The sequence below is a fragment of the Henckelia pumila genome, chromosome 4, assembly GCF_033568475.1.
Source record: "Henckelia pumila isolate YLH828 chromosome 4, ASM3356847v2, whole genome shotgun sequence".
Classification (NCBI taxonomy): domain Eukaryota; kingdom Viridiplantae; phylum Streptophyta; class Magnoliopsida; order Lamiales; family Gesneriaceae; genus Henckelia; species Henckelia pumila.
The window spans coordinates 74,271,532-74,379,167 of record NC_133123.1 but is presented as its reverse complement, the minus strand read 5'-3'; the positions used below and the strand labels follow the sequence as shown (position 1 = coordinate 74,379,167).

The window sequence follows — 107,636 nt, the reverse complement described above, 5'->3', positions numbered from 1 at the left end:
GGATTTATTGTAAAAATTTGAATTATTTTTTCAACAAGAGTTTGTTTAAATTTTGAACTAATACACATTCGATTCAGAACCTCATGTTCGGTGTCAAAGAAATATAGTTGCAGATTTTTTGGTTTTTCATTGTTCGATGGTATTAAGTGATCCAAGAAGTGGTACAATTGATCTTGCACACGAAAAGTATAAATTCCAGCATTTCTTGAAGCTAAAGATTTGTCACAATATACGCCCATTGATGTGAAAGCAAACATGTTATTATAACTACGAACACAGTTCTTGAATTCTGTATTATCTTCTGTATTTCCAAGATACAAATGGACTAATTCAGAAGGCATTTCTGTACAGGAAATATTTATTTCTCCTAATGAGCAACAAAAGTCTGGTGGTTCTAAATAAATACGTATTGCACTACAATATTCACATATTGGCACATTAGGTAATACATCTGGACTACTTGTTATATGTCTTAATGGATCATTGACTACATTATCAGTAGTAGCAGTATCTGAACTTGACAAATTTTTTTCTCTATACGCTTAATGTTTTTCATCAACCTACGATCTTCGAAGCAAGTATATTTCCTTTTATGGCAGTTTGATGTCTTATTCATATGTGACGTACCTTCTTGTTTTTGTGACATTGTTGTTGATTTTATTTAATCTATGAGATGCAACTTAACTACTTCAGAGTGTAGTGTTTTGAAATACAATTAAATAGGGCAATATGTCGTACAGAAATAAGTTTGAGTTTTCAAAAGTTGTTTAACTAAGGTAAAAAATATAACAAGTAAAATAGAGAACCTAAATATTTATAAGTACTGTTGGAAGACACATGATAACAGACTTTTAGAAGAGTAAAATAAAAGTTTTTTTTATATTTATAAATATATTATTACATGAAAACAGACTTACGCAGAAAAACGTGAATGTACGAATCAGTATGTATTAAGTGAAATTTAAAAGAGTAATAACAGAGAACGAAACAAATATATAGCAGTTAAGAATAATAATATTTTAATGTAGATTCAAACCTATGTGATGATTGCGTTGAAGAGCGAATTAAACATATTTGTCAGTAGAACCTGCCATAGAATGTAATGTATAATGAAGGCATTAAAATAGGAGGTTGATGTATTTAGGATCTCAATTATATTAAAAACAGTAGCATACATTAGGTGCATTAAATTCTGTATAACAGTAAACACACAAATTCTTAACAATCAGATTGTGAAATTATTTGTAGTTTTCACACAATAGTTGTATTTAGATTTTTTGACTGCCAGTAAATGCAGCGTATAATGAATGCATTGGAAGAGGAAGTTAATGTATTTAGAATCTCAATTATATTAAAAACAGTAGCACACATTAGATGCATTTAATTCTGTGTAACAATAAAAAAAAAATTCTTAACAATCAGCTTCTGAAATTATTTGTAGTTTTCACACAATATTTCTATTTATATGTTTTTTAACTTATTATAAAAGCTGAGATTTAATATAATGATTATATCAATTTTGTAAACAATTTAAGAATGGATAGTCAATTATGTCTTGAATTAAAATAGTTGTGTGACATATTTTTTTACACAGAACTATCATACAACATTAATAGAAATAACATTGGCAACCAATCATTAAGTAGAAATGATTTTTTTTATTATAATGTTATATGTCAGTAATTATTTTACTTAAGCATGGATATTGCTTGTTTGATTTTTCATATCGTTGCACGTGGCAAAAAATTACTTACTGACATGATGACTAAGGTTTTGTATTTATAATTTAAAAATTATGAAGCAACACTTGTCAATAGTCACTGTTGACTCTTGTAGCTACGATACATATCACAACATTTGTCGTAAATTAGTTATGACTCATTCTATCTTATGTATTAGATAAGAACTGTTTTCGTACAGTAGAATTTATCTTACATATATCTACAGAGTTAGTTATTTTCAGATTAAAAACAAATCACTGTGTTATATTTATGTTTTTCTCCTTTTTAGTAAGAACAAGTCTATTGTGCACATGAAATACAATGGATTACGAAATCTACTGTACTTGTGATGACTGTGGCCAATGTCAGTACAACTATTTATTCCAGAAAGAAGTCGAGGAAATGATCAAAAGATTTTTCTCAAACACAGTGTGGGCTTTCATCTTACGAAGGGTGCTCAATAGGAGTCTAAACTTTCACTTTTGCTAGTATATGCAGTTAGTATTGAGACAGAGGTAGGTGTTAATTATATGAGTAATGTGTGAAGTTTGTAAACAGCAAAGTAGTTATTTTTGAGTGTAAGACATGGTTCCATGTAAAATATGTATAATTTAATAGTTAGACTGTAATGTAGGATAATATATGGAGTTGGTTAGACTGTGATTTTTGAAATAAATAGTGCTTATGTAATTTATTATTTTTATGTAACGTACGTCCACCATTTTATCACTTTTTCGTAAAACTAAAATTATATATATGTCATTAGGATACGTTACCATACTGAAAACTTATCATTCAAAAATAATTAACATTTGTAATTAATGTAGTTAAAAATATAGTTTTTTAAATAGATTTAATGTCTAAATCACTAAAAATATTAATGCATATATTTTTAGAAATAACGTTAGGGTTCCTTGCATGATTCAGAAAAATAAATAGTTAATGTATAATATACTTCGTTGACTGTAAAAAAAAATTTCTACGTGCGACATATGTCGTTTATAATTTATGAGACATCAAGATTTTTTTTATGCGTATTTAAAAAAAAGTAACAACAATTTTAAAAAAACAAAAAAGAAGGAATCGAGAGACCATATAATTTTTTTAGATATAACAGTGGCTCAGGGTGTATAAGTTAAACTTTAAAAATTCAAACGAAACTGTAAACAACTAAAAATTCAGATCTAAGAAAGCAGATGCATTTCACAGCGTGTGGTAAAAAACAAAAAAGCAAAAAAATCAACTTATAAACAACACAAAATTCAGATCTAAGAAATAGATGGTTTTCACAACGTTTGGGAAAAAACAAAAAGAGCAAAGAAGTTATGAGAACAGGCAAATCTATGTACATCATATGAACAAAGAAGAACGAATAAGATGGTGAAACGAAAACTCGGATCTAAAAAATGAGCACACTTTAATTACTTTTTCCCATACAAAAAAGCAAAACTAAGCCAAAACGGAATATATGCATCGACCTCATGTGGAAAACTCAGATCTGACCAGCAATAAGGGAAATCTATGTCAAGAATTTCGTACGGTTTTTTCTCCTCCAAACAGATCTATAAAGAAGATGATGATATACTCCTGGTACAGCACACAAAAGGCCTGCACGATCGTAACAATCTACAAGGAAAAAACGAACGCTTTCAAACAACAAGAATCAATATAAACGCATAACAAACTTGGGAAGCAAAACGACAATACCAGAATCAGAACAAAGGAAAATCGTTCCAAAGATGAGAGCACAGAAAGACGCACATCCAGAAGCCAAAGAGCATGTGAGGAAACGAATCGGTATAAGTGAAGAAATGAAGAGGCATAGAAGATAGCCGGTCATCACCAAAATTCCCTACCCAATCATTATTAGACACATTTTTGTTTAAAGCGGTGGAGAGAAAATCTGTGAGACGCGTGTGTTGTTTTTCACTGCCTGTGAGACACGTGTGTTTGTTCTTGACTGGATACGGGCAAGAAACAGGCCCATTTCACCTTATTCTGCTTTTAAGAATAGTATATATATATATATAGTTTCTTTAAGTGCCCACCTACCATGCCCACCAATAATATGGCACTATTTTATTGGACCTACAGTTTATCACATCCAATAAAATAGTGCCACATCATTGGTGGGCATGGTGGTGGGCATAATAGGTGGGCACTTGAAAGAAACTATATATATATAGAGACTTGATCCCCCGCACCCTAGGGTGCGGGGGAATCCGTGCACACCCGTGCTCAAAATAATTCCGATTGACTTGAAATTTGTACGGTAGGATCGTTTTAAAAATACGAATCCAACGATATATCATATGCTACAAATTTCAATCTCGATGGCCAGCATCGTGAAGATAGCCGAAAATAAGGTTAAATGTGCAATTTTTGGTCATTTTCACGATTTCGGCCATCGAAATTGAAATTTGTAACATATGATATATAATTGGATTCGTATTTTTAAAACGATCCTACCATCAAAATTTCAAGTCAATCGAAATTATTTTAAGCACGGATGTGCACGGATTCTCCGCACCCTAGGGTGCGGGGATCAAGTCTATATATTTATATATATTGATGATGGTCGGTAAAACCATGGCCCGGGCTATCAGGGTAGTGTTGTGGGCCTGATGTGGAAACCGGGCTAATGAAAGTGATATATGGACTGCCCTTCCTTAATCGAGATGAACTGCACACCAAAGAAGGGGATAAAAAGCATGTTAGTGGGACGCCGGAGGAAGTTCCGGCGGGGCCACTCCGATGCTTAAGTTAGACTTAGAAATAGAGTGGGCTTTTTAGGAAAAATGAATATAGTGCTTTTGAACTTTTAGTGAACATACCTCTACCAATATCTGTGACCAGATATTTAAAGGCCTTGGAGTGAGAGTGTCACCCCGCAATTCCAGGGTAGTGGCCACGATCTGGATCGTGGGTGTGGTAGTTGCCCATGTTTGCCTGTCACGTACGATGAACCCGGAAAGCTAGGGTTGGTGATAATCGTGGGGATCGTGCCCCTAAAACACGGGCCTTAAATAAGTCCTGCAAACCTGGTTTTCCGGGCTCCTGAGGCTACTGGGCTACCTTAATACAGCCCTACCAGTCTGGGTCATTCGTGTCCCGGGCCCCCTGGCTTACCGGGACATCACTACTCATCCCAAAAATAGTCGGGCTAGAGTCTTAATCGCTGTCCCGACTTACGGTTCCGCCACCCTTGCATTAATACAACCCTGTAATCCCTGACTGTTTATGCCCCTGTTTCCCAGGGCATATGCGGCCCTGCTCCCCTGTCTTGCCGGGACATCACTACTCAGCCCAAAAATAGTCGGGCTAGAGTCTTAATCGCTGTCCCGACTTACGGTTCCGCCACCCTTGCTTTAATACAACCCTGTAATCCCTGACTATTTATGCCCCTGTTTCCCAGGGCATATGCGGCCCTGCTCCCCTGTCTTGCCGGGACATCACTACTCAGCCCAAAAATAGTCGGGCTAGAGTCTTACTCGCTGTCCCGACTTACAGTCTTGCCCCTGGCTGTTCAAAGGTTTGATACCCCGGCCTTGTAGGTGTATCGTCCAGTAATGTCCAAAATTTGTAGGGCTGACGTTAACCCTAGAATTTTGAAAAGACGGGCAGGTGTCAGAAGTCGTTACCTGTCCTTTCGACTGCCCGCGTCATCATTACGCTGCCCGGTTCAACTTCCCAAGATCATCCGTACCCTTCGATCATCGTTTCATCGACGGCCAGCATTAAAGCTCTTCGCCTATAAAACCCCCTTTCTCCACTGCTTCTTTCCCTTCCCTATTCGCGTATTCCCTCCCTGCTACCAAACTTCTCCGGCTCCGGCGACTCTGCGTAACAAGCTTGCTTTCTTCTGTAAGTTTTCTATCTATCTTACCTTAAAGTTTCCTTGTCCTTTGAACATGTCGAATTCCACATCTTCAACTTCCGGTGGCCACGTTCGTGGCTCCTCTGATATAGAATCCGAGGCCTTACGCCACGATTCTCCCCCTCCTGTCACCTCCGATGTCCGATCCACAGTAGCTCCCTCCTCCTCTCGTCCGAAGAAGGCTAAAATCGGGCCTTCTAAGGACAAGGGTAAGGCTAAAGTATCCGAGTCTGGGCCTCTCCTTCCTTTGCCCAAACCAAACCCCGAAGGTCCCTGGTTCTCCCACGTTACCAGTACCCTCCGCCCAGAATCCATAGAGGAGCTTAAGCTCATGGGTAACATTCCCCCGGCGTACTCGATTATCATTCCGGGGCCCCTAGGTCGGGCTGACCAGCCGCCCGAGGGGTTCTATACCTTCTTCAGGGAACAGCTCAGGAATGGGCTTCGTTTCCCTATTCATCCCTTTTATTATAAAATTGCTTCTTTTTACAAGGTTCCCTTGAACCAATTTCATCCCAATGCCTTCCGCATGATGGCTGCCACTTATGTTCTTTTTAAAGCGAACAACTTAGCCATCACCCCTCTCATCTTTCACTACTATTATGACTGCCGTTTCACGGAGATGGCTTTCTCTTTGAATGCCCGGCAGAATGCCCGGTTTCTAGAGGATACCCCGTCCTCGTGGAAGGGATGGAAAGAGAGATTCTTTTATATTCAACTCCCTGGTGCCCGAACCAGACCTACCCAATTCTTGACGGCCCTTCCTCCTCAACCCGAGCTCCCTAAAAATTATAAGTTGGAGGAACCCTACCTCCGAACCCAAGAGCTAGTGGAAAACCAGAAGTTTCCTTCAGCCCCTCTCCTGGAGGAAAAAAGTTTGAATGATTACGGGCTGGGTGCCCGGGTAACTGATCCGGTTGACCGGATTATTGATGCATATGATGAGTCGGCCCCAGTCGCTGGTATGCTTTACTGTTACCATATATTTGCTTCTCTTATATGCTGTTTGTAATGTACCGATTTTTATCATTTTTGCGCAGCATCCCCAGCCCCGCCTAAGAAGAAAAAATCTTGACTGATGAAGCAGGCCTTTGCTCAGAAACGGGCAGCCGAGAAGGCAGCTGCCCGGGAAAAGGAAGAAGCTAGGGCTGCAGAGGCAGCGAGAAAAGCCCGAGTTCTTCAGCTAGCGGAGGAACGCAGGGCTCAACAAGGCCTAGGTGAGGAAGCTGCCACTGCAGTTGTCATCTCCGAGGTCGTCGCTCCTTCACCTACTGCCATACCCCTGCCACGTCCATCTGTGGAGGCAGGGTGGACGAATGAGCCGGCTCCTGCTGCTGCCGGTCCTTCCTCTCCTTTGACGCGAAAGAGGAAAACCCTTGAGGAGCCAGAAATGGTCATTCTCAGTGACTCAGAAGAGGTGGCTCCTTCCTCTCCCTCCTTCCCCCCATTGGCCCCCTTTTACCAGGCTGCCCAGGGATCTAGTCCCTTTGGTTCAAGGGAAAATATATTCCAAGCCGGGGCCTCTGGCCGGGGAGTGCGGATGCTGAAGGACCTCTTGACTTCAGCGGAGCAGCTTCACCTCTACAACCAAAACCCAACCGTGAAGTATTTCGAGGGCACCAACCGGGTTATATCCGTAAGTTGACTTCTCCTAGTCTTGAACGTGTCATGTTTTCTATTTCTAACACCTCTTCTTTCAGGGATTGCATATGCTGGTGGACAGCTATGAAGATGCGACCAAATTTGGTCGGGTTGAGACTGATCGGGCACACGTAGAGGCTGAGAAATCTCGGGCTGCCGCGGAGTTGATCAAAAAGCTGGAACAAGACTTGATGATGGCACAACAAAGTCATGATCAAGTGGCGTCTAGTCTCCGTTCAGCCCTGGAGGCGGCCGAGCAAAATCTTCACTCTGCTCAGCTGGATCGTGCCCGCTCTGAAGCTGATCTAGGGCAGGCTCGAGATGCTCTAGCCACCACTATGGGTGAGTTGAGGGCGGCAGAAAACCGGGCTGCAGAGGCTCAAGTGGAAGCGGCTAGTGCAAGGGATAAAGCGGAGAAAGCAGTGTCAGCTCTGGAAACTCGCCTGAAGTCAGAGGAAGAGCTCAAAGCAACCTTCCTATCTTCTGCTGAGTTTCAAGAGGCAGTGGTGGACAGATCGTACACCTTTTTCCAGGTCGGATTTTACAAATTCCGAGATCAATTCGAGGAAGCTGGCCTATGGTCTGCTGACAAGAGAGATTTTCCCGACTTGGATAAGGCCATCGACTCCCTCCCCGCCACCCAAGGAGCTGAAAATGCGAGGGCTGCCTCGAGTCAGACAACTGCCGATGCCGGTCCCTCTAATAGCCCCGCCCTTTGAATTATTATTTGTAATTGGGCCGCAAGAGCCCCTCCTCTTATATTCTGTTGTCAATGGAACTCCTCTATTCTTGTCATTCATTATGTAATGCCTGATATATATATATAAATAAAAGAGTAGGTAATGCCAAGGGCTTATATATGCCTTGGGCTTACGATGGGTGCCGGGGCCTGGAACCTCCCGGGCTTATATAATGCCAAGGGCTTATATATGTCTTGGGCTTATGATGGGTGCCGGGGCCTGGAACCTCCCGGGCTTATATAATGCCAAGGGCTTATATATGCCTTGGGCTTATGATGGGTGCCGGGGCCTGGAACCTCCCGGGCTTATATAATGCCAAGGGCTTATATATGCCTTGGGCTTATGATGGGTGCCGGGGCCTGGAACCTCCCGGGCTTATATAATGTCAAGGGCTTATATATGCCTTGGGCTTATGATGGGTGCCGGGGCCTGGAACCTCCCGGGCTTATATAATGCCAAGGGCTTATATATGCCTTGGGCTTATGATGGGTGCCGGGGCCTGGAACCTCCCGGGCTTATATAATGCCAAGGGCTTATATATGCCTTGGGCTTATGATGGATGCCGGGGCCTGGAACCTCCCGGGCTTATATAATACCAAGCCTTCTTTCATGATAAAACTTCTTCATTAATAAAACATTAAATACAAAGCATTACACAAAATACTTCTTCAAATGTAAAGCATTCCACGGTCGCTTGAGGGGGCGTCCCTAGCCGTCTTGTAGGTACCAAGTATTGGCACCGACTTTTCTGATCAGCTTATATGGTCCCTCCCATCGGGCATCTAGCTTCCCTACGTCCCCTGCTGGATTAACTCTTTTTAACACAAATTCTCCCTCTTGGAATTCCCGAGGCCGGACCTTCTGATTATAGGCTCTCATCACCCGAGCTCTGTAGGCCTCCATTCTACGAGCTGCCTTCTCTCTTCGCTCTTCAATGAGATCCAATTCTTGTGCCCGGGCTCCTTCGTCTGTGTCCTCATATGCTTTAATCCGAGCTGAAGGCTGTCCAATCTCTACAGGCAAAATAGCCTCCGACCCATATACCAGGCTAAAAGGTGATTCTTGTGTTGCAGTGTGTGGAGTGGTGCGATAGGCCCATAACACACTCGGGATCTCTTCAACCCAATCTTTCCCCATTCCATGCAATCGCGCCTGTAAAGACCGAACAATAGTACGATTGGTTACCTCTGTTTGGCCATTAGCTTGAGGATAAGCGACCGAGGTGAAAACCTGCTTGATGCCCATCTCAGTACACCAGTCTGCCAATTTTTGGCCCTGAAATTGCCTGCCATTATCCGAGACCAGCTTTCTTGGTAGCCCAAATCGACGTACTATACTTTTCCATAAAAACTTCATCACCTCGGCCTCTGTAATTTTCGCCAAAGGCTCTGCCTCCACCCACTTGGAAAAATAATCCACAGCTACCAACAAGAACTTCTTCTATGCCCGGGCTAGTGGAAAAGGGCCCACTATGTCCAGACCCCATTGATCAAAGGGGCAGGATGCCCATATCGGAGTCAAGTTGCTTGCCGGGCTATGTTGTATAATTCCAAACCTCTGACATCCTTCACAAGACCGGGAAATCTTGTATGCGTCTGCTTGCATAGTTGGCCACCAATATCCTGACAGCAACACCCTTCGGACCAGACTCATAGACCCTCCATGGTTTCCACAACATCCCTCGTGCACTTCCCGCAAGACATATTCGGTTTCTCCTTCCTCCAAACATTTGAGCAAAGGGCCCTGGTAGGAACGCCTATACAGGCTTCCTCCCAAGATAGCAAACCTAGCTGCCTGTCTTCGTATGATCCGGGCTCGTCCTTTGTCCTCCGGGAGGCTCCCCTGAGTTAGGTATTTGACAATCGGGGCTTTCCATGTGTTTACTTGGAGGACCGGTTCCCCGGCTTCTATGGCAGCCACCGTTTCCCTTTGCAGAAGGGATTCGCTACAATCACCTTCCCCCGCGGCCGCTTTCTTAGCCAAGGCGTCTGCTTCCATATTTCTTTCCCGGGGTATCTGCTCTATACTCCAAGTGTCAAAACTGGCCCCGAGCTCTTCAATCATCTTACAATATTTTATCAATTTCTCCTCTCGAGTACAGAAGGCTTTGTTTACTTGTTGAACAACCAACTGAGAGTCAGAATAAATTATGATATGACTTACCCCGACATCCCGGGCTCGTTGCATCCCCGCTATCACAGCCTCGTATTCAGCTTCGTTGTTGGAGGCCTGGAAGTCTAGCTTCACGGCTATCTCAATCTTCTCTTGGGCCGGTGAGATCAGGATGATCCCCACACCACTGCCTCCAGCACCACTTGCTCCATCTACAAAAACCCTCCACACGTCTTCTCGGCCAAAAACGGCCACCTCTGTCAAAAAATCTGACAAAGCCTGGGCTTTGATGGCCTTACGTGGCTGGTACTCAATATCATATTCTCCTAATTCCACCGACCATTTCACGAGTCTTCCCGAGGCATCTGGATGAGTCATAATACGCCCCAGGAGGCTATTAGTAAGAACAGTTACCGGGTGAGACAAGAAATAAGGTCTCAATTTCCGGGCCGTTATTACTAGAGCCAAGACCATCTTCTCAATTTCCGTATATCTAACTTCCGCCCCCTTCAAAGCATGGCTGACATAGTACACAGGCTTCTGATCTCCCTTTTCCTCTTTTATTAAGACAGTGCTGACCGCCTTTTCTGTAGTGGATAGATATATCCACAATCGTTCCCCTGGTTCCGGCTTAACCAAGATAGGCAAGCTAGTCAGATGCTCCTTCAACTCCTGAAAGGCCTGCTCGCATTGCTCAGTCCAGCCGAACCTCTGGGCTTTCCGCAACACTTGGAAAAAATGATAGCTGCGATGAGCTGATCGAGCTATAAACCGGGCCAGGGCTGTAATCCGGCCGGTTAATCGCTGTACCTCTTTAATAGATGTTGGTGAAGGCATTTCCCGCAACAGCTTCACTTTTTCAGGGTTGACTTCTATCCCCCGTTCAGTGACCATGAACCCCAGAAACTTGCCACTTTTCACCCCAAACATACACTTAGCCGGGTTCAATTTGATCTCATATCGCCGAACTGTCGCAAAATTTTCCTCCAAGTCGGGTAAGAAACTATCCCGGGTCCTGGACTTCACCAATATATCATCCACATATACCTCCACATTTCGGCCCACCTGTTCCCGGAACACTCTGTCCATCATCCGCTGATACGTAGCTCCTGCATTCTTCAAACCAAATGGCATCACTACGTAGCAGAAAGTACCTCCCGAGGTAACAAAGCTGACTTTGTCTTGATCTTCCAGGGCTAAAGGAATTTGATGATAGCCCTGGTATGCATCCATGAAGCTCAGCAACTCACACCCGGATGTAGAGTCCACCAACTGGTCAATTCGGGGCAGAGGGTAACAATCTTTGGGACAAGCTTTATTTAAATCCCGGAAATCCACACACATTCTCCACTTCCCCGTGGCCTTTGGTACTAGCACTACGTTGGACAACCAAGTAGGAAATTGTATTTCCTTAATGTGCCCGGCCCGCAGTAGCTCTTGAACCTGCTCCGCTATCACCTTATCCTTCTCGGCCCCAAAATGCCTCTTCTTTTGTATAACAGGTCGGGAACCTGGGCTGATGTTTAATTTGTGTTCCGCCACCCGGGATGAAACTCCCACCAAATCACCCTGAGCCCAGGCGAACACATCTTTATTCTGGATGAGGCAGCCTCTCAATGCTTCCATCAACCATGCATATCTTAACAGACTTCCCTGTTTGCCCGGGTTCCATCTCTACCTCTTCATACTCGCTTTTAGATTCCTCCACCGAACAGACTTCTCTTCCCCCCAAGGCTCCTACCTTTCCATTCTGTTTTGCCCTCTTGTAGTCTATCTTCACTGTCTCAGCATAGCATTTTCGGGAGGAAGGCTGATCTCCTCGAACTTCTCCGACTTTATCTCCTACTGGGAACTTGATCTTTTGATGGTAAGCTGAGGCTACGGCTTTGAAAGAGTTCATAGCCGGCCTACCCAAGATGACATTATAGGAAGAAGGTGCTTCCACTAATGTGAATCTTGTCATGACCGTCCTCTTCTCATCTCCTGATCCCAAGGTGATAGGCAGCAACATTTCCCCTTGGGGTTGGACAGTGTGCCCGGCAAAACCATATAAGGCGGTTTTTACCGGGCTCAACTCATACCCCTGCAAATCCATCTGCTCGAATGCTTCTTGAAAAAGGACATTCACTGAGCTTCCCGAGTCAACGAACACCCTTCGAACATCATAATTGGCGATCCGAGCTTGTATAAGCAAGGCGTCATTATGGGGTAAGTTTACTCCCTCCAGGTCTTGGGGTCCAAATGTAATGATTGGCCCCGCCCCCTGCCTTCCTTCCTCCACCCCTAAGCTTTCCCTCCGACTCCAGGCCTTCCTAGCCCGGTTGGAATCTCCATCCGTAGATCCTCCCGATATCATGTTAATGATACCTTTGGCCGGTCCATCTCCCGATGTTTTGTCTTTTTTTGCATGATCCATTTCTTGTTTTCCTTTTTCCCGAGAGCTGGTGGCATCCCGGGGAGGAATCGACGCCTGTGACCCCCGAAACCAAGGCACGCTTCGAGGCTTTTTTGGGACCAGCCTACCATCTCTAGCATAAGGCAGTTGGTGTCTTTGCTGCAGAGTTCGACACTCACTGGTGTCATGAGTGCACTCTTGATGAAGTGCACAGTACTTCCAGAGCTTCTCCTTAGAAACAGGGGTCTGCGTGTCGACCCTTTCTTCACACATATGAACAGCCTTATCTCGGGTTCCTCGGTACGGAGCATACCGGGACAATCGCCCCATGGGATCATGGTTCTCCCTACTTCTCCCTTGTTCCCGGCCTCCCTCCCGCCGGGCCACTTCTTTTTTCTGCCTCTGAGCTTCCTCCATGTTAATGTATTTTTCAGCCCGAGCCAGCAAATCTTCGAAGGTCCGGGGTGCTTTTTTCACCAGCGATTTGAAAAATTCCCCCTCCCGAAGACCTTGAGTGAAAGCCGTGATCTTGGTCTCCTGGGCACAAGTCGGGACCTCCAAAGCAATTTTGTTAAACCTTTTGATGTAGGTTCGTAAAGACTCCTCTCCTGACTGCTTTGCTTCAAAAAGGCTATAGGCAGTTTTCCTATACCTCTTGCTACTGCCAAAGTGCTGCAAAAACACTTGCTTGAACTTGGCAAATGATTGAACACTCTGGGGCTCCAACTTCTCAAACCATCTTTGGGCAGAATCCACCAAAGTGGTTAGGAAGACTTTGCATTTGATCTTATCTCCATAGCAATGTAGCATGGCTAAATTTTCAAACCGAGCCAGGTGCTCCTCTGGGTCTGTGCTCCCATCGTATTCCCGGATTTTAGCCGACTTGTAATTTAGTGGCAAGGGTTCCTCTATCACCTCCTGTGAAAAAGGACAACCCAGAATTTTGATGGGGCAAGCCATTTGGGAACCCCCCTCCTCCAACTTCTGTACCTTTCTCCTGAGCTCATGCAACTCATCTGCCATGGACGGCTGTATTGAATGCATCCAAGAGCTTTCTTCTTCTTCTCCTTCTTGAACCTGGGCAATAGGGTTTGGATTACCCTGATTTCCTTCTTCCTCCACCGTTATGTCCTTTGATTGTGGTTGCTTTGCAGCTATCAACGACTTCCGTACCACATCTTGGACAAATGATTCTAACTGCTCCAAGGGAATGGTAATATTCCGTCCTGGCTGATGGTCTCCAGGTAATGTTTGATCATGAGAAGCCATATCTACGTCTATAGAACAAGCTTCCCACAGACGGTGCCAATGATGATGGTCGGTAAAACCAGGGCCCGGGCTATCAGGGTAGTGTTGTGGGCCTGATGTGGAAACCGGGCTAATGAAAGTGATATATGGACTGCCCTTCCTTAATCGAGATGAACTGCACACCAAAGAAGGGGATAAAAAGCACGTTAGTGGGACGCCGGAGGAAGTTCCGGCGGGGCCACTCCGATGCTTAAGTTAGACTTAGAAATAGAGTGGGCTTTTTAGGAAAAATGAATATAGTGCTTTTGAACTTTTAGTGAACATACCTCTACCAATATCTGTGACCAGATATTTAAAGGCCTTGGAGTGAGAGTGTCACCCCGCAATTCCAGGGTAGTGGCCACGATCTGGATCGTGGGTGTGGTAGTTGCCCATGTTTGCTTGTCACGTACGATGAACCCGGAAAGCTAGGGTTGGTGATAATCGTGGGGATCGTGCCCCTAAAACACAGGCCTTAAATAAGTCCTGCAAACCTGGTTTTCCGGGCTCCTGAGGCTACTGGGCTACCTTAATACAGCCCTACCAGTCTGGGTCATTCGTGTCCCGGGCCCCCTGGCTTACCGGGACATCACTACTCATCCCAAAAATAGTCGGGCTAGAGTCTTAATCGCTGTCCCGACTTACGGTTCCGCCACCCTTGCTTTAATACAACCCTATAATCCCTGACTGTTTATGCCCCTGTTTCCCAGAGCATATGCGGCCCTGCTCCCCTGTCTTGCCGGGACATCATATATATATATATATATATATATATATATATATATATATAGTTTTGCTATCCTGCCCACCCACCGTGCCCACCATGAGATGGCACTCAACTATTGGACGCACAATTCATCACATCCAATAGTTGAGTGCCACCTCATGGTGGGCATATTAAGTGGGCACGGTGAGTGGGCAGGATAGCAAAATTGATATATATATATAATGCAAATGGTTTTTGTTTACAGGTTGCAATGAAAACAAATATAATTTTTTTCTATTTGGCATTTTGTTTACTTGTAAGTAGAAATTTGAAGGTGATCTTTTACAAGGTGAAGAATATCATTTTTTTTAAGAAAATAAACTTGCATTTGGTCATTTTTCAAACTCTTTATTTATTTGAACTTTGCTTTAACTTTTAAGCTGATAATTGGATATAATTGTTTTAAAAAAATAATTTTAAAAATCATAAATTGAAATAAAAATACGTTTGGTTGAAGTTATGCGCCAAACTATTAGAATTCAACGCATAATGTATATTACATTAATAATTACATAACTAAAACTAAAATAATGAAATGCACCATTAATAAACACAATCATACATGAGAAATGGTCTCTCGTGAAATAATTTTACGCATCCATATCTTTTAGATAAGTCGAATAGATCTATACATATAATAAAAAATAATAATTTTGACATGTCACATATTTGACTTGTGTGAGGACCTCGAAATAGCTTTTGTGTGTGTATATACTATATACACGCGTGTGTGTGCTGTGGCGTGGGTTTAGGGTAAGGTGTAAGGAAAAATCACAATTCACAAGTTTGTGGTAGGTGAGGTGGGAAACGATGGGCTTCAATGAGTTAACAAAAAAGGTCTAGGCCCAACTATCTGGATCGGACTATAAAATGTTGATTGGACCTTTGAGATGATTTAGCCCGTTAATGTTGGGTCAATCGTATAGGTCAGATTTAATTGAAATTTGTTTGTACAGGCGTGCGGGCCTTTCAATTATGCCAGTGCCCAGTAGTTCGGGTCCGGGAATCAAATATATAACAGGTCCATATTATAAATTATGGCAATAAATAAACCATTTTTCATGTAAATTATTTATCTTGTATCCGTACTCTATACCATACGATATTATTAAATACGAGTCCCTTGTATGAACTAATTTCGATGAATTTTTAATACCAAATATACTAATATTTTTATTTAATATTAGACGCTGAAAATTACTAGAAAATAATATCGAGTTTCATAAGAAATCATTTGTATAGTTTTGTATTTTGATAAAATTTCTGTATTTTTTTTTAAAAATCACTCAACACTTGTTTAGCCCATAAATTAATTCGACATATCAATTCATTATTTAATCCATTGAACATTTTAATGACGAGATTTGGTGAGTCAAATTTCAAGAAAAATGTAAGAATGATAAAAAAAAAAAAAAACAAGTCAACAACTTTTAAGACCATGTTGCAGGCTAAGTGAGATTCTACATATACAGACATTGTTTTAATACATATTCAAAGATTGACATCTATCAATACTTGTGGATCCTACTATTTTTTTTAGTCGACCCCACAAATATTGATAAATCATCATCCTTAATGAGATAATAAAATCAGATAGTTACATAACTGATCTATTAAAGAACCATATATAATGATAAAACGCGTAGAAAAAAAACAAACAAATAATCAATCGTCAATGAGTCGGTGAATCAAGACAGTTGAAAATGGAATTTGAGATAATATTTCATGCTCAATTTGATAATAAATTGCGATAATCAATAATATTATATTTATTTCAAAACCGAATTTGGAATAATACCCCGTGCTCGATTCATTAATAAATTTCATGAACAGATTTTATTTTTAAAACGAATCTGAAATTATATCATTCTCGATTCGACAATAAATTTCAAGAAAAAAGTTATTACAATAACAATAATATTAATTTTTCCTTTTGACCGAATTCGATATAATATCTCGAGCTCGATTCGATAATAAATTTAAAGGACCGGGGTATTGCAATAATAACAATAATTTTCATTTAAAAGGTAATTTGGTCGAAGATAAATTTCACTTTCTAATACGTTTTCTGAAATAAAATAATATAAAGTAAATTTAACTCCCTCTCTCTGTGTATATATATAATAATATATATAGCGTGCGCATCTGTCTACGTGAGTTGATTGAAGAGCTTTGGTACTGTGATCCAGTCATCCATGGCTGGAAGCGGATCGCACGGTCTAGGGTTCCAATTGGGTATGAGTATGACTTGTGTTCTGCCTTTTACAGCGATTTACTCTTTCTTTCTTTTTCTTTTTTTTTTTTTGTAATCAAGTGAATTCAATTTTCAATTTTATTTTTTTACTTCATTCCAATATGCATTCAGTCTCGAGTTTCATTTGTGAATGGAGGGAATTGGTGTGGAGATAGTGCGGTAGTGTGCTAAACGATGAATCTTGAAACATGCAAACCCTCGATTTATTCATTGTCTGTAAAATGCCTAGAAATGTTGACTTATTCTTTATGCCAAGCTATTAAAAACTCTCAGGTTGAGCATCGGCAAAACACAGAACATAAAGAATTTCTTTTTGATCACAATTGGCGTGTGGTTTCTCTCTTTAACTTGGGGTCCAACCCACACCATCCCTCTATTGGGATGTTTGGCAGAACATAAAGATTTTAACACGTTATGAAGTATCACCGACGTGAGTTTTCTTAAGTAGAACACATCTTTATTTTTAGAATATATGTTTCGTTATTCTATGTTGAATGAGGTAGACCAAGGGTCGAAAAATTTGAGCGTCAGAAGATTGCTCTTTCTCGAACCCGTTTTTCATCCACGGACTGGATGAATTTATTCACAATTAAACTTTATTCTTAGTTCTCTTGGAGAATACACACATGTTCGTGCATACAGGTGCATATAAGTGTGCTTGTGTCAATGTCTATTGAACACACACACACATTTATCTTTGGTTTGGTAGTTGGGAAGCACAATGAACTTATTCTGTTTTGTTGCAGATATTAATCAGATATTGTCAGAAGCCCAACATCGGTGGCTGAGACCTGCAGAAATTTGCGAAATTCTTAGAAACTATCTAAAGTTTCGTGTCTCTACTGAGGCTCCAAATAACCCAGTCAGTACGTCTTTTTCAACAAGTCAATTCTCGTGTTCATTTCTCTTCGTAATCGATGCCTCGATGGTTTTACTCTCAATAGTGTCGCTGCTCGTGTTGCCAATAAAAAAACAATCTTTTGCCTGGAATAAACTTAAACTATTGATGTTTTGCAAGCCAATTTTAACAACAGAATATGTGCTACCGTTTACCAGAGCCTAATGCAGTATTATTTATTTCATCATGTAATACTCTCATTTGTGTCACATAAACATCTTTCAAGACTGATCGTAACAGCAACTTTTTGAAGGCGTATTGTGGGGTTTAGGCTAGGCACTCTACTAGTAAGTACTAAGTAGAGCACAACTATAAAAATAAATGGATAGAGATTGGTTCAAACTCTCTTAAAAGATGTTTGCAAGACGAATGAGTGAATTCTTAGGAAAAATAATCGGCCATCATTAGCTACCTTGATAAAAATGCAGTTTTTGTCATCAGAAACCTCATTCACATTCAATGTGTCTCCCCCATGTGATCTGTTTTACCTGGTCCAGAAGGTTTTATGGCTACATTTTGCATCGATGTCGAATATCATCATTTTTTTTTGAAAAGTTCTCAAAATGATTGCTTTTTTCGTGAATCCTCTACGGAATGACATTATCAGTGAACCCAAGGAAACGTGTCTCTTTCAGCTGTGTTCTGCGTTATGGTCTATTCTCAAATATTTTTTTTTATAAGAAGCAATATTATATTAATTACGGGAAAACTATTGAGTACAATAGGCGGACAAGTGATCCACAATCAACAAAAATCTTGTCATCATCCTACTCATATCAACAATAGACAAAAACCCAATCTCTTTTATTCCACTCCAACCACACGGACCAACATATGCCATGAACGACCACCATCCAAAAAATTATGCCCTTCTTGCCAAGGAGATGTCCAAGATCTGTAGCGAATAATTCTTGCGTTGATCTTGGAACCACCCAAACCAGCCTCATCTCTGCCAAACTAGCCCACAGCCCACTCGTAAAAGTACAATGAATCAACATGTGGTCTTGCGTCTACCTCTCTTTCCGACACAGCACGCACCAACTTGGGCACAGAGCACATGTGGGCCACCTCTTTTGCATCGTCTCCAAAGTCGGCACCTTGCCCAACACAACGGTCCACGAAAATACTTGGACCTTTGTTGGAACCGGAACCTTCCAAATAACATTGAAAAAGGAAAAAACGGTAAAACCACTACTCGGAAAGAATGACTCGAAGAAGGATTTGACTGAAAAGAGACCTGAAGGATCCCCATCCCACACTTTGATATCATCTACCCTTTCAATCAACCTCACCCTGTCTAATCCACCTAACAAAGCGCTCAACTCATCTAATTCATCATCCCTCAGAACCCTTCGAAAATGCAAGTCCCATGAGAGGGAAGAAGAAGGGTTCTCGAACGTAGCAAAATAAGAAATAAGCATAATGTGGACCGATGAAATCTGAAATAAAGACGGATACAGATCCCGAAAGGAAGAATCCCCCCACCACCTATCCTCCCAAAACCTGACCTTGGAACCCCCTTTAACCACTGTCCTCACTAATTGGTGAAAAGCCGAGTAAGATATAGAAATAAATTTCCATGGACACCTCAAATATCAGTTGTCTGCTGCGTCAGTTTTACCAAATAAGGCAAGCACGTTGTCCTTGTAATTGAATTTTCCAAATAAATTGAGTTACCTTCGCAGCACGTTGTACATCAAGTGTTGTTGTTTCTGAAAATATTATGTCAGCTCATTCAAGCTAGTTGAATAAGACTTGGAAATTTGTTTTGTTTGGATTAAGATACTTGATTGCTGATATTACCGTCTCGCCGGAGGAAAAATCTCTGCTGTCATATGTATTTCAGGAAAGAATTGGATATTAATTGAATTGAAACTGCAAAAAAAATGAAAAATGTATTTCTTGCTACTGAATTTGGGTCTGCTAGACAGGACTTGTTTCCAATATCACAGTAATCTTCGGTCAAGTTCATCTCTTGCTACAGGTCAATTTAACTCAGAAGCATGTTTGTGTCAGGTGGTTCTACTTTTCTTTTTGATCGGAAGGTATTAAGATACTTCCGGAAGGATGGACATAACTGGAGAAAGAAGAAGGATGGGAAAACTGTTAAAGAAGCCCATGAGAAACTGAAGGTCAGCTGAATTGCATACAACCTATCCCCTGTGGAAGGCTTTGTGCAGAAATTTGTTCATTGTTTATTTGATGAAATGCACCTAGAAAATGGGCTTTATTTTTTATACTAGTGATTAATTTCTAAAACTAGTCGACCAGGTTGGCTAGATATGAAAAGTGGTCAGTTGTTGCTTTTGTTTATTAATGAATTATTTCAACATCCAAACCAGATAGAGTTAGCGTGGATGTTATGGCATACTGAGTGATGATTATACCGATTGTGTCATTGATCCTTCATTAGACTAGCGTATACGGTTGACTTTTGAATCTTTCATCTATTCTTCACGGGACTGACTCGACTGATTCAATTGTTCATTTCGTACATAATTTTGCTTAAAAGATACACATCCAAATCACAATCTTTTCTGCCTGAGTTTTTTGTTTACTGTATACCAGTTGCACACCACTTTAATCCTATGGCACGTATATCTGGGCATAATGTATGAAAGCTTTTGTAAAACCATGCTTCAGATAGAATTTATGGAATCAAATGTTAAGTGAACCCAGTGGCGGCAGTTGAACTGCTGGGTAACATTGATGTTAGTTGATCACTGTCTATAAAACTATAACATAACTATGATTGACTTTTAATTGCATCTGGAGTTGGTGATTTTAATTGATTGATTTAAGTTTGCTTTAGGTTGGAAGCATTGATATGTTGCATTGTTACTATGCCCATGGAGAGGATAATGAAAATTTTCAAAGGCGGAGCTACTGGTTGCTTGAGCCGTAAGTCCCATCGAATATTTAGTCCACTAAGACTTAGTGTCTTTGGTGCATCTCATTAACAATGCCAATAATTTACTTGTGCTATTATGCTTTATCAATCTTAGGAAATACCTAGTATCAATTGTATATTTTTTGTATCCACTTCTTGTTTCCTTTCTGTGAAAATTATTTTTTTACTACAGAAGTATCTCCCTTTTCATGCTCAATCATAACAATTGGTTATTCATTCTCCACTTAAAACAATTGGTTATCCGACTAAACGGCCACTTTGCTCCTAGCTCTAGGCAGGAGGCCACTAGCGCTTTTTAGAACCTTGGTGTCTACATTGAGCATAAACTTAGAATTAACCAAAGCTTATGGTAATGGCTACAAGCATTGCGGGATTGACCAATCATGAAATAGACCCCTTGAAGAAAAATAGATTAATTATCATTTAGCTGTCTGTTTTTTTTTTTTTTTTATCGGAAACGATAATATTATTATTATATAAATAAAGAGAGTGATGTTTACAACTTGCGGACCAGTGGTCCACACATAGAATCTAGAAGAAAACCACCAAATAAGTTAAAACTTGTTTGGTTTGTTCATGCATTTGGTTTGTAAAACTTGTTCCGAGTCTTGCATTAATATCATTAAATCCTGTATTCTGAAAAATATATCATTATTATTGTTACTGGAATTGTTGCTTCATCTTACCTCATGTGGTCTTCGATAGTTAAGTATTTTTTAAATTTCCATTTACATGTCTATTATGTAAGTTGTGAATGATGGCACATTTGCATGAAATTGGAGTGAATAATTATAACATGTGACCATGCTTCCTTTGGCGAAACCACAATTCATGGCATCTTTGTAGTTACGATTGATTTGTGAATCAATCCTTCAAAATAGTCAATGGATAACATGACTATTTTCTAATTGGCAGGGATCTCATGCACATAGTATTTGTCCACTATTTGGAAGTTAAGGTGAGACTCAATTAGTATTCATAAAATAAATTTTGTTCTATACTCTCTGGTTGCAGTTTTCTCTGAACATCATAAGAGGATCAATCTGTGAACTCTTCCACATTCCCATAATTTGATGGTTTTTAAAATTTTATTTTCTCACAAAAGGACGTGCTATATAGCATGATTCCCATATGAGTAACTGGCGGAACAATTTGCATCTTGGTTACCCTTGTTCCAAATTGAAAGCACATTTATTCTGGTCATCTAATATGTGGCCCATGAAAAAGGGACTGTGTTATCATAATTTTCTAGTTGTTCTCCCTGTGCTAGTTTATGATCTACAACAAATTCCCGTAATCATTTGCTGCCAATGGAAGATATTTGAATTATTAGGCTACTATGAAGTTGGAGTTAAGGAAAGAAAAAGGGGCATATTGATAAATTTTATCTCATCCCTTTTCGTTCTTCAGGGTGGCAAGTTGAACACCAACTATGTTAGAAACATGGACACTGCCTTATCGACATCTGAAAATGATAGCATGTTTTCTCCCACTTTACATGGAGCAAGCCCCACCAGCACGTTGTCCTCAGCTAATGAAGATGCTGAATCTGGTAACTGTTTTGCATAACACCCCTCCCCCCCTCCCCTTTAGAATAATATTTTATCAACATCGAACTTGATATTCAATAGTGTTTCCTTCTTGTTACTCATGGATTTCTGGTCACTTGATCTACCATAGAGGACAATCACCAAGCAAGTTCTAGATTTCATTCCTATCCGGAGTCACCATTGGGCGACAGCAGTCATTCTACCCTGTCAAGTTCTTATGGTATGCTTTCCTCTCCAGGTGTCTGATTTTAGTTTTTATTTTTTGTTATCATTACGTTGGCCGCTCCATGCATGCACAAATGACGTGGTACAAGGTGTACTGTAATACTCTTTTCATTTACAGGAAATTGGGATGTATCTTCCCCAAATTATGCAGCACATTTTCGGGGGCATAGGGATGTTTCTGGTGGAAGCAAATTTGTGTCTAGTTTTCAACCAACACTTGATCTGGCACCCGTGCAAGAAGCTTCGGGAAAGTACACTGCAGGTTCGGTAACATATTACCAGAATCATCCTTATAATTCAACTTTTTATATTCAGTCCTAGAATAATATCATGTCCTTGTTTGAACAGGTGAGCTCATCGATAAAGAGGAATCTGTGTGTTATGTTCCTGTCCAAGCCAATGTGGAGGTACTTTCCGACACACTTTTAAGTGTTTAAAAAACAATGAATCCCCTTCAAGTCTTTTATTTGCAAACACTGAGAATCAAGCATTTTGCCGCAAAACGAACAATTTACTACGAAATAGTTGTATCATTTTTTTATATAGGAAGCAAATTTATATTGAAAAAGATGACAATATGATATACACATAAAACTCCTAATATAAACACATATACAAGGATAAAATACAATCAAATCAAGTGGTAATGGTGATGCCCATCAGTATCCACAAAAAGTCCCTCATAATCTTCTCCGTGGCTTCTGGTATGCCCCCGGGAATCCTGAATAAAGACACGAAGTACACTGGTAAAGCATTCAGGACTGATGAGATCAAAGTTAATCTACCCCTCTAGACAGGATTACAAGAGTGCTTTCTTCCACGTTAATTTCTTGGAAATCTTTGAAACGACATGCTCCCAAAAAGAGACTTTTAAACGATTTCCACATAATGGAACCTTCAAATATCTAATGGACCAAGACACTCTCCCACACCCAATTTCACTAGCTTGCCCTTCCACTTCCTTCCGTCCGCAATTTAGCCCGCCAACAATCTCAGATGGTTGTCTTTCTTTACAAAGACCAGAGTATCATCTGCTCTCTGAATATGGGAGATCTCAACCCTGTGTTTGCCTACTGCTAAACCCCCGGATCAATGTCCAGAGTCTTTGCCTTGTCGATCATTCTTCACAAAACATCCACTACCAAATTAATATGAAGGGAGAAAACAGGGTTTCCTTGTCTACGTCCTTTCTCACCCTTGAATTTACTGCTAGGCCTACCATTAACAAGGATTGAGAACGACACGCTCGAAAGGCATCCGTTAATTCAGCTTCTCCAATGCTCCCCGAAACCTTTCTCAAGGAACACAAAATCCAAAAAACTCCAATCGACATAAACTCAGTATCAACAGAGCTCCACTCGACACCTCCTATACCCCAACCCCAGCTATTTTACATGCCGCATAGTTTTTGGAAAAAATCTATCAGGTGAAACTCAGTCTGTTCACCATCTGAAATTACCGACCCATCATCCAGTTCCAACTTCTTGATGACTGACCGACCTTCTCCAACAATGATTAAGTAATGAATGGAAGAAATTGAGTTACAATTCCTCTCCCTAATCCATCTGACTTTTGGCTATCCATTTGTATCTTTTTGTACATTAAGTCTTCTAAGGCACATGCCACACATCTGGCTTCTTTTCTCTAGTTTGCTAAAGAACCTGACCCCTGGCCCTGACCCTGACCCTGGCTCTCCTTCTCGTCCAACTCTCGAATCTTCCCCTCTATCTCCATGCATCTCACTCCTAAGTTCCCAAAAACCTCTGTTCCACTTCTTCAAATCTGATCTGATTTCATTTAACTTTCTTTGGCTCTTTCTTTCCGGAAGCTTTGTATCCAAAATTTGATCTTTTTCGAACGATTTGGAAAGCTCCTATTCCTTCTAAGGTTCAGGTATTTGCATGGACAACAGTGTTGGGAAGATTGCGGACTTGTGAATTGATTCAAAAGAGGTTTTCGAATTGTCTTCTAAGCCCTGATTGGTGTGTGCTGTGTAAGCAAGGGGGAGAGAGTCAGGATCATTTGCTTGTTCATTGTCCATACACAAGCTCCTTTGATTCTTTTTTCCAGTTTTCCCCTGTTCCATTTGTCTTCTCATCTGAGACTAGATTAATCTGATAAACTAAAGATTAAACACGCGTTGATAAAAAAAAAAAAAAAAAAAAAAAAAAAAAGAGGCCCTTTATGCCTATACCTCCTACATTGATTGAAAGCTCCTTTTTCTGATCCCCTTGACATTTATTTGCATTTTTTAGGAATATTAATTAATTAATGCTGATTAGAAAGTTTAGTATCTCTTACAGCACGATACATAAACATTGGTGATTTCACTTTTTTTAAAAGATTTCTTGCTTAATGTATGTTGTGTTGAAATATAAGAACCAGCAAATGGTTGCTGAAATTGTTCCAACCACTTATTTTGCATTACTATTTATTTTTATTTAAACATGACGTAATTCCACCTTTCCCTGGTGATGTGGAAGTACCTAAAATTTTTTGCAGCTATTATGCTTGGTTTTGCTATTTTTCCTACTTAATATGCCCTTGAATTGGTGCTTTTAGGGAAAAAAAAAAACTATTTGTCCAGCATTCTTTCTGAGACACCCCAATTGAGCTTGCACAATCTGACCATGAACCAAAATTTGATCTCAAACTTGCCTCATGATTGTGGTAGTAAGCTGTCTGACGTGAAATCTTTTCTTAAATCAGGAGAACAATATGGATCCATTATGCAATCATCCTGGGGAGCATAAAGATCAGTCTGAACAGAGGAATCTTCAAGCAGTGCCTACAGAAATGGAAATCAGAAGTGCTGTCAATCCAAATTTGGAGAATATAAAGGACACAGTGGGGAATGAAAACTACTCATTCTTACTGAAAAAGCCGCTGATAAATTCCTTACAAATGGATGGAAGCTTGAAGAAAGCTGACAGCTTCACCCGCTGGATGGCTAACGAGCTTGGAGAAGCTGATGAATTGGATATTCTGTCAAGTAACAGGCTTTCATGGAGTATTATGGGGAGTGACTACGAATCCAATATCTCCGCTCAATTAGAAGTGGATGCAGACTCGCTGAGTTCTTCTATTTTGGGGGACCAGCTTTTCAGTATTATTGATGTTTCACCAAACTGGACTTACCCTAATTGGGAATGCAAGGTACTTAATGACTATCTTTGTTCTGTATGTCTGGGGAATCTAACTCAATGTATCATTGAAATTATTTCTGATCTGCTTGTGATGTAAACTTGTTTGCAAAATTTTCATGGTTTCAAGAGGTCCCAGTGGTCAGTAGTATAAAGTTTGTACTAACACGCTGATGAAAGTTTAGAAATGGGATGAAGTATTAAAATACTGCGCATAATGTTGCTGTACAAACATGTCATGTTTCCATAAATCAGGTTCTCATCACTGGAAAATTTCTCAAGAGTGAATTAGATTTCTCAAAATGCAAATGGTCGATTATGTTCGGAGAGATGGAGATTCCAACTGAAGTTTTAGCAGATGGGATTCTTTGTTCCCATGCTCCACTACACAAGCCTGGAACTGTCCCTTTCTATGTCACTTGTTCCAACAGGCTGGCTTGCAGCGAAATACGAGAATTCGAATATCGGCGTGGACATGATCAAAATATTGATGCTACAGATGTAAATGAAGGTGTTGTAACTGGGATGCATCTCTACCGACGACTTGAGATGCTATTATGTCAAATACCCATTGGAAGCCCTATCGGTTTCACTGAAAATGACCTTGAAAAACAAACTCTGATGCAAAAAATTGTTTCATTAATGGAGGAGAACTGCCATGATGCAAAGTTAGCAGAAAAAAATAGCGCGGCACGGCTGATGGTGACTGGAGAGGTGCTTCTTGAAAAGCAGCTAAAAGAGAAATTTTACTATTGGTTGCTTCAAAGACTAAGTGAAGAAGATGTGGTGCCAATAGTTGTTGATGACAGGGGTCAAGGTGTTCTACACTTGGCTGCTGCTCTTGGTTTTAATTGGGTCTTTCAGCCAATTATCATTCCAGGAGTTAGTTTGGATTTTCGAGATGTGAATGGATGGACAGCACTTCATTGGGCTGCGTTTTATGGCAGGTAGAGTGTCTTGAACTCATCTTCCAATCAAAACGCCACATTCGTCTACCACTTATTTATTTGCTCTTGTGCCTGTGGCATAAATGATGCTCGGGTAACATAAATGCAATCTTACCTGTTGTATTTTGTTTTTAATACTTATTCTGCTCTGTCAAAGTGATAAATAAATGTTGCTAGCTTTAGAATTCCATTTTTATGAACACAATGTGGCTTTTGCCTTCCTTTCACCACTAGTTTCAGCTATTCACTTGTTATATGAGTTTATTCAGGGATTACGCTTTTCTAACCTGAATGAATTTTTTTAATAGGTTGTTCATCTGATCACCTAATTGTAGGCCTTTAATGTGTCTAATATATTGTACTACTTTTCGGTATTGATTTCATGTACCATTTAAACAAGAAGGTATTAGTGAAAATCAACTTCATCTGGATTTTAATCTTAGGTTAACCTTTCCTAATCATACTACTTATTTGGTAAAAAAAGTGAAAGAAATAGTTTAGTTTTATGCTAACATATTCTTCTTGGTTCTTAGGGAGGACACAGTTGCTGCTCTTGTTTCCCTAGGTGCAGCTCCTGGAGCGCTGACAGACCCATCTGCTGAACATCCGCTGGGTAGAACTCCAGCAGATCTGGCTTCTTCCAGTGGACACAAGGGGATATCCGGTTTTCTCGCTGAGACTTTCCTGACCACACATCTCACAACTCTTAGAATGAATGATCCAGATGAAGATGGTAGGCCAGAAGTCTCTGGAAGGAACGCTATACATACAGTTTCGGAACGTTTAGCAGTCCCTACAACTGAAGAGGAGGTTCCGGATACACTCTCGCTCAAGGATTCACTTGCTGCTGTCTGTAATGCATCACAAGCAGCAGCTCGCATTCACCAAATTTTCCGCATCCAGTCATTTCAGAGGAAGCAATTCACTGAACAGGGGTGTGACGAGTTGCTGAGTTCAGATGAGCGTGCTATTTCTCTTGTAACTGGTAGAAGTTCCAAATTAGGTGTGGCCAATGCTGCTGCTGTGCACATCCAGAAAAAGTTTCGTGGTTGGAAGAAGCGGAAGGAATTTTTGCAAATTCGACAAAAAGTTGTTAAAATTCAGGTGCCGTCTCTCACTCCAAGGAATGAAGCATTTTGCTTTTTGTAAAATAAATGGCGTACTGCGTACATCATTTTATCCTTATGACCAGACAATGACACAAGTCAAGTTTATCTTTGCATGCACAGTTTTTCATTTATGAGGAAAAATAGACAATTTTAATCTGTACGCATGACAATAGAACAGCCATGCTCCTCTAGATTCTCGGTCTAAGCATGTCGTACCTTTATTAGTTGACTAACAATCCTCTTTTTAAACTACACCACTGACATTTCTTTGTGTATGGCTTAAGGCTCATGTGAGGGGGCATCAGGCAAGGATGAAACATAATAAAAGTATTATGTGGCCAGTGGGAATATTGGAGAAGGTCATTTTGCGCTGGAGACGTAAAGGGCGTGGTTTCCGTGGATTTGGGTCAGATGTGGTCCAAGATGGGCCCAACATACATGACACTAGGTTACCGGAAGACGATTATGATGTTTTGAAGGAAGGAAGAAGACAAACTGAAGAAAGGATGCAAAAAGCACTTGCGAGAGTGAAATCTATGGCTCAATATCCTGAAGCCCGAGCTCAGTACCGTAGACTGCTAACTGCTGCTGAAGGGTTCCGAGAAACAAAGGTATGACCATTTATGATTTGGTGAAATGAATTCACATAAACTAATGAAAGGTGCAAATGATGTTTATAGTAATCTTTTTTCTGGTATATGCTATCATGAGTAAGGATCATTTATCCTCAGCCAGAACTTGTCCAAATGCTCGTCTAGTGATCTTCTTAAGGATATGTTTTTAGATACCATAAAAAAAAAAGGATATGTGTTTAGATTATTTTTTCCTGTCAAGTTCTGTGCTAACTCTGGGTCACTATTGGAATGGAAGCCACCAACATATTTCTCCATCACCATTAATGGTAGCCATGAACGTAATTCTCCATTATCATTAATTTATCGAAATTGTGGAGCGGCAATCAATTCTGGTTTTAGTAATGGCATTCTTCTTACCTGTTTTCTTATTCAGCAGTAATTTCTTGCTTACAAAATGATAAAAGTACTGCCGTATGGTGGTATATATCCTCTAGAATGTATCATGATAACATTGTAAAATCCTATGATCACTATGGACCTCGAAGTTTTTCTATGAGAACTGTTCCAAGAGATCCATCAAATGTTGGCTCATCGCAAGTTTCCTGCACAACAAAGCCATGTCTTGCTAGACACTGAATTTCCTCTATCTATTTTTGTGGACACACACACAGTGTTTTTGGTCAAGGGCTGAAAATCTCTCCTCTCGAGATCCATGTTAGGATATCAGGTTACTGAAAAAGAAAATTCGATAAAAAGTGTGACGTGGAAACTTTGATGAATGGTGTTGGCTTATTTGAAATGGGGAGAGGCGAGAGTACAATCCCGCATCTCATCTATTTTTCTTCTCATGTTCCCTATCTTTGACAGGCTGGTTCCGACGAGATCCCAGACAACATAGAAGAAGATATGGGGATATATGCCGAAGGTGAAATGCTGGACATAGAGAGTCTGTTGGATGATGATACTTTCATGTCTCTGGCATTCCAATGAGCATCCCCAAGGTCACATTCATTTACATACCTAGCTCTATTTGTAGTAAACTTTTTGTATATACCTAGTAGTACTGATATGCCGATGGGATTCTGATTAAAATCTCTAATAGTAATTGAACTGAAATTCTTGAGGAAGCTGTATGTATATGTTGATAAAATTCAAATGAAGGCTCAAATCTAAGGATATGTCGATGGTTGAGTAGACGCTACCCGCAGGGTACTACCCTGCGGATGACGTGGCGACTCATGATTGGTTAAAATCAATGGACCCCCCTCGGGTGACGCGACGGCTCATGATTCGTTAAAATCAATGGGCTCCACGTGGAACCCACCAATTTTGACCAATCATGAGGTTACACGTCACCCGCAGGGTAGTGCCCTGCGAGTGGCATGTACTAAACCCTTATCGGGGGATGAATGAATACATGTGAGAGAGGGAAATGTTGATGCCACCTTGAGGGTAGTGGTGTGTCAGTTTGTGATTGGCTACTCATGTGGGACCCACAAATATAGCCAATCACAAACTGACACCAATCACAAACTGACATGTCACCTTGAGGTACTATTGACTTTTCCGTGAGAGAACGAATGTGAACGATCAAATTTGGATTAAAAGATTTGGACTTGGTCGAGAGAATCGCAAGGTAAGATTTGAAATGATTTATAGATTCATTATAAAATAAAATCCAAACAAATTCGATGTTTTCATGTGAGATTTTTAATTTTTTTTATCAGCTAATTATCTGTGTTATCAGATGCAAAAATTACAAAATTACCCTTCAATTTGATTCCGTTTGGCATCCTTTTCGATCGAAATTGCTGACAGTGAATGCGCACATTAATCGCGTTGCCATTATCATCTTCGAAAACTTAAAATATGTGATGGATAATATTTTTGTAAATTTGAAAATTATTTTTTTTAAAAAAAAATTTCTCCAAATATGAACGACTAAGATGTGTTTATTTTTTTAATGCTTTTAGAATAAAAAATACAAGTTAAAACGGTTTTTTAAAATAGTTAACCAAACACCATTTTACTTAGTTTTAAACTGTCTTCTCTTTAAAAAAATAGTTCAGACACGTTTTCAATTATAAAAACCTATTTACTTAATAGTTGTCTAAACATATCCTTCTTCTTTAAACAACTTTTTAAAGAGTTTATAAAATTTGTAATAGGTATATTCCAACAAACATAAACGCTTCTTCTTCAAACCCATGTTAAAAAGATCAGAAAGGAAAAAAAAAAACAAATTAAACTTGATGAACAATTGAAATTGATCAACCTCATAGCAGAAGATCAAACACACAAAAAATATATATAATTAACCAAAAATATAATTTACGTTAACAAATCCCCAAAAAATTTGTGAAAATCCCCAATCCCAACATGTTAACCTAACGTACAACTCAAAAAATAGTACCATATGGTAGCTAGCAAACAAATATAGAACTTATATCCCATGCATGCAAATCATCAAGAAGAAACAATAACATGCATATTTTGCACGTACACCTCCCATACTAGTAGCGAAGATTTTCATTGTAGTTGAGAGCAGAAACCCTTCACCCTACCGGTGAAAGCCGGGGTTTCGAACTGCGCGAACGCTTCGTCGAAACATGTACCCGAAAGCCCTGCAATGGTTTGGCAACAATTTGCACTAACCCTAACATTTTCCCCGAAATATGAAGATATCAGATCCGGCACACACCCTTCCACGTATATAAGAGCCATCGAGCAATCCTGGGGATCCTTCTTCGGCGGAGGCGGCGGGTTTAGATGATTATCGGATGGCGGCGGAGGGGGTACTAGTACCGGACTTGGTGGATTGTGGTGGCCTCCATGGTGCTTATGCCGCGGTTTGTGGCCGTGGTGGTGGTGTTTGCGATTATGTTGTGGTGGGCCGGCGTGGTGGCGGTGAGAGTTCAGCCACCGTGAAGGGAGGCGGAACGGGAATGATATTGGAGATCGTGTGATAGCTTTATCAGCTGATGAGGCTCTACTTTCTTGATCATCATCGATGGATTCATCGGCTAAGGATAGAACATTCATGCAGAGGAGGAAGAACAAAGTAAAGAATATCAGATTCCTCATTTTTTTTTTTGAGATGATTGAACGAATTATTTGATGCATTGAAATTTATGGTGTCTTGAAAGTTATAAGTGATAAAAGATTTTGGAGATCTCAAGAGTCCATTCCCATCGAGTTTAATTTGTTGCACTTGATAATGTTGGGGAGATTAATTACAATATTATTATTGTTGACATACATCATTTTGAGTTTTGCTTATCAATATATAACTCGAGAGAGAGTCCATTCCCATCAAGTTTTATGCACTTGGTTGTTGTTGGGGTGCAATAATTTTTTTTGTTCGATAGAGCGATCCAACCATGGTGTTTAATTCGTTTGGACAAATAAATTTAAACGTTTTCTGTTTTATAAGTGATTTTTTTTTTAAAAAAAGTGTTTGGATAAGAAATTTTATGATATATTTTTTAAAAATATTTTTAAAAAGTGTAATTTAATTATAGTTTTTAAAAAAACAATTGTTTTGATGTTTTTATACAATAAAAAAATGCGAATAAACAATAATTAAAAGTTTTACACAAAAACTACTGTGAAATATTTTCACTAGTAAATTTTGTGAGGCGAATTTTTTATTTGAGTCTCTCATTAAAAATATTATTTTTTTATGACAAATGTATTAGTTTTTATTGTAAATATAAACAATTTTGACGCGTCTTACAGATAAAGATGCATCAAAATGTCTCATAGGAACAAAATGTCAATTCGGGTGGGTCGGGTGGGTCGGGTCGGGTTGACGAAAATAGTTAAAAATTTCACATCTCGAACCCAAGGCAACCCCAAAATTAATTGCCAACCCGAACCCGAATCAGGCTAACCCGATAATTAACCCGATCAACCCGAGCCAACCCGATTTTATTTTTTATTTTTTAACTAAATAATGAAATAAAAATTCAAAACAAACAATAATAATAGTAATAATTTAATTTAATCACATAATAACAAATTATATATAATTTAAATTTGAAAGTCTAGTTGTAAAAAATTTAAAGCATACTTACTATATACAAAAAATAAAAAATTATTTTAAAAATAAAAATTGTAAAAAATAAATATTAAATGACGAAAATCTATTATAACTACAATAATTTTTTTCAAGCATACAACTAATAAAAATGTAGCAAATATTTCTTAATTTTATATAAAAAATAATAATAGTAAAAAAATTTGGGTCCCGAGTTGACCCGAACCCAACCCAAATCCGATTAAATTTTCCGGGTTAACTTTCGGGTCAACCCGATTCGACACAAAACAAAAACCCCCAATCCTAACCCGATATTTTTCGGGTCGATTCGTATCGGGTTGGCGTGTTGGGTTGAGTTTTGACATCCCTATAGGAGCTACTCAAGCTTTTATAAAACAAGTACTAGTATTTTCACCCGTGCGATGCACGAGCTATATCTTGTGTATAATATAATTAATTTGGATTAAATTAAAATTTTGACTATAAAGTAAAATATAAACAAATTTAATTTTACAATGAGTAATTAGAATAATGTTAAAAAAATTTAAAAAAGACAAAAACTCTTTAAACAAAAATATGTTATGTGATGCACGTGATATTATTTGATACAGTTAATGATGAAAAATAATATTAAAAATAAACATTTGAACAAACAATCGAAACATGCATTATATAATTAGAAAACAAACAAATTATCTTATAAATTTTGAAAAACTTCTTTAAATACAATATTTGTTGTTGAATTTTCTGATTGGTCTTGTCATCACATATCAAGATTTTGAGACTCTTAGGATTGGTAACTCTAGATACGGCGACATACAATTGGCCATGACCAAACACGGAATTCCTCAAAAAAAAATTCCTACATGAGATAATGATTGACCCTGAATTTTGTTGATTGTCTGTCTTCTTTGAAATTTAAAACGAAGTCTTGGATCAAAAGGGTCAAAGACATTCTTGAAATAAGTTGAAAGATTAATATCACGAATAACTTAAAACAATTGTGTCATTTTGTATATATTGAACGATGACTAATTGATGATTCTACGTGACAATTTGAGGAAGAAATTAAACTTTTCACAATTTTGATGTTAAATATATGTTTATTTATACAATAATAATTGGGATCTAAACATAATTGGAATTATATTTTTTTTTTATTATTTTTGATTTTATTGTTTTAATTTGCCGGTTGAAATATAATTAGTTATTTTGTTCCTTTTTTTTTATTATGGAGATTACATAAATAAATCTATTTCTATTGTAGATAAATATTTGTAAATATTTATATGGTTTATACATGTTTATAAATCTATAAATTTTTGAATATCTAGAATAAAATAGTTTTTTATAAATTTGGTTAATAATAATTCAAACTGAATATTTGAAACTTTGTATATGTCTGTTTTCAGTAAATAATATTTTATTTATCTTTGTTCTAAATCTTTAATATTAGATTATATATATATATATATAGATTATCGCAAATTGAATATTTGATGCTTTATATGAGCAATGATTATGAAAAATCTTCTTAATATATTTTTTAAAATTTGAATCTTCATAAATATGGTAAATATTACAAACTAAAAATGTATTGAACGTGATTATGTATACTGATTGATAATTCTGCATGAAAATTTGAAGAAGAAATTAAACTCTTTACATTTTAAATGTTAAATTTATGTTTATTTATACAATAATAATTGGGATTTAATCAAAATTGGAAATGTATTCTATTTTTGTTATTATTTTTTATTTTATTCTTTTAATTACTGGTTGAAATGTCATTAGTTATTTTGTTTCTTTTTTTTTTATTACGGAGATTACATAAATAAATTTATTTTTATTATATATAAATATATATAAATATTTATACGGTTTATATTGTATATATATAGATGATTTTTTTATTGTATTATAGCAAATTGAATATTTACAACTTTATATATGCAATGATTATGGAAAATCATTTTAATATATTATTTTAAAATTTGCACCTTCAAATATAATTATTGCAAACTAAATTTTTTTTTGTTAATAATGTTCAATTTTCATTCGTGGTCAAACTTTCATATTTTAAAATATAATCTTTGTATTTTATTAAAGAAAAATCAACCTCCGAAATTAAAGACTTTTTAAATGTTAAAAAAAATTAAGTGATTTTTTCATTTACGATACATTTTATATGTAATAATTATTAAATATTCTAATTTTATTGTATTGTTAATGAAATATATTAATTATTACAAATTTGTATATTAAAGCATTTATGTAATATGTAAGGATTCCTAAAATTATTACATTTGTGTAGAGTAATTAAGCAAAATTTTAAATTATAATTTATTTATTATTATATTTTTAGAATTTATTTATCTACATTTCAAAGTGAAATTTTTTTGCAAAACATAACGTTATAAAATATGTAATTTTCGTAAATTATATGAGTTATCGTTATAAATTATATATTTATATATGTATATAATATATATAATGTATGAAAAGAATGAAAAATTTCATTGCTTATAGAACACAAATGTATTGAACGTGATTATGTATACTGATTGATAATTCTGCATGAAAATTTGAAGAAGAAATTAAACTCTTTACATTTTAAATGTTAAATTTATGTTTATTTATACAATAATAATTGGGATTTAATCAAAATTGGAAATGTATTCTATTTTTGTTATTATTTTTTATTTTATTCTTTTAATTACTGGTTGAAATGTCATTAGTTATTTTGTTTCTTTTTTTTTTTATTACGGAGATTACATAAAGAAATTTATTTTTATTATATATAAATATATATAAATATTTATACGGTTTATATTGTATATATATAGATGATTTTTTTATTGTATTATAGCAAATTGAATATTTACAACTTTATATATGCAATGATTATGGAAAATCATTTTAATATATTATTTTAAAATTTGCACCTTCAAATATAATTATTGCAAACTAAATTTTTTTTGTTAATAATGTTCAATTTTCATTCGTGGTCAAACTTTCATATTTTAAAATATAATCTTTGTATTTTATTAAAGAAAAATCAACCTCCGAAATTAAAGACTTCTTAAATGTTAAAAAAAATTAAGTGATTTTTTCATTTACGATACATTTTATATGTAATAATTATTAAATATTCTAATTTTATTGTATTGTTAATGAAATATATTAATTATTACAAATTTGTATATTAAAGCATTTATGTAATATGTAAGGATTCCTAAAATTATTACATTTGTGTAGAGTAATTAAGCAAATTTTTAAATTATAATTTATTTATTATTATATTTTTAGAATTTATTTATCTACATTTCAAAGTGAAATTTTTTAGCAAAACATAACGTTATAAAATATGTAATTTTCGTAAATTATATGAGTTATCGTTATAAATTATATATTTATATATGTATATAATATATATAATGTATGAAAAGAATGAAAAATTTCATTGCTTATAGAACACAAATAAAAATAAGTTTTGTTTGTTTTCCTTTTTTAGCTAACTTTTTGGCGGGATTTTACTATTTTTGGCAAAAACTCAGTTATTATATATATATAGATAATTGTCCAGAAGCCTTCTTAATTATTTTAAACTATAAAATATTTTTTTAAAAAAAATAGTTGTCAAAACACTTCTAACTTTAAAAATAATTTTATTGAATGATTTTTCAAACACATATTTATTCTCAAAATAATTGTAAGAAACATTTTATAAAAATTTTGTGAAAAAACTATTATAAAATATTTATACCGGAATATTACAATTGTAAATAATTAGATTGTAATGTCTTCATTAGACGGTTTCACGTCAATCAACTTTGGTAAAATTGGTTAACGAGATTTTATTTTTAGGATATTACTCAAATCATGGATCTAACGATCTATATTTTAATACATAAACATAATTAATATTGAAGAGTTGACGTGACAAATCATTAAATTATTAAATTAAAAATTAAGTAATACACATCAAGTAAGTTGAACTCTACCCGTAAAACTGATCTTCAATATCACAAAAAATATTGAGCAATGCTACATGTACAACAATTTTTACACCACAGAGAATTCAATATAAAATTTTAATTTATCAAATCTCACGATACATTGAATGCAAAATCTCACGATATCATATCAAAATCTCACGAGATAATAGCAAAATCTCACGACATAATTGTTGTAAATATCGTTGTACGATATATTGGTTGTACTTCTAGCATTATTAAAAATACTACTTTGTGAAACAAGATACGTGATATTTAATAAAGCCTATTTAACAATTGGGCCCCAAAAAAAAGGCCGCCGAATTGATCAATACAATACCCATTAATATTTTTCTTTATTTACTTAAGTTAAGTGTTTGAATTTTGATTTCACATTTTACTTAATTGAATTGGAAACTTGGGGATGATAAAAAAGGTCAAAACATTAAAAAGTGACATAGTTTCTAATTCATCTACTAAATAAAAAATCTAATTAATTTTTTTCTAAAATATTTTTAATCTTCTAAAAATAATGTCATTTTATTTATAATAATAGATTAATGTTGAATATGTGATGTGACAAATCATTGAACCATTGAATTGACAATTAGAACGTATAGTAGGTTGAATTCAAACTTCAATAACTTGTTGGACAAGTGTGTGTAATAATGTTACAATCGAACTGATCAAAACTCGACTCGAGTTGAGTTTGAAGCGCGTCAACCGAACGCGCTTCAGTAAGCTGTAAAGATTTCCAACGCGACCCCTTTGATTTTCTCTCCTTAAACCCTTGGCTCTCTCTCTCTCGCTCTCTAAAACCCCCATTTCTCCCTTTCGAATATTCAAGCGGAATCGCGGAAACCGTCTTTACTATTCGCCGACTTCTCATCGATATTTCGATAGGAAAATGTCTAAACTGTCGAAATTTAGTGCTTCGAATCCCAAGGTGTGGGTGGTGATCGGTGTCAGTATCGCCGGAGTTTTGATCCTGGCGGAGGTACAGCGGCGTCGGATCAAAGCTAAGAGCTCCGTTAAAGAAGACTTCGGAGCTTTTATCGAGCGATTCGAGCTCCTTCCATTTCCTCAGCCGCCGCCTCCGGCTTCTCGTCTCCCTCTCTCTGACCTCACATTCGCCATCAATGACAAGTATGTGGTCACTTTTTGTTTTGAACTTTTTGATGTTTATGTACACGGTTGGTTTGTTGTGCCCGTTCCGTTGCTTAGCTTTATTATTATTTTTGTTGGAAAGGTTGCATTAATTTTCGGTTTCATGGTTGGGTTTTTCCCTCTGTTTTCGAATGTTGCTAATTGGCATGGCAAGAGTAAAAGTTAAAACTCAAGTTTCTTCATCAACATTTCTTGACATTGTATTCGTATTGATTTTTCGTTTATGAATTAGGAGGAAAAGAATCTGAGATATTTGGTTTTTGTAAATATTTTACTTCTATGTTGTTGTAAAATGTAGTGCCGAACAAATATGATTGTGATGCACTTGGATCTGGAACTAGCGGGGAGCCAGTAGTGGCTAGTGCTTTTCAAATGAGAATAACCCAAAGTTTTGTGTAGTTTCTTTATAGAAAGTTGGATCCTGAAATTGTCTACCAGTAAAGGGGTCACATGGATGATACGTCAACTAACTGCTAAACGTTTTCTTTCATTTTGATATTTTGCAGTATTGATGTAAAAGGCTATGTAACGGGATATGGGTGTGCTGATTGGAAGAGGACACACGAGGAGGCCGTGAAAACAGCTCTAGTTGTGACAACATTACTTAAAAATGGGGCGACCTGTGTAGGCAAGACTGTTATGGATGAGCTCGGTTTAGGGTATTTCATTTTGCCTTAGTTTTTTTAAATACAACATTGTAGCTGTCATGAGTACGACAGATATCAAGAAAGGCAAATGTTATTTTCTGTGTTGCTTCAAGGATGCTATTTTGCTTGTGTTGGAAAAACATATCCTATATACTTTTATCATTTGCTCACTTTTCCCTTTAGTGGTGTTGGGTCGTCGGGGGTGGGGGATTTTGTGTTTTGAGGTGATGGAGTAGGGCAGCAGTTGATTACCGTCCTTGTAATTTTTACAGTATATCAGGGCAAAATCGGAACTATGGAATGCCAACCAACCCGCTAAAGCCATCTCTTGTTCCAGGAGGCTTTTCTAGTGGATCAGCAGCGGCTGTTGCTGGACATCTCTTAGATTTTGCTCTTGGTACAGATATTTTAAACTTTGAATGCGATAGGACAAGATTGTTGAGATCCCTACCTGCCATATTTAATTTAGATGATGTTTGTTTATTATTTATCATTGTTTATTAGAATAGATCACACTTTATTTGGAAGAACAATGTTTTGACCCAAGACTGCTTCAGGCAAAAAAATAATAATAAAATAGGTGTTTACTGAATGTTGTGCTAGTTTTAGTGCATATGTCATGTTTTGTTTCCTTTCGCACCTAACTTTTGAGATTTCAATAGATTGTACGAGTAATTGTACCACGTCAAGATGTACTTACCTGGTCAAATTGTATTCATCATTGAAAAGCATCCTCATCATATAATGTGCCTATTTTAGGAACTGATACAGTCGGTTGTGTAAGAGTACCAGCTTCATTTTGTGGCATCCTTGGGTTCAGACCATCGCATGGAATTGTATCTTCAATTGGTGTTGTGCCAAATTCCCAAAGTTTGGATGCTGTTGGTATGTAATCCTGGAGTTTGCTGCTGCTTCAAATTTTTAAATATTTCAGCTCGCATCTTGTTTGAACAGTCAAAAAGTTTGTCCCTCTCCACTGACGTGGATCATAAATCATGAACTGCATTTTTATTGGATGTTCTTTCATGGCAGCTATGTATAATTGTGAAGGATGTGCACAATTCATACCTAGGCTGATCTGCCAAGTCATTCATAAAAGCTTACAAGTGTGAAATCAATTACCATTGCTAGATACATATTTTGGTTACAAATGCCATTATACAAAGATGCTTTCATGGTTACTTCTAAATGCTTAATTCATCTCATCTTTCGAATTTCATTTGGAACAAAGTTGGACCATATTTTACGTCTTAATAGTTGTAGATCTTTAATTTTATGCCAAATCATTTTATTTTAGTAACTATAACATCAATGGCTCAGGGTGGTTGGCTGCTGATCCATCTGTTTTGCATCGTGTGGGTCATAGTCTACTGCAGTTAAATCCTTTGGCACCTAAAAGGACAAGGAGGTTGATAATTGCTGATGATCTTTTCCAGCTTTCCAAGGTTCCCGTTCAGAAAACTGTCCATGTTGTAAGCAAAGCAACGGAGAAGTTATCTGGCTGTAAGTTTTTAATTTTAATATTTAATTATCTATATGTTATGTTATCTACTTTGTATAATTTGAATAAAAAAAAGTCTCAACGAAATATTTCTGTGCATTTTCACAGTGAAGTAGCATTATTTTGAGTTTTGACACCAAAAAATCTAGTTTGAAATTTATGTTTTCTGGTTTGATATGTTAAAAATACATAGACCGGACTCCTGAGCATGTGAACTGTGGGAAGTATGTTGCTTCAAATGCTCCCAGCCTTGGAGCTTTTCGTGATGAATCAGCAAACCAGCAAAATGGAATGTCTGCTTTGAAAGCACTGTCTTCTGTAATGCTTTTGCTACAAAGGTCTTCTGCATATTTCTATGTTTCATAGTCTGATAATTTGATATTCATAAAATCTAGGTTACCTTATTTCTTACCTAACTGGTTTTTGTATTATCTTGTGCCCTTAGAGCAATAGGGCTTTTTTGTATCAGTGTATAAATATCACTTTAAGATTTTATTTGTTAAAAGCTTTACTTCTCCCATTTCTGATAGGAATAAATAAAACACTTTATTTTGAGATGCAAGATGTGGAAATTTGTTGATTCCAGCCTCAGTTTTTCTCTGACGGGACTTTTCTCTTTTTCAGATATGAGTTCAAAACAAATCATGAAGATTGGGTTAAATCAGTAAAACCTAAATTAGCTTCTGATATTTCTAATCGTGTTTGGACATCAATAAATGCAAACCAGGATAACATTAAAAGTTTGTATAAAGTTAAAACAGAGATGCGGGCTGCTCTACAAAGCCTCTTGAAGGTATTCACCACTATCAGAGCATGGATCCTTTTACATCTTCTTGGTGGGGAGTTGACTTATTTCAGATTAGTACCTCGATTTATATAAAACACATGATCGATATTAACTTTTTTATTTGACATTTTTTACAGTTCATGCTTTATAATGTCACCGTTGTCTTGAATTTTGTGCATCTCTTTTGTCTCTGATTTGTATTAAGTTGCCTTCATTTCTCTTCTTGGTTTTGAAGGATGATGGAATATTAGTAATTCCCACAGTGGCTGATGCTCCAGTCAAGCTGAACTCGAAGAAAGGTCTTCCTGCTGACTTCTCTGATAGGGCTTATAATTTGTTAAGTGTTTCAAGTATGTCTGGAGCTTGTCAGGTAATTCACAGCGAAGTGTACCCTTTGCATCCTGGATTTCTTGCCCTTCCAACCATCTTTTTAAAGAAAGTTCAAACGCTATTCTTTCTTCTGAATCTTTCACTTGCTTCTTGATTTCATTTGTTCTACTCTTATGTATAGGTCACGATACCATTTGGAGAACATAATGACTCTCCAATTTCAGTATCATTTATTGCATCTCATGGAAATGATAAGTTTTTACTTGATACCTTGTTGGATATGTATTCATCTCTTCAAAAAGAAGTCAACGATGTTTCAAGTTCCTTGCCATTTCCAGATACCAATGGCAACATGGATGCTGCTGAGCTTTTGAAAGAAAAGGTTCATTTTCTTTCTTTTTTGAAAAACAAACCATGATCAACTAATCTCAAGCCGTTGGCTTTTTCTTTGAATTTTTGTTGGAATGGGATTAAAAGCTGAGCATAATACTTGCAGTTAAAGCTGTTTCTATGCTTGCGTTAACTACGTGTTTTGATGGAATTTATGTTTCCTTTATTTGTGTCAAAGTATTTGCGGTAGAAGACTTGACTTCATTGCTGTTTGCTTGTTGATAAACTATGGGTGCCGTTTTATAGCTTTATGCTTTTGTTTAATTTATATTAATATTGGTAATTGCAAATTGTTCCTCTTTTGACTTTTCTTTGCCAACAATAGTATTTGACTTAGAATATGTGTATCCTTGAAACTGAATAGAGTAGAAGGAAAAAGAGAAAAGAGATGCTGTTATTATATATGTCCATTTGGTAGTAGTCAGTGTTGTAAATGGCGGGAGGTAGTGGCTGGGCGGTCTGTGACCGACTACCGCCTCGGTCTGCCTAGGCGGTTGAATTTTTTTAGCAATTTTTTTATAGGTGATCATATATAGTCATGCAATGTAATAAAAAATAGTCATAATTTTTTATGTAAGATGTGTAATTAAATAATCTTTATGCATAAAAAAAGCTTCATAAATATAATACCATCTTTACAAAAAGAAAGTGGGCGGCGGCGGGCGGTCGGTGGCATGTGGGCCTAGTGGTTGACGGTGAGAAGACTTGAAACAAAAGTGAAAAACAAAAAGAAAGTGGATAGTGTTTTTCAAATAACTAGGATTTTAAAATTGGTAGACTTTGACTAGGTTTTTAAATTTTTACTTTGACCTTTGACTGGAATTTAAAATTTGTTGACCGCCTCTCCTGCCCGAGCGCTTGCCACCGCCGCCTTGACCGCCTTGCCCGCCGGACAGCTTGGGGCGCCTGAAGCCAAGGCAGGGCGGTCGAGGGCCGCCTACGCCTAGGCGGCCGCCTCGACCGCCATTTAGAACACTGGTAGTAGTAGACGAAATGATGGAGCTCTCAGTGCGAGGAATAGTTGGTTAAAGCTAAAAGAATAGTTTGGAGGTCCTTGGTAACCTGCTTCGGGAATGAACTTGCATATCTTATAGAGAAATCTTAAAAACTAAAGTATACTGGAATGCTTTCTGCAATGACCGTGGCAAGACGTACGCTATCCCCATTATGCCCCTTTCCAATGCTCTTGCATCACTTAGAATTCATTGACTGCGGAAAAAACTTTCATCGTATAAGATCTTTATAACACTATAGGCTATAATAGGGACTTTATCATATTATCATACGTCTATTTTTTCCATGATGAAAACCATTTTCAATTGTAATTGTTTAATTGCTGTGACATATTGTAAGAATGCTATTTACTATGATGTTCTAAAACTCTGACCCCCTTTTGGTTTCTGTTATATTTACTTGATCGAAGATGACTATGCTGGGGCCTAAATAAGATTGAAAAGTGGACCCACTCTGACAAAGTTCTTTCTTTTCTCTAATATAAATGATCACGATGGGGTTGCCTTGCCCGTTAATTGTTTTTTCTTGCAGTATTGTTAACTTGTATGGCTTACATCCTATTTAACAGAGGATGCTATCACCTCTTTCCACATTAATGAGGTTGAATTTTTCTTTCTTATGGATTTTGCAGTTGTTGCATGCAACATTAAAGAAAGAATGTGTTGTACCATCTTCTCCTTGATTTGTTAGTTTAGTGCTTGGGCACTAAAGTTAAGAAATATAAGTCTGTTAAAGTAGTACATTTAAAAATTGCGTCTAGTAAGATATCATCCAATAGTTGTGGAGTGTCTGGCTATAAAATTTAGTCTTTGATATTATTTTCTGGTTGTTGGAGCTCTATGGTTGTTTAGTATTTGTTTTATTTTTAGTGGTCTGCACCAAATCAGAATGACTGCATGCAACTATATGTAGTTGTTTCTGAATATCCAAAAAATTATCTTGTTTAGTTTCCTATTCCCGGGAATAATTTTTAGTGTGATGCATGCCTTTGTTTTGATTTTTTTTCTTGCAGGGGAATGCTGCGTACAAAGGAAAACAATGGAATAAAGCTGTAAGTTACTACACTGAGGCAATAAAACTGAACCAGACAAATGCAACATACTTTTCCAATCGAGCAGCTGCTTACTTGGAGTTAGGATGGTCTGATACATCCTTTTCTTTTTGTACAATAGTTATTTTCTTTCCACGGAAAGCACTTTATTTATCAATTTCTGACAAATGAACTATTTATGCAGCTTTCAGCAAGCTGAAGATGATTGTAGTAGTGCGATATCCCTGGATAAGAAGGTGATGGGAGCTTCTTGTTCTTTTCAATATTAGATATGACACAAACTTATCTTATTCCTGACGGCTGACTCTGTTTACTACAATCATATTCCAACTCCATGATGGTAACCATTTCCTCGGAGTTAGAAATTAATGTTTAGGGTTCATGAGTAATCGTGACATGGGTTAACCAAGTCGAGCGAACGCCGCCCCACTCAAGCTTGACTCTACAAAGAAAGCATTAGCACTCGAGTTAGGGCTTAATTGATTGGTGTTTTTTTTTCGAACTTGAGCTTGAGCTGTTTGCAATTTATGATAAATTAAGTATATTTATTGTAATTTCATTAAAATTTTTAAAAAATTAATTTCTCGAGCCGGAGTGCTAGAGTTGGAGACATCAAAGCTTTAGCTTGGCTGGAGAAAGTAGCAGTTTGTCTCGGTTGCACTTTCATGTGGCACATGCACACAAGTATTCTACGCTCATACTGCACCGGAAATGATCCGAGAAACTTGTGTTTCCCTATGTAGAACGTGAAGGCCTATTTGAGAAGAGGGACAGCTAAGGAATCTCTGCTTTTCTACAAAGAGGCTCTTCAAGGTCAGAAGTAGTGAATTCCTCTTCGAATACTACATGATACAATATGGTTGTGGTATTATTGGCCCTTACCCCATGATATCCCCTATCCTTTTCAACGCATGCCTCATAAAAGGACGTGAAATTCCATTATCATTATTCTTCAACTAAAAATATCGTGTATTGACTATTTTTAATATGTTGTCGACTTCCCCAGTCCCTAGTTGAGTTAAAAAATGGTGGATACATTTCTTGAGGTGTTTGGAAGCTACCATTTTGGAGCATATTGGACAGGCTGGGTTCATCATAGTTACTTCTCTATTTGTTCTCACATATCTTGGCGGTAACTTGCAGATTTTAAGCACGCACTTGTTCTGGAACCACAGAACAAGCTGGCCAGTGTAGCTGAAAAAAGACTAAGAAAATTGACCACTTAACTCGACTGCCATTCGCCTCGTAAATGGAGCAAAAACTTTGAGGTACGTTGATGTAATAATAAATGATAGGGAACAATTCTTTGAGCGAAACTCTTTTGCATGCTATGGGACGAAATGTCTGCAATGAATCTGTACGATGAATAATTGATTTGAATTTTGTATATATTGTAATTTTGTCTGCTGTGATGGGATTCCGGAGGAAATCACATTGTGCTATGAATTGCCAGACATTCATTTTTTGCTGAACTTTGTAGTTATTGTGTATAGGAACGATCTCTTAAAGAGAGTGATTTTGTTTTGTTATTGTTATTGTTATTGTTATCCAAATGATTTGTTATGAATAAGAATAATAAAGAAATGGGTATTGTTTTATTATTATTATTATTAAACATAGAAATATGAATTTTACCCTTTCTTTGGTGACCGATCCCCTATTCACCCTGTTTTACGAGTTTTCAATTTTTTCTTTCCTTTTAAATAATTGTTTTTAAACGTTATATTTATTTAATCAGTTATAATATATAATAGATTTTTTTTTAATAGTGTGTGTGTGTGTGTGTGTGTGTGATAGTTTTGTTTTGTTGATTTGCTGTTCCTCAGTTGTGTCGTGTGTGAATGTAATTACAATGATATCAATCAATTTTCTTAAAAGGTCTAGGTGGTAGGCGCGCCTAGCATCTAGCCACTTAGGCGGTTTTTTTAACTAAAAAAAATTAAAATCTTGAAATATTTATGAGTTTTACTATGAAAAATAAATTTTTTCAGTTTTTTGTATAAATTTTGTTTTAAATTTTAATAATATAGTAAAATATATATACTAATATAGTCAATACTGAATAGTTGGGGAGACAGCAAGAAGGTTGAAGATTGAAAACAATTTACGACGGTTTTTCTTTGTTTTTTCCATTTTTGTTTTGTTTTGTTTTGTTTTTTCTCTCTTAATTGTTGGTTTGTGGTCATTTTTTTTCTTTCTAAGTTTGCTTTATTATTTAAAAAAATTAAAAGTTTTTATTATTATTATTAATGGGTAAACCGCCTAGGCAGCAGGTGCCTAGACGGTGCCCAGGCCGCCTAGGCGCAGCTGCCTAGAGGCGTCGCTCAGCCACTAATCGAGACGACAGGCCGTTATCCTAGGCGGAAATTTTTAAAACACTGAATTATATATACATTTTAAAAGGACGGAAATAAAACATGTTAGTAACAAGATTTGGCACGTTTTAGTTAAATAAATAAAATAATTATATTTTATAATGTAAAATATCAAGAAAAATTGAAGGTTCGAATTTGAACTCGAAGAAATAGTTAAATACATTCAAAGTCAACCTCTATTCGAAGCGTGAATATCTATATAATTAGATTTTGAGATCGAGCTAAGGTTGAAATATTTGGGTATGTTTGCGAATTATTTAATCTGAAAATAAATTTTTTTTTTTGAGGCAATCTGAAAATAAAATTTTAAAGCCAGATGTTGGAAATATGTTTATTTATATAATTATGACAATAAATAAATATTAAAACCAAAAAATTAGTGTAGAATAAGATAATTTGATTTTGAGTTTCGATAAGATGATTTTAGAGCTGTGAAACGGGCCAATCCATGGCGGGCCGAGTCGGCCCACCAAAAACCTACATTTTGACGGGTAAATGGCGGGCCGACCCACCATTCTGGCGGGCCGAAAATTCTTAACCCAACCCAACCCAAGGTGGGTTGTGGGTTAGGCGGACCGGCCCGCGGGTTGGTTCACGATAAATACAAATAAATAAAAAAAATTATAATTAATTATAAATATCATTTCATAAATAAATATTAATAAAAATATATTAATAAAAAATTAAATTATTGATTTCATGTGTGTAAATTTTTTATAAAGTAATTAATAAAAAAAAAATTCATAACTTTTATTAAAAAATACATATATCATAATAAAAATAAAAATAAATTAATAATCCTCCAGGCCCGCGGGCCAATCTGCGCGGGTCGCGGGCCTTGGCGGGTTGGCCCATCTAGGCCCACCTTTTGTTGGATTGAAAAAATATCAATTCAACCCACTTAAATTGTGTGGCGGGCCGGGTTGACCCGACGGGACTAACCCAAATTGACTGCTCTAGATGATTTCACGAATAAACATTTTGCTTTGAAATATTTTCCCATTGGTCAATTTAGTCTAACCAATTTAAAAAAACATCTGTTGAATCAAACATAATTTGCACTAATGTTATTCGTTTGTGACCGTGATGTAATGAGATTATTATTCATTAATGAAATTGATATTTCGATTGTGTAATCTTTAATATCAAATAAAATATCATTTATATCAAAATATTTTTAAAATATAAATACCTAAAATACTCTTTAATATACAAAGTGACGAGTATATAAATTGCTAACATGAGACCTGCAAATCATTAGCCATTGATCTCGGAGAATCCGAAATCTACGCCAACATATTCAACTCTGTACGGTATCGCCCACAAAATCATCCTCGTTCTTGAGAAGGAACCACAAACCAATCTGTACCTCCTCCGAAGAAACCTTCTGCCATTGACAATTCTTCCAAGGTTCAATATGATCTTCATTCCCTGTTTTGCGCATTCAAATCGGCCCCTATAAGCAAATATACTGAATCGAAGATGATATTGTAGCCCTCTGTATGTGTTCAAGGAGATTGATTAGACTTTCTTGAATATTTGTGGAGAGGATAATAACAATGGCGAGATGTTTGAGCTTCACGGGTTCAGCGGATTGGTTATACAGAAGCTTTTTCTCATATTCCGGCCTCCGTTCCGTGAAAACCAATCTCGAAGAAGGGACAATCATGCATTGCTGGGTCCCCAAATCCCACAAGAAATCGAAACCCAATCTCCTCTTGGTGCACGGCTTCGGGGCCAACGCCATGTGGCAGTACGGCGATCTGCTCCGCCACCTGATGCCGCGTTTCAACATCTACGTGCCGGACCTCATCTTCTTCGGCGACTCTACCACGACGCGGCCGGAACGGAGCGAGGCTTTCCAGGCGCAGTGCGTGATGCGGCTGATGCTGGAATACGGGGTGGAGAAGATGAGCTTGGTGGGGATTAGCTACGGCGGGTTTGTGGGCTACAGCATGGCGGCTCAGTTCCCGGAGTCGGTTGAGAAGGTGGTGCTGTGCTGCACGGGGGTTTGTTTGGAGGAGAAGGATCTGAGGGATGGACTGTTCGAGGTGTCGGATTTGGACGAGGTTGCGAGTATTTTGATGCCACAGTCGCCGGAGAAGTTGAGGGAGTTGATGAAGTTTGCTTTTGTTAGGCCTGCCAAAGGGGTCCCCACTTGCTTCCTCTCAGATTACATTGATGTGAGTTTCCCTCTTTTGACTTATTTTTTAAGTTTCTAAAGCAGAGTTCGACTCGACTCGTCAATCGCTAACGTGGGATGATGCAAAGACGTTGAATCTCATCCTTTGGATGGAACAGTTTTGTCCAGTTGATATTCGTGTGTGTTACCATAAGTTTTTCACACATAGTCATGAGTTGCTTCAACAAGTGCATGCATCATGCAGAAACTTTAAATGAAGCTGCGTTTGCATGTATGAATACACTTGAATGATACATATCATTAAAGTAAATCGAAAAACGTTGAATTTCCCTCGTTACATTCAATTTGCATGCATGAATTTTAACCGATTGTTGATCAAATTTCGAAGTGGAAACATATGAAATTTTGAAGTATATGATTTTTGTTCAGGTGTTCTGTACAGATCATGTGAAACAGAAGAAGGAACTGATCCAAGCTTTGATCAAAGAGAGGCAGCTTTCCAATATTCCCAAGATTGTGCAGCCCACTTTGATAATATGGGGAGAGCAAGACAAAATCTTTCCAGTTGAATTGTCACACCGACTACAAATGTAAGCCGAAACACTTTCTATTACTTGACCAATCTTTTGCAATATGCATTTGGGTTTTAATACGCGGACAAATAGTAAGATATGATTTTACAAAGAAAAATAAGGGCATTGAAAAAATGGATATGATATAATTTTGCAGCAGAGATTTTGGAATTAAACATCAAATTCCAAATATTTTAATTATTTTGTTCGATAATTTTGCAGGCACATAGGAGAGAAAGCAAGGCTGGAGATAATAAAGAACGCGGGACATGCTGTGAACATTGAGAAACCTAAGAAATTCGCAAAGCATTTGAAGTCATTTCTTGTTGCTAATCCTGTTCCCAGTTCATCCAATCAAACCAAGTATCTCTTCTGGAGTTCTCCTTAATGATGTATCTACATTATAATTATTATCATATTTATTCATTGCTGTATAATCCCAGGATTTTCTTTATTCTTTAATTTAGATTCCCGGAGGGTCTTCATAGGAACTTCTTATTGTATAGAATGGCAATTAGCCGCTGTAACTTATAAGGCATTTCTCATGAAATATAATTGTATTACAATTTATTAAGAATAGTAACATCCTCTTGTGTCATTGCCGGACGATTAATCTTACTTAATTACGAGGAAGCGGATGCTGATTTTCTTGATACTCGTTGCGCAACTTAAAGGATCACGTGGGTTAGAGAAGGGAGGACCTCCCACAAGCCTTCCTCCACTGGCCATTGCAATGTTTCAGTGAACACTGCATTATTAGAGCTTGAACTCTGTGTTGGTGTCGAACACTTCAGATGATGATAACAGTGGATCCTGAAAAGTTTTCTCAACTCCGAAAAATCAGAAAACTAAAATGTAGTCCTTCCACAGTAAGTGCAAAGATCCCTATGAAAACTTTGACATATTTTGAGTTTACTCTAGTGTTGTATCAGCAAACTACAAATTAATAACATGGAACTTTCCAATTTGGAGCAGCCTTGATTATGTTCCACTAGAAAGTTCGCAATTTTATCCAAGTCTGAATACCTATTCTATACATCAATGTCCAAAGCTTACTTCGTATTGCCCAAATTTGTTGCCTACGTAAATTGCTGAAGCTACATGTTTATGAAGGATATAGAATGAACCTGCAAGATCTTTCGATGGAAAACTCTCCGTATTCTAGCACCAAGCCCTCCAGTTCTATCAGGTTGTTTGAGGGACTTGTTCATAGAATTAAGTATCTCTTGATAGGTTATTTTCTTCTTCTTTGCAACTGCTTCTTTGATTGCTTTTATGAATGTGGATGTCATGGCACCAGCCATTTCTTTTTCTGATGAGAGGGCCTGCAAGAAAAGCTTCTCACTTTCTATATCATACTAATTATTTTTATCACTTATCTTCTCCTTATGCTTGAAATTTATGAAATGTTTGATGCTTAGTAGTCCCTACAAAGGAGAAGCAAGAAAGAGATAAGTGGCAAAATTCTCAACTGATGTGTCTGCAGCTAGTTGGAAATCCTCACAGGCACTAACGCAAATAGCCCTCCCACCAGTTGTACCCTTACCATTAACTGATTGATGATGGCCAGCCTCCCATTTGCTCCTGATAAATGTTCACAGGTAACTAGAAATGAATTGAATCAATGCTGAAAGAATCCTATAAATGTTTAGTAAGTCTGTCGCTTTTATATTTCTCATTCAAACATTTTATCACGTTCTCGTATGAGGAAATTTAGTTTGCCTCTCTTCAATGCACCAATTTTTTAAAGACGGAACCTAGAATTTGATAATGTACTTACGTGTGTATGTTGTAAGCATGTGATAAGTCAAGAATAGTTCCACTGTGACAAGAATCAACAATAGCATGAAGCGTGACACCTGATATCAGCGGTTTAACGATTGTGTCGTTGATGTAGTTATCGAGAATCATTCCTTTAGTTTGAAAGTCGACAGGGCATATTGTTTCATCATACCCATCAATCTCATCACCATGGAGATCAGGTTGTCGTAAGCCGTGCCCCGAAAAGTAGAATACCAATGAGTCCCCATGTTGAATGCCCCTCATCAGCCACTTGAAGGCCACTTCAATATTATTCCTTGTTGGAGAACAGTGGGACTCATCTTCTGTAAAATTTGTTTCATTATAGGCTAAATTTAAAGAGAAGATTCTTAACCTAAAGGAGAGCCGAAACTCCTGTGTAACTGAGTTCATTGAAGCAAAATCAATCAACTTTATGCTGCAACTTCCAAGGTACATACATGCTTAGTTTCCTTTTATAGATTATCATTCTCCATGTATATCATCTTTTTTCAACAATATTTTAATGTTCCTCAGAACTCTTGATATACAAAAAAAACATTCATTTAAAAGTGTGTGTGCTGTATAAATATGCTTATTCCTGGTTAAGGAACTCAGCATTACCTGCAAGAATGAGGATGGAATCATTGGGAAAATTGAATTGCTCAACTAGCAGACTTTTCATGTTTTTCAGGTCATGTGCGGCTCCCCGGAGCTCGTACTTCTGGTTCTTGTAACTGACTCCACAGAGGAACGCACGCTTTCCTCTCGGAGGTTGGTTCGAGGTAGCCTCTGAAATATCCAAACTCTCAGTTCTTATAAATTTTCTATTACTGCATGTATATTTCCTCATACAGCTCAAGGGGTTTCCCTTCATTTCAGTCATGTTATTAGCTCGCTCTGATTTCAAATCTAGTTTTATAGAAACTTTAGTAATATGGTTAATTAGTTATAAAATGCAAGTCTTTATTCTGAAGTGAACTTTATACCCACTACACAGGTAGTGGGTTTTCATGTTCATCCCTTAGTAGCATGAAGTTTCACCTTACTTTTCATGATCCCATTATTCTCTTATTTAGGTCCTGCTTTCATATTGTTTGAATTCCGAAATCGGGGTATAGATATTGTAACTATGGTAATCATGCAAGCAGAAAAGTTACAAGCAGAACGAGGATTCCATTTCTTCCTTATCAGGAGTTGAAACGCGCGGATGTATTTTGAGGGCATATTACCTTGAATGAAGGCTGTGACCCTCTTGCTCATTAGCTTTTATCTCTTTAAATTGCTACCGATCTTTTACTACGTCTCGGAAGAATCGGATGCCACTTTTCTTACCATGTAAAATTGTCAAGCTCTATTGTGAATATCAGATTCTTGCATGACTAATTGGAGCACCTGGCTTGTACTGGTAATTCTGTCACAGAAAAGTTGTTTTGCACTAGCATATCAAACTTATGCAGAGGCCTTAATCCACTCTTTGGAGCAAATGACTTCAATAGAGCAAATATTATGGGCACAAGTAAAAAATATCCTGCAGTGTTTGCATCTATGGAGTGGAGACCCCTTTTAGATTCTTTTTGTAAAGTGAAATATTCTGATGAACTTTTTAACATTTGACAAGTGAGTGAATACTGGGTTTAGCTTTCTAGAATTTCTCGTTTAATCGCATTCGATCGGAAACGGACCATAGTATTCCATTAGATTTGAGCTGTTGGTTGATATTAGAGTGAGTGTTCATCATCTTGCTTTCGAGTTTCTTGATCGTCGGAATGGGTCACTAAGATGCATGGATTTGCATTTGATTAGATATATTGGTGCCATCATTAATTTATCTAATTCATAAAGCTATATTTTTGATCTCATAAAATTCCCAGTGCTATAGATGTGATTGGGATTCTAATTCTTATGTTATGGACAACCTTTATCGTTGACAAATTACTAAACATAGGCCTGCAGTGTTTTGGTACATTTTTTAATAATCGGGTGCTCTTTTCTAAGCGGATATAATTCGTTGAGAGAAACACCAAGTTTGGTTTGTCACGGTGTTATAAAAACTTTAATGCAGACCCCGCGTGGGTTAGGTAATAAAAAAATCCAGGGGCTCGGAACGGGTCCGGAATTACCAAATAGGGTTGTCTGTTCAAATTGGTTCCGAACTTTTAGCTGGGAACCGGAACCAGAACCGGAACCCACGAACCGTTAAACATTTTTATTAAAAAGTGGTAGGTTTAAAAAAAAAATTCACAATCACTTATTTTTAAAAGTTGCAATCATTACCTAAATATCTCGTTTTTTTTGTTCATTTTCATATTTCTCCTATAACTCATTTCTATCAAATTCAAAATTAATGGCATATTCTTTATCTTCGTCCGATACAAATTGATTAACATATGTCAAATAATTTTTAAAATTAAAAAAATGTATATTAATCTAGGCAGTCGATTAATTTAACAATGTCCAGAGACAGTTTTTTTAAAAATCATAACGGTGAACGACAGTCAGTCTAAAGACAACTTTTAGAATAGAAAATTATTAGGCTGAATGGTGGACGACCGACCGTCAACGTCTAAATGACAACGTTAAGAATAGTGATTTGTTACCAAGTTATTAGGCAGAATGGCGAACCACCAAAATTTATCTTGGAACAAAGTAGAGTAGTAGACCAATAAAATTATCTGTATCTGTGTGGTGTAGCCCGTCTCCGGATCAAGGGAAAAACAAGAATGATGAAGATGAGAGAAACTGTTATATAATATAAAACAAAAATATGTTTTTTTTTTAAAAAAAGTAAATAATAATTACTATATGTGTAGACATCTTTGAAAAATTGTATTTAGTACTTTTAATGATCTCCAAATTTACTTTTTTTTATCATTCAAATTTATAAAAATATTTAATTTTAAATTTTTTTGAGAGAATAATTTAAATTTTTAGAATTAACTTATAATTCCACAAATTGGAAGATCTGAATATTGAAGATGCTTATATTATATGCCCATACATACGAAGTCCATGTAAATGTGTAATGTACCCGGGAATAACTGCAATAATAAATGAAAGTGAATGGGTGTTATGGGCCTTTTACGAAATTGGGCTTCAATTGAACAGTAGCCCAATAAGATTATGGAAATTTTGGGAACAAATATCCGACCTGCCGGATTCGAACCCAATAAGATTATGGAAATTTTGGGAACAAATATCCGACCTGCCGGATTCGAACCAGCGACCTAAGGATAGCTATTGACAACTACAGTCCTCCGCTCTACCAACTGAGCTAAGGTCGGTTTGTTTGAATTATTGAATAAGTGTTATATGATCATTAATTCTTAAAGAAGTGAACGAAAACTCAACAAGACTGATTTACGAGCATAGTTCATATCATTACTAGCTAAAAGCACGTGCATCGTGAAGATTAAATTATATTTTGTATGAATTGAAATATATTTTGTAATTTTATTTCTTTATTCAATTTGTTATATAAAATTAATATTATGAGAATCAAGAAGAGTTTAAATAATATTACATATTGAAGAGAAAGATTTAAGGATCCAAAACAAAGAAGTGAGTTAGTTAGGGGGTAATTTTGGAAAAATAAAAAACAGACCAAGATATCACAGTTTTTATAAGGTGCTTAGACTTAATAAATAGTAATAGATTAAGTTTATTCCTTTTTTGGCTAAAATACACTAATTAAGCTGATTGTTTGCATACCTAAATGATTTTTACTCATCGAATTGAACCGAGGATAACAAGTCAACAAGATGTTCAAAGATAAAATTACAAAAGTGAAAAGTGTTTACAGCTAATTCCTAGAATTTGTGATCACTAACTCTAATCAAAATTCTTGTGGTTCTTTATATTTCAGTTTATTTGAAATCTAGCTCGAAGCTGATTTGATTTGGCTGATTTGGCTGATGAGGGTCTCCGCATCCTCACATAAACCTTTTCTTCCAACCAATCTAACCCGAAAATCATCGCGAGTTAACATCTCAATCCTCCTTGTATCTTCTTCAATCTTACTAAGTTCCACTGCCTGCTTTCTTTGAATCAAGCCATACAGATGCATGACACCAGACTCCAATTTTCCGTTCCTGAATTCAACTCGTAACAAGGCATTTGATTCCGAGTCTGTCGACTGCCGATCATACAGAACAGAAAAGCTGCCAAATGTGAGGTCAGGGGTCTCGAACAATGTTTCCAAAGCATTGTTTTGAAGACCACTTGGCATTATGTTAGGTGGATGGATTGATCTTCTCCGAGCAACTCTCATGATATGAGCAGCTTCTCTCATCCCACTAAGAAAAGCACCATGCATTGTGGCTGGATATTGCCTATTCGTGGCTTCTCCGGCAAAGAAAACTCGATCAGCAACGTTCTCTGCAAGAATATCATAATCGTCTCCTGAAGCACCAATTGCTACATAAGAATATGATCCGTAAGAGTACTGATCCTGACCCCAGCGGGTACATATGGCCTGAACTGGAGCTGGAACTGCAATTCCTTTTGGGCTGAAAATACCCTTCAAAATCTCCAAAACCCTGCCTACTGATTCCACTGGAGACATCTTTTCAAACTTGACTGCAGCCTCCCCAGCAACAAGGGCAACAAGAAGTGGCCCGCCAGCAACTGAAGAATAACTATAAAAGAGAAAGAACTCTCCTCGCATTTTTGGATCATCTGTCAAATGCCCAAAGGTATCGATTTCTCCACCCCAAAAATCATACGGGAACAAAATGGCAACCTTGTTCAACAACCCAAATCCTAATCTCTCAATTGCATCTTTCTTCCGTTGAGGAAGCTCTGGTACAAACTCAATTGCGTCCTTCTTGAGCACTCCTAGAGGAACTGTGCAAAGCACCACATCACCACGAAATTCTTGTCCTCCAGCATAAACTAGAACCCCATCACTTCCATATCTAACACTGTCCACTGCACAATCATAAAAGATAGGTAGGTCCTCTGACAGAGCTCTAACTAGCCTCCCATTACCTCCTGGAATAAAACAATGATCGCCACCCATTTCATATGGATCGTCTTGATCCCAAAAAGCCATGGACAAGTTTGACATCAAAGTGGCATTAGCATACTCTAAATTCGCTAGATGCCAATCCAGCAACATCCGTTCCAATGGCTCCTCAGCTACTCTGTACACATGTCTGAATGCCTCTAAAGCTGTCCCCAATGATACGTCCACACTCCTTACCTCCTCCACTATACCCTGCCTAAGCTTACAAACTCTATCTAATAATTTATTAAATGATGACTCCACTTTTGAATCAACATCCGAATTGACCATCCTACCATTAGGCAAATACAAGGGACATATATCCCTCACCTTGTGAAGCGGGAACTCGAGCTGCCTCACCAGAACTCCCAATGGATTCCCATTAATTCCGGTCAACACGCTCCCACCTAAATCCGCTGCACCAACAACACTACCATCGGCTGCACTCATTTTCTTGGTCCTAACTCTGCCACCAGGTCGTTCCCTGCCCTCGAGCACCAAAACCTTGAATCCCAAAAAAATCAACTGCCTAGCAGCAACTAAACCCGATAGCCCGGCACCAATAACAATCACACTGCCTTCAGGCATTTCATTGACAACCTTGTTCTTGACGTCATTAATCGCGGGGCAAACGCCAAAATTAATATATCCATGTTGCACAAGGAAGTTGTAGGCTGAACTCACCAGATTCTTATGCTCAGCGCGTATGGACTCGAGCGCGTGGTCTTTAGTAAGCCACACGTCGACATTTGAGCGCCAGCGGGACAGAATGTGGTTGCGCACGATAATGTAGTTGGCCTGCTCCGCGCCACCAATTTGGGAGACTACATTTGCCTCAATTTCCTCCTCTGTGAGAGAATCTACGGGGAACCCAACAGAGATGGCGATCAGAGCTTCAATGTCGACCTCCTTAGACAAATCAGAAGGCCCCCGGCGCTTGCGTTGGTGGGAGGAGGGAGAGTCGGGGACGTCATCCTCGGCTACTGGGTTCGGTTTAGGGTGGGGACGAAGGACACGGAGGCGCGAGGCAGTGGAGATCATGTCCGTGAAGATTTTCTTGCGACGGCGCCTTTTCTTGCGTGGTTGTGACTCCGGTTGTGTTTGAGGTTCGGGGACGGGTTCGATAGTGGCTTCTAGTGGTACGGGGCTGGAATTGTTGATGTCCGTGGGTTCAGAGCTGTTGGTTTCCATTGGTGCTGGGCTGGAATTGTTGATGTCCGTGGGTTCAGAGCTGGGATCGGAGACAGAGTGCAAAACGGGGGATTCCGGTCCGATTAAGTCCTCGGTGACGGTGACGGTGGCTGCGGCGGCCGCTGCCATCTCTGGTCGTGACTCGGTCGTCTTTATCGGCCTATGCGAGTCCGCCGGTGGTTAGGGTTTTTAGTGCGGAGAATAAATTCAACTGGTAATTGAAATCCAAATTAAGCCGTTTCGGTTTTTTTTTTTTTTTTTCGCGTTTCCTACTTTCTACAAACGAAATATTATCATTATTTTTAAACATAATTTAAAAGTCAATCAATATTTGCAGCTAATAAAATTGGGGTTTTTATTATTTTTAATGTAAAAATTAAATGTAATTTAAAAAATAATGTAAAATTTAAAAAGTTGCAATAATAAGGTGAAACGCCAATTTGAATGACGAACGGAAGGCAGCGTCCGCCACAGTTGTAGGCGGACACTGCCTTGTTGGCAGCCATCCACCAATCGATATCCAATTCAACGGTATCGATTTTAATGGGTATCCAATTCAACGGTCGAGATGCGCTCATATATCTGCTCAATTATCCGTTTAATTATACGAATGACTTTTAAATAGACTTCGCACAATATGCTCAATTGCTCAATTTCTGTATCGTTCTCTCAAATCTATAATCTTTAATTTTTTGTTGTTCGTCGGACTTAGTATTCGTCTAATCTCTTCTCCGCATCTCTCGTTCATCGACTTTAATTTTCGTTTTCGTCATCTGCAAAATTCAACTTAAAGTAAGTATATTATTTCATTCATTTTAAATAATTTTATATTTAACATTATGTTTTATATATGTGTAATCTCTCGTATATTATATATATATATATATATATCATATATATCTATACTATTAATAAAGGGAGAGTCCCTTTTAAAAACTGTTTTTGGTGAATCTTTTTTTTGTTCCAAAAATACCCTTAGCACTTCACTTTCAACTTTTTTAACCGGTCATCACTTTGCTTATAAGTTTTATGCAGTTACCGATTTAATTTTCCTAAATTGATAAACTTGATTTTTATCTTCTCAAGAAAAAAATTTCATTCTCCATTTTTTTCACGAGCATCGGTTTTTTATGCACACACATCGTGTGTGCCATGGTCACTAGTATATATTATATTTATATTTATATTTATATTTATATTTATATTTATATTTATATTTATATATGATACACGGTATTTATATATATATATATATATATATATGTATATTTATATATTTAAAAAATCAAAATATGAAATCTATATATATATATATATATATATTTTATATTTTGAGCACTCATATTATTTGCGATGTGTCGTTATTTATTCATATATATTTATTTATATATTTATTTATATATTTATATATATATATTTATATTTATATATATGTATCGTGTATATATATACATATTTATATATATATATGAATATATATAGGATAAATCGATATTTGTATATATATTTATATATATATATATATAAATATTATTTGCGATGTGGCGTTATATATATATTTATATTTATATATATGTTTCATGTATATATATATATACACGATAAATCGATATTTGTATATATATTTATTCATATAAATATATATATTTATATATATATATCGTATATCGTGTATAAATATATACGTGTATATATATATATATTTATATATATATATATATCGTATATTGTGTATAAATATATACGTGTATATATATATATATTTATATATCGTATATATATTTATATATACGATATATCTATATATTTATATTTTTATATAAATTATATTTGTTGGAGATCAAACTCTAGAGTTTCGGTGATAACAAAGTCAAAACAAAACCAATTAAATAAACTAATCGAACTCGTCAAAGATTAAATGTTAAAGATTTCAATATACGAAGGTTACCAGATCAAAGTACCGTGATGAAATCAAGATACAGATAACTCTACAGACATATATCTTATTACACCAGATCGATTGAAACAAGGTCAGATAGTCATCAACCAGATCGAAGCCTCACCCTGAAGTAACCGTTGCTGAGATTGTTGGAGAAAACGAGAAAATAATTTAATAAGATTTTGAACATTGATCGGCCTACGTTTTAAGTCAAGATTTGTGAGCTATTTATTGAGATATGCTGGCGGCCCAATATCAGAAATTGTTGGCGGCTCACTGACTACTTTTGAAGACTATAAATACTCAAGCATTTTGAAGATTCAAAATACGAGACCAAGAGTGAAAAATTACAAGCAATCAAAATCAAAGTCGAAAAAGCCTTCACTCAACACACTAACTCAGATACCCACTTCATCAGATCAAAGTCTCGATACTCTGAGTTAGAACACACTACAGATCGATCAAGCTCAAAGAAACACTTCAAATCGATCCAGATCAAAGCTACAGCTTTCCAGATCAAACCACCGAAGCATACTTTGTTGCTTCACTTTGTAAACTCTAAGTAGAAAAGTTGTTCTGCTTCGAGTAAGAGTATTGCTAGGAGTTCCTATCAAAGGATTGATTGGAATGGATTTGTACAAAGGGATTGTATAAGTCAAAGTCTTCTAGTGGAATCCTTCTGGAAATAGAAGAAGGGGTGGCGTAGGAGAATTCATCTCCGAACATCCAGAAACAACCCTATCTCTTTAATTACTGCACTTATTTCATTTCATCTGCATTAGTATTATTAAGAATTCAATCTGTGAGGAAGATTACTTCCGCCTGACTTGTTCAGATCTTTCAAGCAGATCAAAAGTTTTAAGCAACAAAACTTCTGTCTGATTCTTACAAATCAGATCGAAGAACCCGCAAAATTTTTAATTGTGTATTCACCCCCCCTCTACACATATTTCGATCCTAACAAGTGGTATCAGAGCGGTTCTTGCTTATCACCTGAATCATCTCTTCTCTATGGCATCCCTAGCTATGACATCGTTCAGTAAAATCCTTATGTTTTCAAAAGAAGATTATGATGACTGAAAATTCGTATGCAGGCACATCTATCAGCACTGGATGATGATATGTGATTCATTGTAACAGATGGACCAATGAAGATTATGAAAGTCAACACTGCTGTTGCTATTACTGAAGGTGCTTCTCAGATGATAGAAAAACCTCGAGCTGAATGAACTTCTGAAGATAAAAGGAAATCCAATATTGACAATATAGCCAGAGACATTCTATACAAAACTCTTGACAAAAACATGTTTAGCAAGATCAAAAGCTGCACTACTGCCAAAGAAATATGGGAAAAGCTCACTCAATTATGTGAAGGAAATGATCAAATAAAGGAAAACAAACTCATGGTGGCCATTCAAAAGTTTGACAATATCAAGATGAAACCAGGAGAAACGATGAATGAATTTGACGAAAGATTCAGTAGTATCATGATCGAGCTGAATGCACTTGGAAAGGGTTACATCAATCGTGAAGTAGCACTCAAAGTCATGAGAGCTCTACCACAAGAATGGGATGTAAAGACAGTCGCTATGAGGGAATCCAAAGATCTCAATAAGATCGAACTACATGATCTATTTGCAGATCTTAAAGCTTATGAATTCGATCTGGGAGTTCGAACTGAGGAAGACACATCAACCTCACAAGTTACCAAAGCTCTCACTGCAGCAGATGAAACTCCAGTAACCAAGACTGCAGAACAAATCAGTAGCGATGCAATGTCACTATTTGTCAAAAAGTTTGGAAGATTCATGAGGAAGAATCACAATAACTTCCAAAGATCAAACAGATCAAACTTCAAATCAAAAGAACCAGCTGAAGAAAATCGAGCTTGTTACAACTGTGGAAAAGAAGGACACTTTATAGCCGATTGTACCAAACCTAAGAAGGATGAAAAGAGAACATTATACAAAAAGAACTCAAGGGAAGAAAGAAAGAGATTTAGCAGAAAGAAAGAACAAAAAGCTCTGTTAGCAGATGAAAGCAATAGCAAATGGGCAGAATCAGACTCCACTTCATCTGACTCAGAGACATCGTCAAGTGAAAGTGAAGAAGAAGCTGTCAAATGCCTTATGGCTAATAACTCTGACATTCCAGACGATGGAGAGGTACTTGACTTTACTTCTGATGAATTTAGTAAGGAAGATCTTATTAATGCATTAAATGAGATGGTTATTGAATATCGCACACTATCTCACAAGTTCGATGAAGTCAGAACAAATGGAAAGGGCACAACAGATAAGTCATATCAAAGTAACTCAAATGAGTATACTGGATTAGACAGTCTAAAGGCTCAGATAAATTTGTTAATGGCTGAGAACAATGATATGATAAGTAAGCTGCAAGAAACTTTATCTAAAAATCAGAGATTAACAGATCTAGTAAACTATTGGAATAAAACATCGATATCCTTAGATAAACTTATAGAAATGAGCAAGCTGGTGATAAATCCGGTTTAGGCTACAACACAAATGAAGGAAGTTCATCTACTTCAACCACTCAATCGTGTCTGGAAAATAACAGCTCCAATTATCTGAAGTTTGTGAGATCCAACACGATATATGAACCAGAGATTCCTATGACATATTCAATACCTCATCAGAGCAAACTCTTACACAGAGGGCTGGGATATGTTGAGCCAGACAGATCTAAGTCAGGATGGACTAGACCTAGATCAAATTGGTCTAGAAATGGTTCTGAAAGACAAAGAACTTCACCAACTCAACATAAAACACATTCTAACAGCTCTTATAGAAAGTATTGGAAGTCAAATAGTAATAATCGATCTGATCACAACACTTGGCACACACAACACAATGCACAAAAATCATCAGATAAATTTATAATTCCCAAAGGACAACATCATGGAAAGACTGTAAGGATAATCCAAGTATGGATTCCAAAGGGATTAATCCAGCGTGGACCCAAGTAGGAATGGGGACCAAAGTTATTTTATTTTATTTTTGTAGGAAAAAAATGGCGAATTGATCAAGCAAATAGTCTGGTACCTGGATAGTGGATCTCAAGGCATATGACAGGAGACAGAAGAATGCTATTTGAATATACACCAGGACCAGGACCTAAGATTACCTTTGGCGATAATTCTAAAGGTACAACCATGGGTAAAGGTAATCTTATTCATTGAAATATCCACATTAAATATGTATTACTCGTAGAAAATTTAAAGTATAATCTGATTAGTATTAGTCAATTGTGTGACTATGATTATTGTGTGGAATTTCAAAAGCACACCTGCACTGTAAAAGATCAATCTGAACTAATCATTATGACAGGAGAAAGAAATGGAAACACTTATAAAGTTAATTGGTCGGATCAACCAAATAATTCAGTCTGCCTGATAGCATCAAAGATGAACCAACATTGGTTATGACACAAAAGACTAAATCACTTGAATTTCAAAGCTTTAGCCAATCTGAGTAAACATGAATTGGTTACAGGTCTGCCTAAAATCGAGTTCTCAAAAGATAAAATTTGTTCTGCATGCCAACTAGGTAAGCAGATCAGATCAACTTTTAAAAACAAAGGATGTAAATCATCTTCCAAAAGCTTAGAACTATTGCACATGGATCTTTTTGGTCCTATTCCAGTAATGAGCTTAGGGGGAATGAAATACACCCTGGTTATTGTTGATGATTTCTCAAAATTTACTTGGGGTGATATTTTTAAAATCTAAAGATCAAACTGCCACCCAATTGATTAAACTTCTTTTAAGACTTCAACATGAGAAATCACAAACGATTGATAAAATTAGAAGTGACAGAGGTACCGAGTTTAGAAATCAAACTCTATCTACTTATCTTGAAAATCATGGAATCAAGCATGAGTACTCTGCAGCTAGAACGCCACAACAAAATGGTGTTGCAGAAAGGAGAAATAGAACTCTAAAGGAAGCTTCCAGAACAATGATTGCTGATTCAGGTATTTCACAAAAGTTTTGGGCAGAAGCTGTAAAAACAGCTTGTCATACTCAGAAAAGATCAATGATTAATAAAAAAGTCGAAAAAACACCTTATGAGATCTGGTATGGTAAAGTTCCAGTGATATCATACTTCAAGGTATTTGGTTGCAAATGTTTCATTCACAACAATGGTAAGACTCATCTGACTGCACTCGATGTCAGATCAGATGCTGGTTGTTTCTTGGATACTCATCTGTTAGTAAAGCTTATAGAGTATTTAATATTAAATCTCTAATAGTTGAAGAATCAGTACACGTTGTTTTTGATGAAGCATCTGTTACTAATGAATCTTCAAGCCTAAATGATCTCAGTAACATAATAGAAGATGCAAAGCTTGACTCAGAAGATGAAGAAGAGATTCAGATCATAATTCCTTTTGAACCAGTTCAAATTGAAGAACAGATACCAGAAGAACCACCAATTAACAATGAGATTCCAACAAACACAGAACATCACAATGATCAAGATCAACAAGGGAACACAGATCAACTTGGTCCAAATTACAGATGGTCCAAGACTCATCCACCAAACTTGGTAATAGGTAATCCATATGCACCTTTGAGAACCAGAGGTCAGATGATTAATGAGTTAATGCATGCTGCTTTTATTTCTCATATAGAACCTAAGAAAGTAGAAGAAGCTCTTCTTGACAGTAATTGGATAGAAGTCATGCAAGATGAATTGAATCAATTCGAAAGAAATTCTGTCTGGCATTTAGTTCCTATACCTTCAGATAAATCTATAATAGAAACTAGATGGGTATTTAAAAATAAACTCAATGAAAGTGGTAATGTAGTAAGAAATAAGGCTCGATTAGTAGCACATGGTTACAAACAAGAAGAGGGCATTGATTTTGATGAAACCTTTACTCCTGTAGCTAGACTTGAAGCTATTCGAATTTTTCTTGCTTATGCTGCTTTCAAGGATTTTAAGGTATTCCAGATGGATGTTAAAAGTGCATTTCTCAATGGTCTTCTCCAAGAAGAAGTGTTTGTAGAACAACCCCCAGGATTCGAAAGTCAAACTTATCCAGATCATGTATTCAAACTGGATAAAGCTCTTTATGGGTTAAAACAAGCTCCACGAGCTTGGTATGATACTCTTTCACTTTTTTTTAATGATCATGGTTTTACTATTGGCTCTGTAGATAAAACTCTTTTTAAGTTTGTCAAAGACAATCATACTTTATTAGTACAAATATATGTTGATGATATCATATTTGGGTCATCTAACCCCAAATTATGCAAAAAGTTTTCTAAGATGATGCAGGACAAATTCGAGATGAGTATGATGGGAGAACTAACATTCTTTCTGGGATTGCAAGTCAGACAGATGGAAAATGGAATATTCATTAACCAGGTCAAATACACAAAAGAACTTCTGAAGAAATTTGGAATGGAGAATTGCTCTGCTGCTAGTACCCCAATGAGTGCTTCAATCAAACTGGACAAAGATGAAGCTGGGCCTTCAGTAGATCAAACTATATTCAGAGGACTTATAGGATCTTTACTTTATCTAACAGCAAGCAGACCAGATATAATGTTCTCAGTCGGTCTATGTGCAAGATTTCAATCTGATCCGAAGCAATCTCACTATATTGCCGCAAATCCTAAAATATCTTAAGGGAACTCAGAATGTTGGATTATGGTATCCAAAAGATTATAGTTTTAATCTAATTGGTTACTCAGATGCAGATTATGCAGGTTGCAGAATTGATCGTAAGAGCACAAGTGGAACTTGTCAATTTCTTGGTGACATGCTTATTTCTTGGTTCGGTAAGAAACAAACATCTATTGCTACATCTACAGCGGAATCAGAATACTTAGCCGCTGGAAGTTGTTGTGCATAATTGCTCTGGATTCAACAGCAACTCAGAGATTACGGTTTTGATTCATCTGAATCACCAATCTTTTGTGATAATACAAGTGCAATTGCTATCACATACAATCCGGTTCTACATTCCAGAACAAAGCACATTGATATACGTCACCATTTCATCCGAGATCCTGTTAAAAAGAAAGATGTTCGTCTGGAACATGTTTCAACTGATTTGCAAGTTGCCGATATTTTCACCAAACCATTACCCGACGCTAAGTTTTATTATTTTCAAAATGTTCTTGGTTTAATTGATATTGATTAAATTAAGTACATGTTTAGGGGGAATATCTGCTTAATTCTTATATCTGCTCGTTCCAGTACATTTAACAGATGAAAAACATAAAACTTATTACATTTCACTCATTTGCCTCATAAGCTACTCGAGCAATATTTATTCTACTACGCATCTCTCGGCTCCAGTTGATCATCCAAGCACTTAGGGAGCCTTGACCATTGCAGACGTCATCCTCAAAGCAAATGTTCTGCATTTCATCTCGCTCTGTGAGGAGAATGACAAGCCGAACTCCAGAAGACTTCAAGACATCTCTAGTATTTTGAGTACCCAACATGAATTTACACCACTGCATCCTAGCACAATTTCGACGACGCATTGCAGGAGTCAACGGAAGAAGATTGGGACGACGAGGACAGCGAAGGGAATCAAGGAAATGCCACATTCTCATTTCTTGCTCAAACACCATCCTCCTGTATAAATCCTTCCGGATCTCATACTCTTGTCCAACAGATGGAACAACGGTGTTATTATTCTCACTTGCCATTTACTCTTACTGTTTTAAACTATATGTTGTTAGTGTCTTGTAACTTTGCTTATTATAGGGACAGATCAATAGATGACAGGACATCAGCCGCATCAGTCTCTTTAAATGTCCAATCATTGTTTGTCACGATATTCTATGCATATTTGCTTTCAGATAGAATCCTGTTTGAATCATTACTTTCTGACCATGCTTTTAAAAAAAATCTTGATTTTATTATTCTTCGGAAATAATCTTTCATCCGACTAAAGATGAAACGTTTATCTAAACTTTCATCTGGATAGTTTGTTTTTGCTTTTTCTTAAGTTCGATACTGGTTACGATTCCTTAAGTATTGTGTTCACTTTAACAAGTTTCAATTGCACACACAAAACACAAAAATATGAGATACTAATAATACTTCATTGCAGAATACAAAGGTGTTACATTACATTCATAATACTAACTTAATCTTCTAGATTTTTCCTCATTGGCCCCCAGACCCTCTGTAGCGACCCAACCCGGATCCACTACCTAATCAGAGTTAAGAGCATAATTAAGCATACATTAAAATAAATCGCTGTGGAAGTCTTAAATAAAAGCAGACCGGCAGAATACAACCGGTTAAACAAATTCGATTATACAATCCAATCGAATGAATAAGCCTAAAGGCAAAACCTACAGCTAATCTTGCTGTCTACACTGGTCACTGGCTACTCCAAGCTCCTGGTGCTCGATCCTGCACCTACACCTATCCCGTCGAATGGGGTGTCCAGATACACAGAAAATACTGGACGTGAGCTCTAAGCTCAATACAAAAGCACGGGTAAAACATACAAATATGATGCATGCAAATGACAGGGTATCCATATCTGGGTTACTATATACAACTGCTCAGTAATGGCGCCTAGGACATGAGTGGTACAACCCGGGGAGCAAACCCTGCGTACACTGCTCATTCCTAACAGATGTGGACCGTGTCCCCTATATGCTAATACCAGCCCCTAGCAAAGCACTAGACATCAACCGTCCAAACAAGACTGAGCGATCCTACATGGCTCATCTCAAAAGATGGAGAGACACAATATGATATGCACATGCAGCATAATAATATGACACACAAATGCAACATATAAGCATGCAAAACCCGCTGGCTATCTCAGTCAGTACTTACGTACATTATTGCAGGCAGTCCTAGCAGTCTCACTCTAGGTTCCAAGCCTATCATCAGCTCTACAATGCAATTACCCATGCATCATTAATTAAGCTCTAAAAGCCTTAACTAAGCTATTGCATACTCCTAAATAATTTAAGGAGACCATAGCTATACCTGCGTCCGTCTTCAGCCCTCTGATGGAGACTATCCTGCAACTAGGGGCACACCCCTGCTGCAGCTCCACAGCCTCGAGCATGGCTCCACTACACGAGCACTGCTCCGCTACTATGTCAGACACTGTCTGACTATGCTAGAATATATTCCCTACTCCAACTCTAAAATAAGAGTACCCAAAGCCCTAAAATAGAGCCATGTGGGCGAAGGAGAGGATTTCGGAATTTGCACGAATGAGGAGCTCGGACCTCATATTTATAGAACACGTTCGGATCGTCCGAACTAGTATTCGGATCGTCCGAACCCGATCGGATCCTCCGATCTCTTCTTCGGGCCGTCCGAAGCCTGCCACGTGTCAACACTCACACATGCAACCATACACCTGTCCGGGACTACAGATCGGAGCCTCCGTTCTGCACCTTCGGATTGTCCGAACTCTATCCGAATGACGTCACCAATGACATAATATTTTGGGACAGCTGGCCGCATGGGTTTGGGTCGTCCGAACTCACTTTGGATCGTCCGAAGTCTTCAGAGCCTCCGAAGCCTGGCTCCGTCCATGTTCGGATCCTCCGAACTCTAGTTCGGATCGTCCGAACCTTCCGAACCTTACCCACCATTTTTGAGTGTCCTGAATCCATTTCTGAACTCCGTTAACCCATTTGAAATTTCCTTAATCATGTTTTACATAACCTAAACATGATTACACGATTAATTACGCATTAATCGTTAATTTCGGATACGGGTTACTACATTCTCCCCTCCTTAAAATATTTCGTCCTCGAAATCTAGGGTATAATCTCGAGAACGTATTAAAAACACTTGCCTGAGTGTCTGGTCAAAATAGCTTCCGAAAAACTCTGACTCTTGTCAAATTCCTTGCAAGCTCCATTAATGCTGAACCGCATTAACATCCTCCCAACTGAAGATTACTGCGCTGCTGGTTGACATTCAAACTTCCTTGGCACTAATGTATCACAACACTGATACGTCTTCCATACTGACCACGATCTCTCTGATTACAAAAGATACCAACACCCACTTGATCGAGATCATCGTCCTAAGGAAAAGTCTTAGACTAATGAAGAACAAGTCAAAGTCCGACTGGTTTACTGCATCCGTCGAATCACTAATTGAACCTAACCATCTAATGGTTCTAAAAGTTCTCCGTGCTCAACACCTCTTAGTCAGGAAACACCAATCCCAACACTGTGCTGACACAACAATTCCCGAATTTCTTCTCAAGAGAATCTTGTTGACCCAAAGCTATACTCCAACATAACTGTTTAACATAATTTCAAACTGGTCATCCATCCCATGCTCCACCGAAGCGAACGAGCTTCCCAAGCAATTACTGGAAACTCAGACCATCCAATCTAGTACCAATCACAGTTCATGTTTCTTAGTATAACTCAACACTGTGCCCTGATGAAAACTATTATCGCTCACCGATAATGACACTAAGTCATCTTCTAACCATCGGCCTGCGAAGTCACACATACATTGCAATAGAAGTAATCACACCTCTAATGATCTACATCATCTCGAACATAGGTTATTCACCCACGAATTCAATCGATAGACATCCTCCTGATTGTTAAACATACTTGCAATCACTGTGCACACATCAAGACTAAGGCAAGCTCCTACCAATCTGCTTGACTGGGACATTCCACAGTACACAGACATATGGAAACGCTTCCTGTTTCGTCTCGAAATTCGACAATTACATGCGCCTGATATAACTCAACTCGGAGGCTCTGGTGATACCATCATCGCTCGTCCCAACTTCCCAAGGTTGAACATAAAGATTCTGAAAACTAAATCCCAACGGATCCTCCAGAGTCAAATCATTCCTTTTTGCTGAAGACATCAGCCTTAGCGCTGAAAAGACTAATTCATCTATTCCCTAGTCACTCCGGGAAAACACTTATGCTCGAAGTAACTTGTCACACAAAACGTATCTGATTGTCGTTCATTGCTAAAACACAATATCTTTGAAAAACAGTCTGCATGGATGTGACTCACTGACTCGAAAGAACAAATTCGATCAGTCATGATCTTGTGAAATCTTTGATTGCAAAGGCAAACCTCGTTGGCTACTAAGTCGATCCTTGACTATCTCAGTCACTTCAGAGATATCGCACATCACTCGCTGAAAGATTAGTGGCACTAGATCCCGGCTAATGTCACACTACCCGATCTGGCAACTGATGTCCATACGAGTACACAATTCTCATTGGATCTCAAACACAACGGTATACTAAGATATCATCACAAGAACACTGTCCTGGGAACTACCAATTTACTTGCTTGTTTCTCCTGTCAAGTTAACACCTAACTTGACCATACAAGTCAATTGAAATCTTCCGGTATATTCGTCTCTAGCAAACCTAAAGACTCTAAATCATCCAAATTTCCGAATGCTCTGAGACTGTACCCAGTACTCATCTCCTAAGCACTAAGCGACAAAATACTATCCCAAGTATTTCTCGATTGCTATATTCAAATCATCACTGATTGGATTTACCCTATCGATCTCGTCGAACTACTGATGCTCGCACTTGTCCGATCAAACAACCACTGATCATCTAAACATACGTGGCTCAATCAATAACCATGACTCAGCTGCACGAAGAACTATTTCCAAACACTTGGAATACTCAGTTCGCTCTGGTTTCAACACACCCATAATTGATAATCCATACAATAGCTATTAGTAGCCTATCGACACAATCTCGTGCCTTACTACTGACAGCTGCCTCGTACACTGAACTTAATTAACCTAACTCCGACAGAGTTAGCCAATAGCCACTAGTAGTCATTAACACAAATCCCGTGCCACCTTAGCACTACCAATCGTTGTCTTGTTCACCCAAGGCAAACGTCAAGATAAACTAAGCCCATTTCCATCCCATGGAAAATCCTACGCTCAATCTCTGAAAATATCAGACAGTACTTAGCGCAAACACTGCACTAACTATCCTTGCTTCGTTCATCCAGGATGAATATCACGATTCGTCAAATTCAGAATCATAACTAACGAATCTCCAAGATTCTTACAATCTTCAGACACGCTCCTGATCATATCCATTGCTAAGACTGTACAACAATTTAAGACTGAGGTAGCCTACCACGATAACCCACCTGGAATCACGACCAAGTGTACACTAGCATAAATCATGCTTCCCTCACGCCTCAATTAGTCTTATACAATCCTTAGCGTCTGACATAATCCTATTACAGATGAAGTCAATCATCATAGAGTAGTCCTCGTATTCGAGTCGAAGTCTCGAAACAACATCCCATCCAGTATCTTGAATGATTCCTATCACAGGGAAACTCTAACCACAACTCTGATGACAAACCCTAGTCATCGCTGGTAGAAACTCGTCCACCTACTAGATCCACACATCTAGCAGTAACTCAAAGGTTAAAACCTATCTGCTCAGAGTACACACTTGCCAAGGAAATCCTTCAAGACTGGTTTTCACAACAGAATACTCAAACTATATCTCAGGCACACCAGACGATATCGAACCATCGATATCAAACCTGATATCTAATCCAAGGTCATACCTCGTCGTGACTGTCACGAAATCCCTAGACTGAGTAGCCTTCCCACCGCCATCTCCTGAAGCACGAAGGCTCCCAGGTACCCTCTGAAGTACAAGGACTCTCAGAATAACACTGACATAGGGTCGCGCTCCATCACGTCTAGTCATGGTCATAGCCCACAACTCTCGGCATATACTGGGCCTGACATCTCGATGAAAATCCATCATCACAAGTCTCAACCTAACGAAGGTCAGACAGCTTACTGTTCTAAGAAAACAACCTAGAACAAAGCCCAATGTTCTAAACCGAACAATAATCTTAATGCCTCTAGATGAGTCCACTCATTGCTGGCACTATCTTAGTCTACTGACTAACTAGGTCAATCCTAGGAAAATGCCTAGATTAACCACAAGTCAAACAGTCACAGTTGGCCCACTCAAATCCCATGAGCTGCAATAGTTGAACACTAATCAACTAAAACCAAGCCAAACTTCCGCACAATCATGCAATCATTCACGAATTGCTGGATAAATAGTACATGTATCACTTATTTCAAGTTATGTACAATTCTTTTTATTACAATCTCATGTAATACATACAGTATTCAAAATACAATGAAATGTAGAATCGAACTTGAAATGATACAACCAAACTATGATGATTCATTACAACTGAAATACCTTTTACAAATTACATCAATACAATATTTAAATCATCGTACTAGTCTTCGTTTCTTGAGCATGAAGCTTCTAATCGACACACGCATCGATGCAAGAATACTCCCGACCAATCCTCTCGGTATCTCGTCCTGCCAAGACTTCCAGAGAAATAACTCGAGCTCGCTAACCAGCTATGCTCTGCGTCAGTGCCTATCAGTCGACCTCTTCTGCTCACAATCTACCATCAGCTTTCTTCTTGTAACCAAATCATGCTTTTGAACGTGAAGTTTTCCATTTGCCTACCGAACGCATCGATACAAGCATACTGGCAAAACTATGTTCTGCATGAGTTTAATGACCTTACGCTCGAAACCTGTCATGCCTTAGGCAATCGAGGCATTCCCTGGTAAAGGTCTATCTGACAATCTCTCCAACTAAGACTGGAGAATCTTCAGAGTAGTGTCATCATGGTAATGACTGTACAGATGCAAGCATCAAGTAAGTCCCCACCAATCCTCTGCCACTGCCTCTGGCATCCGGTACTCGATCCAAAGCTAGGATCCACATGAGTAGAAATCTCGAACGCTCGGACACGATCCATTTCTCCTGTCCGCACTTGCTGGTATCCCATAAGCCAAATCTTCAGAGTTCCTGTCGATGATGATAGTCTCTGGGCAAACTAATCGCCGCATCATCACCTCTTCCAAGGTCTCATCAATCCTAGAAGGATAACCCAAAGTCTCATTACTATATCCCAAGTCTCTTGCATGCATGCGCTCTGATACCAATAAATGTAGCGACCCAACCCGGATCTACTACCTAATCAGAGTTAAGAGCATAATTAAGCATGCATTAAAATAAATCGCTGCGAAAGTCTTAAATAAAAGCATACCGGCAGAATACAACCGGTTAAACAAATTCGATTATACAACCCAATCGAATAAATAAGCCTAAAGGCAAAACCTACAGCTAATCTTGCTGTCTACACTTGTCACTGACTACTCCAAGCTCCTGGTGCTCGATCCTGCACCTACACCTGCCCCGTCGAATGGGGTGTCCAGATACACATAAAAGACTGGACGTGAGCTCTAAACTCAATATGAAAGCACGGGTAAAACATACAAATATGATGCATGCAAATGACAGGGTATCCATATCTGGGATAACTGTATACAACTGCTCAGTAATGGCGCGTAGGACATGAGTGGTACAACCCGGGGAGCAAACCCTGCGTACACTGCACATTCCTAACGGACGTGGACCGTGTCCTCTAGATGCTAATACCAGCCCCTAGCAAAGCACTAGACATCAACCGTCCAAACAGGGCTGAGCAACCCTACATGGCTCATCTCAAAAGATGGACAGACACAATATGATATGCACATGCTGCATAATAATATGATACACAAATGCAACATATAAGCATGCAAAACCCACTGGCTATCTTAGTCAGTACTTACGTACCTTATTACAGGCAGTCCTAGCAGTCCCATTCTAGGTTCCAAGCCTATCATCAGCTCTACAATACAATTACCCATGCATCATTAATTAAGCTCTAAAAGCCTTAACTAAGCTATTGCATAATCCTAAATAATTTAAAGAGACCATAGCTATACCTGCGTCCGTCGTCAGCCCTCTGATGGAGACTATCCTGCAACTAGGGGCACACCCCTGCTGCAGCTCCACAGCCTCGAGCACAGCTCCACTACATGAGCACTGCTCCGCTACTATGTTAGACACTGTCTGACTATGCTAGAATATATTCCCTACTCCGACTCTAAAATAAGAGTACCCAAAGCCCTAAAATAGAGCCACGTGGGCGAAGGAGAGGATTTTGGAATTTGCACGAATGAGGATCTCGGACCTCATATTTATAGAACACGTTCGGATTGTCTGAACTAGTCTTCTGATCGTTCGAACACGATCGGATCCTCCGATCTCTTCTTCGGGCCGTCTGAAGCCTGCCACGTGTCAACACTCACACATGCAACCATACACCTGTCCGGGACTACAGATCGGAGCCTTCGTTTTGCACTTTCGGATCGTCCGAACTCTATCCGGATGACGTCACCAATGACATAATATTTTGGGACAGCTGGCCACATGGGTTCGGGTCGTCCGAACTCACTTCGGATGGTCCGAAGTCTTCAGAGCCTCCAAAGCCTGGCTCCGTCCATGTTCGGGTCCTCCGAACTCTAGTTCGGATCATCCGAACCTTCCGAACCTTACCCATCATTTTTGAGTGTCCTGAATCCATTTCTGAACTCCGTTAACCCATTTGAAATTTCCTTAATAATGTACTACTTAACCTAAACATGATTACATGATTAATTACGCATTAATCGTTAATTTTGGATACGGGTTACTACACCCTCTTTCTCACATCAGCATCCAGACGCCACACGTTCAACCACTCCAGCACGACCGGATCAAAGCGCCTCCCATTGAACTCACCCGAATTGATCAGAAGAGTGAGGACCTTCACTTCCTTCCTGTACATCAGAAAGGAAACACCCTGATTCGTGAGGATCTCCTCAACGCTTATGGCACCCAGCAACTCCATGTACTTGTCCTTGCGATCCTCAAGCTCGCAAACATCCTCATGCTTGCGTGGAGGAAACGGCGCATGCTGATACATCCGAATTTCTTCCACTTTGAACCAGAGACGCATCACCCACTTCAGGATGAATTCCTGAAGTTCTTCCTTGAACTCCTCGACAGACAGATGAGAACTCATTTTCTTTATCTGATTTTATGGTTTGATTATGAAATAGGATACTCGGAAGTTACATCCGAGTGGTTTTTTTATAAGGGATTTCTGTCGCTTAGGATTCTCGATTAGGGGTGCAAACGAACCGAAAGTGTTTGTGAGCTTTACGAGCCCGCTCGATAAATATTTGATTCGTATTCGAGCTTATCGAACTCGAGCCGAATTCGAACATGTTCGAACTTTTTTTCGAGCCGAGCTCGAGCCGAAATTACTCTGTTCGATAGTTCGCGAATAGTTCGCGAGCCTTAATATTTAATTAATATAATATAATTATATAATAATATATATACATTTTGAGCTTTCGAACCATAATATCCGAATAGTTCACGAATAGGTTCGAATATTTCGAACCAAACTCGAACTCGAACTTCATTTCGAGCCGAACTCGAGCCAAAATATTTAAAATTATCAAACTTCGAATCGAGCTCGAACTCGAATATACTCTTATCGAGCCGAATTCGAACCTTAAAATTTTACCATTATTCGGCTCGATTCGGTTCGTTTGTACCCCTATTCTCGATAAATTATTAAAATATTATTATTTTTTTACCGCGTGCACAAAAATCTCCACCGCATTTCTTTTTGAATTTGAATTAATGATTACGTCATCTGACACGTGCTTAGTTTCTTAAAACTTATCGAAAAAATTGCCTCTTCAAACACTTCGCATTCTCTGAGCCCTAATCTACTCCTTCTTTGCAAAGAACAGATTACTCGCATTTATTTTTCGATTTTACAGGAACAAGATGACACTCATTACCCAAAACGTCCTTCTCATCGATTTTCACACCATATTCGATCTAACAGATCAAGGAATGGTGGATATGTTCAGAACAATTGAAACATCTGGGCTGCGGAAATTTCTCGAAGGCGGGAAATTGCTTTACAAGCAAGCCCTACCCAAGTTCTTCCAGACGGCCAAATTTGAAGAGGACTCCATCTCTGCAACTCTTGGTGGAGAATCTGTCTGCATTACATCTACCCTCTTCACTTCTTCATTCGATTTTCCAAGACATGGAATCACTGATTTTTCAACAATCTCTGTTGAAACAAAGAAGCAGATGAAGAGCATGTACTCCTTGACAAACAAACCAGTCCGCATTCCTTGCAAGAAGAAGGAATTGAAGATGGAATTCAGGATTCTACACGATATTGTGGCCAAATCTCTTCTGGCCAAAGCAGGTTCTTTCGATGCAATTACTTCTGAAAATTTGATGTTATGGTTGCTATCTCTGCTGGTATTATCATAAATTGGTCAGTTGTTCTGTTCAATGTTCCATCTGCTATGATAACTGCACCTACAGAACAATCTCAAGGATTTGCAGTTCAGATCGGAGATATCTTGAATGATCTGAATGTCCATCTGGGACCCTCATCTGCACTTCATCCGCACAAGACTTTAAATGAAAGAGCCATAAATGTATACAAAGATAAGCAGCTGATTATTTTCAAGCGTGGTTCATCTCACTCGGATGATATTGAAGACTTAACGCTCCAGGATGAATCCAAGTCCTTGGCCATCACATCAACAAAGGAAGCTACACCTCGTAGGAGAACAGTTCCCAGAAGAAAGACTACAACAAAGAGAAAAGATTTAATCTATTCATCTGTGTTCGAAACTTCTGAATCGGATCAAGTTACTCCTGCTGTTATTATCACACCTCATCCGCAGAAAAGAAGAAGAATAGTCAGGTTTCCTCCTCGAATTCCACTGCCTATTCCACCTGCACCAGTTCCAGCTATTCCCCTCTCCTTGGTGGAAAGTGTTGTTCCGCCGGTGACTCAGCTCAACATTTCTATACTTCAGTCCGGATTCTTAAAACAGCCTGATGATGTACCAAATCTACTGTCAAACATTCAAAGGATTATTGATCTGACTGCTGAACACATTATCAAAAATGTGGATATAAAAATTAAGTTGTTTGACAAATGGGTCTTTCATCGGACTGAGGATCATTTCTCCAACATCAAGGAATTGAACACACTGAACAGAATTGCAGCACTTGAAAATAAAATCCTTGAATGGGCTGAAACTAAATTTGTGTCTCGAGCCTTGAACAGAAGAGAGTTTGTTCAACTTAGGCTACGGGAAAGCACTCTTTGAAACCACATTCGAACACAGAGAGCCAAGTTCAATCCAACCAGTCTGGATATATTTGATAAGAACGCCGCATTTAACCAACTGGAGAACGATGATAATCTGATGACAGCAAATGCTCAACTTATGAGACAAGAATTTCCATCAGAAGCACCAGTCAGAGTTCAACCTTCATCTTCGGCTCCTCCGTCTGATACAGATGAACAATCCCTGATAGATGAACTTATTCTCTCTGCCAAACCAATCAATCCAAACATTTCATCAGCTAAGGATACTTTTGTTCCAAAAGAATCAATGATCATTGAAGTTGTCCCTGCAGAACAATCAGATGTGGTCCTATTTTCTCAAGAGCCATTAACCACATCTCACATTAAAGATTCTTCAGGAGATCAGCTCTTGGATGCACAATAGACTGAGCAATCTAGCTCTCAGGCACCTCTTTCTCATGAAGATGAAATGGAAATACCGCGACATGCGTCCGTTCCTCTTGATGCACAACTTGTTGAGAATCTCATTTCATCCACCGAACATGCTCCACAGGAACCATCGCTCAAGATCTTTGATCCAGATAAATCTCTTACTGAAGAGGTATCCTTGTCTGAAGATGTTCCCTTTCACATTCACGAACAATCAGCAATTTGTGACCTTGCTCTGGATACAGCTCTTGTTCCATTTATTCCTAGAAAGAAACAGTGTCTTGACTTGTTTGTCATCTCTGAGAAGGATAGCTCATCTGAACATTTGGTCATGGATTTGCCACCTATCTTTGAGATAGTTCGGACTGATCTTATTCACAGTATCTTCAGACCAATTACCATTATGTTCCAGGACAAGTTGGATCTTCCATCTACTACTCTCTCGGAAATATCTATTTTACGACCATATAAGTCATCTGCCTTACTGAAAGATGATGCTGTTAAGCCTGCTGCTGCTCCTGCCCCACTGCTTCAAATTTGTGATTCTACTTCTTCTGACGCCACTGAGCCTTCTTCCTCTCATCCGATTGATGTCAGACCAGATCAATACTTGACTAATTCACTCACTCAGCTCTCTACTATAATCGGTGAATTGCAAGCTAATCAGATGCAAACTTCTACTGAGCTTCGTGATTTCAAGTCACATGTGCTGACAATGGTGAATAACGTCAGTGAATCTGTCTTGAACATTCGAAAGCAACACATTAACGAATATATCAATATTCTTGGGAAGCTTGAAAGCCTTACTGCCTCCACTGAAGCTCACAACAAGCAGATTCATGACACCTTTGATACCCAACTCACGGTTATTCTCGACCTTTTATCTGAGGGTGGTGATGCCAAAAAGGGGGAAGAGGTTACCTCGTCAAGAGCCAAAGGCAAGGGAAAAAAGTAAAAATTTTCAGATCAGAAGAAAAGCAAAGTCAAGCAGATCAAGTCAAGGAATCCTCTGAGAAATTAATTTTCGACATTTATTTTGTCTAAAATATTTGATCTATGATAGAAACTTTTGGAAAAGATTTTCGATCTATCGTCTTCATCATATTTTTGATCCGAATATTAACTTGGTTTTGACATCACCAAAAAGGGAAAAATTGTTGGAGATCAAACTTTAGAGTTTCGGTGATAACAAAGTCAAAACAAAACCAAGTAAATAAACTAATCGAACTCGTCAATGATTAAAGGTTAAAGATTTCAATATACGAAGGTTACCAGATCAAAGGACCGTGATGAAATCAAGATACGGATCAAACTCCACAGACATATATCTTATTACACCGGATCGATTGAAACAAGGTCAGATAGTCATCAACCAGATCGAAGCCTCACCCTGAAGTAACCGTTGCTGAGATTGTTGGAGAAAACGACAAAATCATTTAATAAGATTTTGAACGTTGATCGGCCTACGTTTTAAGTCAAGATTTGTGAGCTATTTATTGAGATATGCTGGCGGCCCAATATCAGAAATTGTTGGCGGCTCACTGACTACTTTTGAAGACTATAAATACTCAAGCATTTTGAAGATTCAAAATGCGAGACCAAGAGTGAAAAATTACAAGCAATCAAAATCAAAGTCGAAAAAGCCTTCACTCAACACACTAACTCAGATACCCACTTCATCAGATCAAAGTCTCGATACTCTGAGTTAGAACACACTACAGATAGATCAAGCTCAAAGAAACACTTCAAATCGATCCAGATCAAAGCTACAGTTTTCCAGATCAAACCACCGAAGCATACTTTGTTGCTTCACTTTGTAAACTCTAAGTAGAAAAGTTGTTCTGCTTCGAGTAAGAGTATTGCTAGGAGTTCCTATGAAAGGATTGATTGGATTTGATTTGTACAAAGGGATTGTATAAGTCAAAGTTTTCTAGTGGAATCCTTCTGAAAACAGAGGAAGGGGTGACGTAGGAGAATTCATCTCCGAACATCCAGAAACAACCCTATCTCTTTAATGCACTTATTTCATTTCATCTGCATTAGTATTATTAAGCATTCAATCTGTGAGGAAGATTACTTCCGCCTGACTTGTTCAGATCTTTCAATCAGATCAAAAGTTTTAAGCAACAAAACTTCTGTCTGATTCTTACAAATCAGATCGAAGTACCCTCAAAATTTTTAATTGTGTATTCACCCCCCCTCTACACATATTTCGATCCTAACAATATTTATATAGAATATTTAAAAAAAACCAAGTTATATATATATATATATATATATATTTAAATATCACTATTTTTTTATTATAATATTATTAGATCACGTGATTTCATATTGTTAGATTATTTTTTGTTCAACTATGGTAACTAATTTTGTCAGGATGACAACAAATCGAGGGCCAGAAGATCCCAGTGTTCTATATTTACAAGCAACACATATTTCGTCAACAGTTTCTATAGAAAATGTTGATAAGATACTTAGAGTCAAATGATCAGATAATTTGATTTGGGATTTATATAATGAAAATGGTTTGCACAGTCGTGTGATAACATATTTAAATTACATGGGGATATATGGTATTTTGTTATGTGAGTCTCGAATTTATGATAATCATTTGATTACTTCTCTTGTTGAACAATGACGACGTGAGACACACACGTTTCATTTTAGATGTGGTGAAGCAACCATCACTTTACAAGATATTTCCATTATTTGGGGTCTGCCTATTGATGGTGAGCCAGTAACTGGTATAGATGTTTCACTCAAATTTGAAGAGTGGCAACATATATGTTTGAATTTGTTGGGATTTACGCCACTGACATCATATTTCAAAGGTGGTCACTTGTCGATGACCGCTTTATATGAACATTCACGGCTGCACCTATTAATGATAATAGTCCATAAGATGATGTCGTAAAATATACCCGTTGTGTTGCATTAATGATTATCGGAGGAATCATGCTTCCAGATTATCAAGGAGGATCTGTTAGACTGATTTTTTTGCAACTACTCTGGGATATTAATCGCATCAGATCTTACAGTTGGGGATCGAAGTTCAGTTTTGGCATTCCTATATCGTGAGTTATGCAATGCCACACGTATAGAAAAAACTACAATAAGTGGAGTGGACCTCTATATATCCTTCAGGTATAAAATAAATTTTTTTTAGATATAATATCATATCATATTTTAATAATTTTTTGAAATTATTCATTATTAATGACAGATATGGGCATGGAGCAGAATTAAATTTGTTAACCCTGATCTGAATGACTTATCTCTTCTTGTGCCTCAAAATACAAAAGATGAAAATATTCTATTTGCTCCTTATGGTGCACGGTAATATTTAAAAACTTAGTATCATTATATAAATTATAGCTTTATTTTCTCATAACTATAATAATATTTTTTTGTAGGTGGTCAAATGTGTTTCGATACACTCATACACCAACACACTCTCTTAGAATTATAAGAGATAGTTTTGATCGTATGAATAATGACGAGGTGTGTTATTTGGCTTATTAAAACTTTACAATATTTAAATAATTTATATTTATTAATTTAAAAATATTGATTTATATTATTATTATGCAGTTTAATTGGATAGTTTACAACAAAAAAAATCCAGATGTTAAAGTGGTCATTGATGCATACGATAATAGAATCTGGCGATGTGTTTGTCCTCTAATATGTTTTGAAATTGTGGAGATGCATTGTCCAAACCGAGTGATGAGACAATTCAAAATGCGTCAATCTGTTCCAAGACAACTTTCAGTTGACTACGATGACCTACACAACATTATTAGAATCGGTCATCGCAACACAGATTGGAGGGAGTATCAACAAAATTCTATAAATTCTTGGAATAACAATTTGAATCATGTTTCTCGAGGCGACCGACATGGAAGATCTAATCAGCAGACCGATGATGATTATTTTCCGTGGTTTGAGCGCATTACTGTACGCATTATATCGCCTATAGTCTCTGGGCTTGGTTTCCGGCCATATCCGCCCAATTTAGATGTTGGCGGACAAAATAATATTCCACAAAATTTTAGTATGCCATCTCCTGATTCACATCAGTCATCATTCGGGTTTGTTCCTCCTCTACCACATGGAGGGTTTTATGGTGCAGGACCATCTGGTGGGTCGTACAATACGGGGCCATCCGGTGGATTTGAAAATACCGAACAATCCGATGGATTGTATACTGCAGGGTCTTCCAGCGGGTTGTATAATAATGGGCCATTTGTTGGGTTGTACAGTGCAGGACCATCTGGATCATATGTTGATGCCGGTTACCAGACTCCATGTTGGGAAAATATTCACAATTTTATAGATCTTCTTAATAGTAACTGGCAACAACCTGGTCAACGTAATACTCTAGCTCCTGAGAGAAAAGTTGTTTCACCTGTAATATTTCCTGGTTATTCAGATGAGCAACAAGAGAGGAGTGAAGAAATTATTGATGTTCCTGTAGTGCGTAGAGGACAACGAAGACGTAGACCACCTCCTTGTGGAATCGGTGGTCATCTGTATAATTGTAATTGTCATGAACAATCATGATTTATTTTGTTGTTTTGGAATTTAATTCATATATCTATTTATTGATTTAGAGTTAATATATTCGTGTATTGACTAATATGTTATTATTTATTTTATGCAATGTGATAGTTAATAATAATTAAAAAAAATACATAAACGCGTTCTAACCAAAAATATAAAATACATAGATGTTTTAAATTTATACATTATTTAACCAAAACTACCAAATCCATATGTTATTTAGAAACATTTTGTTGTTGTAAACTTTTTGTCCTCATCCGCATGCCACTTTCATCCGATGTTCCTGAAATACAATATATATATAAAAAATATATATTTAATGTAAAAATATATTTAATAAGAAAATATGAAAGCGACAAATCATAATTTCTAAATTTTCTACCTGTTTGATCTTCGTTGTTGTCTCTCTCGCTACCGGTCTGTCCATCTCATTTCTCAAACGAGTCGGTGTATCCCTACCAGCTCTTCTTCTTTCACGTCTAATCGGGTTATGTTGCAACTTAAATGTATGACGATACCAATATCGTTCATCTGCAAGAGGTTCAAATCTTCCTTTATATGTGGCGAGGTACTCAGATATATTGTACCATGGCTGCACAAGTGTTGTGGGATCCAAAGAATGCCATTTCGCGGTAAAAATAGCATGAGAACATGGGATGCCAAAAATTGTCCATTTACCATATGAACAATCTGTAGTTGATATTCTCAACACTTGTATGTGTTGACCGCGACTTGGCCTTCCTCCGGTCGCAACCTGAGCAGTTTGCGATCGTACATCATATTTCACAACACGATGTTCGTTGGATTTTCTCGCCCATTCTTCATATTTTCGACATGCATAATCCGACCACAGTTGATTGTCCTCAATCATACGTTCATCTTTTTTCACACGTTCAATGAAGTACTTGACGCATCTCAGAAGGGTCAAATGCACTATTGCAGATATAGGCAGTCTGCGAGCTCCCTTTAATACATTGTTTAAGCACTCGAACATGTTGGTTATCATCACTCCATGGCGCCAACCTCCATCATGGGTCATACTCCATTTTTCCTTCGATATTCCAGCCAAATATCTGTGTGCGAAAATGTTTTTGTTCTTGATTGCCTCCATTGTTGCATCAAATTTACAAATATGATGTTGTCTCCCTGCTTCCCAACATAAATCTTTCAAATGCACGTCTTTGAACCTCGTATTAAAATTAGAGCACACGTGCCTCAAACAAAAACGATGCACACCTTGTGGAGGTTTGAAATAGGGTAGATCTTCAACTGCTCGCACAATTCCCTTATGCATATTAGAAATTAGGCACACATAATTTTCACCACTTATGACATGTCAGCCAACATTCTCCAAAAACCATTTCCAGGAATCAGATGTTTCTTCATCCACGATTGCGAAAGCCAGCGGTAGCACTTGATTGTTCGCATCCAGAGTAACAACTATCAACAATTTATGTTTGTACCTTGTGTACAAATGTGTATCGTCGACACTAATGATTTTTCGACAATTTCGAAATCCATCAATACACGGCTTGAACGCCCAAAAACAATAGTTCAATGTTTTTATTTCTTCATTGTTTTTGAGATGCTTTTAGTCGACAATTGTTCAAAAATTGTATTTGCAAAGAGCATGCATATATTTCGGTAGCAATTGCACATAGCTCTCCCAAGTTCCATAAACAATTTTCACTGCGCGTTTCAAACTCCGCCACGCCTTCGTGTACGAGATTTGATATCCATATTTATCTTTCACGCTCTCTATTATATATTTGATCTCTTACGAAGGATCATATCGTACAATGGCCAATAGCGTATTTGCAACCATATCGCTATTCAAGTTGTGATGGTCTATGCCGACGTTTGTAGATATACATGTATGAGGCCCACCATATCTGGTTATTTTCCAATAACCTGTTTTTTCTTTGAAAGAAGCTCGAAGACCCCAACGACATCTGAAGGTTGGAGAATTATTTTTGCATTGTATTTTCCACAAAATGTGTGTGCTCTCAACAACACGATACTCATGCCTGGAAACTCTGACCGAATAAACCTTCACAGATGCAATTAGATCTTTCTTATCCTTGAAAACCATGTTTACGCATAGTTCTCATATCTCCTCATTATAGTATCTTGTTCGCATGTGATGAGGTACGCCAATAGAATCAGGAATCTCTTCTCCAAAATATGTATTGAAAAAAGATGGCATATCAGAAGTGGTAGAAAGGAATGGAACAACTTGACTCTCTAATGTTTGATGAGGTGGTGGACGAGATGACGTTCTCTCATCAGCATTTGCATAAATATTCACATCTTCCACATCGTCATCGTCATCGTCATCATCGTCTTCCTCAGACTCCCCGTATGACATCTCTGGCTCCGTATCGCTTCTCTGAACATCGTCGTTTTCACTACTAGGATCATCAAAACATGGCGCAAAATTTGGATTTTCTGAATTCCAATTTGTTGCACCATCATTTTGTTCCCAGCCACATGTCGTTTGTGGCCAATTTGCAGGATCAGGTTCGGATGTGCCAGCGATATATTGTTCCCACGATCCACTTTCAGGATGCATACACGCTGTTCATTCCTTGATCAGTAACATATAAAATATCTGACGTACAAATGCAGTATACGTATATTGAGAGATTGCATCATAAACTCCAGCGCATTATCATCGACAAGATTCACTTGAATTTCATTCCAAGATGAATTTTCCATGAAGGAATATTTCGTTGACAATTTGAGAGTAAAATTCATTGGATCAATCATCAATGTTTGATGCACAGCTTCAACCAACTCGAACAGAGTAATAGATCGTAATACTCGCATCGGTCTAGTATAAGGAATACTATACATAACTGATCCATTATCCACAATAACATGACCACCAAAATATAAAAATATATCAATTTTTGCCATTTTCGATATAACTTTTTGGATATAAAAATGAAAAACAAACAAAGAAAACGAGAGAAAATGAAAAAAGAGAAAGAATAAGGGAGCAGTAAAGTTTATTGAATTATTTCGAATGAGATCTGTACGTATATATAATAGATTTGTACGCGTGTTTTCTGCGTCAAATCGTCACAATTATTTATCGTGAAAAAATGGTATCGTATTCAATTATTTACGCGTCAAGAAAATATACGCGTAAAGACCGTGTTCCCATCATTTATTTAAAAAAAGTAGATGGTGGGTGGGGGCATGGATGATTACAGGCAGATGGTGGGTGGAAACGGTGGTTGACAGCGGGGTGGGTAGCGGGGTAGCGGGGTCGGGGTCTGCCAACAAGGCAGCGTCCGCCATCAACGGTGGCGTTTTACGTTATTAATGCAACGTTTTTTATTTTACGTTATTTTTGAAATTACATTTATTTTTTACATTAAAAATAATAAAAACCCAATAAAATTGACGTGCGAGACTTTCTCAAAGGTATTTTGTTGAATAATGCATTATTAAATTGCTCTAGCTTTTATTTTTTCCCGACTAGATAACATAATTGCAAACATTATTTTGCCTAATTCCAATGGACCAATTTGCATATTTGAGCTATTTCGATGGAAATATAAAATGGGTGTTTGGCTAAGCTTATAAGCTCCCGAAAACAATTTATAAGTTGTTTGGGAGCTTCTAAGCTCCACAAATTTGTTTGGTAAAAAGTTTTAAAAACAGCTTATATGCTGTCAAAATAAGTTGTTTGATAGCTTATAAGCTGTTTTTAAAAAAGTAAGGAGAGAGGTATTTTTTAAATACAAATTTACATCATATCCTCCATTCATTAAATATTAAATATTATTTTTAAAAAATACAAATAACATAAATTTTTCTAAAAGTAAAATATTAAAACAATTTATTTTTTAATATAGGTTTATTCTAAAACTATTTTCGTATATGTATATCTCGAAACATTATTTTCATAGAATTATATCATTTTTAGTAATTTTGACAATAAGAAGATCTTATAATACCAATCATATCAACATCTTTAATTTGTTTAAAATAAGTTTACCCAAACACTTTAACAATTTATTTTTAAAATAAGTTCTAAGAGCTTATAAACTCGTAAAACAGTTTTTAGCTCTAGAAACTTATATGTCATTTTTAATAAGCTTAGTCAAACACCTTGTGAATCAACAATATAAATTTGTTTCTTTTGAAAAGTAGATTTCTCTAATTAAAATTATCGGTTTAATATTCTATATATATTCAACTATTATTATTTTATTTGCATGAAAGAACAATGCCAACAGGCTAACAATCATGATGTACATCATGCATGTTGGCTTGCATATTTGCATAAATATGCAAGCGAATACATAAAATTAATTATTTTATAATTAATTTGTTTTATTACATTCACGTACAGAAACGATCTTATTTAATATAAGTAAGAAATAAATAGCACATTGTCGAAATGAAATCAATGTTTTAATTCATTAATTAATTATTGAGAAGAATTTCATTGATCAAGAACTCCAAGTTGTTGAATGAAGAGCCACCACACTTAGCTGCCGAATGAGCCATATCCTTCCACTCCAATGCATTCTCCCTCATATCCTTCCCCTCCTCCCCTTCCATCAAAGCTCTCACCGTCTTTGCGACATTCGCCCTCGTCACGTCCCCCTCGATCTCCATCCCAATCTTCCATTCCGCGCATGCATACCGACAATTCGTCTGCTGCTCCGCGAAAAACGGCCAGCAGATCATCGGCACGCCTTCTGAAATACTCTCCACCGTCGAGTTCCATCCCGAATGAGTCAAGAATCCGCCCACCTACGGATGCGCCAACACTCTCTCTTGCGAGCACCACCCCTGCACCATCATGCTCCTGTCTTTCACTTCTTTCAAGTACTCCTCCGACAAGATCGACGACTTCTCCCCGCTTACCAAATCGGGCCGAATGATCCACAAGAAGTGATGGTTGCTGTCAGCTAGACCCCATGCAAACTCTAACAACTGATGCTCGGACAGAACTGTGATACTGCCGAAGTTCACGTACAATACCGAATTTGGCGTCCTCTGGTCGAGCCATCTAAAGCATGAATCCTCTTTTCGCCACAAACTTGAGGCGATCGATTCCAATTTGGTATTTTCAGTCACACGCTCCAATAAGTGGAGTGGGCCTGCAGCACTTCCTTTTCTAGTTCATAGTAAGTGTTGATTATCACAGCTTTAGCCCTTAACGCATCTTTTTTTGTATACAAAATGTTTAGACGAACCGCATAATCGTTGGGGTCGGTTGTTCGAATGAAACTTGGGAAGTCTTTTAACCTCATGTTCTTCATCCCTGGAACCCAATCTATTTTGGTTTCAAGATATCCATTAGTTATGTAACTTTCTGTTGGAAAACGGTGTTCAGATCAATTAGAATTGATACCCGATGCAGCGGAAGTTTAAAAATTTATTTTATTAATATGGAATGATTCCATATCTAGGTATCAAAACTTTTACGATTAAATTCATACAAGTAAAACAAATAATCACAATTAATGTTTTACCTTAAATCTCGAAATGAGATTATGGACTCCAACAAAATTTAATCTGCTCTTCTTGTAAATCCTGGGAACTGATGGCGTCACGATCAATCACCGGAATAAGGTCCACGAACAGAAAACAGAAACCCTCTGATTGACTGCACTAGAAATCAATCAGAAGTTTTGCGTAGAGAATAAACAGATATGATCTGTTAATTCAGAATTGTAATTTTTCACAAAAACCACAATCCGAATTTTCTCAAAAGGGGCAAGGAAGTTTCGAAAAATCCCTTATAATTATTTATGCAGTGTTCGAAAATTAAGACTGAATCATACACAATTTTCGAACCCACTACATGTATTTATAGATAATTTCTAGACTAGGTTAAGTTATAATTGTGTTAGGACTCTAACTTTTTAAAGCCCACAATCCATAACTTAAGCCCAACAAGCCAAGCCCGTTGTTCTAAAAGTTAATATAAAATTCATCGTGACTCCAATTGATAAACTGATTTTACCAATGTGCACAGAAACCATTTCTGCATCTTTTAAAGTCAAGATAATTTTTCTGAATCCGAATTCAGTGATTTCCAAAAATGCCCATCCCTATGTCATTTTAGGAAATTCCACTCCCTTTAGTTAAGAAGTCCAACTTCTCTTTCATTAAATTTAACTCTTTAAATTTAACTATCTCTACGGGGTTTTAGTAATCCATTACTTGTGTAACCCTCAATGGTTCAGGAATACAGCTAGCCGTGGGCTCACAACTCCTTGTGACTCGGAACAACAATTTCCGACTTACCCATCGAATCATGGTAAGAGCGTCTAGCAACATCGCCCCATGATTCCCTAGGTATTACTGATAGTGCCTGCAAGAACCAGTAGATTTTGGTTAGCGTACAGTACGGTCACTTCATCCATATATCCCGATCGAATCAACAACCATTGGTATATCGAGAGTCGCTCGAGATTCGATAACTATGCACAATATCTTGGAGATCAAATAGTTACATCGCATGTGTTACTAGGATAACCCATTAACCTAAAACACATCATGTACTCTGGCCAGAGATTTGTCACACTAATATCTCCTCAGATCGCATAGGATATCCACACCCGCAAGTATGTGGTGAATCCTTGACAACAAAGCATCGACTCCTATATGTGTCGTAACTGTACCCAATCTCGACACCTGATGACCCCAATAGAGTCGGTAAACGAGTCAAAGTACAGTACTAGCATATAGAGTCTCAATGATGTTTCAAGTAATAAGGACTAATGGTGTACAACCAAAATCGCGGACTTTATCCACTCGATAAGTGATAACCACTAGGAAAGTCCGAATAGGGTAGTTCGATCATTCATCATATGAATATCCATTTGCATGCTTTGAACATCTCTATGTTCCATACCAATGAAATGTGGTACTCGGCATCGCAAATGCTAGTCTCAATCTCGAGCGATCCTTATCCTTATTTGCGGACGGCTCAATTGACTAGGAACAATTTAGAATATACAGTGACTATAAGATGTGTTTCATGATAGCCATCCCCATGTGCTTCCACATCGTACATACACTATAGTATATTCAAGGTCTTTATCAAAACAACAATATTATATCATATAACAATATGAAGAAAGATAAAGTCAATACCATTATAAAAGTGTAAATTATATTAAACAAAAGATTGTTTTACATAGAGTCATCAAAGCCCTTAGCCACAAGTTGGCTAACCGGGCACCCACTCTTTCAATCTCCCACTTGCCCTAAAGCCAACTAGTCATACTACGCAATCCCATTGCTTCGCGATGTTTGTCAAACAATGGTCCTGGCAAGGGCTTAGTAAGCGGATCAGCGATATTGTCTGCAGAGGCCACTCTCTCGACAGTGATGTCTCCTCTTTCCACAATCTCCCGGATGATGTGGTATTTCCTCAGTACGTGTTTGGACTTCTGATGAGACCTTGGCTCCTTTGCCTGAGCAATGGCACCCGTGTTGTCACAGTACACCGGGACTGGACCAACAGCTTCAGGAATTACACCCAACTCTTGGATGAATTTCCTTATCCAAACCGCCTCTTTAGCAGCAGCTGATGCTGCAATGTATTCTGCCTCAGTGGTGGAATCCGCTGTGGTGTCTTGCTTGGAACTTTTCCAAGAGACAGCACCGCCATTGAGCACGAATACAAATCCAGAGGTTGATTTCGAGTCATCCACGTCACATTGGAAGCTAGAGTCGGTGTATCCTTCCAATTTCAATTCTCTTCCTCCATAAACCATGAATACATTCTTAGTCCTTCGAAAGTACTTAAGAATATCCTTCACGGCTTTCCAATGCATTTGACCGGGATTGGCTTGATATCTGCTCGTGACGCTCAGAGCATAGGCCACATCCGGTCTGGTAGATATCATCCCATACATGATACTACAATTGGCTGACGCATATGGTATGTGTGTCATCTTCTCTATCTCTTCATCAGTCTTAGGACACATAGACTTGGATATAGAAACTCCATGATACATAGGTAGATGTCCTCTCTTGGACCCATCCATTGAAAACCTTTTCAATATGGTGTCGATGTAGGTTGATTGAGTAAGTCCTATCATTATCTTAGATCTATCTCTATAGATCTGTATCCCTAGAATATAGGAGGCCTCACCCAAATCCTTCATCGAGAATCTACCTGATAACCATATTTTTGTTGACTGCAACATCCCTACGTCATTCCCCATGAGTAGGATGTCATCAACATAAAGTACTAAGAATGTTACCGCATCCTTAACTACTTTCTTGTACACGCATGGTTCCTCCGGGTTCTTGATGAAACCAAAATCCTTTATTGTTTCATCAAATTTCTGGTTCCAACTTCTTGATGCTTGTTTGAGACCATAAATTGATCTCTGAAGCTTGCATACCTTATGCTCGCTTCCCATGGATGTGTATCCCTCAGGCTGCATCATATAGATCTCTTTCTTAATGTTTCCATTAAGAAAAGCAGTCTTTACATCCATTTGCCATATCTCATAGTCATACCATGCTGCTATGGCAATAAGGATTCTTATGGACTTGAACATTGCGACTGGTGAAAAGGTTTCATCATAGTCAACTCCTTGTATTTGAGTATAACTTTTTGCCACCAATCGTGCCTTATAGGTCAATACCTTTCCGTCAGGCCCAAGATTTCTCTTGTAGATCCATTTTCACCCTATTGGAACAATTCCATCGGGAGGATCTACTAAAGACCAAACTTGGTTAGAATGCATCGAATCTATTTTCGATTGCATAGCTTCAAGCCATAAATTTGAATCCGCATCAGAAATTGCTTCCTTGAAGTTTCTTCATTCACATCCAATGTCGGGTTCACTTTGATCCCCTTCAAGAAGAAGACCATATCTAATAGGAGGCCTAGAAGTCCTTTCGGATCTCCTAGTAGTAGGCGTGTCTTGTGATGATTCTTGAGGTGTAGGATCGCTATTTTGTATCTCGGGTTCTTCTCGAATTTCTTCGAGTTCCATCATCTTGCCTTTCTTATCCAATAAGAACTCCTTCTCCAAGAAGGTGGCATTCCTTGAAACAAACACTTTTGTTTCATTAGGATGATAGAAATAATATCCGATTGAATTCTTCGGATACCCCACAAAATAACATAAGGAGGATCGACTATCCAACTTATCTCCCACTGTCTGCTTCACGTAAGCAGGACATCCCCAAATCCTCAAGTACGAATACTTAGGAGCTTTGCCATTCCATAACTCATATGGTGTTTTACTTACTGCTTTAGTGTGGACGTTTTTTAACAACAATACCGCCGTTTCAAGCACGTAGCCCCAAAACGAAGGTGGGAGCTCAGTGAAGCTCATCATGGATCGAACCATGTCCAAAAAAGTTCGATTGCGACGCTCCGAAACACCATTAAGCTGAGGTATCATAGGAGGAGTCCACTGAGAGAGAATCCCATTCTCTTTTAGATAGTCCAAAAACTCGGTACTTAAGTATTCTCCACCTCGATCCGATCGAAGTGCCTTAATACTTTTACCTAGTTTGTTTTCTACTTCAGCCTTGAATTCTTTGAACCTTTCAAATGCTTCAGACTTATATTTCATTAAATATAAATACCCATACCTAGAATGATCATCAGTAAATGTAATGAAGTAGGTGTTGCCACATTTAGTACCAATCCTAAATGGACCGCAAACATCTGTATGGATCAAATCCAACAGATTTTGACTACGCTCAGGTTTCCCTTTGAAAGGAGATTTAGTCATTTTTCCCTTTAAGCAGGACTCACAAGTAGGTAGAGAGTTAATATCAGACATATCAAACATGCCCTCTCCCACTAGCTTGTTCATCCTCCTGGAGGAAATATGACCTAGCCTAGCATGCCAAAGGTTTGCCGGGTTTTGACTATCGTCCTTTCTTTTAATTGTTGTTACCGGTTTATCAACATAATTAATTGGAACGTCTTTTAATTTTAAGCTATATAGATCGTTTTCAAGTTGTCCATTTCCAATCAAACATTCATTCTTGTAAATATTGCAAATCCCATTTACAAAATTGCAAGAAAAACCATCTCTATCAAGCATAAAAATAGATATAATGTTTTTGACCAAATCCGGAACATATAAAACATCTCTCAAAAATAACTTAAAATTGTTCTGCAAAACTAAATAAATGTCTCCTATAGTTTTGGCTTCGACTCTAGAACCATTCCCGAGCCTTAGCTGGGTCTCACCCATCCTTAGCTTACGACTTCTTGTCATCACCTGCAAATCATTGCAAATGTGAGATCCACATCCGATATCCAATACCCAAGAAGAAGTATTAAGCGAAACATTTATTTCAATGTAAAACATACCCTTTGCAGTTCGTTGTTCGAGGTATTCCTTGCAGTTACGTTTCCAATGACCGGGTTTCTTGCAGTAATGGCAAACGTTTTCATCTTTTATCTCAATTGAAGCCTTGGCCTTTCCCTTCTTATTTGGTACAATCTTCTTGGGCGGGGCAGAACGTTTCTTACCCTTTCCACTTGGTCCTTTCTTAGAGTTAGAAGATGAGCCAACCAAGAGTACCGGTTTATCCTTCTTTAGTGTGGCTTCATAAGTCATAAGCATATTGACCATCTCTTCAAGAGTGGCCTCTATCTTGTTCATATTGAAGTTCATCACAAAGCCGTCAAACGACGAAGGAAGTGAAAGAAGTAACAAGTCCACATTGAGTTCATGCCCTAATGTCAGTTCGAGTTTTACCAACTTTTCAATGAGCCCAATCATGTGTACCCCATGCTCACGGACCGAAGTCCCATCTCGCATGCGGCATGTCATGAGCTCTTTGACAGTCGCAAATTTCTCGGCCCTTGACTGAGCTCCAAAAAGTTCCTTGAGTGCGCTGTGAATGTCAGCAGCATTCACCGCATCCTCAAATCGCCTCTGGAGTTCATCAGACATTGATGCTAGCATATAACTCTTTGCCTTGACATCATGGTCCCACCAATCGTCAAGCTTTTTCAACTCTTCCGGACTAGTGTTAGCCGGGGCTTCCTTCGGAAGACGCTTCTCTAACACGTAGAAAGCCTTCTCCGAATTAAGAATGATTTTTAACTTACGGAACCATTCCGTATAGTTAGCGCCAGTCAACTTGTTTTGATCGAGAATTGAGAGTAGTGTATTACGCGAATTCATAGTAATGAAATACTGAAAAGGAAACAGACAATAATCAGTGATTTGTTCAATTAATTTACTAAGACATAAAATATGGCGAATTTCATTTTATGAATTACACTCCCACTATTTTGACGATTTCACTACCCTCTAGTGAAAACGAGAAACATTTTCTTTAGTGGGAACATGGAGTCCAATTGACAAACTATAGTCCCGAATAATATCAGCCAACTATAATTTTCAAAAGGTAGAGCCCAATTGCTTCCAAAGCAACCTCCATGTTTTTACCTCATGTCCAATAAGGGCCCAATAATATGACGCCGTTTATTGTGACATGTCAAGATGACCCATCAATATTAAGTTGTGATGGACGATCGCCATGTGGATCCCCAATAATATGAGCCAATCCCATGGGAGTTCTACCCAACTTACAACATGTGTCGATCCAATGTACAGCTTTCCAACGAATGGACCCCCCCAATAATATGAGCCGGACCATATCCGCGGGTAGCATCACATACATTGATCGTTGATGGAAGGTAGGAATATTTAAACAATATTTAAAATTCCCTTTTGTTTATCTTGATATCAATTTTAAATCATATTTAAAATGAGGGATTTTATTTTGAAAATTTGTCTCATCATGCAATTTATGTATGCTTGCGGGATTCATACAATTTATGTCTAAACATGCATACATCAATAATATCATATATTATTTAAGGATGATCGATCTCATTTACTAATCGACCCGTGGTTGCCAATCACAAGTCTAAATCCAATCCTAGGTGTTATGCAGGTATGCAATGCAATCCTATTACATTGTGCTTCCAATTTACATTTTTTCGGTCTTCATTGTCTGCTGGGCCCACCATTTCTTCAAAACTTTGTCTCCCACTAAGTCTAATAAATTTACAATAAATTTCGATGACAAATATGAGATATATTTTTAGGGGTGGGAACGGGCCATAAACCAGGCCCACTTTTATTACATATGACAATCATATTGGGCTATAAACCAAGCCCATTAATAAACACCAACAACAATAAGACAAATGTAAATCACCTAACATACACCTAAAATATTGGTCATGGCAATCGATCATCCTTTTATCCAATAATTAATTCAATAATTAAAATAATTGGATAAACATGCAATGGCATCATAATTAAAAGATAAAATCATATTTTATCTTATCCATCCATAAGATCATATCTTATCATCAATTTTACCAAAATAATTAATTTCATAAAATTTAATTTAACGGATAAAATTTATAAATTTTCCAAAAATTCAAATTTATCCAAAAATCAATTTTAAAAATTTCGGACTCGAACAATTCGATCCGATGCCTCGTGATCTAATCAAAAACAATTTTCGATCGGATCAAACACTCGAATTTCAAAAATTCAAAATTTTAAAAATTAAAATTTTAATTTTCCGGGCTGCCCGGGATAATCCCGGGCAGCCCGTGCCCCGACCGGGACTCCGGCTGGGTAGCCCGTCGCTGCCCATTGGGCAGCGACGATCGCTGCCCGTGTTTTGCCCGTCAAAAATTTAATTTTAAAAATTTGTTTTGTTTCAAAAACCGAGGCTTAAAAGTTTTGTACAATCGATTAATTTAATCGTTTGATCTGAGCAACCTGTCTCTGATACCACTGTTGGAAAACGGTGTTCAGATCAATTAGAATTGATACCCGGTGCAGCGGAAGTTTAAAATTTTATTTTATTAATATGGAACGATTCCATATCTGGGTATCAAAACTTTTACGATTAAATTCATACAAGTAAAACAAATAACCACAATTAATGTTTTACCTTAAATCTCGAAACGAGATTATGGACTCCAACAGAATTTAATCTGCTCTTCTTGTAAATCCCGGGAACTGATGGCGTCACGATCAATCACCGGAATAAGGTCCACGAACAGAAAACAGAAACCCTCTGATTGACTGCACTAGAAATCAATCAGAAGTTTTGCGTAGAGAATAAACAGATATGATCTGTTAATTCAGAATTGTAATTTTTCACAAAAACCACAATCCGAATTTTCTCAAAAGAGGCAAGGAAGTTTCGAAAAATCCCTTATAATTATTTATGCAGTGTTCGAAAATTAAGACTGAATCATACACAATTTTCGAACCCACTACATGTATTTATAGATAATTTCTAGACTAGGTTAAGTTATAATTGTGTTAGGACTCTAAATTCTTAAAGCCCACAATCCATAACTTAAGCCCAACAAGCCAAGCCCGTTGTTCTAAAAATTAATATAAAATTCATCGTGACTCCGATTGATAAACTGATTTTACCAATGTGCACAGAAACCATTTCTGCATCTTTTAAAGTCAAGATAATTTTTCTGAATCCGAATTCAGTGATTTCCAAAAATGCCCATCCCTATGTCATTTTAGGAAATTCCACTCCCTTTAGTTAAGAAGTCCAACTTCTCTTTCATTAAATTTAACTCTTTAAATTTAACTATCTCTACGGGGTTTTAGTAATCCATTACTTGTGTAACCCTCAATGGTACAGGAATACAGCTAGCCGTGGGCTCACAACTCCTTGTGACTCGGAACAACAATTTCCGACTTACCCATCGAATCATGGTAAGAGAGTCTAGCAACATCGCCCCATGATTTCCTAGGTATTACTGATAGTGCCTGCAAGAACCAGTAGATTTTGGTTAGCATACAGTACGGTCCCTTCATCCATATATCCCGATCGAATCAACAACCATTGGTATATCGAGAGTCGTTCGAGATTCGATAACTATGCACAACATCTTGGAGATCAAATAGTGACATCGCATGTGTTACTAGGATAACCCATTAACCTAAAACACATCATGTACTCTGGCCAGAGATTCGTCACACTAATATCTCCTCAGATCGCATAGGATATCCACACCCGCAAGTATGTGGTGAATCCTTGACAACAAAGCATCGACTCCTATATGTGTCATAACTGTACCCAATCTCGACACCTGATGACCCCAATAGAGTCGGTAAACGAGTCAAAGTACAGTACTAGCATATAGAGTCTCAATGATGTTTCAAGTAATAAGGACTAATGGTGTACAACCAAAACCGCGGACTTTATCCACTCGATAAGTGATAACCACTTGGAAAGTCCGAATAGGGTAGTTCGATCATTCATCATATGAATATCCATTTGCATGCTTTGAACATCTCTATGTTCCATACCAATGAAACGTGGTACTCGGTATCGCAAATGCTAGTCTCAATCTCGAGCGATCCTTATCTTTATTTGCGGACTGCTCAATTGACTAGGAACAGTTTAGAATATACAGTGACTATAAGATGTGTTTCATGATAGCCATCCCCATGTGCTACCACATCGTACATACACTATAGTATATTCAAGGTCTTTATCAAAACAACAATATTATATCATATAACAATATGAAGAAAGATAAAGTCAATACCATTATAAAAGTGTAAATTATATTAAACAAAAGATTGTTTTACATAGAGTCATCAAAGCCCTTAGCCACAAGTTGGCTAACCGGGCACCCACTCTTTCACTTTCATCTGCATGATCACCATACATATATATAATTAATACACATATGATCAAGAAGTGGGAATTAATTTTATATATGTACATTCTGTACGTACGTAACGCGTAACCGTGTGTGTAATCATCAGTACAGTATAGTACCTTTGAGAGGAAATATTCCTCTTGCCACAAGTTCAGCGTTGTTACAGTATCCCATGAATCCACAAGCACTAGTAGTGAAAAACACAACCTCAGGAATCTGGAACTGCTCCGCGGCATCAAGAGTAAAGCTCATAGCCCCATCGGACACTATGCAAGTGACGTTCAGGCAATCCGGTGAATCGTTTAGTGTCTTGATGAGCTCCAAGAATGGGGGCAGACCATTCTTGGAAAGAGAATCGCACAGTTGAAGAATATCTTGCGTTGCATCCTTATCCGATGGCGGGAGCCCGTCGGGGATCGTTCTGAACTGGAAATCGTCGAGACCCTTGACGGATTCGGGTCCTTTAGCTCGAACAAGACGGTTGTGATTGAATTCGGTGTGGACGAAGGTGATGTAAAAACCTCGGAAATTTAGAAGTTTGGCTTGTTTTTGGATGGGGTCTATGTGACCTTGTGCAGGATATGGGATGACTACGACATGAGGCTTCATCTTGGGTTAGAATATTCAACTTTCACATAATATATATATATATAGAATATTATATCTTTGGGTCATGTAATTTGCACATGCATGTTGTGCTTTAATTTGGGTGTTAATAATGAATTTGTATTTTTATTCCAATAACTTGACTTTTTTTGTTATTATGGTCCTTTCCTGATCCCAGTCCCACCTATCGGCCTGAAATTGCTTATGCGGTGACCATGAATATTGACATGGATTTTGGAAAGTTAAATAATATTCTAAAAAATTATGACATATATACAAGTTTTTTGCCAAAAATCAATGTCGACATCTATATATGTTCGCGACATAATAAATTTCCTACATACACGATGAACTCTACTCTGATAATAAAAAAGAAAAAAAGAAAAAAAAAAGACAAAAATCATGCAAGTTATAAGACTAGAATTAGTTTTTCAACGAAACAACACAAATTCACTGTTAACAAGTCTAAAAATAGGAAAAATAAATAAATTATAGGACCAAAAATTTATATTCCTTAGTTATATATATAAAACCAAAATTGCAAAGTATATCAAATTCGGGGAAGAGAATTGTAATTTTCCCAATTATATTATCAGTATTTTCAAAGAAAATTTTCAAACTGGGTATCTCATAAGAGCACCCACAATGGGTGTTCAATGAGTGTTAACACCCATTGAACTCACATTGTAGTGTTAATAGGGTTGTGGGTGGATGTTATTAACATCCACCTAGGAGAGAGGCAAGGTGGGCGTTCACTTCCTTGAACGCCTACTTTATGATTTTTTTTTTATTAAATGCCCAGGCGTCTGCACCAGAATTCTTTTTTTTTTTTGTTTTTTTATTATATATATATTGTTATATTTTATTTTTTAAATTAATTAAATTAAAACTAAAAAATAATTATAAATTTAAATATTTTATAAAATGTATTTATCTAATATAAAATAATTTTATATTATTGAGTGGAATGTGAGACTCAAAAATAATGAGTGTTAATGTTAATAGGGGTTGAGTTCAACCTAGCACATGAGTATTATCCCAATGATAGATCTAATGTCCCATGATTTGCCACGTCAATAATATATAATTAATTACGCCTATGTGTAAAAATACGAGTTATTGGATACATGATTTGAGTATTACCCATATGCTAGGATCTCATTAACCATTAATAGGATTGTGGATGGAAAGAGGAATGTGTTATTAACAGTGGGACCCATTAATTTTGATTATGTGGAGGATGTTATTGTTGTTATTAACATCTAGCGTTGTGGATGTCCTAAGTCATAAATGTTTTTCCTGCAGGGCCAAAATTGCCAAATTCAAAATTAATGGGACTACAATTAATTAGGCCTCGAGGTGGGTAGGCCTAATAATTTGTTCCAATTCATTAATGTTACAGACATAATCACGATTTTATGGCTATAAAATTGGATTCTCGACGTTACTCTCAACAAATTCGTCTTACTCTTCTTTCACGGCTTTATATCAGTTAGGACAAAATTGAAAACATGGCAACTTTATATATATATATTTTAAAAAAAACCTTAAAACATGGCAAGTTATGTGACATAGATTAATAAATTCTGTATTTTGTATCAAGAAATGATGGGTAGAAGTTGGTTCTAGAGTACATTAATTTTTTACAAGAAAATACATGACATCCATATATATAATATTGTGTATGATAACTCATAAAAAGATACAAAAATTCAAATTCGTACAATATAATTATTCAACATAAAAAACTTTTATGAGATTGTATCATGAATTAATTTTAGAAGATGGATCTTCGGCTTGATTTGAATCACAAAAAAGTTAATTTTTATATAAAAAGTATTGATAGGGATCAAGTCGACTAGTCTCCTAGATAGAGATCGTGAAATGATCTCACAAGAGATATATTGTATTGACCCGACCCGAATCACCTGCTAACCAGGAACTTATAACTTAAGCATGCAATTAACTAAAGGTAAAACTTAATCAGAGAAATAAAATTCAAAAACGATAAAAAAACCAAACGATAAATCTAATAAACCCTCCGACATAATACAACCGAAAAACAAAATGAAAATAATTGTCAACCATATAGAAATGCTCAATATCTAAAACCCAACAGAAACAGAAGGAAGAACTTTCTCCCAACGATCACTGGGCACCTTCCCTATCCCTGTCTTGAGCCTCATTTCTCCTCCAACCCGATATCTGTCTCATCAAATGGGATGTCCAAGATAACAACAAGGACATGAGCGACTAACAACCAATATGTAAATGTGAGTATGCAAACCGATATTCACATGCAAATGATATGAATAGGAAAACTGGAATCAACTAGATCAATCCTGTTCAGATTAGGCTGAGTGAGTAGTACCATCTGAGGTCAGATCCACTAAATAGCTCACACACTCGAGTAGATCACCGTAGTCTTGGTCTCCGTCATCATGATATATAGCTCCTGATGTCAAATCATATAACAAGAGAATAGGGCTGAGCGACCCTATATTAGAACAACTATCTTGAAGGAGATACATGCATTGCTCGATATGATAGATCGATGCACATCCAACATATGATAAAGTAGTAAAATATGTATCATGAGTCATGACACATAAAATGCATCATATAAACATGCATACTCGTAGGAACGGAGCCACTTATTGTCTTGGGGGCGTTCCACCCCCCCCCCCCCCCCCACACCCCACACACACACACACACACACAATTTTTTTTATTATTATTAGTATATATTGGTTATTTGGTTTTGTTAATTGGTAATTTTTAATTGGGCCGTTCCCCTCTCCCAATTGTATAAATATTTTTTTAGTATAAAATATATTTTTTTAGTTTGTTCCCCAAATAAAATAAGACTATTTTTAGTTGACATCGGCTTTGTCTCTGACTATCTTTTTGTGTTCTTGATTCATTTTTCTTCTCTTTGAATTCTCTGGCTCTTCTAACCGAGTGATCGACCAACACATAACACTCAATTAAGGTAATTTCGAAAATGCTTTCAGCTTTTCTTACGTGTATTTTTTCTTCATATTGTGTATTTTTAGTTCTTTTTTTCCCAAAAATTTAGGTTTTGGTTTCTTGAGAGAATATATTTCTAATTTGTGGATAACTATGTATTTATTGGATTTTGTTTAATTCATTTGTAAATTAAAATATATGATGAGATTATACAATGTTAATTGTTAGGTACTAAACTGAACAATCTGAACTTGATAGGAATGGAAAAATTTTGTTGTTTAGACTTGGCATAAATTTTCCATTTCACTCTGTTTTTTTATTTCTAATATGGGCAAGTTTGATAAATAATATTGCTTTATGTGTGTTTTAATTGATTCTTTTATATTTCAATCTTATCTCAGCGAAAAGATTTTTTAAGATTTTAAAAAATTTTAATTTTTTTTCCTTGTTGGCCCCCCTCTTATGTAGTCCTGGCTCCGCCCTGCATACTCGGACCATTTTCGGACGTTCCGGAGCTGAATTTTCACAAATAATGACTTCTCAATCATATTTTACTATTTTGAACATGTAAAACGGAACTCAGATCACCATTAATCATACTTCTGGTTAAATTCATGTCATAAGATTCAATTACTTAAACATTACTCAATTATAAACCACTTTCGAGATCGCTAATTTTAATGTTTTTAATATTTTTTTTTGTTGGGCTTTGGCCCAACTAATTCTTTTTCCCAGCCCATTTATTAAGGCCCCTCTTATAAAGCCTTTCCCCCAACCCTATCTGGCTGATCGATCGAGAGAGTGTGAGATCGAGATAGGGAGAGCTTGAGCAGCCGCAGAAAGAACTCGTGCGTTCTTGGCTTTCTTCGTGAATCAAGTGAGTGTTCCTTGTTCCCTTTTCTTGCACTCGTGGAGTGCTGTCTTCTTTCTCTCTCGTTGAGCTTTGTGCTGCTGAGTCTCTCTCGTTTGTTCCTGGTGTCGTTGGGTGTTCCCATACTGTGTGTAGGGGTTTTAACCGTGAACTGGGGCGTGGGAATCCTCTTGAGCCTTCGCCTTGGTTTGCCGGTTAATTGGAGAAACGGTTTAGTTATCTGAGCCCAAAGCTTGCTATTTCTTCACGTTTATTATACTGCCTTTTTTTCCGCTGTTTTCTTTGGTTTTCTTCCTTTGCCTGCTGCTGGCTTTGTGTGTGTTATCTTTGCAGGCAATAGGTACAAAAAAGTGGATGGCAAATCGGTTAGGAACAGAGGTGGATACCTAACAGTGGTATCAGAGCCACTGTCATCGCGCCGCTATTTTCTGCTCCTCTGGACAGCCTCGCCGGTGCTGGGACAGCAGCCATCGTCGCCGCTGGACATCATCCGAGCCGCCTGGACTTCCGCTGTCTCTGGACAGCCCACGTTTCGTCACTGCCGTGAGCTTGCTCGCCGTGGAATCGAAACTCTAAGTAAGGGAGTTTTGCGCTGGTATATTGGCTTGACCTTGAACATTTTTTTTATCGCATTAGTAGCCGCTGGCCGCGGTTTAGGTTCTGGGATTACGTGCTGGTAGAAACTAGGACTTACGTGCTTACTAGTTGCTTTCGCTGTGTTTGCTGAAATCTCTATTGTTTTACTGCCTTTCTGTGTGAAAAAAGTTTCTGTGTTTTTTTTGTGTGAAAAAATGTCGTTCACTGGTTTTAATCTTGAACCTTTTAATGGGAAAACTGATTTCTCAATTTGGCAGCAGAAAATGAAAGGAATTTTAATACAACAAAAAGTTTTCAAAGCAATAGATTTGTCGTATCCTACTGCCGAAACGGCTGAGAAAAAAGCTGAAATGGATGAATTTGCTTACTCCTCTATTATCTTGAATTTATCTGATTATGTTCTAAGAAAAGTGGTTAAACTGAAATCGGCCAAAGAACTTTGGGAAAAATTAGAAGAGCTCTATACAGAGACTTCACTGCCGAGTAAATTGTTTTTACTTGAAAATTTTTTCGTTTCAAACTCGATTTGAACAAGGAAATTGATGAAAATATTGATGTGTTTACCAAACTAATTCAAGATATTAAGCAAACAGGTGATAAACACATTGATGAATACACACCTATTATTCTCTTGAATGCTATTCCTGATTCTTACAGTGATATTAAATCTTCTATTAAGTATGGTAGAGACAATATAACATTAGAAACTGTTGTGAATGGTCTGAAAAGCAAAGAGATTGATTTGAAAACCAATAGGGGTGGTAATAATTCTGGTGAGGCTATGTTTGTTAGAGAAAGGTCTAAAACTCGTTTTCAAAGACATTCAAACAACCAAAATCAATCATATGCCAAAAACAGAGGTAAGATTAAGCAAAGATCTCAGTCGAGGCCTAAAAATAGAAAGTGTTTTAATTGTGGTGAAACAGGTCATTACATTAAAGATTGTTCAAAGCCTAAACAAAAACAAAACCAGAATTACAAAAATCAGCATGATGATATTGCTAATATGGCTTCTTCTAGTGAAAACATGGGTGATGTTTTTATGGTGACTGAAGTATGTGATGTGCCTACTGTGAATTCTGTGCATTCAAGTGCTTTGTGTGAAAATGAATGGATTGTAGATTCTGCGTGCACTTTTCACATGTCTCCATTCAAAAATTTGTTTTCTAATTATAAAGAAGTGAAGCATGGGTCTGTTTCTATGGCTAATGAAAAGATGTGCCAAGTTGCTGGTCTTGGTGATGTATGCTTGAAATTTGATTCAGGTTATGTGCTGACTTTGAAAAATGTTAGGCATGTTCCTGATTTATGTCATAATTTGATTTCCTGTGCATCTTTGGAAGATGACGGTCTACAGGGTAAATGGGGTAATGGGGTTATGAAAATTTTGAAAGGCTCTTTGGTGATTTTCAAAGCTGAAAAATTGAGAAACTTGTATGTTTGCCATGCTGAACCTGAATCTTGTATGCAAAACTTTGTGAATGTTGTCTTGAGTGATAAAACTGATTTGTGGCACAAAATACTTGGTCACATGAGTTCTAAAGGTTTAGAAATTTTGCATAAAGATGGTTACTTTGGTACTGAAAAATTGTCTTGTGTGCCATTTTGTGATGCATGTGTTCTTGGCAAACAATCTAGAGTCAAGTTTCCACATTCCCCAAGTCCCAAACAATATGTCACTTCTGAAATTCTTGAATATTTGCATGCTGATGTTTGGGGTCCTGCTAGTGTGCCCATGCATGGTGAAAATCAATATTTCTTATCTGTGATTGATGATTTTTCAAGGAAAGTTTGGGTGTTTTTATTGAAAAACAAATCTGGTGTGTTTGAGAAGTTTAAAAACTGGAAAACCTTGATCGAAAATCAAACTGGTAAGAAAATTAAAATTCTAAGAATCGATAATGGTCTTGAATTTTGTAACAAATTGTTTGACAATCTGTGTGCTGAATCTGGCATTCAAAGACACAAGACTATCCCTTATACGCCTCAGCAAAATGGTGTTGCTGAACGTATGAATAAAACTTTACTTGAAAGGGTGAGGTGTATGCTTGCATGTTCTGGACTTTCAAAAAAGTTCTGGGGTGAAGCTGTTTGTACAGCAGCTTATTTGATAAATAGATCCCCTTTTGTGCCTTTGAATGGTAAGTGTACAGAATTTGTATGGTCTGGTATGCAAACTGATTTGTCAAACTTGAAAGTTTTTGGTTGTTCTGCTTTTGTGCATCAGAAACAAGATAAACTTGAACCTAGATCAGTAAAATGGGTTTTTCTTGGCTATCCTGATGGGGTTAAGGGTTATAGACTATGGTTAAGGGATCAAACTGGTTTTAAAGTGTTAATCAGTAGGGATGTTGTTTTCAATGAATCTGATTTTCCATGTTTATCTGCTACCTTACCCATTCCCCAAGCTGTCACTGCTCCAAACAAGGTGGAGCATTTGCCTGGTCCAAGTCTTGTTTCTGAAAATGTGCAGAATGTGCCTGTTGTGGATGAAGTGTCTGATAATCTGTCTGAAAATGCTATTGATGAATCTGATGTGCATGAGGAAACTGCTGAAAATGTGCATGAAAATGAATTGAATAATTATCAATTATCTAGAGATAGATATAGAAGAAATATTAGGCCTCCACAACACTTTGATAACTTTCACATGACTTCTTATGCATTCAGTGTATTTAAATCTATTGATAATGCTGAACCTAAGTCGTATGATGAAGCTTTAAAATCTAAAAATTCTGGGAAATGGTTAAATGCGATGAAAGAGGAAAATAATTCTTTGCATGTTAACAATACTTGGATTCTTGTGCCTAAACCTGAAAATTGTTCTGTTGTGGACAGTAAATGGTTGTTTAAGGTCAAGAATGAGTGTGAATCTGTCAGATTTAAAGCTAGGTTAGTAGCTAAGGGTTTTACTCAAAAAGAAGGGATAGACTATACCAAAATATTTGCTCCTGTTGTGAAATTTACTAATGTTAGAATTATGTTTGCTCTTGTTGCTCAGTTTGATTGGTAGTTGAAACAGTTAGATGTTAAAACTGTTTTTTTACATGGTGAACTAAATGAGAAAATTTTTATGAGGCAACCTGAAGGCTTTGTGAACTCTAAGTATCCTGATCATGTTTGTTTGCTCAAGAAATCTTTGTATGGCTTGAAGCAATCTCCTAGGCAATGGAATAAAAAGTTTGATGAATGCATGCTCTCTTTGGGTTTTACTAGAAGTAATTATGACCATTGCTTGTATTTCAAACAAAATGCTAAAGTTCCAGTTTTCTTGCTTATCTATGTGGATGATATGCTATTGATTAGTTCTTGTGTGAAAACTGTTGATCATGTCAAAAATTGCTTGAGTGCTAAATTTGGTATGAAATTCATAGGAGATGCTAAACGGATTCTTGGCATGAATATTTATAGGGATAGAAAGCAGTCTATCATTTTATTGAATCAGGATACTTATGTTAAGAAAATTTTGAGTAAATTTTCCATGTTAAATGTCAAACCTGTCAATGTGCCTCTAGCTGGTCATTTTGTTCTAAGTAAAGAGCAATCTCCTAAAACTAAACATGATATTAAATGCATGAAGAATGTGTCTTATTCTAATGCTATTGGTTCTGTCATGTATTTATTGGTTAGCACAAGGCCTGACATTGCATATTCTGTGAGCTGCTTGAGTCGATACATGTCTGATCCTGGAGTTTCTCATTGGGAAGCTCTCAAATTTCAGTTGAGATATTTGAATGGTTCTGTGAAACATGGTTTAAAATTTTCCAGATCTGAAAATGGTGTTAAATTGGTTGGATATGTGGATTCTAACTATGCCAATGATAGGGACAATAGAAAATCTACAACTTCTTATGTGTTTACATTGTGTGGTGCTTGTATTAGCTGGAAATCTCAATTACAACACATTGTTGCCCTTTCAACCACCGAATCTGAGTATGTAGCTGTCACTGAAGCATTAAAAGAAGCTATTTGGTTGAAAGGTCTCATTTCTGAAATTGGTTTTCTTGAAGGTGAAATTGTTGTATTTTCTGATAGTCAATCTGGCATCCAACTGTGTAAGAATCCTGTTTTTCATGATAGAACTATACATATTGATGTTAGATTCCACTACATTCATGATGTGGTTGCTAAAGGTATTGTCTATCTTGAAAAGATTACTTCAGAATTTAATCATGCTGATATGGGAACTAAGTGTTTATCTGTTGAAAAGTTTATATCGTGTTTGAAAATTTTAAACTTTGATACTTTCGACTGATACTGACTTTGTGTTTTTGTTGTGGGGCAATGATGATAACTGTAGGTGATTCTCCAAAACCAGTGAACCGACGTTGGGCCAAAATGTGGAGATTTGTTGGGCTTTGGCCCAACTAATTCTTTTTCCCAGCCCATTTATTAAGGCCCCTTGTATAAAGCCTTTCCCCCAACCCTATCTGGTTGATCGATCGAGAGAGTGTGAGATCGAGATAGGGAGAGCTTGAGCAGCCGCAAAAAGAACTCGTGCGTTCTTGGCTTTCTTCGTGAATCAAGTGAGCGTTCCTTGTTCCCTTTTCTTGCACTCGTGGAGTGCTGTCTTCTTTCTCTCTCGTTGATCTTTGTGGTGCTGAGCCTCTCTCGTTCGTTCCTGGTGTCTTTGGGTTTTCCCCTACTGTGTGTAGGGGATTTAAGAGTGAACTTGTTGGAACACGGTCGTTCTCCGGATCGAAAAAGAAAGTGATATCCGGTGCAGCGGAAGTTTTAAAATTTTATATGGAACGATTCCATATGGGTATCAAATTCCTACGATTAAAATTGATATTATAAAATTTAAACAATATAAATTTTACCTTAAAATCTCGAAGCGAGATTATGGACACCAACAGATTAAACTGCTCTTGTTGTATATCCCAGGAACTGATGAACGAACAATTCTTCAATCAGGTCCACGAACAAAAATTTAATCCCTCTGACAGACTGCACTAGAAAGTCTATCAGAAGTTTCTACGAAGAGAAATAACAGATTTGATCTGTTAAACCAGACTGCAAATTCGAAATTCACAGGCTGGAATTTTCGAACAGAGAGAGGAGAGGGGGCGGCCACACCTAGAGAGAAAAACTAGGGTTTTCGAAAATTTTGTGACCTATGTTGTGTAATTTCTGTACTGCAATAACTTATTTATAATGTGGGCTGCTAACAGCTTAGGGCCCATTAGTCATAAGTTCAAGCCTGACAAGCAAAGCCCGCATGTTCAAAAATTAATATAAAATTCATCGTGACTCAGATTGATAAACCAATTTTACCAATGTGTACAAAAACCATTTCTGCATCTTTTAAAGTCAAGATAAATTTTCTGAATCCGAATTCAGTGGTTTCCAAAAATGTCCATCAATATGTCATTTTAGGAAATCTTACTCCCTCTACTTTTAAATAAGAAGTCCCACTTCTTTATTCACTAAATTTAACTCTTTAAATTTAATTATCTCAACGGGGATTAAAAATCCATTACTTGTGTAACCCTCAATGGTTCAGGGATACAGCTAGCCGTGGGCTCACAACTCCTTGTGACTCGGAACAACAATTTCCGACTTGCCCATCGAATCATGGTAAGAGCGCCTAGCAACATCGCCCCATGATTCCCTAGGTATCACTGATAGTGCCTGCAAGAACCAATAGATTTTGGTTAGCGTACAGTACGGTCCCTTCATCCATATATCCCGATCAAATCAACAACCATTGGTAAATCGAGAGTCGTTCGAGATTCGATAACTATGCAATGCATCTTGAAGATCAAATAGTGACATCGCATGTGCTACTAAGAAACCATTTCTTAAAACACATCATGTACTCTGGCCAGAGATTCGTCACACTAATATCTACTCAGATTGCATAGGATATCCACACTCGCAAGTATGTGGTGAATCCTTGACAACAAATCATCGACTCCTATATGTGTCGTAACTGTACCCAATGCCGACACCTGATGACCCTAATAGAGTCGATAAATGAGTCAAAGTACAGTACTAGCATATAGAGTCTCAATGATGTTTCAAGTAGTAAGGACTAATGGTGTACAACCAAAACCGCGGACTTTATCCACTCGATAAGTGATAACCACTTGGAAAGTCCGGATAGGGTAGTTCGATCATTCATCATATGAATATCCATTTGCATGCTTTGAACATCTCTATGTTCCATACCAATGAAACGTGGTACTCGGCATCGCAAATGCTAGTCTCAGTCTCGAGCGATCCTTATCCTTATTAACGGACGGCTCAATCGACTAGGAACTGTTTAGAATATACAGTGACTTTAAGATGTGTTTCATGATAGCCATCCCCATGTGCTACCACATCTTACATACACTATAGTATATTCAAGGTCTTCATCTAAACATCTTATAGTATGTCACAACATAATAATATGATAAAAGATAAAGTAAATGCCATTATAAAAGTGTAAATTATATTAAACAAAAGATTGTTTATACATAGAGTCATAAAAGCCCTTAGCCACAAGTTGGCTCACCGGGCACCCACTCTTTCAGAACTGGGGTGTGGGAATCCTCTTGAGCCTTCGCCTTGGTTTGCCGGTTAATTGGAGAAATGGTTTAGTTATCTGAGCCCGAAGCTTGCTATTTCTTCACGTTTATTATACTGCCTTTTTTTTCCGCTGTTTTCTTTGGTTTTCTTCCTTTGCCTGCTGCTGGCTTTGTGTGTGTTATCTTTGCAGGCAATAGGTACAACAAAGTGGATGGCAAATCGGCTAGGAATAGAGGTGGATACCTAACATTTTTTTTATAGAAATGTAATACTGTATCTACAAGACAATTAACGCAAGTGAATACAATCTTTGTTGTGCACGATGCTTCCAATATTTGGCTTCAGTATAAAATTCAAATTTAAATAGAAATGATAACTATAGTTTTGGGAGAAAAAAGAAAATAATCTTAACTGCAGGATTTCACGCGTAAAACGGGCCAGCTAATTAAATACATTTGTGGAAGATATTTGCCTCATTCTTCACAGTTTAAAAATAAAAACTTTAATCCATTAAAATTTATTCAAAAAAAGAAAACTTTAATCATTAATATATATATATATATATATATAATATTAATTAGTTGATTGAAAATTTCTTTATCGTTTGAACTTTGAAGATCGATTGTCAGGGCTAAAAAAAACCAACTTTACAATCTTATTTCCAGTATAATTGTGTTGATATTCTAATCAAATATAATATAAAAAATTTCGTCACAAGTCAATCAAAGTCCTTCAATACTGATTTTGAGGATACAAGCGTTTTCCTCTTTAAAAAAACGAAAAAAAAGAACGGTAACTGTAATTCTTAATTTAAACCAAAAATTCCTGATTTCACGTACGTGATGTCACCAGATATCAATATATCATATATGGTATATTGGAAATAATTTGTCGGGAAAAAAGTGTCCCTTTTTCAAGAAATATGTAAAAGATACATGAAATAAAACATGAAAAACAATTTATTTTATACAAATTTTTTTGTGATATCATCTTGTGAATTAATTTTATGAGAAAGATTTGTAATTAAGATATAATGGATGGTAAATTTCCATGCGCCTCTGGTAGATTAGTATTGGTTAATGAAATCCTACACTAAGGTTAATATCCAAATCATGCATCCAATTATTCATATCTCTGCACATGAGCGTAATTAATGATATATTGTTGTCGTGACAAATCATGAGATATTAATCTAGATTAATTAGGATAATACTCATAAATTATGTTGAACTTTGT

The 107,636-nt window shown here is 37.4% G+C and overlaps 5 protein-coding genes, 1 long non-coding RNA gene, 1 other non-coding gene and 1 pseudogene across 11 annotated transcripts; 4 read left to right on the top strand and 4 right to left on the bottom strand.

Moving 5' to 3' along the window:
• Window positions 1-16,628: 16,628 nt before the first annotated feature.
• LOC140894790 (calmodulin-binding transcription activator 2-like) lies at window positions 16,629-29,312 on the top strand. Of its 3 annotated transcripts, none has more exons than XM_073303419.1 (14): window positions 16,629-16,774; window positions 17,540-17,659; window positions 19,708-19,823; window positions 20,504-20,592; window positions 21,518-21,560; window positions 22,013-22,154; window positions 22,283-22,372; window positions 22,496-22,639; window positions 22,726-22,784; window positions 25,087-25,533; window positions 25,776-26,467; window positions 27,001-27,571; window positions 27,861-28,187; window positions 29,019-29,312. In XM_073303419.1, the coding sequence occupies exons 1-14, from the start codon at window positions 16,735-16,737 to the stop codon at window positions 29,139-29,141; spliced, it is 3,003 nt and encodes a 1,000-aa protein (XP_073159520.1). In that variant the 5' UTR covers window positions 16,629-16,734; the 3' UTR covers window positions 29,142-29,312. The 3 variants fall into 3 exon arrangements, with proteins under 3 accessions (XP_073159520.1, XP_073159519.1, XP_073159521.1); XM_073303418.1 differs by having other exon boundaries at window positions 22,283-22,390; XM_073303420.1 differs by lacking the exon at window positions 16,629-16,774 and having other exon boundaries at window positions 17,540-17,655; window positions 22,283-22,390.
• A 7,656-nt stretch (window positions 29,313-36,968) lies between these two features.
• On the top strand, window positions 36,969-44,670 carry LOC140862049 (outer envelope protein 64, mitochondrial). Its single transcript, XM_073265054.1, has 13 exons — window positions 36,969-37,331; window positions 37,859-38,011; window positions 38,272-38,396; window positions 38,759-38,884; window positions 39,320-39,502; window positions 39,694-39,838; window positions 40,125-40,293; window positions 40,523-40,657; window positions 40,799-40,999; window positions 43,034-43,161; window positions 43,257-43,308; window positions 43,816-43,885; window positions 44,216-44,670. Exons 1-13 carry the CDS (start codon window positions 37,093-37,095, stop codon window positions 44,296-44,298), a joined length of 1,809 nt encoding a protein of 602 aa, XP_073121155.1. The 5' UTR covers window positions 36,969-37,092; the 3' UTR covers window positions 44,299-44,670.
• Window positions 44,671-46,683: 2,013 nt separating this feature from the next.
• On the top strand, window positions 46,684-48,711 carry LOC140863305 (uncharacterized). Its single transcript, XM_073266638.1, has 3 exons — window positions 46,684-47,630; window positions 48,020-48,180; window positions 48,385-48,711. The coding sequence occupies exons 1-3, from the start codon at window positions 47,007-47,009 to the stop codon at window positions 48,548-48,550; spliced, it is 951 nt and encodes a 316-aa protein (XP_073122739.1). The 5' UTR covers window positions 46,684-47,006; the 3' UTR covers window positions 48,551-48,711.
• A 103-nt stretch (window positions 48,712-48,814) lies between these two features.
• LOC140863304 (metacaspase-1-like) lies at window positions 48,815-51,303 on the bottom strand. 3 transcript variants are annotated; one of them, XM_073266637.1, is made up of 6 exons: window positions 51,174-51,303; window positions 50,566-50,733; window positions 49,943-50,267; window positions 49,635-49,746; window positions 49,290-49,487; window positions 48,815-48,975 (listed from the first exon to the last, which is right to left on the bottom strand). In XM_073266637.1, exons 1-6 carry the CDS (start codon window positions 51,202-51,204, stop codon window positions 48,919-48,921), a joined length of 891 nt encoding a protein of 296 aa, XP_073122738.1. In that variant the 5' UTR covers window positions 51,205-51,303; the 3' UTR covers window positions 48,815-48,918. The 3 variants fall into 3 exon arrangements, with proteins under 3 accessions (XP_073122738.1, XP_073122736.1, XP_073122737.1); XM_073266635.1 differs by lacking the exon at window positions 51,174-51,303 and having other exon boundaries at window positions 50,566-50,974; XM_073266636.1 differs by lacking the exon at window positions 51,174-51,303 and having other exon boundaries at window positions 49,943-50,264; window positions 50,566-50,974.
• On the top strand, window positions 48,843-51,203 carry LOC140863306 (uncharacterized). The gene is made up of 5 exons (XR_012143916.1): window positions 48,843-49,031; window positions 49,587-49,763; window positions 50,291-50,394; window positions 50,636-50,726; window positions 51,021-51,203. It is a non-coding gene; the product is annotated as an uncharacterized lncRNA (long non-coding RNA).
• Window positions 51,304-53,140: 1,837 nt separating the features above from the next.
• On the bottom strand, window positions 53,141-53,225 carry TRNAY-GUA (transfer RNA tyrosine (anticodon GUA)). The gene is given in 2 exon segments: window positions 53,141-53,176; window positions 53,189-53,225. It is a non-coding gene; the product is annotated as a tRNA-Tyr (tRNA).
• A 357-nt stretch (window positions 53,226-53,582) lies between these two features.
• Window positions 53,583-56,366, bottom strand: LOC140863595 (lysine-specific histone demethylase 1 homolog 1-like). Its single transcript, XM_073267130.1, has one exon. It carries the CDS (start codon window positions 56,264-56,266, stop codon window positions 53,819-53,821), a length of 2,448 nt encoding a protein of 815 aa, XP_073123231.1. The 5' UTR covers window positions 56,267-56,366; the 3' UTR covers window positions 53,583-53,818.
• Window positions 56,367-84,582: 28,216 nt separating this feature from the next.
• Window positions 84,583-95,449, bottom strand: LOC140866676 (7-deoxyloganetin glucosyltransferase-like; annotated as a pseudogene).
• Window positions 95,450-107,636: the final 12,187 nt, after the last annotated feature.

Excerpts from the sequence above, each read along its gene's own strand:
- LOC140894790 (XM_073303418.1), top strand. The coding sequence starts at position 16,735 with ATGGCTGGAAGCGGATCGCACGGTCTAGGGTTCCAATTGG. Across the intron at positions 19,824-20,503 it reads AAGCCCATGAGAAACTGAAG|GTTGGAAGCATTGATATGTT; the intron begins GTCAGCTGAATT and ends AGTTTGCTTTAG. Across the intron at positions 28,188-29,018 it reads AAGGGTTCCGAGAAACAAAG|GCTGGTTCCGACGAGATCCC; the intron begins GTATGACCATTT and ends TATCTTTGACAG.
- LOC140862049 (XM_073265054.1), top strand. The coding sequence starts at position 37,093 with ATGTCTAAACTGTCGAAATTTAGTGCTTCGAATCCCAAGGTGTGGGTG. Across the intron at positions 40,658-40,798 it reads GTATGTCTGGAGCTTGTCAG|GTCACGATACCATTTGGAGA; the intron begins GTAATTCACAGC and ends TCTTATGTATAG. Across the intron at positions 43,162-43,256 it reads GCTTACTTGGAGTTAGGATG|CTTTCAGCAAGCTGAAGATG; the intron begins GTCTGATACATC and ends CTATTTATGCAG.
- LOC140863305 (XM_073266638.1), top strand. The coding sequence starts at position 47,007 with ATGGCGAGATGTTTGAGCTTCACGGGTTCAGCGGATTGGTTATACAGA. Across the intron at positions 47,631-48,019 it reads TCCTCTCAGATTACATTGAT|GTGTTCTGTACAGATCATGT; the intron begins GTGAGTTTCCCT and ends ATTTTTGTTCAG. Across the intron at positions 48,181-48,384 it reads TTGTCACACCGACTACAAAT|GCACATAGGAGAGAAAGCAA; the intron begins GTAAGCCGAAAC and ends ATAATTTTGCAG.
- LOC140863304 (XM_073266635.1), bottom strand. The coding sequence starts at position 50,827 with ATGACTGAAATGAAGGGAAACCCCTTGAGCTGTATGAGGAAATATACA. Across the intron at positions 50,268-50,565 it reads TTCCATCCTCATTCTTGCAG|AAGATGAGTCCCACTGTTCT; the intron begins GTAATGCTGAGT and ends CAAATTTTACAG. Across the intron at positions 49,747-49,942 it reads CATGCTTACAACATACACAC|GAGCAAATGGGAGGCTGGCC; the intron begins GTAAGTACATTA and ends AACATTTATCAG.
- LOC140863595 (XM_073267130.1), bottom strand. The coding sequence starts at position 56,266 with ATGGCAGCGGCCGCCGCAGCCACCGTCACCGTCACCGAGGACTTAATC.